This window comes from Hyperolius riggenbachi, chromosome 9 (assembly GCF_040937935.1).
Source record: "Hyperolius riggenbachi isolate aHypRig1 chromosome 9, aHypRig1.pri, whole genome shotgun sequence".
NCBI lineage: Eukaryota > Metazoa > Chordata > Amphibia > Anura > Hyperoliidae > Hyperolius > Hyperolius riggenbachi.
In genome coordinates, this window is record NC_090654.1 from 274,316,312 (window position 1) to 274,439,698 (window position 123,387).

Here is a 123,387-nt window from a genome sequence, read left to right on the forward strand (position 1 = left end):
ATTTTGAACACTATGAACAGATTGTGTAGGCAAACTCTACATGGAAGAGATCAAATTGGCCAATCAGAATTGGATGTCTGTACCAAGCTTAAAGGAAATCTAAAGTTAAAAAAACAAACAAAACAGAGTTGAACTTACCTGGTGCTTTTTGCAGTCCCCCTGTGCCTGCGCTGTCCTCCGGAGCCACCTCATCGCGTCCCCGTGCATGGCAGCATTCTGGCATGCGTAGTACGGGAAAATCACTACAACGCATGCGCAGAACGCTCCCGGCAACAGGAGCGTGATCAGATTGCATGGCCTCGGGGGCGTGTATGCACAGTAGCCTCCGACCGGCCAGCTTTCAGGGGGTCGCCGCTACTCACTGGATGGTCACAATTCAATACATTATGCACAAATCACATGCAAAAAAGTCGTGCACGTTGATGTTTTTTACCGCGAACAAAACGCAATTGAAAAATCGCAGAGTGGAACAGAAATCCCAGCGGGCCCATAAGAAACCATTGTGCTCGTTTCCACATGCAATTTCGCATTGCAGCAAAAAAATGCATCCAATGTTGCAAAGCGCGACCCCTGCCTAAAGATTTTACACCAGTACGCCCCCCCCCCCCCCCCCAAACCCCTCAACCCCCCTCACTCACATTTGCAAGGAAACCCTTCTGCTTTCCATGCAAACATCATTTTCGATTTCTAAATAAATTTCTAAATATATTTGTAGTAGTCTATATGGTGTATTAACTTTTTAATCAGTTTCCCTTCTTTGACTTTATAAAGTGGAACTGTCCTGAAAATCTTAAAATTTTAAACACATACAAATAAGAAGTACATTTCTTCCAGAGTAAAATGAGCCATAAATGACTTTTCTCCTATGTTGCTGTCACAGTAGGTAGTAGAAATCTGAGATTACTGACAGGTTTTGGGTTAGTCCATCTCTTCATGGGGGATTCTCAGCATAGCCTTTATTCTTTATAAAGACATTCCCTGAAAACATTTATACAATGATGCTGGCCAGCCTCCCTGCTTGCTGCACACTATTTGGCAGTTGGACGGTGCAACTGCCATTCACTGAGGCCTTGTTGACATTATAGTGCCCATACACGATACAGTAAAAATGTTCGATTTTCCCGTTTATTCGATCTAAATGATCGAATCGAATGAAAGTTGAAAAAAAAATTTTTCCGATCAAGAAATTCGAACGATGATCCCATTTTTTCGAGAAAAATCTGATTGGACATGCTGGAAAAATCTTTATATTCGATCTAACAGAATAATCAAACTAAATTATCTAATCGAAAAAAAATAAGAAATTGTACCATGTATGGCCACCTTTATAGGCGTTTTTGTAAAATTTTAAGCGCGGGTAATTTTCAAAATCGCCCTGAAAGAGCTTGTGCAATGATCCTCTATGGGAGATTTCATATCAGAGCGCTTCGTTTGCGATTCGCTTTGAAATGCGGTGCTTGGGCCATTTTTGAGGCGATTTGCCTCAGTGGAAGGTATAGGAAAGCAATCGCGTTTGAAAAAAAAAAAAACATTGTTTTTATTTTTTTCCGGATCAAAAGACTGAAGCGCTTTACAAAAGCGCTTACAAAAACGCCCACAAAAACGAGCAAACACGCAGAAAATCGCCGGAAAACTTTTGCGGTAAAAAAAACTCACCGCCGACGGACACGCGAGCCGAACGCAATGTGAACAAGGCCAGCTTGTTCACATTAGAGGCATTTTCAGCCTTTTTTCAAGCGCAGGCGATTTCTAAAATCGACCCCAAGACGCTTGTGCAATCAATCTCTATGAGAATTTTCATATCTGCGCAAAGCGGTAACTGAACCATTTTTGAGGCGATTCCTCTCACGGGAAGGTATAGGAAAAACACAAACCGCCCACAAAAAATCGTGATTGCGTTCGCGTTGTTAAGAATAAATGCATTGTACTTATTCTTTTCCGGATCAAAGAGTTCACTTCCTGACTTGCGTCAGGGAGTGAGTTAAAAAACGCCCACCCAAGTGCCGGGAATCGAAAAAAAAATAATTGCGTCAAAAATAGCCGAACGCAAACGGAACTCAATGTGAACGAGCCCTCAGTGCTTTGAAAAATAAAGAAAACCCTGAGAACTCCCATGAGAAGATGGGTTAGTCCAAAATCTGTCGGTAATGTCAGATTTCTACAGCTTCCTGTACGTGACAGCAACATAGGAGAAAAGTAAATTATGGCTCATTTTACTCTGGAAAAAAACGTACTTCTTATTTGTATATGGTCACATGTATTTTAAAATTTTCGCAACAGAGGTCCTTATAAAGTTTTAGCTTGGGCGTGTGCCCAGCTGTGGCCATCATCATATACAGTAAAATCAGGGCAGGGCCCCCTCCTCCCCAGCAGTGAAGGAGTTAAGGGGCTTCCCCTGCCTTCCTGCAGATGCAGAAGCTCAGCTGGCTTCATATAACCTGACCGCTAGCTCTGCCTCTTCCTGAGTCCCCCCAGCAGCTCACATTATACAGGAAACTCTGCAGAAGTGACTGACTGCTCTCTGTCCAGCCCTCCTCACCATGCCTGGGGCCCCCCTGACAGCCCAGGAGCCCCCCAGCACCCCTGTCAGGGCTCACCACTGACTGTCTGAGGCCGGGATCGCTGCAGGGATGGAGGAAGCCGGCCGGGAACCTGGGTAAGAGGAGATCTCCAAGACTTGGAAACTTCTGAAAACTTCTAGGAAACGTTTTTTTTTTTTTTTACTTTTTCACAAAACTTCACACGTCCTGGTGGAGGGGGAGGGGAGGGGGATATGACAACCCCCTCTATACAGTAACCAGTGAGATCACGATGGAGCAGGACTGCATTGAAAGGGAATGATTTCACTAAAAGGAGACCCGTCCTGAAAGGGAGGTTGTGAGGACTTCAGTAAGATCTGGACCGAATTCACAACCTGCCTAGAATTGGCAATTCCCAAGTGTCAGATTGGGGAGGGGGAGGTTTCACCACCCACGTTCCAGGGCAGAGTTTAACCCTTGTGTGTCCTGTGAGTTGTGTGTGTGTGAGATGGAGGAGGATTCTGACTAGTAGTTCTGGAATAACTGGAGAGATGGAGGCTGAAATCTGAGATTTATTTCTGCAGTGTGTGTTTATACAGATAGTCCCCAACTTACAAACGACTCCACTTACAATGTTTTAGAGATATATAAAATACTGCTTTGTTTATGACATATTTTTGTTAAATGTTACAGTATTGTAGAAACTGTTATAAGTGGCGTAGAACCCTTTTTTAAAAGGAAGGTCCAGGCTCCCAAAAAACAAAATCCACTTACATGGGGCTTCCTCCAGCCCGTGGCAGCCGTCCTGTGCCCTCACCGCAGCTCTGGTGGCTCCTGGTCTTCTCCACTGCAGAAGCCGACCTCGCCAGGTTGGGTTCTGGGTCGGCTTCTGCGCTCCACCGTGCAGGTCATGTGGTCCTGCCAACGTCATCAGGATTGTACTGCGCAGGTGCAGTAGTTCTGCGCCTGCGCTGTACAATCCTGATGATGTCAGCATGACCACGTGACCTGCGCCGGCATGGCGAGGGGACTGGGAGCTGCGGCGAGGGCACAGGATGGCTGCCAGGGGCTGGAGGAAGCCCCAGGTAAGTGGATTTTGTTTTTGGTCTTTTTGGAGCCTGGATGTATCCTTTAAAAGCATGTTGATAGCAATCAGAACACATGTTTATGCTACATGTCCAAATCTAAAATTTTGCGAAAGTAAATAATTTTATTCACTCTGTTTAACCACTTCAGTACCTGCAGTCTCTGGTCCCTTAAAGTGTACCTGAGTTGGGGGCGCCTGCCTTAAAATATACATATCTGGGGTTTCCTCCTCTTCTCGCTCTCAGTTTAATTGCAAATGAGTCTAGAAAGTCCTCCGGTCTGGGGCCAACTGCGCATGCACGGCTTGGTCATGTACACGGTCCCGCCGCGTTCACGTCGCATTGAACATTTTTGCACCTGCGTAGCAGTACTGCGCAGGCGCAGAACGCTCCCGGTGTTTGTAGCGAGCCTGGCCGGACTGTGCCTGTGCCAACTGGCCCTGACGCGAACAGCGAGGCAGAAGAGGACGCCATGGGAACGATCCGGCAGGCTGGAGGGAGCAGGAGGAAGCCCCAGGTATGTGTATTTTATGGCGGGGGGCCCCATCTCTGGTATACTTTAAGGGCGTGGATTTCATTTAGGACTCTACTCATTGCATAATTATGTTCCTTTCATATAGTTCATAAGGCATTCCTCAAGCCAAATACTTTTTTTGGGTTTTAATACTCTAATTCTCTGTAAAATAAACAAGCCTCGCCCACAGCTTCTCCAAAATGCCAAGGCACTCAGCCCCATGTAGCAAGGGCTTATGGGAGCTCAGTCTGGGCAGGAGGAGGAGGTTATTAGCCAGAGATTTCAGAGGCAGAGGGGAGGAGGAGGTTATTAGCCAGGGATTTCAGAGGCAGAGGGGAGGGGGAGTGAATTTTTCACAGGCTGAGGGGTGGAGCTGCAGTTGCAGATTACCTGTGTAATGACAAATAGAACATGGCTGCCCTCATTGTATGACAGGAATAAATCATCATAAACTGTTGAAGCTGTATGCAGCCAGATTTGCTGTGTAAACATCTCCTGGAACAGAACCTGTATGTAGGGGCCATCCTGCATAGCTTATCTTACTGTATGTATATTGTTGAGGTTTCTGCAATGATGAAATAATGTTAACCTGCCATAAATCTTTATATTTCCTTTTGGGATGATCTGTAAAGAGCCGATGGTGTGTCCTGGCAGGTGGTTTTCTTTTTATTTTGCAGTGGGTCTCCAATCACAGACCCGGGACAGGATTATTTTCAATGTGGAGAACTGTTGTTGTTAAAGGGGCCCCACAGCGAAAAACTGTAAGGGCCCGTTCAGATCAGAAATGCGGATGGCCATGCGTGCGGAACGCAACGCGTACGAACGCATGGCCATCCGCGTTTGTGTGCCTTGCGTGGCTGATCCCATCACTGAAAAGTTTGCAAAATCTGCGTGCAGCATGCGTTCCCGGACCGCACAGGTCCGGAACGCATGCAGTGTGAACATCAGACATTGCACTCTATGCAATGTCTGATGTCGTGCGTTTTGGCCACCTGCACGCGTTTCCAAAACGCGGCTGGAAACGCGTGCAGTGTGAACGGGCCCTAAAATTTAAAATATGTGTAAACATATACAAATGTACATTTTTTTCCAGAGTAAAATGAGCCATAAAATACTTTTCTCCTATGTTGCTGTCACTTACAGTAGGTAGTTGAAATCTGACAGAAGCGACAGGTTTTGGACTAGACCATCTCTTTATAGGGGATTCTCAGGGATATATTGGTTTTCCCTTAGTGAATGGCAGTTGCTCTGTCCAACTGCCAAAAGCAGGGAAGCTGGCCAGCATCATTGTTTAAATCCTTTTTAGGGAATAACTTTAAGGCCTAGTGCACACCGAGCGGTTTTTGGAGCGATCCGCCTGTAAAAATGTTTGGCCAATGTATTGCAATGATGCACACAGGCGGTTTGAGGTTTTTGCCAAGCTGCAAATGCGCTTCCTGCTGAACGTTTGCGGTTTTCTGAAGCGTTTCATCCTCAATGTAAAGTATAGGAAAAACGCAAACCGCTACTTCAGAGCGGTTTGCCAGGCGTTTTTGTTACAGAAGCTGTTCAGTAACAGTTTTTACTGTAACATGTGTAATCTGCTACCCAAAAAAACGCAGCCAAAACAGCTAGGCGTGTTTAGAAAACGTCTCTAAACATGCCTAGAATCGCTCTGAAATCAGCTCCAAAAACCGCTAGCGTTTTGTGGATCTGCTAGCGGTTTTGGTGTGCACTGGGCCTTAAAGAATAAAAGCCTTGCTGAGAATCTCCTATGGACTAGTCCAAAACCTGTCACTTCTGTGAGATTTCTACCTACTGTAAGTGGCAGCAACATAGGAGAAAAGTCATATATGGCTCATTTTACTCTGGAAAAAATGTACTTCTTATTTGTATATGTTTGCACATATTTTAAATTTTACAGTTTTTCGCTGTAGTATAATAATAATAATAATAATAATAATAATATTCACTTTCATTATTTTCTTCTTTCCTCCTGGCTGGCACCAGTGTTGGCACTATGGGACCAAGCAGGAAACCTCCTAGGGAAATTCCACTAACGTGAATAATTGGACCGGCACCCTCTGGAACTGCAAGGTTTCCAATAGGTTGTAGTAAACACTGTTCTGCCAATCACAATGCTTCGTGCTGTAGAGGGTGCCATAATTGGAAAACTGTTCCAATTATGTTTCCCGCCCAGTCCCCTAAACTAGACTACCTCCCCAATGCCTGCCTTTTCTCCTGTTTGATGAAATCAGGGAGGTGCTGCTAGTGTCGTCCTGACCCCGCCCACCTCCCTCTGTACAGGTATGATTGCCTGACTCCGCCCACCCCTCCCTCCCTCTGTGATCACCTGACCTTGCCCACCTCCTCCCTCTGTACACTTCTGTGATCCCCTGACTCCTCTCACTCCTTCCTCTGTTTGCTTCTGTGGTCCCCTGACTCCGCCCACCCCTCCCTCCATATGGCTCGGTGATCATATGACTCCGCTTACTTCCTCCCTCTGCCCAGCTCTATCATTGCCTGACCCCGCCCACCTCCTCCCTCTGTACAGCTCCCCTTCCTGTGGATGATAATGGGATAGGGAGAGGAGTTTGGACAGCTTATAGTCTGCTGCTCAGTCCAGGCAACCAATATCTTACATGAGTACAAGAAGTCAACGTTGCAAAATTATGCTCCTGTTGGAGACTGAGTGGGAAGCCCTCCATGTAATCAAATGCACAGAAAATAAAAACAAAAAAAGTGGAGGGCAGAACAATGACCTCGGCCTAAGCCTGGCAAAACTGTACAGCAAGGAGGGGGCTGTCAGCACTGCTCTGTTATTGACACTAGTAATTCTATCTTGCATGCAAATTGAATGCAAACTAGAATTGGGCCAATCAAATATAGCGGTACTTCCTGCTGAGTTTGATTGGCCAAGTTGCATACAACTTGCATTATATTTGCAGGGAAACTGGAATTCGCCTCTTAATGACAGTCCCTACACTGAAATCAATAGTTTGGGTTTACATTGCGGGAGTGTGTAACAGAACAGGAAGTCAGCTGTGTTCTGGAGAATGCTCCCCCCCCCCCCCCCCATTCCCCTACTACCGCACCCTCTTGTACCTTTTTATTAGAAGATATGTAAAGAGGCCCTATAGTGAAATATAGCAGAATACAGTAAATGATTCAGGATACCCACTTTCCTGTCATTTAAACTGGTTTCAGCAACACTTTCTATATCTATATATTTCTGTATACTGTTATGTAGCCCCGCCCTCCAATTGATGTCATAGCCTAGGCTGATTAGCTATGCTAATGTCCCCCCTCCCCGAGTATTCCTCGGAAAGGGAAGATGTTACAGGGGGCAAACACTGACTAAATAATGTATTATTATTTAGTCTTTATATAGCACTGACCTCTTCTTCTGCAGCGCTGTACAGAGAATATTGTCTTGTCACTAACTGTCCCTAACTTAGTCATATGTCTATGTATGCATCCTGTAGTGTATGTATCGTAGTCTAGGGCCAATTTTAGGGGGAAGCCAATTTAATTTATCTGTATGTTTTTGGAATGTGGGAGGAAACCGGAGTGTCCAGAGGAAACCCACACAGACACAGGGAGAACATACAAACTCTGTGCAGATAGTGCCCTGGCTGGGATATGAGAGAGGGACCCAGCGCTGCAAGGCGAGACTGCTAACCATTACTCCACCATGCTGCCTATAGTGGTTAATACTAATTGTATTCATTAGGTTATTTTCAGTACAGTTTGGAATGTATGGAGTACAGTGTGGGAGGAAGTTGTGCAATAACGAAAGTGCAGGTTTTGATGAGATGGAGACATTCGAGTGTCAATACTGAGTGACAATCACTACAGCAGTGAGAATTGGATGCTTATTCTATCTCAAGGTTAAAACGCAACCAGTGGACAACTTTACCAAAGACGAGCGTTGAAGTTGGTGGGTCAAAGAATTCAAACTTTTTTCTTTAAATTCGCTCATATGCGAGTTTACTGAAATGGAAGCTCGGTCAGTCGTATTGTTGGCGCTAGTATGGTTTAGGTAAACTCCTAGGGAAATTCTGCTACCATGATTGGTTGCTGTTACAACAGTTGCCCAATCACAGCCCCCTCCACAACTTGAAGCGTTGTAATTGGCTGAATAGTGTGGGCGTAGGTATTATTACTACTTATTACAACCCTGAGGGCGTTTTTTGCCCTTTTTTTTTTTAAGCGCAGGCGATTTTCAAAATTGCCCACAAAACGCTTGTGCAATGAACCTTCTATGGATTCCACCTCAATGGAAAGTATAGGAAGAGCGCTAAACGCTCACAAAATCACTTTGTGGGGAGATTGCGTTTTGCGTTTTTTAAAGAACAAATACATTGTATTTGTTCTTTTCCGGGTCAAAGAGTTCACTTCCTGACTTGCATCAGGGAGAGAATGAAAGACCCGCTCGGGAAAAGCGCTTAGGAAAGCGCTTTTAACAAAAAGTCAGCACGCAGAAGCACGGAGCACCGGGGGGTTTGGGGGCGGCAACAGCGCACAAAAACACGAAACGTTTGCGTTTTCTTTTTTAGGTGTGAATGAGGCCTAAATGCTGTTTTCCACTAAGAAATGCAATTGCGTTTCTTTTATTTTCTGCTACCGTGATTTTGCCGCAATCCGTTTAGTGCACGATTGAGAAATATCACTTCACAAACGCATTGCAGTGATGGAATGATGTTTCCATCAGTAAAGTAAGTACCTAGCGTTTTGCAAACGGAAATAGTAGTTAGGTTACATTTCCACTTGCAAGCGTATCACAAGCGCAATTGTAAAAAAAGGTTTTTTTTGTTTTTTTTTCCACTCGCCGTGATTGCGCAGTGAACTTTCAGTAATGAAATGTGATGTCACCGAAATTCATGCAGGCATACGATTGTTTGTTTGTGAAAAAATCATGCAAAAACAAATCGCTTTGATTTGGGGGGGGGGGGGGAGGGGGAAGCAGCACCGCGATTTACACATTAATTGCTGTGCTGTTGCGATTGGCAAAATGCCAGCGATCCACTTCTTTGGATGGATTGCAGCAAGTGGAAAAGCAGCCTTAAAGAGGACCTGTAGTAAAAATAACATAATAAAATTGCTTATTGTTTACAATATTAATTTATAGATTTAGTCTGAAATGTATCACTGGTGGTGACATTGTTAGTTCTGCCAAGTGATCTCTCTGGACTGTTCATTACTGAGAGTTCTATGCACAGAGGGAGATACTGCTTGCTTGGGAGTTGGAAAAAGCTGGTATTTCCCACAGTGCAATGAGGTTCACAGACAGCAAACTATCAGGACCATGGTCATGACATCACACAGTGGGAGGAGTTTCACCACAATATCAGCCATACAGAGGCTCCTGATGATCAGTTTGTGAAAAGGAAAAGATTTCTCATGGGAAAGGGGGTATCGCCTACTGATTGAGCAATACTTGGATAAAGTTCCTCTTTAAGGCTTCTTGCACACCAAGACGTTGCATTAGGTGGCACGTTAAGGTCGCATAACGTGCACCTAACACAACGTATGGTGCTGCAAGAGCCGACGGTAAGCGGCTCGAGTCCTATAATGTCTCCCAGAGTGGCGCTGATTGGCCAGCGGGACCACGTGATGCGGAGCGAGACACTCCGCATCACGTGGTCCCGCCGGCCAATCAGCGCCCGCCAGTGCAGTGAATATTAAGTAGCCATGTGCGCGGCTACTGTAGCTGGCTCTCCCCGCCTCCTCCGCCCCCCACTGCGCATGTGCAAACAGTCTAACGCGGCTATAGCCGCTCCAACGCCGTAGCATGCTGCACTTTGCACAGAACGTGCAGCATTACATGTAACGCAACGTGGGCTGTGTGAACAGCCCACTTGTGTTACATTGCTGTGCGTTGGGGGAGCGTTACAGGCGCACTAACGTGCGCCTGTAACGTCTTGGTATGTAAGCAGCCTAAAGGATACCCGAAGTGACATGTGACATGATGAGATAGACGTGTATGTACAGTGCCTAGCACACAAATAACTATGCTGTGTTGCTTTTTTTTTTTTTGTCTTTCTCTGCCTGAAAGAATTCCATTTCTTACTTGGGCGATTTGCGCTAATCGCCCAAAAATGGCCAAAATCGCGAAATGCAAACGCGTCGCCTGCACCATTTTAAGGCGATTGACCGGCGATCGCGTTTCAGCGCTATATAAGCGCAAAACGTGATCGCTGAGTAATCGTTACACTGTCCAGTGATTTTTTTTTTTTTATTTTTTTCTCACGTGAAATCGCGGAAAAATCACTCCCGCAAATCGCTGGCGTTTTCAAAACACAAGTGTGAATAGAGCCTAAGTGTTCTGCAGACGCTTGTAGTGTTGCATAATATGCAGGCTGGCTACCAAAATGCACATGATGAAAGTCTATGGGAACGCATATGCATTGCATTTTTTTTATGTTTTTCATTAAAAGTTAAAGCTCTGTGGCGTATTTCCGCTTCCTGTTGTCTTCCTAACGATTTGCATATATTTAGATGTAAAAACGCATATGCGTTTTCTATTAGCAAACACGTACAAACACGCAAAGAGCTTGAAAAGTGCATCTGTGCAAAAATCCCCCGCAAAACTGAAATGCACTAAAAACGCAATACAAAAACGCACTTGCAGAAAACGTAGGATTTTCACGCTATGCTATATGTGAACCTAGCCTATGTGTCCAAAAAGCATGCTCAATGAGCAAACCGTTACGCGTTGATACAAGATTGATGAATGCAAACTAATGCAGCTTGAAAATGGACCAGTTGGATCTCTCAGATGTCGCGTTTCAGAGGTCCGTACACAAGCTGTATACAGTTGCATAATCCTGCATCAACTCTGCATTATTTGCATATCATTTACCATATTTAGCCCCTCCCTGCACATATATTTTCCAGCATTCAGGACAGGATGATAATCGGTGTACCAGAAAGCTGAGAGGAGTGCTATAAGCAATGTTCCACACACAGCCAGATATCTGCCAACGCGTGTTTCTAAGCAAGGACATGGCCAGCACACCAGCTCTGCAAAGTGACGTCACCTTTACCCGCTGTCCCTAATCCAGGGCTGTGTCCGCTTCTAACGTTCTTCGCGACACAGACTTGGAAACTGGTGCATTCCGGAGAAACCATTATCTTGGAGTGTGTTGCCTTTTCAGGCGCTTATGGCCCCACTAAACTGACTCAGGACATAAGGTGGCATTCTCCTGCATGTGTACTCAGAAGGTATGCATCTTCTGATTATGGCTCCTATACGGAGAGGTCACCTGGATTTAGTTATGGCATATGGATGAACTGTCAACTAGCATGAGCTGTTACTCTATACTGAAAGTAAACCAGCTGCAGCACGTGCTGATCTGCTACCTCCAGTATTTACAGTATAAGCCGATACTCTGTGCCTGTAGTGATAGTAAACTACCTGCAGTGTGTGCTGATCTGTGCTACCTCCAGTATGTACAGTATGAGCTGTTACTCTGTGCCTGTAGTGATAGTAAACTACCTGCAGTTTGTGCTGATCTGTGCTACCTCCAGTATGGACAGTATGTACTATGAGCTATTAGGGGGCCCATACACTGGTCGATTTCAGCGATCGATTTTTGCGGCCTATTTCAATCGATTTGATCTATCTGACGGTGGAAAATCTAGGTCAGTCTGCTGCTGGCAGCAGATCGATGGCCCACATAGAGTTGCATTGGATATAATGGTCCAATAATGCATTTAGATCGATTTCCAATAGATTTAATTCTGAAATCGATTGGAAATCTGTTCCTAGTGTGTGGCACACGTCAGATTCTACTGGACAGGCATCTGAGGGCTTGTTTCCACTAGGGCGAATCCGCATGCGGGCACTGCATGCGGATTCGCATACCTAATGTTAGTGGATGGGGCTGTTCCCACCTGTGCGGCGTGCGGGAGCGATTTGGCAGCGGGCCAAATCTGCACGGCGGGACCCACAGTTTTCGTCTGCGTCGGGAATCCGTGCGAATCGCCGCTAATGTATTTAATAGTAAAAACGCATGCGTTTGTTACATGCGTTTTTACCCGCGATTTCGCGTGCGATTTCGCACCTTTTCAATGTTATTTTGCCCTGGCAGTGTCATGGTTAATTTCGCATGGCACCCTGCCATGCGAAATCGCACGCGAAATCGCGGGTAAAAACGCATGCGGAAACGCATCCGCATGCGTTTTTACAAGCGTCGGAATGCGGCCGAAATCGCGTCGCACTAGTGGAAACGGGCCCTCACAGAAATCTATCTGATGGTCGAATCTGCTGCAAATCTAAAAGTGTATGGCCACCTTAAAGAGAAACCGTGACCAAGAATTGAACTTAACCCCAATCAGTAGCTAATGCCCCCTTTTACACAAACTGATCATCAGGGCTGATATTGTGGTGAAACCCCTCCCACAGGAAACTGAGGACCATGGTCCTGGCAGTTTCCTGTCTGTAAACCTTGTTGCATTGTGGGAAATAACAGCAGTTTACAGCTGTTTACAACTGCCAAAAAAGCAGCAGCTACTTTTAGTGACATCACCTGCCAGCAGTAAAAAATGTCACCATGTGATAAATGTCAGAATGTAAATCAGGGAGAGGAAAGATTTTACAATGGGCAAACACTGAATAAATCATTTATACATAATTATTGTAAAAATGAAGCACTTTTTTTTATTATTGTTTTCACTGGAGTTCCTCTTTAACTCTGCTTGTACCATACACTAGTAAACTAGCTGCAGTGTGTGCTGATCTCTGCTACCCCCAGTATGTACGGTATAAGCTGTTACTCTGTGCCTGTACTGATAGTAAACTAGCTGCAGTGTGTGCGGATCTCTGCTACCCCCAGTATGTACAGTATAAGCTGTTACTCTGTGCCTGGACTGATAGGAAACTAGCTGCAGTTTGTGCTGATCTCTGCTATCTTCAGTATGTACGGTATAAGCTGTTACTCTGTGCCTGTACTGATAGTAAACTAGCTGTACCGTGTCCTGATCTAAAAAAAAAATATATATGCCCTTTTGAAATGTTGCCTCCGTTTTTGAAGCGCTGTTTCCTTTCTCACATTTATAAATAGTTCACCTGCACTATATGATCCCTCCTTTAGATTCTTCAGCAAGTGCTGAGTAAGCATATCCTTTGCTTTGAAGGCGATGGGACGACATTCCCACATTTAAAAACTGGGTTAAAGTCAGTGATGTAATTATACTGCATTATTGCTGGAAGTGTTTTATTTTGAGACATTAGAGTCTTTCTAGGGCTTTGATGTGTTTTGTGTAATTCTGCGGAACTTCTAAGTTCTATGGCTTCCCAGCTTGAAGGTGTTAGTCGCTGTTCTCATAGCTCTTTTTGAGCTTCTTGGCAGTGGCTGGCTGGATAGTGTACTCTGCCTCTGACAAAGGCTCAGGGCAGTTTCTAGGCTAAAATGCACCCAGGGCGAGGGTGTAAAAATATTCCCCCCCAGTATAGGTAGCCAGGCAGAGGTGCCCCAGCATAGTTGCCCCCAGTATAGGTTAGCCAGGTAGGTGCCTCCAGCATAGGTAGCCAGTATAGTTGCCCCCAGTATAGGTTAGATAGGGAGGTGCCCCCAGTACAGGTTAGCTAGGTGGGTGCCTCAAATATAGGTAGCCAGAATAGTTGCCCCCAGCATAGGTTAGATAGGTAGGTGCCCCCAGTATAGGTTAGTTAAGTAGGTGCCTCCAATATAGGTAGCCAGTATAGTTGCCGCCAATATAGGTTAGCTAGGTAGGTGCCTGTAGTATAGGCTGGTTAGATAAGTAGGTGCCTGCAGTATAGGTTAGATAGGTAAGTGTCCCCAGTATATGTCAGATAGGTAGGTGCCCCCAGTACAGGTTAGATAGGTAGGTGCCCCAGTATAGGTTAGATAGGTAGCTGCCCGCAATATAGGTACGGTAGGTGCCCCCCCCCCCCCCCCCCAGTAATGGAGGGGGGAGTAAGCCACGGGGAGGGCGGCCCGACTTCTCCCTCTCCCTCTCTCATTTCCCCCCTCTAGGAATCTCATGGCCGTCGAATGTCTTGGCAGCGGAGCTAGCCATCTATGAGCCGCAGGCTGTGTGGTGTAATGATGGGGAAAGTGATCAGCGGTGCCTGAATGTCTGTCTGGCTGGGGAATAGCTGCGTGTGTGTTTTACGCATTAATCTCGCTGTATATACAGCGTGGTTGTGATTTCGGAGCTGCAAAAGAGATTTGGGGTCTGTGGTGCCCGAATACCGCAAATTATCATGTCCTGTATGGATAGTCTGGCACCTCCTACTCCCGATATTACGGCCAGGATAAGGCAGGAGTCCCACTTGCTGAAATCTCATTATTATTTAGTATTTATATAGCTCCAACATCTTCTGTAGCGTTGTACAGCGTACATAGTCATGTCACTTAACTGTCCCTCAGAGAAGCTCACAATCTAATCCCAGTCATATGTCCATGTATATATTGTGTAGTGTATGTATCGTAGTCTAGTGCCATTTGCTGGCTCCTGATCACGTGACCCACATGGGTTCGGTGACCAAGGGGGCCCCATGCTATCATTTTTGCAGGGAGGGCCCTATTCGCTTGAGCCAAACTATGTCCCTGTCGCCATCACTTTACCATCATGGACCTGAAGGAGCGGGACAGCCCCGCGAAACGTGTTGTATTTGTGCAAATAAATTTGATATATTCTGCCATACATGCCTAGTGTTTAAGCCAATAATGCCTCTCCTTTTAGACTGCTTTTAACTGATATGTGTGTGTAGTATTATTATTATTATTATTATTATTCCACCCAGTAGTTAATTTCTTTTGCACCTCTGTTGGGAGTTTATAAATAATAATCTTTGTTTTGCTACAAAAGAGTACATTATCTTATCACTAACTGTCCCTCAGAGGAGCTCACAATCTAGTAGTCCCTACCATAGTCATATGTCTATGTATGTATTTATGTATAGAATGTATTCAGTTGTATTGTAGTCTAGGGCCAATTTAGGGGGAAGCCAATTAACTTATCTGTATCTTTTTGGGTCTCTGAGTTTTTGTGAAATTTTTTTTGCTGTGAGAACTTTAGAACTTCATTTTGGACTCGGAAGTGGCAGATGGTATATAATTTTTTGCGGTGACTTTCACGTTGTGGGGATGTTTTTTTTTTTTTTTTTTAGTTGTGTGTGTTGTATCTGAACTTTCTCAGGTGTTTTTGAGCTTTCTGTATTGAGTGCTTTTTGAACTCTTTGCTGCTCTTTTGTGTGTGAGTGTGTTTGAACTTTCATAAAGACAGAATTGTCCTTTCTTCTGTACAGGAAGTCGGCCCTGCGGAGTCCCCGCTGTAAAATGGAGGGGGATTGCTCCACATGGCTGGGGGGGGGGGGGGGGGGGGGGTTGGGGAAAGTTTGAATAATATACAAAGGAACAAGGGCACAGTGTTTTTTGTGTGTGTGGTGTAGCGCTGTCTGTCAGGAAGGCTTATAAGAGGGCCTAAGGATCTGGCGAGATGCAGGATCCATCCATCTCTAAACTTTGAAGGCATCTTAACCTGTTTTAAGGCTACTTTCACAGTAGGACGTTGCATTTTTGATGTGACGTTAAAGTCGCAAAGCAAACTAACACAACGTCCCAAAAATGTCACAACGTAACTCTATGCCCTGTTATCGTCGCATACAGGCCATGAAAAGTATGCTTCCGAGTCATTACTGAGCATGTGCAAACAGTCTAATGGCCCATACTCACGGGCTACAATTGTCGCCGCAACATGCGCGCGTGTTGCGGCGACAGGTCGCCCGTGAGTATGCGGCGTTGCACGGGCGCGCACCCCGAATTGTCGCCCGTCGCTGATGTCACCAGGCGATTGCGCGGTCAATCGCCTGGCGACAGTCTCCGCCGCAACTGTCGCTAGTCCGCGTGAGTACACGGACTAGTGACAGCAACATAATTGCAAATAGACGGCGCTTCCGGCGGGGGGAGGGACAACAGCGACAGCTTTCGCCGCATCAGTTGCCAGGTCCCTCCGTGTGTATGCGGAGGGACCTGGCGACGAGCTGTCGCCGGCATGTCGCGCACACGCTCCTGTGTGCTAGCGACATGCCAAAAAGTTGCCCGTGAGTATGGGCCATAACGCAGCTAATAACGAGTATAACGCACAGCATGCAGCACTTTCTAATAATGTTACACACAAATGCAAAGTGTGCACTGTGAATGTCGCACAGACTTAGTATTGCTGTACGTTAGTCCACGGTAAAACATTTTATAACGTGTGACTTTAACGTCACAAAGTGAAAGAGGCCTAAAGCAAAAAACTATAAAGTGTCTATGGTACCGTCCTTACTGTACTATAGACTATTGTAGGAATGTAATTGTAGTAGGAATTGTAGTAAAAACAACATAAAATGGTCTATGCACAGAGAAAGATACTGGTTGCTTGGCAGTTGGAAACAGCTGTTATTTCCCACAATGCAATGAGGTTCACAGATTGCAAACTGTCAGGACCTTGGTCATGACATCACACTGTGGGAGGGGATTCACCACAATATCAGCCATACAGAGCCCCCTGATGATCTATTAGAGAAAAGGAAAATATTTCTGGTGGAAAAGGGGTTGTCAGAGACTAACTGGAATGAAGTCCAATCCTTAAAAAGAACCCGAGGTGTGTTTAAAGAATGTTATCTGCATACAGAGGCTGGATCTGCCTCTACAGCTCAGCCTCTGTTGCTATCCCAAACCCCACTAAGGTCCCCCTGCACTCTGCAATCCCTCATAAATCACAGCCATACTGTGAGGCTGTGTTTACATCTGTAGTGTCAGTCTCAGCTGCTCCCCCGCCTCCTGCATAGCTCCGGTCCCTGCCCCCGTCCCTTCTCTCCAATCAGCAGGGAGGGAAGGGATGCAGGCGGGGACCGGAGTTCTGCAGGAGGCAGGAAGAGCAGCAGACTGACACTATAGAGATAAACACAGCCAGCTCTGACAAGCTGTTTGTCAGCAGCGTGGCTGTGATTTATGAGGGATTGCTGAGTGCAGGGGGACCTTAGGGGGGTTTGGGATAGCAACAGAGGCTGGGCTGTATAGGCAGATCCAGCCGCTGTATGCAAATAATATTCTTCAAACCCACCTCGGGTTCTCTTTAAATTCCTCCTTTAATTCATCATTAAAAACATTCTATTATTTTTTTATTTTTTTTTTACCAGTTTTCTGGCAGCCCTGCTGATTTATTTGGCTGCAGTAGCATCTGAATAACACCAGAAACAAGCATGCAGCTAATCAACCTCGTCAGATCTGACAATGTCAGAAACACCTGATCTACTGCATGCTTGTTCAGGGGCTGTGGCTAAAAGTATTAGAGGCAGAGGATCAGCAGAACAGCCAGGCAAATGGTATTGCTTTGAGGGCTCGTTTCCACTGTTGCGGTGCGGAATCGCCTGGATTCCACCGCAGAAGAAATTGCATGCGGCTGCGTTTCCGCCTGCGGATTTAGCCGTGATTTCGCATGCGATTTCGCATGGCAAGGAGCCAGGCGAATTTAACCATGTCACTGCCTGAGTAAAGCTCCATAGCAAACCATGCGAAATCGCGGGGAAATCCGCATGACAAAGCCGCATGCGATTTCCCTATTAAATGCATTAGCGGCGATTCGCCCGCATTCCTCCCGCACGCGAAATCTGACGGCTCTGCCGTGCAGATTTCTGCCGCACCGAAAAACGCTCCCGCCGCCGCACAAGTGGAAACAGCCTCATCCACTTGCATTGACTATGCGAATCCGCATGCAGTGCCCGCATGCGGATTCGCTATAGTGGAAAACACATAGCACGCTGGTTTCGATGCAAATTTTGTGCACTCCCATAGACTGCATCAAGCAGTACGGTTGCGCTTAAAGGACAACTTAAGTAAGAGGGATATGGAGGCTGCCATATTTATTTCCTGTTAAAAGAGACTCTGAAGCAAGAATAAATCTCGCTTCATAGCTTATATTCAGCAGGGGCATGTTTGCCCCTGCTAAAACGCCAATATCCCACGGCTAAACGGCGGTCCCTTACCTCTCAAATCCCCCCTGCAAAATCCGCGACCAACTTGGTCGTAGATTTTGCTGCTGTTGAGACAGGGCTAACGGCTGCAGCCCTGCCTCTCGGCGCCGTCTATCAGCGGCGCATCGCCGCCTCTCCCCCGCCCCTCTCAGTGAAGGAAGACTGAGAGGGGCGGGGGAGAGGCTGAGATACGTGCTGATAGACGCGCATGGAGGCAGGGCTGCGGCCATTAGCCCTGCCTCACCAGGAAGAGATCCCCCGGAAATCCACGTGGGGATTTGGGAGGTAAGGGACCCCCGTTTAGCCGCGGGATAGCGGCGTTTTAGAAGGGGCAAACATGCCCCTGCTGAATATAAGCTCTGAACCGAGACTTATTCTCGCTTCAGAGTCTCTTTTAACAGGAAATAAATATGGCAGCCTCCATATCCCTCTCACTTCAGTTGTCCTTTAAGCGCAACCGTACTGCTTGATGCAGTCTATGGGAGTGCACAAAATTTGCATCGAAACCAGCGTGCTATGTGGTTTTTATTCAGTTTATCCATGCAGTAATAAGCCCTGCCCCCTCATCTCTTAAAAACCGCACTGTACATAATGATCTCACCAAATGGGGAAGAAGTGTTTGCAAAACATTGAAAATTGCGAAAAGAATCACAGAGAATGTGATTTGGAGTGTAAAAGGACTCTAAGCCTTGTGCACACGCTGGACGTTTTTTGGCTGAAGAACCTGATTGGGACCGCCTCTGCCAAGATTGTGTGTGTGTGTGTGTGTGTGTACAGTGGCTCCAAAATTCATTCCCCCCCCCCCCCCCCCCCCCCAAGTGATCCATCTGGCAAATCGCCTTGGCTGAGGGCATTGTTCTCTAAGGCCAGATTTACAGTATGGGCCCATTTACACTTGCTAAATGCAAAATGCTAGCGCTTTTACTAGTGTGTTGCTATGGCGACTTTTTTTTTTTTTTTTTTTTTTGCGAGCGTGTTTGGCACTGAAATGCGATTGAAGGGAAATTGCCTGAAAATGGTCCAGGCTACTCATTTGTGTTTGTCTATTTGCGTTAATTGCCAGTGATTAAAGGGGAACTGAAGTAAGAGGTATACGGAGGCTGCCATATTTATTTCCTTTTAATCAATACCAGTTGCCTTGGCAGCCCTGCTAGTCTATTTCTCTGCAGTAGTATCTGAATCACACCAGAAACAAGCATGCAGCTAGTCTTGTTGTCAGATCTGACTTTAAAGTCTGGAACAGCTGATCTACTGCATGCTTGTTCAGGGTCTGTGGCTGAAAGTATTAGAGGCAGAGGATCAGCAGGGCTGCCAGGCAACTGGTATTGCTTAAAAGGAAATGAACATGGCAGCCTCAATATACCTCTCTCTTCAGTTCCCCTTTCATGCAAATCGCCCAAGTAAGAATGGGCCCATAGGGTATTATTGCACTAGTGCTTTGAAAAGCACTAGCGCTTGAGCATTTTGCAGAAATCGCCGGCAAAACGCCATTTTGTGTTGATTAGCGTTTTTAAAAATTTCTCCCATTCACTTTCATTAAAATCGCGGTAAAAATCACTGCAATCGCATATGTGAAAAATTGTGGCTTTTTTTTTTTATTTTTTTTTTACTGTGATTTTAATGAAAGTGAATGGGAGAAATTTTTAAAAAGCACTAATAAATCACAAAGCTTATAGTGTGGATCCGGCCTTACTCACCTCACCTACACTGTTATGGGCCACGCCCATCAGCTCTCCTATCCCCTGTATATGAACAGTATGCGCTGCAAGTCTGGAGGTCAGGTTTTCCACAAGGCAACTTAACCAAGTGCCTAGGGGCCCGATGAGTGTCCTTCAGCCTTCAGCCCCCATCAGATTTTTTTTTTTTTTTTTTTTTTTTTTTAACCACCCTGGCGGTATTGACGAGCTCAGCTCGTCCAGGAAAAACTTGCTGAAAGCGGTATTGACGAGCTGAGCTCGTCAATACCGCCAGGGAGATTTCTTGTTTCTCTTCCCCGCCGGCTGCACTTTTCCCTCATCAGAGGGATTCCCCAGGATGGCTGGATGCCTGTCAGCACGCTGTGGGTAGTGATCTGTGCTACCCACAGCGTGCAGAACTAGCATCCAGCCACCCTGGGAATCCCTGTGCAGCCGGCGGGGCAGAGAATGTGTGGGGCTGTGCAGGGATTCCCCTTCTTTGCCGGCGGGTGGCTGGTGCGGGGATCCTCTCTGTGCGGGGGGCCGGGGATCCCCGTACTGTGCATGCGGGGTGACCCTTTTGTGTGTGCGGGGGGGCGGGTATCCCCTTCTATGGGGCTGGTCTTGGCCGGTCGGGGACACCCCCTTCTGTGGTGGGGGGAAGGTGGGTGTCCCCATCTGTGTGGGCTGTGGGTGGCCTCTCCCTCCTCTTCCCCATCCCTCCCTCTCTGTCCCCCGTGTCCCCCCCCCCCCCCCCCGATCCCGTGTCTCCCCCCTGTAAGAAGCCCTGATCTACTCACCTGAGGGCTTTCTCCTGCGGCGGCCACGATGGACACCCTCCTCCTCCATCGCCGAAGTCCCGGTCTGTGTAATTACAGTACGCGGCTTGGTGACGTCACCAAGCTGCGTACTGTAATTACAGAGAACACGAGACTTCGCGATGGAGGAGGAGGGTGTCCATCGTGGCCGCCGCAGGAGAAAGCCCTCAGGTGAGTAGATCAGGGCTTCTTACAGGGGGGAGACACGGGATCGGGGGGGGGGGGGACACGGGGGACAGAGAGGGAGGGATGGGGAAGAGGAGGGAGAGGCCACCCACAGCCCACACAGATGGGGACACCCACCTTCCCCCCACCACAGAAGGGGGTGTCCCCGACCGGCCAAGACCAGCCCCATAGAAGGGGATACCCGCCCCCCCGCACACACAAAAGGGTCACCCCGCATGCACAGTACGGGGATCCCCGGCCCCCCGCACAGAGAGGATCCCCGCACCAGCCACCCGCCGGCAAAGAAGGGGAATCCCTGCACAGCCCCACACATTCTCTGCCCCGCCGGCTGCACAGGGATTCCCAGGGTGGCTGGATGCTAGTTCTGTATGCTGTGTGTAGTGGGGGGGACACAGGATCAGGGGTGAGACGGGGGGCATGGAGGACAGAGAGGGAGGGATGGGGGAAGAGGAGGGAGAGGCCACCCACAGCCCGCATAGATGGGGACCCCCACCTCCCACCCACCACAGAAGGGGGTGTCCCCGACCCACCACGACTAGCCCCCATAGAAGGATGATACCTGCCCCCCCCCCAATGCACACACAGAAGGGCCACCCACACGCACAGTATGGGGATTCCCCCCCCCCCCACAGAGGGGATCCCCGCCGGCCACTACCAGCCAGCACAGAAGGGGAGCCCCCCCCACAGAAGGGACACCCGGCCACAGTTAGGGGGCATCGGGGGCAATGGGGTTGGGGGGGCAGAGGCACCCGCAAACCTAGCTCCCTATACATATGACTCCCTAGACCTGGCTGCACATCTGTCTCCTATACACCAGCAAACATCTTGCTCCCTATATACCTGGCAAAACATCTAGCTAACTACACCTGGCTGCACATCTGGCTAATACATCTGGCTATACATCTGGGTCTTATACTCACCATTGGCATGCTGATCCCTCGCCGCGTACCTCTGATAGCTTCTCCAGTGCCTTCTTCCATGTCCCTTGGCGGATTTTGCTTCTCCCTTGGCGATCACATGTCCCCCGTCGATCGGCGTTGATGGCACCAATGTCACACAGCATCATCAAAATCTCGCAGCAAACACTTTTTTTTTTATTGAATTCAATACAATAACCTGTATTGAATTCAATATAAAAAAAATGATTGCAAAAAAAATTGGTTGAAAATTATTGGAAATTAATTGAACCACTTTTTGCACGGAAATCCTGGGGAAATAGAACGCCAGGGTGGCTACATCAAAACACACCACCAGCAGGGTTGGGCAAAAACTTCTATCTTGCCTAATCCATCTCTGGTCCTGAGAGCTCTGCCTGCTGCTGCTGCCTCACTGTTGATTACCTTTGACCTTCTACAGGAAGTTTTGGGTAACCCCCAGCTGATCTGAGGTGCTGGAAACCTCAGTGCTGGTATTCTCGGGGGTGGCTGCAGGAATAGCACGGCAGGTGCACTTTGTTGTGGTTTGTGCGTGTATATATACTCTGAGCATGGCTGCAACAATTTGCCTGCGGCTTCGCGTCGGAACAGGTGCTGCGTCCGATTCAGAAATGGACATGCATTTTTTTCCCTCCTCTGCAGAAAATGTGGTTGCAAAAATTCGCATTAAAACGCACAAGAAATGTGATGCAACTAACCTGTATTAGATGTGCAATTCACATAAGAATTCTGTCATGTGTGAATGGGGCGGGGCCTAACTCTGAATTTTTAGCTTTTCATTGACTTAAAGGGAAGGTCCAGGATGAAAAAAAATCAAAAATCTACTTACCTGGTGCTTCCTCCAGCCGCTGGCAGCCGACCTGTGCCCTCGCCGCAGCTTCGCTCCCCGTTGGTGGCCCGGGGTCCCCTCCGGTCTCCTGCGCTCCAGCATGCGGCTCACAGAGTATCCCTGACATCATCCGGACTGTAGTAGTAGTTCTGCGCCTGCGCAGTACAATCCGGGTGACGTCCGTGTGACTCCATGAGCCGCACTCTGGAGCGCAGTAAGAAGCCGACCTGGCGAGGTCTGCACCGTAGGGGACCAGAGCTGTAGCGAGGGCACAGGAAGGCTGCCAGGGGCTGGAGGAAGCCCCAGGTAAGTAGATTTTTGATTTTTATTCCTCCTGGACCTTACCTTTAAGCACACACTTCCAATGCAGCATTTAACCTCAATAGCGGTCTGGGCCCCTGTCCACTTACAGCAGATCAGATTGCTTCCCCCCCCAGCGCTTTCATGAATAAATACATTGTATAACGTAATGGAAGACAGAGACGCAAAAGTAATAAAATCAGTTGTTAAAAAGTTTAAAAGTGCTTAGGAGGCAGTGGTGGACTTACCTCCTGCAAGCAGACACCACAAGCTGTGTATTCAAAATAAAGCAGATTTATTGGTACACTCCAGGGGATATTCGCAACGCGTTTCGCAGACCTAAACCTGCTTCATCAGGCAATAGCTAGTAGGAGTACACAACAGTGCAGTCTTAACGTCACGAGAAGCGCCTCTGTCTATTGTATTTATTTATTTATTTCCGGGTACAAGTGTTCACTTCCTGACTGGGAGGCGCTAAAAAACATCATGCAGAAAAAATTGAAAAACGATTGGCATCTGCCATTTTCGATTTTTAGATGTGAACAAGCCCTAAAAGGAAAAAAAATATCTATTTAGTATTTATATAGCACTGACATCTTCCGCAGTACTGTACAGAGTGTATCTCTATCTCCATCTCTCTATATCTCTATCTCTATCTCGTCACTTTAATTGTCCCTCAGAGGAGCTCACAATCTAATCCCTACCACAGTCAAATGTCTATGTGTGTATTGTGTAGTGTATGTATCATAGTCTAGGCTAGGGCCAATTTTTAGGAGGAGATTATCTAATCTCATTAGTGTTCCGTGTACGAGGGCCATCTGTAAAATATGTTTTTAGGATGTGGGAGGCAGGGTCGTAGCAATAGGGGTTGCAGAGGTTGCGACTGCATCGCAGCCCTTGTGCCAGAGGGGCCCCAAAGGGTCCTCCCTCAACTACAGTATTAGCTCTCTACTATTGGTCCTGTGCTCAATCACTTCTATATTCGATACTTTGAATAGTAGTAATCATTAACGAGCTGTTCCCCATCCCCCCCCCCCCTTCTTGCACCTCTGACACTGTAGTTGCCTTTGGCAGATTTTGGTGCGACGTATTGTTATTTATATAGAGTGCTTGGGGGGCGCCAATGTAAAACTTGAATTGGGGCCCAAACATACAAACTCTGTGCAGATAGAGCCCTGGAGGGAATTTGAACCGGGGACCCAGAGCTGTGAGGCGAGAGTGCTGATTACCAGAGCTGGGACAAGGTCCTTCAGCACCCAAGGCTGAGACAGCAAAGTGCGCCCCTCCATCCCTCCCACCCCAGCCGTCACACACTGATTGCTATTAGACTAATAGGTGCCCCAGGGCCCCCAACCTCCCCAACACCTTAATCTCTAGTTATCTGGCTTGCAGTCACTGCCATGTATCCCCTTTTTCTTATTTCTTTCTGCTTCAAACACAATTGGGAATGACAGCTTAATGAATTGTGCTCCCCTTCCTACACTGTACCCTGAGGCTGGAGCCTCTCCAGCCTCTGCCTCGGCCCAGCCCTGCTGATTACTACGTTACCATGCTGTCCATGTATCTATCTCTGTATCTCTGTGTATGTCTGTCTATCTATCTAATCTCCTTTGTGTTCCATGTATGAGACCATCTGTAAAATCTGATCTGTACTTGAAAACGTGCCAACAAACTGATTTGGCCTGGTCCTTTTTTAGGGTTTCCCTTTTTTAGCAGCAAAAATGATCTGCCTTTATAGAATAACGTGTGAAACAGGATTTGATAAGTTGTGTTTGCGGATTAGTAATAGGTTTGAGTTCTGGGGAATTGCATATCTCACACTTGGTGCAGATGACTTCCCCTTTCTGTCCTCTGTAGAACATCTTAATCACCACAAAACTTCCCTTCAACCAAATACCCTTCCTCCTCCTGGCCATGTGCGCAGTTCACACTGGGGGAGGGATGGCCTTGTCCGCGGGGTGGGGGTCCTCTCCTCTGTAGCGCTGGATGGTGAAGTATTTTGCTAGGAGCAGTTTTGCATTATTAAAGTGAACCTCCAGACTAAAAATCTACTTAGCAGCACTGAAAAGGCCTGATGTTTAACAGTTTCACAGCATCAGAACTTTGTTTTTCTTACCAAAGCATCATTTTTAGCTGCACAGAAGAAAACTGCCCGGGCATTTTTCCCCTTTTTCAACTTTCTGTTTCTTTTTCATTTTTTCATCAAACAAACATCAGATTTATAACATTTTTAAAGAAAAAATTAGCCAAGACGGGCATTTTTCCCCTGATGCTGTGCCCATGATGGAATTTCTGATGTTGTTCTCGTTCTGCTGTTTTGGTGCAATTTATTTATTTTTTAATTTGAGCTTTGAAGCCTAGCGCACGCAGCTGGGAGGGGTGATCAGGACAGTTGGAACTGTCACTTCATTTCAATTAAAAAGATGGCTGCCCCCATGAAATCACAAACATTTGTCCGCTCTTTTAAAACCGGGTGGGTAAGAGTTTATATTAGCTATCTATCTATTTTAATAACATAACTAATGTAACTTAATGAACATATGTTTGTTTAGGCTGAAGTTCCCCTTTAAAACTGAATGTAAGTGCAGGAATTACTCAATCTCTTCCCCGCATCCAAAATGCCCGCCCATAATTTGTTGCTTTGGTACATGTGAGTGCCAGTCCTTTCTTTTTAGCTGTTTGTGAGCCACTCATGCATCCAAAGTCTGGATGTCCAATGATGGGGATTGTTCCGAGTTGATGCAGGTTGAAAATGGACAAATCGATTCAGGGTCAAGGTTGAATTTGCTTGGTTTCTTTTTCAAGCTGCATATGTTTGCATAATCCTGCATCAACACGGAACAATTTGCATCTCATTAACCATGCTTAATTCAGTGTCAGGTGTACAGTATGTTGTAACTCTCCTATAGTCCTTTTATACTTCCCTTCTATAAATTCTGCATAGGTGCAGAAAACAGGATGGGAGTGTTCTGCCCCCTAGTATGTTGGCTTCTCCCCTGGCAGTAGGTCCCACCCCCTCCTACTTCCTGGTTGGGAGCGGAGGTGAACAGCAAGCCAGCCATTCTTCACCTCCAGAAAGCATTCCTCCTTCACTGGACCCCCAGAGAGAAGGGCTACAACAAGCTTCTGCATACGTTTCTCGGTTGTTTCTGTTGATGGATGTGCGGTGGGTAAAGGCCTTTAAAAATTATACACATTCATGTTTTTGGTGTTTGAGGATCCGTGCACAAATGTTGCACAGTTATGGAGAACGCACATGTTACATCACAAATGAATACCCAAGATGTCAGGAATAGCGCGCACAAAAAAGTGCACCTAGACCTGGTGGAAATTCACCCTAATTATATTTTTTTTTTCTTTCATTTCTCCTCCAACGTAGAACAGTAAGGGCCCATTTCCACTATCGCGAATTCACATAGCAATACAAGTGAATGGGACTGTTTCCACTTGTCAGGATTCCTTTGCGTTTTTTCTGTGCAGAAAAAATTTGCATGGCAGAGCCATCAGAATTCGCATACCGCTATGCGAATCGCATACAATGTCTTTAATAGGAAATTCGCATGCGGTTTGGGTATGCGAATTTTCATGCGAATTCGCATAGAAACAATGGAAAATCACACCAGCACTGCCATGGCTAAATTCGCATACATCGTCATCCATGCAAATTCGTGTGAAAATTTTTCCCGCGACGATTCCCACCGCACAAGTGGTAATGCAGCCTAAGGGCTCGATCACACTAGAGGCGTTTTTTGGAATTTTTAAGCCCCTAAGGCCTGGAACCCACTACAAATTGCTATCACTAATCGCAATCGCTAGCGTTTTGTAAGTAATTTCATGAGTGTTTTCTGGCGATTTTGGAAGCGATTTTAAAGTGTTTTGCCAACGATTGTTTAGCGATTACCACTTTTAATTCTGATTGGTCCTTTCAATTAATTCTTTTTTTAGTGTGCAGTAATGTAAAAACGCTAGCAAAATCGCTCTGTGAAGGTTTTGACGAGCGATTATGCCAGCGTTTATATACTTTGCAAAAACGATAACCCTCAAAAATGCTGCATGTCCTGCGTGTGCGATTTTGGTAATCGCAATTGATCCAGTGGAATTTGGCCCATCCATTAACATTAGCTGAGCGTTTAGGGAAATCGCTAGCGTTTTTAATCCCTCCCTAAACGCTCACAAAATCGATCTAGTGGGTTCCAGCCCTAAAAGCGCTTACACTGTGCTTTCCATTGAGAGTTCTCATTGGGGCATTCTGTTTGCTTGCCGCTGACTACAGCGCTGCATGGACTATTTTCAGGGCGATTTGTCCTGAATGGAAGGTATAGGGAGATTGCAAAGCGCTTGAAAAAGCGATTTGTAGAACGATACCGATTTCCCCAGCTCTTTAATAAATACGTTGTATTTATTCATTTCCAGGGGCAAAGTAATCACTTTCTGACTAACGTCAGGAAGTGATTTAAATAATTTCTCTGCTAAAGAGCTTATAAAAGCTCTTATAACACGCAGAGCGATGAGAGCGCAACGCAATGTGAACAAGGCCTTAGGGAGATAAACTCACCGTTTGCTAGAACGTCTTCACATTTATCATTCCGATTATTGGAATCTGCAGCATTGACTCACAGCAGATCTTCCCTGCACAATGCATGCATGAAATCTATTAAAAATCTATAGATCCGCCACGCAGGCCCAACTGCTGGGGCCCCTCCCCCATCCACGCCTCCCTTTCGTCTAAAATGTGCTCCTCCCAGGCCACACAGAGTGCTGGCAGCGGAGCACATACTCACCTGTGCACTGGCACACTCCTCCTCCTGTGTGCTCTCTCCTGTACCCCGCAGCATGTACATTACTCGAATACGGTGTATCTAGGCATGGTGGGGATGGAGAGAGACCTAGGAAGAGCATGCCGGCAGACAGGTGAGTATGTGCCAACACCCTGCATGTGCAAAGTGAAGCACATTGTAAGGTGGCAACACATCATACAATAAAATGATCTGATTTTACAGCAGTTAGATAAAAACTATCTTTTCTACAGAAAAATCGAAAGCCTTTTTTTTTTTTTTTTTTTTTTTGTTATTTTAAATATATTTCTCCAACAATGGTGCCCCCATGGATCAGGCCTCAGCAGGAGCCGTGTTTGGCGTGCAGGTGTAGCGCACATTGATAATGATGCAGGTGCCCCCATGGATCAGGCCTCAGCAGGAGCCGTGTTTGGCGTGCAGGTGTAGCGCACATTGATAATGATGCATGTAGCAGGTGCCCCCATGGATCAGGCCTCAGCAGGAGCCGTGTTTGGCGTGCAGGTGTAGCGCACATTGATAATGATGCAGGTGCCCCCATGGATCAGGCCTCAGCAGGAGCCGTGTTTGGCGTGCAGGTGTAGCGCACATTGATAATGATGCATGTAGCAGGTGCCCCCATGGATCAGGCCTCAGCAGGAGCCATGCTTGGCGTGCAGGTGTTGCACACACTGATAACGATGTATGTAGCAGGTGCCCCCATGGATCAAGCCTCAGCAGGAGCCGTGTTTGGCGTGCAAGTGTTGCACACATTGATAATGATGTATGTAGCAGGTGCCCCCATGGATCAGGCCTCAGCAGGAGCCGTGCTTGGCGTGCAGGTGTAGCACACATTGATGATGTATGTAGCAGGTGCCCCATGGATCAGGCCTCAGCAGGAGCAGTGCTTGGTGTGCAGGTGTAGCGCACATTGATAATGGTGTATGTAGCAGCTGCCCCCATGGATCAGGCCTCAGCAGGAGCCGTGCTTGGCATGCAGGTGTAGCGCACATTGATAATGATGCAGGTGCCCCCATGGATCAGGCCTCAGCAGGAGCCGTGTTTGGCGTGCAGGTGTAGCGCACATTGATAATGATGCATGTAGCAGGTGCCCCCATGGATCAGGCCTCAGCAGGAGCCATGCTTGGCGTGCAGGTGTTGCACACACTGATAACGATGTATGTAGCAGGTGCCCCCATGGATCAAGCCTCAGCAGGAGCCGTGTTTGGCGTGCAAGTGTTGCACACATTGATAATGATGTATGTAGCAGGTGCCCCCATGGATCAGGCCTCAGCAGGAGCCGTGCTTGGCGTGCAGGTGTAGCACACATTGATGATGTATGTAGCAGGTGCCCCATGGATCAGGCCTCAGCAGGAGCAGTGCTTGGTGTGCAGGTGTAGCGCACATTGATAATGGTGTATGTAGCAGCTGCCCCCATGGATCAGGCCTCAGCAGGAGCCGTGCTTGGCATGCAGGTGTAGCACACATTGATAATGGTGTATGTAGCAGCTGCCCCCATGGATCAGGCCTCAGCAGGAGCCGTGTTTGGCTTGCAGGTGTTGCACACTGATAATGATGTATGTAGCAGGTGCCCCCATGGATCAGGCCTCAGCAGGAGCCGTGTTTGGCGTGCAGGTGTTGCACACATTGATAATGATGTATGTAGCAGCTGCCCCCATGGATCAGGCCTCAGCAGGAGCCGTGTTTGGCGTGCAGGTGTAGCACACATTGATAGTGATGTATGTAGCAGGTGCCCCCATGTATTAGGCCTCAGCAGAGCAGTGCTTGGTGTGCAGGTGTAGCGCACATTGATAATGATGGATGTAGCAGGTGCCCCCATGGATCAGGCCTCAGCAGGAGCCGTGTTTGGCTTGCAGGTGTTGCACACATTGATAATAATGTATGTAGCAGGTGCCCCCATGGATCAGGCCTCAGCAGGAGCCGTGCTTGGTGTGCAGGTGTAGCACACATTGATAATAATGTATGTAGCAGGTGCCCCCATGGATCAGGCCTCAGCAGGAGCCGTGTTTGGCTTGCAGGTGTTGCACACATTGATAATGATGTATGTAGCAGGTGCCCCCATGTATCAGGCCTCAGCAGGAGCAGTGCTTGGTGTGCAGGTGTAGCACACATTGATAACTATGTATGTAGCAGGTGCCCCCATGGATCAGGCCTCAGCAGAAGCCGTGTTTGGCGTGCAGGTGTTGCACACACTGATAATGATGTATGTAGCAGGTGCCCCCATGGATCAGGCCTCAGCAGGAGCCGTGTTTAGCGTGCAGGTGTTGCACACTGATAATGATGTATGTAGCAGGTGCCGCCATGGATCAGGCCTCAGCAGGAGCCGTGTTTGGCGTGCAGGTGTAGCACACATTGATAATGATGCATGTAGCAGCTGCCCCCATGGATCAGGCCTCAGCAGGAGCAGTGTTTGGCGTGCAGGTGTAGCACACATTGATAATGATGTATGTAGCAGCTGCCCCCATGGATCAGGCCTCAGCAGGAGCAGTGTTTGGTGTGTAGGTGTTGCACACATTGATAATGATGTATGTAGCAGCTGCCCCCATGGATCAGGCCTCAGCAGGAGCCGTGCTTGGCGTGCAGGTGTAGCACACATTGATAATGATGTATGTAGCAGCTGCCTCCATGGATCAGGCCTCAGCAGGAGCAGTGTTTGGCGTGCAGGTGTAGCACACATTGATAATGATGTATGTAGCAGGTGCCTCCCTGGATCAGGCCTCAGCAGGAGCCGTGTTTAGCGTGCAGGTGTTGCACACTGATAATGATGTATGTAGCAGGTGCCCCCATGGATCAGGCCTCAGCAGGAGCCGTGTTTGGCGTGCAGGTGTTGCACACATTGATAATAATGTATGTAGCAGGTGCCCCCATGGATCAGGCCTCAGCAGGAGCCGTGTTTGGCTTGCAGGTGTTGCACACATTGATAATGATGTATGTAGCAGGTGCCCCCATGTATCAGACCTCAGCAGGAGCCGTGCTTGGTGTGCAGGTGTTGCACACACTGATAATGATGTATGTAGCAGGTGCCCCCATGGATCAGGCCTCAGCAGAAGCCGTGTTTGGCGTGCAGGTGTTGCACACACTGATAATGATGTATGTAGCAGGTGCCCCCATGGATCAGGCCTCAGCAGGAGCCGTGTTTAGCGTGCAGGTGTTGCACACTGATAATGATGGATGTAGCAGCTGTCCCCATGGATCAGGCCTCAGCAGGAGCCGTGTTTGGCTTGCAGGTGTTGCACACTGATAATGATGTATGTAGCAGGTGCCCCCATGGATCAGGCCTCAGCAGGAGCCGTGCTTGGCGTGCAGGTGTCGCACACATTGATAATGATGTATGTAGCAGGTGCCCCCATGGATCAGGCCTCAGCAGGAGCCGTGCTTGGCGTGCAGGTGTTGCACACACTGATAATGATGTATGTAGCAGGTGCCCCCATGGATCAGGCCTCAGCAGGAGCCGTGTTTGGCATGCAGGTGTTGCACACATTGATAATGATGTATGTAGCAGTGCCCCCATGGATCAGGCCTCAGCAGGAGCCGTGTTTGGCATGCAGGTGTTGCACACATTGATAGTGATGTATGTAGCAGGTGCCCCCATGGATCAGGCCTCAGCAGGAGCCGTGTTTGACTTGCAGGTGTTGCACACATTGATAATGATGTATGTAGCAGGTGCCTCCATGGATCAGGCCTCAGCAGGAGCCGTGTTTGGCGTGCAGGTGTAGCACACATTGATAGTGATGTATGTAGCAGGTGCCCCCATGGATCAGGCCTCAGCAGGAGCCGTGTTTGGCATGCAGGTGTAGCACACATTGATAGTGATGTATGTAGCAGGTGCCCCCATGGATCAGGCCTCAGCAGGAGCCGTGTTTGGCATGCAGGTGTAGCACACATTGATAATGATGTATGTAGCAGCTGCCCAATGGATCAGGCCTCAGCAGGAGCCGTGTTTGGCGTGCAGGTGTAGCACACACGTTGATAATGATGTATGTAGCAGCTGCCCCCATGGATCAGGCCTCAGCAGGAGCAGTGTTTGGCATGCAGGTGTTGCACACATTGATAATGATGTATGTAGCTGTGCCCCCATGGATCAGTCCTCAGCAGGAGCCGAGTTTGGCGTGCAGGTGTAGCACACATTGATAATGATGTATGTAGAAGGTGCCCCCATGGATCAGGCCTCAGCAGGAGCCGTGTTTGGCGTGCAGGCGTAGCACACATTAATGGTGTTATGTAGCAGGTGCCTCCATGGATCAGGCCTCAGCAGGAGCCGTGTTTGGCGTGCAGGCGTAGCACACATTAATGGTGTTATGTAGCAGGTGCCTCCATGGATCAGGCCTCAGCAGGAGCCGTGTTTGGCGTGCAGGTGTAGCACACATTGATAATAATGTATGTAGCAGGTGCCTACATGGAGCAGGCCTCAGCAGGAGCCGTGTTTGGCGTGCAGGTGTTGCACACATTGATAGTGATGTATGTAGCAGGTGCCCCCATGGATCAGGCCTCAGCAGGAGCCGTGTTTGGTGTGCAGGTGTAGCACACATTGATAATGAGGTATGTAGCCGGTGCCCCCATGGATCAGGCCTCAGCAGGAGCCGTGTTTGGCGTGCAGGTGTAGCACACATTGATAGTGATATATGTAGCAGGTGCCCCCATGGATCAGGCCTCAGCAGGAGCCGTGTTTGGCATGCAGGTGTTGCACACATTGATAATGATGTATGTAGCAGTGCCCCCATGGATCAGTCCTCAGCAGGAGCCATGTTTGGCGTGCAGGTGTAGCACACATTGATAATGATGTATGTAGCAGGTGCCCCCATGGATCAGGCCTCAGCAGGAGCCGTGTTTGGCATGCAGGTGTTGCACACATTGATAATGATGTATGTAGCAGTGCCCCCATGGATCAGTCCTCAGCAGGAGCCGTGTTTGGCGTGCAGGTGTAGCACACATTAATAATAATGTATGTAGCAGGTGCCTACATGGATCAGGCCTCAGCAGGAGCCGTGTTTGGCGTGCAGGTGTTGCACACATTGATAGTGATGTATGTAGCAGGTGCCCCCATGGATCAGGCCTCAGCAGGAGCCGTGCTTGACATGCAGGTGTAGCACACACGTTGATAATGATCTATGTAGCAGCTGCCCCCATGGATCAGGCCTCAGCAGGAGCCGTGTTTGGCGTGCAGGTGTAGCACACATTGATAATGATGTATGTAGCAGCTGCCCCGCGGATCAGTCCTCAGCAGGAGCTGTTTGGCATGCAGGTGTAGCACACATTGATAATGATGGTGTATGTAGCAGGTGCCCCCATGGATCAAGCCTCAGCAGGAGCCGTGTTTGGCATGCAGGTGTTGCACACATTGATAATGATGTATGTAGCAGTGCCCCCATGGATCAGGCCTCAGCAGGAGCCGTGTTTGGCGTGCAGGTGTAGCACACATTGATAGTGATGTATGTAGCCGGTGCCCCCATGGATCAGGCCTCAGCAGGAGCCGTGTTTGGCGTGCAGGTGTAGCACACATTGATAGTGATGTATGTAGCAGGTGCCCCCATGGATCAGGCCTCAGCAGGAGCCGTGTTTGGCATGCAGGTGTTGCACACATTGATAATGATGTATGTAGCAGTGCCCCCATGGATCAGTCCTCAGCAGGAGCCGTGTTTGGCGTGCAGGTGTAGCACACATTGATAATGATGTATGTAGCCGGTGCCCCCATGGATCAGTCCTCAGCAGGAGCTGTTTGGCATGCAGGTGTAGCACACATTGATAATGATGGTGTATGTAGCAGGTGCCCCCATGGATCAAGCCTCAGCAGGAGCCGTGTTTGGCATGCAGGTGTTGCACACATTGATAATGATGTATGTAGCAGTGCCCCCATGGATCAGGCCTCAGCAGGAGCCGTGTTTGGCGTGCAGGTGTAGCACACATTGATAGTGATGTATGTAGCCGGTGCCCCCATGGATCAGGCCTCAGCAGGAGCCGTGTTTGGCGTGCAGGTGTAGCACACATTGATAGTGATGTATGTAGCAGGTGCCCCCATGGATCAGGCCTCAGCAGGAGCCGTGTTTGGCATGCAGGTGTTGCACACATTGATAATGATGTATGTAGCAGTGCCCCCATGGATCAGTCCTCAGCAGGAGCCGTGTTTGGCGTGCAGGTGTAGCACACATTGATAGTGATGTATGTAGCAGGTGCCCCCATGGATCAGGCCTCAGCAGGAGCAGTGCTTGGCGTGCAGGTGTAGCACACATTGATAGTGATGTATGTAGCAGGTGCCCCCATGGATCAGGCCTCAGCAGGAGCCGTGTTTGGCATGCAGGTGTTGCACACATTGATAATGATGTATGTAGCCAGTGCCCCCATGGATCAGACCTCAGCAGGAGCCGTGTTTGGCGTGCAGGTGTTGCACACATTGATAGTGATGTATGTAGCAGGTGTCCCCATGGATCAGGCCTCAGCAGGAGCAGTGCTTGGCGTGCAGGTGTAGCACACATTGATAATGGTGTATGTAGCAGGTGCCCCCATGGATCAGGCCTCAGCAGGAGCCATGTTTGGCTTGCAGGTGTTGCACAGATTGAGAACTCGCATGCAGAGTGATAAGTGTGGAATTCAGTAGTAGTGTCGGAATGTTCTCACACACCCACTCCACCCTGACTCAACACATCTCAGCTTGTCTTCTCCTTCCTCGCCCTGACATACACACACACTGCTGCCGCCTCCATGGAGGAGAAGAAAAAGCCACCGAGGAGAAGAGCTGCTTCCAGCCGCACCTTCACACCGCCCGTCAGGGTCCTCAGAAGGTACCGTACACCTGGCCACCACCAGTGCTGCCCCGGCTCCTGCTGATCCCTCCTCCAGCGTCTGTACAGCCAGTACTGGCTTCAAGTGAACCCCAGGTGAGAGGGATATGGAGGCTGCCATATTGATTTCCTGTTAAACAATACCAGTTGCCTGGCAGTCCTGCTGGTCAATTTGGCTGTAGTGGTGTCTGTATGACAACAGAAACAAGCATGCAGCTAATCTTGTCAGTCCTTGTCAGAAACACGTGAGCTGCTGCATGCTTATTCAGGGTCTGTGGCTAAAAGTATTACAGGCAGAGGATCAGCAGGACAGTCAAGCAACTATTATTGCTTAAAAGACAGCCTCCGTATCCCTCTCACTTTAAGGGAACCTTAACTGAGAGGGATATGGCTTTTTTCCTTTTAAACAATACCAGTTGCCTGACAGCCCTGCAGATCTCTTTAGCTGTAGTAGTGGCTGAATCACAGACCTGAAACCAGCATGCAGCTAATCCAGTCTGACTTCAGTCAGAGCACCTGATCTGCATGCTTGTTCAGGGGCTGTGGCTAAAAGTATTAGCGACACAGGATCAGCAGGAGAGTCAGGCAACTGGTATTATTTAAAACGGAAACATCCATATCCGTCTGTCTAGGTTCCCTTTAAGACACTAGCACCAGCCTGCAGCGGTGTGCAGAATGCGGTTTAGTGGCACCTTTGGGTCCTGCAGGCGTTCTCCAATACAATTCTCCTTTGTATATGTTTCCTGTATAATCTTATATTCCTCCTCACTGCCAGCTTCCCAATGCCTCTTTCTTCTCCTCCTAACCACCCACAGCTGCCCATTCCTGTGCCACAGCTGTGGACTTACAGTATAAACTGTTTGTTTTTGTTGTTGTTTTGAATGTATTTTTAAATGTTCTAAACTACTTAACACTTTATACAATACTGTAACATCTAACAACAACAATAATAATAATTTGTATCTTAGACATGTAACTGAAGTCATTTGTCGGCAGGGGACAATCTGTACTCCCGTGTGTGTGTGTGTGTGTAAAGGAGGGGGGGGGGGGGTGTAAATGGATAAGGAGACCTCAGCTTTCCTAAATCCCCCCCCCCCCCTCTTCTCTGTCCCCTGATGTTATTTTGTAAAGGCCAACCAAAGCTACTTCCGGGCCGGTTCGCAGTGCCGTGACTACGTATTGTGCATTCGCACAGCACTCCAGGCCACGGGCACGCCACCAATGACGTGTGGCGCCTGCGCACTGCTTCCCGACCCTGGCCGATCCAGAAGTAGCTTGACGCAGCCTTTACAAGATAATTGCCGGGAATGGAGAACAACGGGGGGTGCAATGGGCATCAGGACGACTTGCAGCACATGCCTGCTCTATTTCTCCCCCCCCCCCCCCCCATTTGGAAAATCCAGGAAAGCTAAGGTATGCTTTAAAGTTGGTGGCGTTGTCAGTGACAGGGATACCAAGGAATCCCAGTGACGTCCTTCCTGCCCAGCACTATGCGTATGACCCGCTCGGCGCACTCTGCTGCAGGGTCATATGAATGATGTTTTATTTGCATTGCGATGGGGCGGAGTATCGCTCTGCAAACCAGGATTGCTCATAAACTACGCCAGTGCAATTCTATGCGCCGTAGTCCGCAACTACGCATCGTAGTACATAGACTAAGTTTAAAAACTACGCGGACGTATTTCCGCGTAGTCGTAGTACTGCTATGCGAAGCTTCGCCCGCTACACGTAATTGACGTCTGTATGGCGAAGTCAACTACGCGTGCGGTAACTGCGTCTATACGGATCATTGCGCATGTGCAGAAATGATTGCCCTTCTATACGTATACAATTCCACATTGGAAAGTGGAATGTACGCATATATTAGTTCACCCATGCGCATAGTTAACGGATTATTGCGGAAATTTTTCCGCATAAGGGCATAAGCGTCCGCATACACTACGCTTTGCAGTACGCAAATCTTCCGTATTCTAATGCGTAGTCTACGAAATGCAAACGTAGCGAAGTTTCTGATTTCATAGCCATAGTTTGCGGGAAACTACGCGTAGTTCCAGCGTAGTGAAGTTGGTTGACTACGAGCATTACTACTGCAAACGCAATGGCTGGTTGTAAAAGCAGCCTGAAATGAAAATCAACACAATCAACCTCCCTTATTTTAATTGGAAGTGTTCTAAATCCACAAGATAATGGGGATAAAAGTGATATTGCATAAAAATATACATCTCCTCTACCCATTCACCCCTTCTTCCCACGCACAAAACACTCGTGTAAAAAAGAAAAAAAAAAGTAACAGCTTTTTTTTTTTTTTTTGTACATAAATAGTTACGGTAGGGCTTTTTTGAGATGTCATGAGGTATATTACTGTTATTTTTTTGAATAAGGGCTCATAATTTATTTAGATTGTTCTAGTGCTATTGCCGGCACCCGAATTACGAGGATTTTATTGCAATTCGGCTGCGGCGTATGGCTGTCCCCAAATCGATTGGGCGCTTAAAACGACCAGACTTGCTCTTAAGTTTTGTTTTTTTTTTTTTTTGCTTAGCAGCAAGGTGCCATATAACTTGTATGAGGGGCTTTGTATACGAGAAAACAGGGCGGAGTCTGAATTTTTTCAGCTGTTCATAGAAAGCTGTAGGCTGGTCTGGGGTGAACCTGATTTGTCAAGCACACCCTAGTGATTTTTCTTTTTCAGTTTGCAAGCTCTTATAAGATGCTGAACTTTGCACAGTGTCATCTGGAATGGTTGGTAAATATGGACAGAATGGACCGCTGTTTTTCTGGGGCATATGTGTCCTGAGGATTAGAGGGTGGTTGGGAAATAAGAGGAGAGAGAGAGAGATACAGTAGAATCTCGTTATAGTAAACTCTGATATAATAAATGAATATTGTAAACTCGGTCCTCAGATCACAGCAAATGGGGCTGCAAAAATATACAGGTAGTCCCCGGTTAGCGAACGAGATGGGGACTGTAGGTTCGTTCTTAACCTAAATCTGTTCTTAAAGGGGAACTCCAGCCTAAACAAACATACTGTCAAGTTACATTAGTTATGTTAATTAGAATAGATAGGTAATATAATCTCTTACCCACCATGTTTTAAAAAAACAGGCACATTTTTGTGATTCATGGGGGCTACCATCTTTGTCATGGGGGCAGCCATCTTTTTGGTTGAAAGGAGGTGACAGGGAGCAGGAGACACAGTTCCAACTATCCTGTGTCCTGATCAGCCCTCCCAGCTGCACATGCTAGGCTTCAAATGTCAAATTCAAAATGTAAAAAAAAACAAATCAGAAATCCCATCCTGCTTTGCACAGCATCAGGTGAAAAAAGCCCGGGCAGTTTTCTTCTGTGCAGCTAAAAAAGAGACTTGTATAAGAGAAACAAAGTTCTGATGCTGTGAAACTGTTAAAGAAACACAAAGCCTTTTCAGTGCTGCGGAGTCGATTTTTAGTCCGGAGGTTCACTTTAAGTCGGAACATTGTGCCATCTGTCGCCTGTACCTCTTGTGCCTCCAGTGTCCCCTTCTGTGTCACCTCTGCCCTAAAAGTTTAAAAGCCATTTTTTCTTTGAATTTTATATCAATTTTCTCAAACTACAAGTCAATGTGAAAAAATGTTTTTTGAGTTGTTCCCATGGAAACAGAATCCATGCTGTTCGTATCGACGGATCGTTTATAAGTCGGCCGTTCCTAAGTCAGGGCCCGCCTGTACCACCAATTCCTGATGCCATAAACTTCTGATCTAGTAAACTACCTTTCCTGGTCCCTCAGAGTTTACTGTAAAGGGATTCTACTGTACTGAGCTATGAACCAATTACAGGACACCTGAAGTGAGCAGGATATGGAGGCTGCCATATTTATTTCCTGTTAAAGAGTAACTGTCGGGCATAAAATCAAACAACAATTCTTTATTTTTATCTAGTAATCAAGTAATAGGGATGCTAATCAGTGTCTGAATTGTACACCAGAAACCTGCATGAGGCAAATCCAGTAAGACTTCAAACCTTTCATATGCATGCTTGTTCAGGGGCTATGGCTAAAAGTATTGGAGGCAGAGGATCAGCAAGACAACCAGGCAATCTGCATTGTTTAAAAGGAAATAAATATGGCAGTTTCCATATCCCTCTCACCATGCTTTAAATTGTCAGTACGTTTTGGGTTGTGGGAGCAAACCGGAATGCCTGGAGAAAACTCAAACGCAGGGAGAACATACAAACTCCATGCAGGTAGGGTTTAGAGTGAGATTTTAGCCTAGGACTCCTGCGCTGCGAGGCGAGAGTGCTATCCACTGAGTCACATTGCTGCTTGTAAATACATCATGACTAGAATTAGAAGCTGTATACAGAAATGTATGTTCTGGGGATTACCCACGGTTAGCAGGTGCAGCACGGTGGCTTAGTGGTTAGCTCTCTCGCCTTGCAGCGATGGGTCCCCGGTTCGAATCCCAGCTAGAGCACTATCTGCATGGAGCTTGTATGTTCTCCCCGTGTCTGCGTGGGATTCCTCCGGGCACTCCGGTTTCCTCCCACATCCCAAAAACATACAGATAAGTTACCAGTAATTGGCTTCCCCCTAAATTGGCACCAGACTACAATACATACACTACATGATACATACATACACATGTGACTATGGTAGGGATTAGATTGTGAGCCCCTCTGAGGGACTCTTAAAGTGAACCTCCGGACTAAAAATCTACTCAGCAGAACTGAAAAGGCTTGGTGTTTGTTTAACAGTTTCACAGCATAAGAACTTTGTTTTTCTTATCAAAGCATCATTTTTAGCTGCATTTTTAGGTAAGCTCCACCCATCAAAGAAAACTGCCTGGGCTTTTTTTCCCTGATGCTGTGCAAAGCATGATGGGGATTTCCTATGTTGTTGTTCACGTTGCCTAGCAACTGGGAGGGGTGATCAGCACACAGGACAGTTGGAACTGTGTCTCATGCTCCCTGTCACCTCCTTTTAACCAAAAAGATGGCTGCCTTCATGAAATCACAAACATGTGCCTGTTCTTTTAAAACAGGGTGGGTAAGAGATTATATTCCCTATCTATTTTAATTAACATAATTAATGTAACTTAATGACAGTATGTTTGTTTAGGCTGAAGTTCCTCTTTAAGTGATAAGACCATACACTCTGTACAGTGCTGTGGAAGATGTTGGAACTATATATAGATACTAGTTCATTAATACATTTTCTGAACATTTATGGAACACCTTTATTCCGGCTCCAGTCTTTCCATGTGCCGGTGTTTATATTGCCCCGCTGCAGCACCTGACCCGCTTGTGTAGTTGTACTCCTGTCTGTGTGCATCTATCAGAATGGAGTGTCAGCATGCTTGAGGTCTGAACCCTTTTATACAGGAGATAAATATAGCTCTGTATGTAGGTGATGTGGTTTCACACCTTCCACTGAATGCAGAGTTCTCGTGTCGGTCTCTTCCGCTGCACAGCTGCCTGTATCTGGCTGCTGACAGTATCTAGAGACTGTCACAGGCTTGTTTCCTGACCTGAGAGACACAGCTACCTGTAGAAGCCCTCTGAATATTCCCGCCTCCTTCCCAGACTCTCCAAATACGTGGGCAGAATCCCAGCACAAGCTACCCTTTCCTCCTGTATACATGTGTGGTGATGTCCTGTGATTGGCTCTTGTGTGGCTAAATCCTTTCACCAGGGCAACTTTGTGTCCAATTCCTTTTTATTTTGTTTGTTTTTGCCACCAAACTGTCAAAAAGAAAAAATAAAGTGTACTATATTTATAACAACCATACTAAGTGCTGGAGCCCACTTGAGCGATTTTTTTTTTTTTTTTTTTTTTTTTTTTTTTTATGCAGCATTTTTGGATTACTGACAATCGCCTTCGGCAAATGCTTTACCAATGTTTTTAATGGGGAATCCTCAAGACATGCAGCATTTTGGGCGCGTTTGCGCTCAATGCTAAGTATAGAAGTGCTGCAAAAATCGCTTTGAAAAGCGTTTTGCAGTGATTTGGGGGCTGAGCGTTTTGATTTTTAAATAATTATACTTACAGTGTGTCCTGTCCGGCTTCTGTCTGTAGCCCCGTCCTGTAGCAGAAGAGGTCACAAGTGCTGCTCTGATTGGTCCTAGAGTAGCACCTATGACCTTTTCCATTGGTGGTGAGGCTACGGACGGAAGCCGGACACCAAGAAACGAGGTAAGTATAATAAAGTTTATTTAAAAAAGAAACTGCGCTAATCGCAAGCGCTGTACTGTAAAGCTTCAAATCTGAGGCAAACACAATTGCAATTGGCCCAGGAATTGCTGCACACAGTGTTTGCTCGCTTTAAGAGTGCTGCAGCGATTTCCTAGGGGGTACCAGACCTAAGGCTGTTCTAAACAAACTAGGAGTGTCGTCCAGAAAGTTACAGCTTTTATCTGCCACGCAAAGGTATTCTTTCTGTGGCACGCATGTTCTTTCACTTCTTAAATTTTGGTAGTTTGCATATAAAAATAAGTGGTGCAGGGAGAGAAAAGGTTAGCCTGATTAGCAATTTACATTATACAAAAAGATTTGTATAATGTAAATTGCTAATCAGGCTAATCTTTTCTCTCACTGCACCACTTGTCACATGACTGCAGAACGCAAGTTCATCTGTTGTTCAGCAGCATTAACATGAAGCCCCTCCTACCTCAATTCCTCCAACCCGTAGGTGAGGGGTGTGATGCCACGACAACAAAGTGACTGAAAACTTTGTAAAACTATAGGATGTACGGGATGCTTTAATACAGCAGGTGATTATGTGGGGAAATAATCAGAAGCTACACTGTGTCTGAGATAAAATGTTTCCTTAATTGATTAGAGACTCTGTAACAAAAACAAATCCCCTGGGGGGTACTCACCTCGGGAGGGGGAAGCCTCAGGGTCCCAATGAGGCTTCCCCCTCCCCTGTAGCTGCAGGCAATCCAGCGTTAGCTCCCCTGAAGCGTCCTGGAATCCTCCCCCGACAAGCCTGACAAGGCTTGATATATTTACCTTCCCGGCTCCAGCGGGGGCGCTGTTGCAGCTCTCCGCACAGAGATAGGTGGAAATAGCAGATCTCTGTTGGGTCTGCTCTACTATGCAGACGCAGTAGAACGGACCACAGCGATCGGCTATTGCTGCCTATCCCCGAGTGGAGAGCCGATACTGCACTGGAGCTGGGAAGGTAAATATTTACATCCCCGCTGTCCGGAGGGACACAGCAAGACAGGAGGACAGGGGAAGCCTTGATCGGATCTGGAGGCTTGGTATTTAATCCACAGGAGGATATCCTATACCAGTGATTGCTAACCTTGGCACTCCAGCTGTGGTGAAACTACAAGTCCCATGAGGCATTGCAATACTCTGACAGCTCTAAGTATAACTCAAGGAGGCAGAGGCATGATGGGATTTGTAGTTTTGTCACAGCTGGAGTGCCAAGGTTAGCCATTACTGTCCTATACGGTCCTATTTTCTCCCCATTTAATGGGTACCTCATATTTGTGGCTGTGTGTTTCTGGGGTGGCGTAGTGGGCAGCACACTCAACTTGCAGCACCGGGTCCCTGGTTTAAATCCCAGCCAGGGTACCGTCTGCATGTCTTCCCCCATGTCTGTGTGGGTTTCCTCCAGGTACTCAGATTTCTTACCACATCCCAAAAACCTACAGATGGCTTCCCTCTGAACTGGCCTTCGATTACAACAGACATATGACTATGGTAGGGATTAGATTGTGAGACCCTCTGAGGGACAGTTAGTGCAAAACTATACTCTGTACAGCGCTGCGGAAGATGCCAGCGCTATAATACTACTACTACTACTACTACTACATTCTGACGGACTTTAGAAAGTTTATATTCTGAAGTTTTGGCCCGTTGATTGGCAGCAGCATGAATCCATATATAACTAGCAGTATAGCTTTACCACCTTCATGAGAACCTGAACTGAAAATGAAGTCATAATAAACATGTCATACCTACCTCCTGTGTAGTCTACTCATCAATCTAGTTCTCCTCTCCTGCGTCCTGTTTGTCCACTGTGATAAATGTAATCCTCTATTTTGAAAATGGCCATTGCCCCCTAACAGCTTCCTGGTCAGCACACTGTTAAACTGTAATATCACTCACTTGAGCCATAGGTAAACATGGACATTACCTTGCACATTCAGTTGTAACTGACAGCTGCTGATATATGACTGATAGCAACTGGTAGATTTCAGTTCTGACAACTTAAGGTGCATACACACATCAGACCATAGTCTTTTGAAAATGAAAGATCACAGACCAATCTTACCACCCTTCATGTAGTATGAGAGCCATACCTTCACAGTCTTTTCTATGGAGCTGAACTCCACATCAGAAAAAAATCTTTGCAAGATGCTGCACACACAGATGCTGTACAGACACAAAAGATCAGTATCTGCAAAAGATCTGTTACTGCCAAAGATCCGTTCCTGCAAATTGCAATGATAGTCTATGAGCTCTGCAGATCATCATACACACATGATTTAACTGACATTCATCTGTAGATCAAGCAATTATCCGCAGATCTGAAAATCCATCCTGGTGGATTTGATCTGCAGATGAATGTCAGTTAAATCCTGTGTGTATGATGATCTGCAGATCTCATAGACTATCATTGCAATTTGCAGGAATGGATTTTTGGCAGGAACAGATCTTTTGCAGATACTGATCTTTTGTGTCTGTACAGCATGTTTGTGTGCAGCATCTTGCAAAGATTTTTTCTGATGTGGAGTTCAGCTCCATAGAATAGACTGTGTAGAGTATGGCTCTCATACTACATGAAGGGTGGTAAGATTGGTCTGTGATCTTTCATTTTCCAAAGACTATAGTCTGATGTGTGTATGAGCCTTTATTGTCAGAACTGGAAGGGATCATTGTCAGAAGCTCACCATTTTCTTCTGAGAGGAACTGATGGTGAGGTTAAGTATGTAATATTCATTTGCAGCTACGTCATGTTTATTTTAAATAAATGTACTAAATTCAGGTTCCCTTTAAAGGGAACCTAAACTGAGAAGGACATGGATTTTTCCATTTAAAGTATTACCAGTTGCCTGACTTTCCTGCTGCTCCTGTTTCTCTTAATACCCCCTGAACAAGCATGCAGATCAGTTGCGCTGACTGAAGTCAGACTGGATTAGCTGCATACTTGTTTCAGGTCTGCGATTCAGCCACTATTGCAGCCAAAGAGATCAGCAGGACTGCCAGGCAACTGGTATTATTTAAGGCTACTTACACAGCAGGACGTTGCATTTAGGGGACGTTATAGGGCACATAACGTGCCCCTAACACAACGCCTGTTGCTCTCTGATGTGGACGTCAGAGTGAGCCGCGTTGTGCAGCTCACTCTGGCGTCCGTGATGCGTACTCTTGGACGCATGCGGCATCACGTGGTCCTGCCCGGCCAATCGCCGCATAGAGCGGCAGCTCCAGGAAGTAAACCCTGCACGTCACACAGTGCAGTGAATATTAATTAGCCATGTGCTTGGCCGCTCTCCACTCCTCCCCAACACTACTAAACATGTGCAAACAGTCTAACGCACAGCATGCAGCACTCAACGGATGTGCTGCGTTACAATGTAACTCAACGTGGGCACTGTGAACAGCCCACTGATTTTTCATTACTGTGCGGTGGGGCTGTGTTACAGGCTGCTCCAACGTGCGCCTGTAACGTCTTAATGTGAAAGCAGCCTAAAAGGAAACATCCATATCCCTCCCAGTTTAGGTTCCCTTTAAGTACTGCCTGCATGTAAAGTTACATACACACGAGGAACAATTGTCCCCCGTTGCATGCGCGCACGCGACAAGTGAGCGACGGCTCCCTGCCGGCGACAGCTGTCCACACGTCTCGCCAGAAAGGCAGAGACACGGTGGAAGCTGTTTGTGAATGGAGCATCCCCCGGCCGGATGCTCCATTCACTCGTGTAGGTCTCCTGTCGCTAGCCCGCCTACACACGCGGGACTAGCGACAGTTCCGGCGAAGTTGCGGTGACAGCTGTAGCTGGTGATCGAACATGTCAATCGCCTGGCGACAGCTCCGACGGTTCGGGGCGCGCGTGTCATACACACGGGCGACCTGTCGCCGCAACACGCACGTGCCACGTGGTTGCGGTGACAGCCGTACCCCGTGTGTATGAGCCTTTACAGGCCTGAGAAGGGTCTTTAGTAAAGCTAGCCTTTGCGCCTCTTTGGTCCAGTTTGGTTAGGGGAATTGCGAGGCTACGGGAGTGAAGGTGTCTGGCTGTGCAGGGAACTGAGAATCACAGGCTGGATTAGTCTGTCTGTGTGGCTCACATAACCTGCTGTCCAAATAAGGGATTGTTCACACACACAGCTTCTCTCTCCCCGGCCCTCTGCTTGTAGAGAATAGAATGGGACAAGCGTGGGAGATTGAGGCGTAACTAGAAAGGAGCAGCTTCTGCGACTGCAGGGGGGCCCCGAGCTGTGGGGGCCCCCAACTACTAACCGTCCCTTTCTCCAAAACGGGTTCATCCTCCAGATCAGGTGCATTTGTGGCGGCACCAAGGGGTGACAAGGGAACACTGTAGGGTCCCATGAAGTTTAAACCAAACCCCCTTCCCAGAGTTTAAAGGTAAAGCAAAACAAAAACACTTGTTCTTAGAACAGGGCTAAGGGTAGCCATAGATTACTCAAGTTTACAGGCCGAGGCCGATTGACCTTTGGAGTAGAATCTGTACTGCAATATGGCTACCCAAGCGATCTTTTGATAGTTTCTGAGCTGAAAACGGTTGAGGTTAAAGGTTCATACACACCTACCAACTATCTGTCCAACTATCTACCAAACTTGTCTATTAAGCCCCATACGACTTTTGTTGTGAAACAAGTTGAAACAACTAAAGTCTTTTGCTATTGTTCAAACGTCTGATAAGAAGTCAATCCAACTGTTGGATTGCAGCTTTTTGAACAATTGCAAAATACTTATTTTTTTATTTATTTTTTTCAACTTGTTTCACAACAAAAGCTGTTTGACAATTGTGCTGCATAAAAGACCGCTGTTGAGCGTGTGAATGGGGCGAACACTTCCGGTTTGGCCGTCACCGGCCGACAGGCATGGGAACGCGAGGGATTCTTCGCGTTCCCAGCCTGTATATCGCCCCCTATGCTGCTATTGCGGCCAGGAGGTCGCAATAGCAGCATAGGGGGCGATATACAGGCTGGGAACGCGAACAATCACTCACGTTCCCCTGCCTGTCGGCCGGTGACGGCGAAACCAGAAGTCGTCGCCAGCGGGTGCAGAAGCATCTGAGCGGGGCTGCGAGGGCACCGATCGTCTGCAGAGGGCTGAGGGAAGCCCCAGGTGAGTTCATCTCGTTTTTTTTTTGTACGCTTTAGGTTCACTTTAAGGCTGCATTTCCACTTGTGCGGTGGGAATCGTCGCGGGAAAAATTCGCATGCGGATGCGAATTTCGCATGTGGGTCTATGCGAATTTTCATGCGAATTCGCATGGATGACGATGTATGCGAATTTAACCATGGCAGTGCTGGTGTGATTTTTTTTTTTTTTTTTTCCATTGTTTCTATGCGAATTTGCATGAAAATTTGCATACCCAAACTGCATGCGAATTTCCTATTAAATACATTGTATGCGATTCGCATAGCGGTATGAGGTATGTGAATTCTGATGGCTCTGCCATGCGAATTTTTTCTGCACAGAAAAAGGCAAAGAAATCCTGACAAGTGGAAACAGTCCCATTCACTTGTATTGCTATGCGAATTTGCATGCGAAAAACGCATGTGAATTCGCGATAGTGGTAATGGGCCCTAAATCAGGAATGCTGGCAAAAATCTTGATCACAAGGGCTCTATTGGATGCTTGGCGGTAATGACATTCAATATCGCGAAGGTCATCCACGTAGTATGTCCCTACATGTGCGGTGGTACAGATGCGCACGGTGATGATAGACTCCAGAGGAGGCCCGGATTTGCGTCGGCGTGGCAGGTGACTTTTTTTTTTTTAACACTACACAGGGGCAAACGCATATACACTTGAGGGGGCGGCGACAGGATCATTTCCAATAGGTTTCATGCTGGGCGGGTCAAAGATCCCCCACTGATAAGGTTAAATCAAATAGGGCACAGTCTGATGGCTGATCTGGTGGCCGTTGAGTAAGGTCTGGGTAGCTTTACGAGACTCAAAACCGAACAAGTCTATGGGTAGGAACACACTAGGCAGAATTGCATATGCGTTTTCTACTACGTGCTATGGAAAATGCATATGCGAATTTGCCTAGTGTGTTCCTACCCGGGGCCATATGCAATTCACTTTTTCACCTGAGTTTTTTTCTCCTAGGTGATATTTTTAAACTCGTCAATAAAATCCATTTTAAGCCCCCAGAAGGCAAGAATATGCTCAAAATAATTTTAATATTACTTTTTCACCAACTTTTAACGTACTTTTCAACTAAAAAAGTACCAAAAAGTTATTTAAAATCAAAGATGAAAAATTATCTCCTGGGAGAAAACTCAGGTGAAAAAGAGAATTGCATATGGCCCTATGTCTTACAGCAATAGGGTAACTGATTATAAGTTGTATAGAAACTTTTTCTTTACCAGCAGTGCAGCCTGCTTCCTTCTCCTTGTAGATTTAGCTGCAGTGCAGGTCCATGAGATATGACGTCCTGAGTAGGAGGAATACAGACCAAACTACATTTCCTAGGATTACTGTAGAACGTGTGGTTGAAGCTAGTAGCAAAAGGTGGAGCATATAGTTTGCACATTTGTTTCTTTAGCTGCACAGTTCTTCGCCCGCCTCATCTATATTCAGTTAATGCAGAAGAAATGGGTGGAGCTTGTGGCAGTCACTATGCTGGTCCAATCTACAGTAGACTTCACGGTCACAGGAAGTGAAGTTTCTGAACCCCACTCTCTGAAAAGGAAGTAAGAACACCCCATTTGTGTGGCTATGTGTGCAGCTACAGAACAACTAGGATGCAGGTTTAAATCAAAAAATACACTGCCAACGGTAATACTTCCTAATCATTTACATTAAACAGTTTTCAGAATTTAACAGCTGCAATTTTTTATTAGCTGAACTTTAATAGTGTCTCGTAAAATGTTTATAAGGCATACTGTATGCTTTCATCTGTTTTTGTTTTTTCTCTCTGTTGGTGTTGTTCTGTCACCTGACTGCTTTTTTTTTTTTTTTTTTTAATTATTTTTACTTTTGCCACTCTGGTAAAGTTTATGTTGCATAAGCAAGTGTTAGAGACCCTCCAAGAGATGCAGCAGACGCGCTTAGGGGTCACCTGGGCATTGCTCTGCGATGTCCCGACATTGTGCTACTGCTGTGCACACGATAGATACTAGATCTACTACTAGATCAGCCGCCCAAGCCAAGTTGAATCTAGCATGTGTACATAGCTTAATTCTAACCTCCGTACTTTGCCCGTTCCTCGACACTTTCCACTGTTTCTTGCGTTGTCTGCTGCTCTTGCTAGTACACCAATCTCTTGCCCCTCACCCCTAATTCTTTACCCCACTCTAACCATCTGCCTTAACTACTGGCTGCTCCAGCTCCAAATTTGTTTGGGGGCACGATGGCTGGCCGGTGGGGCCCATGTTTAAAATACAGAGTGTGGTGTATCATTGCAAATAATAAACTATAACACAAGCCGAGCTAATGACCCTTTCAACTTCCCAGGAGTAAAAATGTTCTCTAAAGGTTCGTATACACGTCCGATAAAGATCGTTCGTTACGAACGATTCGTGACGTTTACACGATATTCAAATTAGACGGAAAAGATTGTTCGTAATGAACGATTGTGTACACACGTGAACGATATAAGTATAAAGTACTGAACGACGAACGATTAAAAAATGCGTGCGCAAACGGAAGTGACGTTATGACAGGCAATAAGAACATGCGTTATCGGACTATCTTTGTACACACTGCAACGATTGAACGATTATCTTTCGAAAAAAATCCGCCGGGTTGGATCGGTCGGATTGAACGATAACGGTCGTTATCGTCCCAAAAAAACGATCGTTGGAAAATTTGGAGCGCACGATTATCGGTCCAATTGTCGTTATCGTTCGTTTTTGAACGATCGTTATCGTACGTGTGTACTCAGCTTAAATCTGTCTGTTTCTTTGATGTGTTGGTGCTCCGGAAAGCAGTGACCAAATTGCTCTTTTGCATATATAACTGAAGTTCAACTCTTTCCTGTACTGGAAACAATATTAGACTCATATCTATGCTACTAATGTTCTGTTTCTTAGCTGTACTACACATACAATTCATTATCTCATAAGTTTATTTTCACTTCAGATTCTCTTTAAAGCAGAACTGTAGATCTAAAAGAAATACATTGTTTCACTTACCTGGGGCTTCCCCAAGCCCCCAGCAGCTGTCCTGTCCCGCGCCGCTCCTCCACGAGTCTCCGTTCCCCCGCCGCCGCTCGGTCCCGTACCTTCACTTGTAAGTCGATGCCAGAGACCGGCTGTGGCCAAGCGTATCCTTTCTTGCCGTTCCCCTCTGCAATAGCGGGGAACGCGAAGAAAGGATACGTGTGGCCAGGCGGCGAAATTGACAGTAGCAGGCGGCGGGAGAACGGAGGCTCGTTGAGGAGCGGTGCGGGACAGGATGGCTGCTGGGGGCTTGGGGAAGCCCCAGGTAAGTGAAACAATGTGTTTATTTTATATCTACAGTTCCGCTTTAAGGCTAAGTAGTTCAGCAATGATAGGAACACATTGAAAACATTATAAATGCAGTAGAACTCAGAGGCTAGGTTGCCCAAATGATGGTGCGATTATTAACCCCTTGAGGACCCTGGGCTTACACCCCCCTAGTGACAGGCCATATTATTATTATTATTCTTTTATTTTTTACTAAATAGGCCACTGCAGCTTTATGGGCCCACTGCAGGGCCGTACAACTCTGCAACTCCCCCCCCCCCCCCCCCCCTTTTTATGTTTTTTTTTTTTTTTTTTTTTTTTAAATAAATATTGCTAATTTATTATCATTTTAAAATCCCCCCCCCCCCCTTCCCTCCCACCGCCAGCCTATGACAGCGGATCGCTCCTGTCTCCCCCAGGGGGCCAGCTGTGTCACACGGCTGTCCCCAGTACAGCGCTGCCGTAGATCGCAGCGATGTACAGAGTAAATAGATGGCGGTTTCGCCGTCTAACAGTCTCCTAGCCGCGATCGCCGCTGGGAGACTGATGACTGAGTGGAGCACCGTCATTCAAGCGGAGATGCGTGCGATCTCTTGTAAATCCCCGCCCCAGGACTTGACGCCAATTCGCGATAGACGGGCCTGGGGCTGCCGCCGTGCTCATGCCCATTGGTGTGAAGCAATTGTTTACAAGTTAAAGAAAAGTTACCTATGTTGGCTGGCATGCTTTGATCCATACTTAGTAGCAAGCTGCTCCTTTGTGGACAGATCACAGACAAATCATTCCAGCCACCAGCCTGTGTCTCATAGCTCTATAAGCAAGGGGAGAGGCAGGAGAGACAGAAACACTGTGTGTAATTCCTTATCTTAGTAGCTAAGCATTGCTGAAGACTAGAGCCTGTATTTTACAGACAGGAAGTTTTGAATCAGGATTATCCTGATTCAAATCTTCCTGTCTGTGAAATACAAGCTCTATTTTATTGGCTAATTTAAAAGAAAAACAGTAAGCTATTAGCTTGTAAGCCTTCTTCAGACTCTCTTCCTGCTGACTGACAATGTAATGTTAGAACATACAATAAGGAGTAAAGCCCCATCTACACGATACGATTCTTTGTGCACTTCGATTACGATTCTATTTACAATCCGATTAAATCCGACATGTCCGATAGGGATTTGATTTGATTCAATTCGATTTGCCATTGTTATAAGTTTGATCCAGATACATTAATTACAAGGGATCTTGCAAGGATTGCGGGGTATTTATGGCATATAGATGAGACCCTTGGTTTACTTAACGCCTACATAGACTCTATCCTGTTCACTGTAGGCTGCTGGAGTAGGCGACAGTTAACTGTATGCTACCAAGGGAGGGGGGGGGGCGCAGAAGGATTCCCAGGGTGGCCAGTGCCCCAATGTAGCACCACCCATGCTCACCTTGTCTACTGCCCTCCGAAACAATGTGTACACTATCTGTCCCCTCTGCCTGCCCAATCCCTGCCATAACTTACTTCAACATATCCTTATCCTATCACAACTACCGCAACTCTGCCCACTGCCTATGCCTACCACAATTTTTTTTTGCCCACTGCCTATGCCTACTGCCACAATTGTCAGGTGAAAAAATGTGAATCTCCTATGTAAATTTTTTATTTTTTTGAATATTTTAAGACTATAAAACACACCTGTTTATGGCAGGGAGTTTCCAATGTCCACAGAAACGGTTTACTATAGTAGCAAAATATCCTGTTTATAGTGTGTATACATGTGTTATGGTCATGTACAATGGGGCATTGGCTAACCTCTGCACAGGCATGTGTGTCTGTGTGTGTGTTCTGTATTATCCTGTCACGTATGCTGGGGCATTGGCTGACCTCTGCACAGACCTGTAATCTATATTTGTTTGTCAAAAGAGGTTTTTTAGAAATGGTGATTTCATTTTGCACACAGCCCACTAAATAATATGCTTTTCTGATGAACTGTGTTTTGCATGGAGTTATAGTAATAAAAAAAAAAAAAAAAAAAAAAAAGGCACACCTGAGTGGCGAAAATACCAGGTGTAGTATTTATTTTGTAAAATCTATCGGGGGGTATGTTTTGTGCCAAAGCGTTCATCTCTGGTTTCCTTTAAATGATTGTACAGCCAGGATACACAAATACCCCTCTTCTCCGAGGTAGGTGTGTGTCATTTTTACATGCTACAGATTGGTCCTTTAGCGCCGCACATCTCCCGTGTGGTAATCCGTGTCTAAATGTGCGATTATCTCCCTCCTGGCCGTGGCAACACGTGCTGCAGCGTAACACGATATAATTGTTGCATGTTTCATTGTCTTCCGCTACAATGGTCAGTGCAAAACAGGAAGTGTAGCAAAACGCTGGAGATTGTAAAGATTTTACTATACTTACTATCTACAGATTAGACGCACCTTCTGACACAGAGACAAGCCATTGCGATTATCATTTTTTATTGTATATACCGCCAACCTCTTCTGTAGCGCTGTACATTGTACAAAACAAATATTGGAGAGCACAATAGATACATGGAGTTCGAAACTCTGTACAATCAGGACCCCCAGCAATACAGGATTTTCTCAAAAAATTAGCATATTGTGATAAAGTTCATTATTTTCTGTAATGTACTGATAAACATTAGACTTTCATATATTTTAGGTTCAAATACACACAACTGAAGTAGTTCAAGCCTTTTATTGTTTTAATATTGATTATTTTGGCATACAGCTCATGAAAACCCAAATTTCCTATCTCAAAAAATCAGTCCAGTGTCAAGTACCCACAGTCAGTGATGGTCTGGGGTGCCATGTCAGCTGCTGGAGTTGGTCCACTGTGTTTTATCAAGAGCAAGGTCCATGCAGCTAGCTATCAGGAGATTTTGGAGCACTTCATGTTTCCATCTGCTGAAAAGCTTTATGGAGATGAAGATTTAATTTGTCAGCACGACCTGGCACCTGCTCACAGTGCCAAAACCACTGGTAAATGGTTTACTGACCATGGTATTACTGTGCTCAATTGGCCTGCCAACTCTCCTGACCTGAATCCCATAGAGAATCTGTGGGATATTGTGAAGAGAAAGTTGAGACACAAGACCCAACACTCTGGATGAGCTTAAGGCCGCTATTGAAGCATCCTGGGCCTCCATAACACCTGAGCAGTGCCGCAGGCTGATTGCCTCCATGCCACGCCGCATTAAAGCAGTCCTTTCTGCAAAAGGATTCCCGACCAAGTATTGAGTGCATAACTGAACATAATTATTTGAAGGTTGACTTTTTTTTGTTTTAAAAACACTTTTCTTTTATTGGTCAGATGAAACATGCTAATTTTTTGAGATAGGAAATTTGGTTTTTCATGAGCTGTATGCCAAAAGCATCAATATTAAAACAATAAAAGGCTTGAACTACTTCAGTTGTGTGTAATGAATCTAAAACCGGGGTCTCAAACTCGCGGCCCGCGGGCCATTTGCGGCCCTCGATACAATATTTTGTGGCCCTCGCCGGCAAAAGCTTCCTTATAGTTCGCTTCAGTGCTCCTAAGTAATCCGCCGCATCCCCGCCTCTAAACGAGGGCTGCAAAGCCCCCAAATCGCCCAGGGGGGAATCCGCCGGCATTTCCTGGAAGGGGCAGAGCTTTCAGCTTCAGCTCTGCCCCTCCTGACGTCAATCGCCGCACGGATCGCCGCCTCTCCCCGCCCCTCTCTGTGAAGGAAGAGTGAGAGGGGCAGGCAGAGGCGGCGATGCGCCACGATTGACGTCAGGAGGGGCAGAGCTGAAGCTGAAAGCTCTGCCCCTTCCAGGAAATGCCGGCGGATTGCCCCTTGGGCAATTCGGGGGGCTCTGCAGCCCTCGTTTTGCGGTGGGGACACGGCGGATTACTTGTAATGGGAGCACTGAAGCGAACTATAAGGTAAAAAGGTAAAATAGGCAAAATGGTTCGCTTCAGTGTGAATTTGATTTTGAAATAAAAATCAATGCAAGGGACGGTTTTGGGGGGTTGGGGGTTTCGGCGGGAGCTGCTGATTGTGAAATCCCCTATGCGGCCCAGCCTCATCCTGACTTTGCCTCCTGCGGCCTCCAGGTAAATTGAGTTTGAGACCCCTGATCTAAAATATATGAAAGTCTAATGTTTATCAGTACATTACAGAAAATAATGAACTTTATCATAATATGCTAATTTTTTTGAGAAGGTCCTGTACAAGTACAGCTACATACATGGTTGGTGTGTGGTCTGACAAGACACAGAACGTTTATATCATGTATTGGAAAAAGCTTGGATTTTTAATGCTGTGGATAGATTAAATAGGAGCCTTTATTTGTTCATTTTTCCTTTCGATATGAATGATTGTTCGCTAAAAATGATACAGTGAATAATATGCATTTATCGTTGGATAAATTAAGTGTAATGCCTGGCGGATCTCCTGCTTTCTTTCAGTTGCTATACCCCAGTCTATCACCACCTTCTTCACCCTATGTAGCGCGTCTTCGCTTGAACGGGAGGTGAGGAAACACCTGCCTGACTTCGGTTACACCCAGGCCTTGGTGGTGCAAGGTATAGCAGCTGAGGCCAGAAAGCCAGATTACCACCAGAGGTCACCACTGAGCCTCGTACACAGTTCAGCAGTATCCCATACAAAGTTCAAGTACAGTAATCCAAATATGAATCTCCTCATGCAATATTATGCAACAACAATGGTTATTTAATTGAAATAGTTCCAGCAGACTTGCAGGCAGAGAAATGCTTGGAAGCAATAGATGTAACTGACAGTTTTTTGAATCTGCATGCAAGATTATGGAAGCTGATAGGAAACGTCCAAGTTTATGCAAGACTGTAAGCACATTGTAAACTGACTGATAAGGAGAGTAGATATGCTTATCATCCAATGCAAGTGCTTACAGGGAATGTCCAGTAAGGCCTGGTGCACACCAAAAACCGCTAGCAGATCCGCAAAATGCTAGCAGATTTTGAAACGCTTTTTTTTATTTTTCTATGGCGTTTTGCGGATTGCTGCTGGACTAGACCCTAATACCTGAGTGTTCAAGGATCCCTTTTTGTTTTTCCAGTAACTCAGCAGAGGTCAGTCCAGGCAGCGATCAAGGGAAGCCCAGTAACTTAGCAGAGGTCGGACCAGGCGGCAGACAATAGAGTAATCCAGGGATCAAGCAGAGGTTGATCACAACAGAGTAGTCAAAACAAGCCGAGGTCAATGTCCAGGAAATCAATACAGGTTTCAGAGTTTGCACCCAGGAACTAGTCTAAGCTATGCTTACCACGGGCAATGGCTGGAAGCACTCTGCACATTTAAATAGCAATCATTTACCAATCAGTGGCCGGCCACCTTCCACTCAACCAATCACACAGCAAGGCACAATAATGTTAGAGATCAGTTAACCCCGCCCCTGTCAGCTGAGCTGGTCAGCTGACTACTGTTTACCTGTGCGGAGGGCGTACTGTGAACGCGCCCTCCGCCTATCAGCATGTGTGGACTGTGAGTCACCGGCGGCGGGGAGCAAGCACCGAGACCCGGAAGTGACAGAACCTGCCCGGGTCTCGGCAGCGTTTTCATCATGCACAGGTACATTCCTTACATTAGTTTTTTGTATGGGGGGGGGGGGGGGTAACTTCTGTTCTGAGTGGGAGGAGCTAGCCGAACATTCCGCTCACCAGAGAGCTCATTGGTGTGTCTGTACAGCCATTTATCCCTGAAAGTCACCCACAACAATCCCTACCATGGTTTCGAGTGATCTTGTTTGAGATTGTGTACACAGCTTAGCTGCTTGCATACTACAGCCACGCCTCTCTACCATCGCTGCAGAGCCCTCCTCTCTGCTGTCTATATGACGCAGAGCTCTGTGCGCCAGTCAGGAGACTCTTTCATTGGCTCCTGACGCTGTCCATCAATGTAAGCCAATGGGATTGGCTCACAGTGATGACAGGGTCAGGAGCCATGTGACCGGCTCACATAGCTCTGCCGTCGTCGTGACGGCAAGGCGAGTGGGTTGTGGTGGGGACATAGCGGTGCGATCGGCGACATCTACGCCCTGTCAGAGCCGTGCAGCCACAAGCAGGATGTAGATTTTAACCACACTTTTTTTTTTTGGGGGGGGGGGGTATTTTATTAGATTATTTAGTCAGTGTTTGCCCATTACAAGATCTTTCCTCTCCCTGCTTTACATTCTGAAATGTATAAATGCATCACTGATGGTGACATTTTTAGCACTGGCAGGCGGTCTCTGCAGAATGTTTGTTTACTGAGAGTCCTAAAGTTAGTACAAAAACATAGTTGGTTTCCCAGAATGTTCTAGGGGGAGAATTCTGCATAATAAAACAACCAAGACTGTGAAATCACGGAGTGGGCAGGATTTTATTTTTTACCGATCTGCAGATTGACCGCTTTATGAATGGGCCTCTTTTAATTTGCTCCTCTGATGCCTCCAGACTCACAGTATGGGAAATGTTCAGCATGGAATTGTGGGTAACGTGATGAGATGGATTCCGTTGCTGCCCTGCGGTGATTGTTGGTTTGTTGTTGGCAACCAGAGGAAATCCGGAGGAAGCACAAATCTAGCTGGGAGTGTGCAGCCAGCCGCCTGCAGATTTCATCCTATATGCCCACCTCTCTGCCTCACTGCATAGCCAGGCTCTCCAAACAGCCTTCCTTTCTGTAGACCCTAAAATGGGGACTTCTCAGGAGCTAACTTATCAGAACTGCCCCCACCAAAGCCAAATGATCTTCCCCGATATCCACAAAATATTGGCCTGCAGCAGAGCCGAATCATCCAAAAGCCCATTCTAGGCAGTTGCCTAGGGCCTGTAGAGAGTCTAGGGGCCCGGTGAAGGCTGGCCCCTACCAAATCTTACTAAAAAAGCCAGGTGATCATCAGAGGTGGGCAAAAACTGATATCTTGCCTGAGGCCTTATTTTATCTTAATTTTTTTTTTTTTTTTGCTCTGGGGTCACTGTTATAACCCGGGTGTCTGTGTCTAGATTTAGGACAACTGTAATGGGAGGCATATGGAGGCTGCCATATTTATTTCCTTTTGAGCAATACCGGTTGCCTGGGCAGTCCTGCTGATCCTCTGCCTCTAATACTTTTAGCCATAGACCCTGAACAAGCATGCAGCAGATCAGGTGTTTCTGACATTGTCAGATCTGACAATATTATCTGTATGCTTGTTTCTGGTGTGATTTCAGACACGACTGCAGCCAAATAGATCAGCAGGGCTGCCAGGCAATTGGCATTGCTTAAAAGTAAAAAAAAATTGGCAGCCTCCATAGTCTTCTCCCTTCAATTGTCCTTTTAAAGGAGAACTGTAGTGAGCGGTATATGGAGGCTGCCATATTTATACCAGTTGCCGGGCAGCCCTGCTGATCCTCTGCCTAGAATACCTTTAGCCATAGACCCTGAACAAGCATGCAGCAGATCAGGTGTCTCTGACATTATTAACCTCCATAGCGGTATTCCCAGCACTGTGTCGGTCATGCCGCTGCAGAGGTTTTGCTGCCGATCGGGACCCCCCAGAATTAATCCATTCGTTTAAATGTGTCCTTTAGATACTAGCTAGCACTACGCTAGCGAGTACTGTCTGCCGGCACCCCCCGATTGGCCGCAATCCCCCCCCCCCCCTGATTGCCCGCTGGATACATTACCACGCCAGGATCCAGCGCTTGAGCAGCCTCGCTCAGCTCCGGTGTTCTCTATGGGGAGGATTGGGACTACGCATATCGTCAGTGACGTCATGTACGATCCTTCCCAAAGTAATGACTCGAGCCTATCGTGGGATCCAGGCAAGGTAGTGTATCCAGCGAGCAATTGGGGTGGGGGGGGGGGGGGTGGAGAGGGGGTTCCGGAGGTGCCGGCAGACAATACTAGCTAGCCTAGTGCTAGCTTGTATCTAATGGACACATTTTAAACTAATAAAGCGCGGGGGGCACTGATAATGCAAAACCTCATGAGCGGCTTAAGATTATCTGTATGCTTGTTTCTGGAGTTATGGTGTTACATCTTTACTGCTGGCTGGTGCAGCTCTGCAGAATGTTTTCTCTTGGAAAGTGGGGGGAGGGAATTCTGCATAGCTAAACAGCCTTGGCCATTACTAGGAGGGCATGGCTACATACCAATATATAGATAGAGAAAATGCTTCTGATGCTGAAACTGAGATAATGAACGGAAAAGTGGGTATCCTAAATAATTTACTGCATTCTACTGTCTCTGTGGTGCCTCTTTAATCCTCTCTCTCTCTCTCTCTCTCTCTATCTATCTATCTATCTATCTATCAGTGCTGCATGTCAGGTAACAGCAGAATGCTAGTAGCGGTTTGTTTAGCAGCTTTTTATTTTTTTTTATCAATCATTTTTTTATTCAAATAAGAAAAGACAAATACAGTAGCGAATTATATAAAACATAGGTACTATTAGAATAGCAAGCAGGATGAATACAGTTATCTTCACAATGAACGCAAGTTATTCAGGGGAAAGTTTGTTTAGCAGCTTTAACATGTAGCCCCCCCTTCCTTGATCCTATCAGCCCAATAGGTGCAGAGTGTGATGCTACGACAACAAAGGGATTCAAAACCTTGTAAAAAATAAAGGTGATTACGTGCAGAAATAATCAAAAGATCCAGCGTGTCTAAAATAAACTTAGACCCCCAGATAACCCTCATATGTACAGCATATGGAAGATTGCACTGTATTAGTATTCTTAATCCTCTTTAATATACTGTTATGGTGACATTCTTGCGTCCTCGCGTTTCAGAGCTGCGGTCGATCTTTCCGTTTGCTGTGAGTCTGGGTGAGGAGTTTGGAATGCAACCTCTGTTTTTCCTTTTTATGAAATGAATCTGTATTTTCCATGTTGAGCGATTTCCTCTGTTGCTGAGCTGGATTGTGGCGGCAGGAAGGGGGCTGTGTTGTGCCGGCAGGAAGGTAGATAAGATGACCGTGCGCAGGACAATGTGTTCCCCGGTCACTGTAGTTAGGGATGTCCTGTAGGACTCCAGTATTTTTCCTTCTACAGCAGAGAAATCCCACACAATGGCTTCTCCAGGCTTCCTCTACCCCGTGTGAGCTTCTGCAGCATTGAGGTACCCATACGCTTAAAGATCGCCATCTGATGTGGCAAAACTATTAATTCCTCTCTGATCGGAATTGATTTGGAGATGGCACAAGATCGGCCTACTGACATTTGAATCGCTACGTAATCTGGGCCCTGGATACATGAAAGAAATGTTGCAGCTGCGTAGCAATCCCTGCCATCTCAGATCCACAGGTTCTAATAATCTAGTCCTACCCAGAATCCACCTGGAAACTTTTGGTCCCAGAGCCTTCTGTCATGCTTCTCCTACGTTACGGAACTCCTTACCTCAGCAGATCAGGACAGCTCCATCTCTGGACACGTTTAAGTGAAAAGCCATCTTTTCAGTTTGGCATTTGTAGAAATATAATTTTTGTTGTGTTAATACTTCATCCTACTACCAATTACTGAATCTGAGAGCGCCTAAGCGCTTTGAGTCCTGTGGGAGAAAAGCGCTATAGAAATGTTATTGTTATAGATTTTCTGAAAATCATTCGAGCTGCAGCGTTGCACCGATTAATGCTATGGACCGCCAGCTCCTGCCCTGCCCCCCCCCCCCCCCCCCACTGAGCAAAACCATTCATCTGGTATAATCAATCCTTTTCCATTCATTCTGGGTCAAAACTGATTGAAAAAAAGGATTTAGGAAACGGATGACAATGCCATGCAGATTCTATCACTTTTGTTGACTCTGCCGTTAAAATCATAAGTGTATGGGCCCCTTTAGACATTAGGCAAATAACTATAGTTTTTATTTAAACCCTAAAAAGGAAACGAGAGGAGGGTGAGTCATGTGACTTTTTATAGTCAAACAGCTCTGGTTTCTCCATCCATGACATACTCAAAAAAAAAACACACAATGGGGGTGGGGGGTGGCTAAGTTTCTCGAACAAAAACTGATGCGTTTGTTGTTTAATATCTTGTGCGCAATTGTTTGTGTTTTTTTTTTTTTTCCTGTTTAATGGTGGGAGCACACTTTGCAGAATTGCATGCGTTTTTCAGGAGTGCTGGAAAACAAACGCATGCAATTCTGCAATGTGGGCTCCCAGCTTCAACTTTCCATGCATACCGAGGAAGTTAAAACGAGAATTTAGCATACCAAGGAAGTTAAAAAAAAATAAAAAAAATTTGTGTGTGTGTTTTTACTGCATTGCAGTCGACTTGCATTGAAATGCATCACGAGCAAAAAAGCAAAGAAATGCAGACCTACTGCCCGAATTTAAAAAAAAATATCCTAATATATTGCACAGTAATGCATAAAAATTGTCACCACTGAAATACATCAGGAGTGCAGTGATTGCAATTTAGAAAAAAATCACAAGTTTTCAGTCTGACTCAGAGCTGGATCACCCACAAGGCAAGCCTAGGCCTGGAGGGAGTCTAGGGGCCTGGTAGATGCTAGCTCCCACCAAATCTTACTAAAAAAGGCCCGGTGACCATCAGCAGCATGTAAAAACTGCTATCTGGCCTAGGGCTCAATTTCATATTTAATCCATTTCTTGTCTGACCCCAGCCTTAGGCCTGGGACCTACTACAAAGCGCTATCGCTAATGGGAATCGCTAGCGTTTTTAATGAGCTTTTTGTAAGCGATTTCATGAGTTTTCTGTCGCTTTTTGGTAGCGATTTTAAAAAGTGGAAGCGTTTTGCCAGCGATTGTGATGGCAATTAGCGTTTTGTATTTCTAATTGGTCCTTTCAATTTTTTTTTTAGTGTGCAGTAATTTAAAACCACTAGCAAATTGCTCTGTATTCTGATGCATGAGCGATTACGCCAGCGTTTATATACTTTGCATTGCAGAAACGCGAACGCTCAAAAAATGCTGCATGTCCTGCGTTTTTGTGATTTGGTAATCGCAATCGCTCCAGTGGAATTTGGTCCATCCATTAACCTTAGCCGAGCGTTTAGGGAAATCGCTAGCTTTTTGAATCGCTCCCTAAATGCTCAAAAAATTGCTCTAGTGGGTTCCAGCTCTTAGGGCCCTTTTCCACTACACAGCTGAATCGCCAAATTGCTAGTGATTTTTAAATCGCTAGGGTTACTACTTTATCATAGAAATCATGAGAAGTATTTTCCACTATAGTGATTCGATTTGGAAATCCGCAATAGCTTTCTGGAGCGATTTTAAAAGTGATAATGCAATGCAAATAAAAAATGCAATTCCTGGCGTTTGTGATTGCGATTGCTAGTGGAAAAGGGCCCTATAAGTGGGAGGGTCCTGAAGTCCCTCCAGGTCAAAGGCCCAGACCCAAGCTAGACATAGGAGTCTGTCAGTATTGTTTGCCCGAATGAATAAACTTAAACCAAAATGAAAATTTGTCTTGTGTGTTTTTTTTTTTTTTGTTTTGTTTTTTTTTCTTTTTTTGAGAAATGAAATGGTGAATGTAAATGTACACTTAATTAATTTTTAATTCTTCTTCCTTTTCAGTTCCTCTGATGTCAGCCCTTCAGGAGCTCCGCCTGCTACAGGCCCGCTTCCTAACGGCCGCCTACCATCATCCGGGATCAGTATTTTGGACCGACTCATCAAAACGTGCCCAGTATGGCTGCAGCTGTGCATGAGCCCGACGCAAGCGCGGGAGATCCTGAGCAGAGAGGATGCTGGGGTGAGTGGCGTCATTTGTACAGCCGTTCCCGGATGTAATTTAGGCGTGATTCAGACTGGCTTCTGCGGGCGTCCATCCTCGCCATTTACTGCCGCTTACAGAAGCGAACCATCCCTAAGTGATCTGAAGTGCCAGATCCCTAAAAGAGCCACCACTGTTCGGTGCTTCCCAGGATTCTCAGCTATAGCAGGGCATCGTGCCTGTATGGCAAATGTTCTTAAAAACTGTCACCTAGAAAAATCACAATTGATCAGTTTTGAAGGATCTGTACATGGCTTTACCTTACACAGGAGTTAATGGTCTTTTCTCTGTCCAATCTCTATAGTGAGGACCTGTGAAAGCAGACAGCACTGACTTGACACCTTACCTTGCTTTGTCCCTTTTAGTGTAAACACACTTCTCTCAGGGGAGTTTAGAGACAGAGATAACCATTTTAGTGTCTGAATCAAGTGTTTGGGTTAATTAGAAACCTCAGATATGCAGATGAGGTCACTTAACGTATTTGTAAAGATAGCATGGTCGCCTCCATGGCGCAAAATGCAAATTTCGCAGCCCCGGCTAGGAAAGTGAGAACTCACAGAAGAAATGTTTGTGTTATTTAAGTATGCATACCTTGGTGGAGATGAGATCCAATTAAATTTAGAATTGGTTCAGGCTTTCGGGCTCATTTCCACTATTGCGGTGCGGAATCGCCTGGATTCCACCGCTGATTAAATCGCATGCGGATGAGATTCCCCGTGCGTTTTATGCCGCGAATTCGCATAGGTGAGGGTATATGTGATTTTAACCATGTCACTGCCTGTGTGAATTTACATTGCTACATTGCAAAACACGCATGGGGAAAATGCATGCGATTTCCCTATTAAATACATTGGGCTCTATTCTCAAAGAGCCAAATTTTCCGCAAAATGTTACCGCTATATTCCCGCCAGCGGTAAACTCCGCATTTTTTCCACATTCACTAATATTTTCCGCATGTTTTCCGCATGCGGGAAAAAAGATGCGGAAACAGGCATTATTCATGCGGGAATCATGCGGTAAAAAGGTCGCATGAAAAAGTGTTTAAAAAAAAAAAGTTAAAGTCCACCAAGCACAGCCCTTAAGCCTCCACACTTCATTACAGTCAATGGGATGCGGAATATATCACCTACTTCTTGTAGGTGATAAAAATTCGGTAATTAACGAAGAAATGATGCGCCTGAACATCTTTGAGAATTGATCTTTTATTGCGGAAAATACCGACTTTTGCGGAAATTTTACCGCATGAATCCCGCACTTTTATCACACTTTTTCCGCATGCGGAAAAAACATGCGGAACATTTTGAGAATCCCAACTTGCCGGTATTTTGGGTGCAAACTTCCCGCATGTACTTTACCGCATGCGGAAACTCATTGAGAATAGAGCCCATTGTGTGCAATTCGCCAGCATTCCACACGCAGGCAAATTCTGCAGGGTGTTCCGTGCAGATTTTCTCCGCACAATAAAACGCTCCCTCAGACGCATAAGTGGAAACAGGCCCATTCACTTATATTGTCTATGCGAATCCGCATACGCATGCGGATTCGCGATAGTGGAAACGAGGCCTCCCTCATTGACTCAGTTTATCATCTGTACTAGTGGAGAACGGGGAGGGGTGTGGTCTATGCTGGGTTCCTCCATTGTTTTAGACATAATTATTTAAATATGACGTTTCCTAGGAAGGAATTTAAAGAATTGCTTGTCTGTCCCCCCCACCCCTTTCCAGATGTGTTTTTTTTTTTCTGATTGAGTTACTTGTTGTGTGTTGGGGAGGAAAAAAGTAATCAGCCTGGGTAAACTAACCTCGCTCATGAGATCGTGCCCATTTTTGCAACGTCAAGCTTTATTGGCAAGAGTTTGAGAGAGACGGGACAAATTATTAAGACATTCCAATGACTGCTTTTTCCCCTTTGATAAGCAGGTGCCATTTCCCCCCAGCAGAACATAAGCAGGAAAGTACAGCCCAGTAACTTCTATACATCTGACAAAAGATAAAAGGCCTAGGCTTTTTCAACCAGAGCTCGCTGCTTAAAGTGAACCTCCAGACTAAAAATCTACTCAGCAGCACTGAAAAGGCTTGGTGTTTCTTTAACAGTTTCACAGCACCAGAACTTTTTTCTTCTCCAAGCCTCATTTTTTTTTAGCTGCACAGAAGAAAACTGCCCGGGCTTTTTTCCCCTGATGCTTTGCAAAGCATGATGGGATTTCTGATGATCTCGTTCTGCTGTTTTGGTGCAAATTTTTTTTTTCAATCTTGAATTTTAGATTTGAAGCCTAGCGCGCGCAGCTGGGAGGGGTGATCAGGACACAGGACAGTTGGAACTGTGTCTCCTGCTCCTTGTCACCTCCTTTCAACCAAAAAGATGGCTGCCCCCATGACAAAGATGGCAGCCCCCATGAAATCACAAACATTTGCCTGTTCTTTCAAAACAGGGTGGGTAAGAGATGATATTACCTATCTATTCTAATTAACATAACTAATGTAACTTAATGACAGTATGTTTGTTTAGGCCAGAGTTCCCCTTTAAGAATAAATAAGAATAAAAGGTCCTTGGCTTCTTCCCTCATCGTGGCCAGGGTGGGTGTATAATAGCACACATAATATATGTACAGCAGCAAATAAAAACGTAAACTGGAAGCAAATCAAGTAGTCTAGCATGGCAAATATAGGCAGGCAAAGGAAGGTGCCCCCACCCCAGTAAAGTTAGCCAGAGGCACAACCCCTCCTCTCCCCCAGTATAGTTGGCCAGATGTGCCCCACCCAGGTTCGGTAGCTAGAGGTGCCCACGCTCAACCCCCCTTTTACCCCAGTATTTAGTAGAATGTGTAGAAGGCTTAACCCCCTTGCCGTTCCAATTGTGTCGGCAAGGCGGCGGCGCAGCACTTTTTTATTTATTTATTTATTTAAAATCATGTAGCGAGCCCAGGGCTCGCTACATGATTGCCGCTGACAAGTGGCATCCCCCTACCTAACCAGGATCGCCGCCGACGCTCTCTGAAAGCAGGAAATCCCATTCAGAACGGGATTTCCTGCCGGGCTTCCCCCGTCCCCCGTTTGGCGATGGGGCGGGAAAACGTCATGGACATCGGGACGTTAGAGGGAATCCCGATCCACCCCTCAGCGCTGCCTGGCACTGATTGGCCAGGCTGCACAAGGGGTCTGGAGGGGGGCGGCGGGTAGCGGCGAATCGGCGGCGATCGAAATATGCACGCAGCTAGCAAAGTGCTAGCTGCGTGCAATAAAAAAAAATTATGCAAATCGGCCCAGTGGGGCCTGAGAAATCCTCCTGCGCAGGTTATCCCGAGCTCGGGATAACCGGCAAGGAGGTTAAAGTGAATGTTTACCAGATTCAAAAAGAAAAAGTCAGATACTCACCTAAGGAGAGGGAAGGCTCGGTCCTAATGAGCCTTCCCTCTCCCGGTGCCCGGTCCCGCGCAGGATCCCCCGTGGCAGTATTCGACCAGTTCGGTCAAATACTGCCACTTCCGCATGCCTTCGGGAGCTTTCGGAGGTCTTCGGGAGCACTCGGGCTCCGGATGACGCGGCCGCTCCATACTACGCATGCGCGAGCGCCTTCTATGACGTAATTGCGCGTACGTAGTATGGAGCGGCCCGTCTTCGGAAGCCCGAGTGCTCCTGAAGACCTCCGAAGTCCCTGCGGCAGCGGACGCGAACGGGGGAGCCAGCGCAGCACCGAGGGCACCGGGAGAGGAGAGGGAAGGCTCATTAGGACCGAGCCTTCCCTCTCCTTAGGTGAGTAACTGACTTTTTCTTTTTGAATCCGGTACCCATTGGCTTTAAATAGACTCTGTAACAAACCTTTCAGCCTTATTTCTCCTATCCTACAAGTTCCTATACCTATTCTAATGTGATCTGGCTTACTGCACCCTTTTCTAGTTGCACAGTCCAATATATCTAATCTTCTTTTCTTTCTCAAGCTTTTTCGACCCAGGGAGGAATGCACTGCCTCTGCTGTGATGGGGACAAATTATGCACGCCCCCTCTATGCTAGCTAGAGCATGTGCTTTGTGTATTCCTCACAGACAGCTTCCCTGCTCTGTCTCAGTGTGTCTGTGAGGCTGTGGGAGGAGGGAGCTGCCTGTCACATGCTGACAAACTGTTATCCTCAATCTTTACTGTTTATAAAACTGTTATTTTATCACCAATATTGCGGTGGGGATTGGTGAAAATGTCACAGAGAGGGCTAGGAGATGTCCCCGAACAGGCTATGTTTATTTATATAACATTTCTTTAATACAGATTGTCTTTAAGCCTGCAAGTAATTTCTGTACCTGATAGAGAAATGACATAATTTTTTCCCCCCGCAGCAGTGTCATTACCTCATTACCAGTTGAGTGTTTGGTAACTCTGGTCGGTATGTTCTCTTTAGGTGTTTCTGGTGACGCGGGATGTGGAGGTCAGGTGCATGGTCCTCTGGGTACATTTCTCTGGACAGAAGGACCCCTCCGATGTCCTGCGCTACAATATTCGGGAAGAGAAAAAAAGTAAGAGACCCGGAAAAGCTGCGTGACTCTGATTACCGCACTTTACGCTGTTGCACGCACTTATATGACAGAACACAGGTGACTTATGGGTTTGTAATACAGAGAGAGCTTCAGATTCTGCACTTTCTCACCCTATGAACTTATTCACACCAAGCAGCGCAGGATAGATATATATTATCTCTGGGCTCGTTCACACTAGAGGTGTTTTTGCCCAATTTTAAGCGCGGGCGTTTTTTCAAAAACACTCTGAAAGCACTTAGGCCCCTTTCACACTTAAAAGCGCAAAACTGCGTGATTTTACCGTGGAAAAATCTATGAACTCTGCAGCGATTTTATTTTATTTTTTTTCCCGCGATCGCATTTAGCGCTTCTATAGCACTAAAACACGATCACCGGGAAATCGCCTGAAAATGATGCAGGCTACACGTTTGTGTTTGGCGATTTTGTGTTAATAGCCAGCGATTAACGCAAATCACCCAAGTAAGAACGGGCCCATAGGGCATTATAGCACTAACGCTTTAAAAAGCTCTAGCGCTTGAGCGTTTTGCCAAAAACGCTCTAGTGTGAATGGGCCCTTACACCATTATTCTGAGACAGTTCGCATCTGAGCGGTTCGCTTCCGATCCGCTCAGAAAAGCGCTGCATGGGGCATTTGTGAGGCGATTTTTCCTCCATGGAAGGTATAGGAAAAACGCAAACTCTCACAAAGTCGCTTTGTGCAGCGATTTTGATCTGGAAAATAATACAATGTATTTATTCTTAAAAATACAGAGTTCATTTCCTGACTGGCGTCATAAAGTGAAAAAACGCAATCGCTTGGCAAAACCGCTTAGAAAAGTGGTTCTCAAAAAAAAAACACGGCGCGCAGGTAATCAACGGAAATCGGAACGAGAAGTCGCGTCAAACGCGGACATACACGCGAACGGAACGCAATGTGAACAAGGCCTAAGAGAGACGACTAAGGACATGCTAATAAATCTGACTTGTATGCTATTATAATGCAAATACATAAACAGGCGGCATCCCAAGCGCTCACAACACTTGGGACCACCATCTGCAAATGCTCTCACCACTAGGACTACAGTTGGACTGTCCCCACCAATAAGGAGATTACAAAACATCCGACCACAAACATTCTAGATGCACTTGCTGATTTGTATTGAAATCTCTTCTCCCTATAGACAATCATGTATGGTGAAATGAGCATTTTGTAGTGGCGATTTATCCGAGGCGCTCTGTCGCTCGCGTGACTTTGTCCCACGGTCATTAAATCTGACCTGAACTCTGAACTTCCTGTCTGCTCTAAAAGATAAGCAACAACAAAACAACCTTTACAGAAAAACATTTCTTTGTTACAGCCGATACAAATCCTGCAAATAATCTGCCGTGTGCCTGTTACCTTCTTTCATGGAAGCAGACATAGGGTTAACATCCTGTGCTTTCAAATTGATCCCTCAGCTGTTTCAGCTGCCTGCCACGGCAGAGAGGCTAAATTACAACTTGTGCTTAGTCGCAGATGAGATGTATTTTTTTTTTTTTCCATCTCGTGAAAGAGTTCAGGTTCACTTAGGCCCAGTGCACACCAAAACCGCTAGCAGATCCTCAAAACACTAGTGGTTTTTGTAGCAGATTTCAGAGTGATTCTAGGTATGTTTAGAGACGTTTTCTAAACACACCTAGCGGTTTCTGGAGCGTTTTTGTGTAGCAGATTACACATATTGTTACAGTAAAGCTGTTACGGAACAGCTTCTGTAAGAAAAACGCCTGGCAAACCGCTCTGATCTAGCGTTTCCAGAGCGGTTTGCGTTTTTCCTATACTTTACATTTGAGGCAGAAACGCTTCTGCAAACCGCAAATGTGCAGCAGGAGGCACGTTTGTGGTTTGCTAAAACCTCAAACCGCTGGTGTGCACCATCCCACTGAAATACATCAGCCAAGCGGTTTGACAGGCGGATGCGGTTGGCGGATCGCTACTAAAACCGCTGTGTGTGCACTGGGCCTAAACGTGGTCTGAAACTCCGACATAACCTTCAATAAAAATGTGTTTTGCTAATTTTTATTACTCATACAGTTATCATATTTGCTTTTGTGCATAAGTAATATTGTCTGTTTACAAATTGCAAGTTTTCAAAGTGTTTATCGTGCCCTGAAAACTGCCATTGCATTTTATTCAAACTGCTTTTTATTATATATTAACATCTTCTAATTAGCTGCTCTGTTTGTGTGCTGGAAGCACATAGAGCTTCACAGAGAGCTCCTTTTCACTTGTTACACTGTTTACACACACGTATCAACATTGGAATGCAAACAAAGATACTGTTATCTCCAGTTTGGATGCGGATTTGAAACTGAATAGCAGGACAAAGTGCTTTCTTTAACCATTTCAGTGATGTTCTGCTAAAAATAATAATTCTGGGATAGTAGCTTTCAAGCTGTGGGGAATCTTTTAGAGCAAAGTGTAGAAACGCTGGCTTTCAGACCACTTTAAATGAGGACTGACAGATTGGAAGATAGACAGGAAATTTGCTTTTGTTTTCAGATAAAAATGGTGTACTCTAGTTTTGGTCATAAAGGGAGGAGTTGTAATCAGTTATGCTGGAATTTGTGGTTCTTCAGATTGGGGAGAATAGAACTCCCTTATTTTCCCAGCGAGATGCAGAGCTGAAAATGCAGACAACACACAACCTTTTATATTACAGTAGAGTGGTTCTGGCAATTTTATATCTGAGAAGATGAAGCTGGAATCTGGGTCACCCCTTTAATATTTCATGTAATGGTGACATTTTTATCAGCTTCAGCAATCTCCCTTGGCCAGCGGCCCCATAGATGTTTGTGGAGTTATGGTGCCCCTTGCTGGTTGCCGGTGGCATTGCGTCTTGGCAGAAATGACTGAAACTAGAAAATGTGCCATTTCTAATGGTACAACTGCACTATTTGTAACTTGTGGCAGTGATCCATCTGTCTGCTAAAGTGGTCTTTACATGATGCGATCACCTAAAAAAAGTAAACCTTTTTTCCGATATTGATTGCAGTCCTTTAGAGGGACACATGGAGTCAGAGGGATATGGAGGCTGCCATATTTATTTCCTCTTAAGTAATACCAGTTGCCTGGCTGTCCTGATAATCTTCCTGACTTCGGTAGTGTCTGAATCCTCACACACCTGAAACAAGCTTGTTGCAAATCTAGTCAGACTTCAGTCAGAAAACCTCGTCTGCATGCCTATTCAGGGGCTATGGCTAAGGGCTCGTTTCCACTAGTGCGGCGTGCGTCTTGCAGACGCACGCTGGCACTGAGCGGGTGGGCGGGATCGCAGGCGAATCCCATGAGCCGTGCCATGCACGGCTATGGGATTCGCAGCCTCCGCTGCGAATTCTGCAGGGGGTTCCGGGCCGAATCGCTCCCGCAAGGGATCCTGCCGCGGCGCCGTAATCCCCCATGGCAGAGTTTCCCCGTGCGATTCATGTGCGGGGAAACTCTGCGGAATCGCGGCGGAAACCGTTATAGTGGAAATGGGCCCTAAAAGTATTAGAGGCTGAGGATCAGCAGAACAGCCGGGCAACTTGCATTGTTTAAAAGGAAATAATTGTCAGCCTTCTTCTCCCTTCAAGTGTCCCTTAAAGGGGCACTATGGCAAAAAATTGTAACATTTAAAATATGGGCAAACCTATAAAAATAAGAAGTGTTTTTTTTTCCCAGAGTAAAATGAACCATAAATTACTTTTCTCCTATGTTGCTGCCACTTACAGTAGTAGAAATCTGACAGAAGTGACAGGTTTTGGACTAGTTCATCTCTTCATAGGGGATTTATTTATTTTGAAAAGTCTATGGGCCTGTTTCCACTAGACCCGATTTTCTGATGCAGATTATCCCATAGGCATTCATTGGAGTCCAGTTTTTTTTCTGCGTCCAATCTACGTGTAGTGGAAACAGGCCCTTAGTGACTGGCAGTTGCTCTGTCCAACTGCCAAAAAAATTGTGCAGCGAGCAGGGAAGCTGCCCAGCATCCTTGTTTAAATACTTTTTAGGGAATATCTTTATAAAGAATAAAAGCCTTGCTGAGAATCCCATACGACGAGCTGGACTAATTCAAAAACTGTTGCTTCTGTCAGGGCTGGAACCCACAGGAGCGCTTTTGGCAGCGCTGCGATACGCTAGCAGTTTGCCAAAACGCTGGGCTAATGTTAATGGATGGGGCAACTTCCACAGGAGCGTTTGCGTTTCCCAGAAACGCAAACGCAGGACCTGCAGCATTTTGGGAGCGTTAGCGCTTCAATGTAAAGTATTGAAACGCTAGCAGAAACGCTCAGCAAAACCTAAACTGAGCGGTTTTACTAGCGTTTTGCGGTTCAGCACACTGTAACAAAATGAAAAATAATTCACAGGACCAATCAGGATAAAAACGCAAAACGCTAGGCACCCGCTGGGGAAATAAATACAATGTTGCAAAACACGACCAAAAGCGCGCATGAATCCGCTTGCAAACCGCTCAGACAAAACGCTAGCGGTTGCGTTTTGCGTTTGCGGTTTTCAGTGGGTTCCAGGCCTCAGAGTTCTACCATCTACTGTAAGTGACGGCAACACAGGAGAAAAGTAATTTATGGCTCATTTTACTCTGGGGGGAAAAACGTAATACTTATTTGTCTGTTTGCACATATCTTAAATTTTTAAATGTTTCGCCATAGTGTCCCTTTAAATAAATGGCATGCAGCACAAATATCCTGTTCAGTGCACGGAGAAAAGACAAACCAATGTTACTCCAGTGTATTGAGTCAGCACTCCTAGCCCTGCAGGAAGTGTGACCATATGACAAGAAAAGCACTAGAGATCTAACACTTTGCTCTTCTGTTTAAAGAGGACCTGTAGTGAAAATAACATCAATAAAACTGCTTATATTTTACAGTATTCATTTATTCCTAGTTCACCCTCTTGTTTCCGCAGTGATGTACCTGGAAGGCTCATTCCTGGTCTTTGAAGACATCTTCAAGCTTGTGGGATTTTACTGTGTGAGTCGGTAAGTGGCCACTGAGGGCTGGACTGTTCCTAGGGACGTCCAACGAGATGCTAAGAAGTCTGAGATTATGCAAATGTTATGTAAATCTATGCAGGTTAGATTTGGATGAAGAAAACATAGGCACATGTAACGAACACCTTCCTTCTCCCCTATCTCCTCCTCCCCCAAACACTAACACATCTACACCTGTGCTTAACTTTAACCTCTTCACCTAGTACTGCATGGGGACTAGGGGTGATCAAGATGATGTAAACAATTCTGAGTTGATGCACATTTTCTACAAATTAACCTTCCTGGGGGTAACCCAGTAGTTCGGGGTAAGCCGCGCAGGAGGATTTCTCAGGCCCTGCTGGGCCGATTTGCATCTTTTTTTTTTAATTTTTTTTTATTTTATGCAACATGCAGCTAGCACTCTGCTAGCTGCGTTATGCCGGAATTGCGTAATTCCGCAAGCGCTAAACTCCGTCGCCATTACATTTCCGCGGAACCATTCTGGCGGAAAATTTCAAGTAATCGCAAGTGAAACCTTGTTTATGCTAAATGATAGCCCATGGGATCTAGTGGCTGTACCCCCTGTCTTTTTTTTTTTTTTTTTCTTTTTTTGCGCAGCAGGAGGTGTCGCTTAAGCCATGGGACCTAGCGGTGTTCCCATGGCAGTGGTTTTGGTGCTGCAGGAGGTGTCGCGTAAGCTATAAGACCTGGCGGTGGTTCCATGGCAGTCATTTTGGCACCACAGGAGGTGTCGCGTAAGCTTTGGGACCTGGCGGTGGTTCTATGGCAGTGTTTTTTGTGCTGCAGGAGGTGTCGCGTAAGCTTTGGGACCTGCCGGTGGTTCCATGGCAATGGTTTTGGCGCCGCAGGAGGTGTCGCGTAAGCTATGGGAGCTGGCGGTGGTTCCATGGTGGTCGTTTTGGCGCCGCAGGAGGTGTCACGTAAGGTATGGGACCTGGCGGTGGTTCCATGGCGGTGGTTTTCGCACCGCAGGAGGTGTCGAGTAAGCTTTGGGACCTATACAAAATGGTTGGGATAGGTGCGATCGCTAGGGAGCTGGTTGCTAACATAGGATTGATTGGTTTTTGTTAACACTGTAATTGGTGCTGAAATAATTCAAATTTTCATGCAGAAATTCGTTTGGGTGGTTTTTGGAAGCCTCTGATTGGTGCAGAAATTCCAACTTTATTTTTTTTTTTTTTTTCAAATAACCCTCCAGGACAGGTGCTACATATGAGATTTAGGCCCGCCCCCAACAGGAAACACAAAGATCTAGCTCTCTATAAGCTCCACCTCTAATCTCTACCTGCCAGTTATTTGTGTTTCCTGTTCCGGGGAACACCTAGCTCTCTAGCTAGGGAAGGTGGTCAGCAGTCAGGCAGTGCTGAGGCCATCCAAGAACTAGTATGTGGGGTAGCCCTATCCTGGTTTGGTCGGAGGTTACCTGTATCCACGGTTGTGGAAGCCTTTGGTGGAGTCGGCAGGTGCACGGCAGCCAGGGGAGCGACTTTGGAAACAGCTAAGGCGGAGGCCATACGCCCGACGGAAGAGGCTGACACCAAGCGGAGGCGGAATGGTGGTCTCGGGAAGGAGTGGTGAGCATTGCAGCGTGTCCAGGCGGAGGCGAGGGCATTAGCGCTGTGGATGTGGAACTTCCGCCCTCACGGTGATGTCACGTCCGGTGACGTCACTTCCGGATCCGGGTCGGGCGCCTGTTTAGAGGTCGCGGCGTCCATCTCCACATGCGGTGGCGTTCTTGGAGGAGATGGACGCGAAACAGAAGACGGCAGATCAGGTAAGTGGGGCAGAGTCGGAGGACAAGTGCCCGTCTGATCTGCGAGGTCTGATGTTGCTGGCTGGATCATGGAGGTCTGACATGCGGATGATGGCTGATATTATTTGCCGCTGTCTGATCTGGTGGTCTGAGCAGGGAAGCAAGTATATGTGCAGACCTGATAAACGTGGGAGAATACTCACTGCAATCAGTTTTTCTCGCTAGACCCAAGAGGTGCTTTAGGGGTAGATGCGTTGGCCCAGAGATGGGACTTTCACATGGCATATGCTTTCCCCCCAATACCTCTATTACCAATACTGTTACAGAAGCTAAAATCAACAGCAGTGTATCTGATATTGATTGCTCCAAACTGGCCAAAACGTATCTGGTTCCCGATGATAAAATCGATGTTGGTGGACAAACCAGTACAGTTGAAAGACAGACTCAACATCCTCAGAAAAGAAGGAGAGCGGACTCAGATTCCCAATCTTCAGCTGACAGCGTGGTTTCTGAGGGGCAAATCTTGAAAAGAAGAGGTCTATCTGACAGGGTCACAGAGACTATACTTAACAGTAGAAAGAATGTTCCACTCAAGGTGGAACGCACCTTGAACCCAAACAGAGGCTCTGCATATACACCAAAGAAAAACTATTAAGTGGGAGCAGCTGACCAGAAATAAATCAATCAAACATAGCAAAGAAATGAACAGCGCTACTTAAAAACAGATGAGTGCTTACCTGTTCATTTCTTTGCTATGTTTGATTGATTTATTTCTGGTCAGCTGCTCCCACTTAATAGTTTTTCTTTGGTGTATATGCAGAGCCTCTGTTTGGGTTCAAGGTGCGTTTGCAGTTTCTGGGGGGGCTCAGCGCATCTCTGAGCTGAGGCCATTCAGAGGCGGCCTGGTGATGCGCTGATCCCACTTTTTTTGCGTAGTAGAAAGAATGTGACGAGGGCAATCTACTCGAAATATTGGAAAAATTTTTGTAGTTGGAAGAAGGATAAAGGTCTAAGATCCAATAGACTGGCCACAGTTCTGGAATTCTTGCAAGATGGAATAGAAAAAAAGCTGGCGCTAAGTACCTTAAAAGTGCAGGTTGCAGCCCTTTCGGTTTTTCTTAATAGGCGGTTAGCCTTAGAACCTTTAGTTGTAAGATTTTTCAAATCAGTAGAACGTTCCAGGCCGGTATGGAAACGTTCGTATCCCAGATGGGACTTAACTTTAGTTTTGAATATGTTAATGAGTGATGAGTTTGAACCATTAAGGGATATTTCGTTAAGATTATTAACAATGAAGACAATTTTTTTGATAGCAATTACCTCAGCGAGGAGGATAAGTGAGCTGGAAGCTCTAAGTTCGGTTGAACCATTTTGTTTAGTTCTCCAGGACAGGGTAGTTTTGAAAACAACAAGTGAATTTTTACCAAAAGTAGCTACCCTATCCAATAGGATGCAGGAAATCATATTGCCATCCTTTTGCAAAAATGCCACGGATCCTAGGGAAGTTAGGTGGCATAAGTTAGATGTTAGATGTTTACTTTTTTACCTAGATAGAGTAAAAGACTTTAGGAAATCTACAGCACTATTTGTTAACTTTATGGGAGCAACGAAGGGTGAAGGCATGTCCAAGGCATCTATAGCAAGATGGATTAAAGCCTGTATTAATGAAGCTTATAAACTTAGAGGAGTTCCATGTCCAAAAGAGATAACAGCACACTCAGCTAGGTCAGTTGCAACCTCCTGGGCCTACAAAGCTGGAGCAACAGCAACCGATATCTGCAAGGCAGCGACATGGAAGACGGTGAACACCTTCATCAGACGCTACAGACTGGATCTACTAGCAGCGGAAGAACAGACTTTTGGAAGGAAAGTTCTTCAGGCTGTGATCCCTCCCTAAGGTTAGTGTTATTTATTGCATATCATCTCATATGTAGCACCTGTCCTGGAGGGTTATTTGAAAAAACCAAAATTGGCTTACCTGGTAATGCTGTTTTTAATAACCCTCCAGGACAGGTGACCCACCCTAAATTTATGAAGGTATAACGATCTATATGTTGTAAACATGACCAATAAGGAGTAAATGGTTAGAGTGTTATTAATATGTGGAGTTTAAAGTATTCTATCGGAACAGTTAATTGGAACAGACTGGCAGGTAGAGATTAGAGGTGGAGCTTATAGAGAGCTAGATCTTTGTGTTTCCTGTTGGGGGCGGGCCTAAATCTCATATGTAGCACCTGTCCTGGAGGGTTATTAAAAACAGCATTACCAGGTAAGCTAATTTAGATTTTTCCCATGAAGAAATCCTGTTTTCACTTTAACCTTCTTCTAGGGGCTTCCTTGTGATTGGCTAACAAAATTCCGCCGGAATTGCGCATCGTTCCGCGGAATTTCCGCTATAGCGCTAAGGCAATTATTTTCTGATGTGACGGAACGGAATCACCAAATTCCTGCCGGAATCGTGGAAACAAGAATTCCGCGGAACGCGGTGAGCATCCCTAGTGGTAATAACAGCTGGGATTTAGCTGCACAGTATGGAGCGTAGGTCCTTTAAAAATTGTGCACCCTCTATTGTCTCTAATGCTGTGTGCGTGATTGCATTATAGATACAGGCACAATTTTTGAACTGACCCGAGGAAGCAGGCGTGCACCTGTGAAACGCATTGTCAGTGTTTTTGAATGAATTTAATTTTCAAGTTGAACTGGTGTCCTTATCTACTGGAGAGGTAAGCAATTACCTCTTGATAGTTGCTGAATAATACTGCAAATAGTTTAGGAGGTTTTTGTTACATCAGGCACCTCCATTGTGGTGTTTTTATTTAGTAGTTTAAAAAGGGGGGGGGGAAAAAAAACCCACAAAACTATAAACCTCTTAAGAGCGACCATTCAGTATCCCCCTGGAGAACCGAGTGGAGACGGTTAATTTCCTGCAGGCTTATACAGTGGTTGCAGAGACCTGCAACTTACCTTTTGTGAGCATAAACCATACAGCTCTATACTTGTTCTTATTACCAAACTGTACCACACCGTTGGTCTCTTTTTTTTTTTTTTTTTGTTCAATTTAAGTCAGTGCTGTGTGTCTAGCACTGGATTTTTCAGATGGAGGAGGCACAGCATCAATGTCCTGGCTTTGGGGGGTGGAGCTAAGCGCAAAAAAAAAAAACGTGAGCCTGCCAGAGGAAGTGGCCTGACACAAACAAATAGTCCGGGCAAGTGAGTGTGGCTTGGGGCCACATCTGGCCTGCGGGGCAACAGCCCAGATTTAGGTGATCCTGGGAACATGCCTACTCATTGACCACAACAAGCGACTGATATCTGGTATTCTGTCCGATCCAACTGGCAGACTAATGGTGTGTACACACTTGAAAGTTTAACTACTTAAGGACCGTCTCACGCCAATGGGCGTGACCGTGGCGGCAGCCCCAGGACCGCCTAACGCCAATTGGCGTCAAGTCTTGGTGCTGCAGTTTTCCAGGGAACGGCCGTGCGCATGCGCGATCTTTCCCTGCCGCGTCACGGAACGGAGTTCCGTGATTAGCCTGCTATCCGCCGATCGCGGCCAGCAGGCTGCTTGTAAATATAAGGGGAAAGAAATCCCCTTTGTTTACAAGCGTACATCGCTGCCGGGGGTCGCAGTGCTGTACGAGATCGCCGATCCCCGGCCTCTGATTGGCCAAGAAGCGCCCTCCTCTCATAGGCTGATGTTCAAATGGAGCGAACGGAGGGGAGGGAGGAAGGAGAGGGAGGGGGACTGGGGGAGAGAGAGAGAGAGAGCCTCGCTGAGGCATCTGAAAAAATAAACAAAGCCTGCAGCCTACGGGCAACATGGACTTGATTGACAGCGGCGCTCGCGCAGGTGCAGTAGAGGACAACCTTGAGGTCGGCCTCAGCACTCGTGGGGACCCCGGGCCGGTGGCTGGGAGCGGAAATGCTGCGTGGGACATGTTGGCCGCAAGGGGCTGGAGGAAGCCCCAGGTAAGTATATCATGGTGCAGCATAGATTGACAACTCCTTAAAGTGAACTTCCAGACTGAAAATGTACGCAGCCGCACTGAAAAGGCCTGGTGTTTCTTTAAGATTCACAGCATCAGAACTTTGTTTTTCTTACCTAAGGCTTATTTTTAGCTGCACAAAAGATAAGCTCCGCCCCATCCAAGAAAACTGCCCAGGCATTTTTCCCCTGAGGCTGTGCAAAGCATGATGGGATTTCCTATGTTCATGTTGCCTAGCAACTGGGAGGGGTGATTAGCACTCGGGACAGTTGGAACTGCGTCTCATGCTCCCTTTCACCGCCTTTCAACCCCCAAAAAAAAAAATGGCTGCCCCATGGAATCACAAACATTTGCCTGTTCTTTTAAAACAGGGTGGGTAAGAGATTATATTACCTATCTATTTGAATTAACATAACTAATGTAACTTAATGACAGTATGTTTGTTTAGGCTGAAGTTCCTCTTTAAGAAAAAAAAGTTTAACTTAACTGGGGCTTCTTGTAGCCCCCTGGAGTCCTCCCTGTGCTCAAGCCATCCTTATGAGTCGGCCACGTGCCTGCTCATATCGTCTCCGTACACGGCAGCGTTCTGCGCATGCACAGTATGGGAAAATCGTTACGGAGTATGTGCAGAATGCAACGAGAGCGCACTCCTGGTGCTCGGGGCTTCTGACCGGCCAGCTTTCAGGAGGTCGCTGCTGCTTGCTGGAGGGACTCAGATGGATGGGGCGAGTATGAGATGACTGCAGGGGGCTGCAAGAAGCCCCAGGAAAGTTAAACTGTTTCTTGTTTTCTTTTTAGGCACAAGTAACACTATAAGCAATTTAAGAAATGAATTCAATAACGGCTCCTCTCAAGCCTCCTACACACCTCTGAGAAAACTCTGCCAAAACGATCTCTCTGAACCATCTTGGCAAGAATCTACTTTGTGCACAACTGCCCCACAAATGAGCGCATGGTTTCCTTTTGTTGCCTGCGCCATAGGAGGTCGCTTGCTAGTTCGCTGCCTGTGGCCCCTCCTCCCCTCTCTATAGAACAGCACTCGCTACTTGGCTGTACATGAACAGGTTGTCTGTACAGCTCTCCTTTCCCCCATGTCACCCTAACGATCATTCAACTATCGTTGCTCCTCATAAACCTATCTGAGTTTGGTCATACTTAAAGAGAAACTTTAACCCAATCAGTAGCGGGTATCCCCTTTTCCTAGAGAAATCTTTACCTTTTCTCTAGATCATTAGGGAGGCTGAAAGGCTGATACTGAGGTGAAACCCCTCCCACTGTGTGATGTCATGACCATGGGCAAACACAGACTAAATAATCTATAAGGCCTAGTGCACACCAGAGCGGTTCTGCTGCGGTTTGCGATCCGCTTGCGGCTGTGGATACGCTTGGGTAATGTATTTCAATGGGCTGGTGCACACCAGAGCGGGAGGCGTTTTGCAGAAACGCATACTCCCGGGGTGAGGCATTTTTTGGATTGTGGATGCGTTTCTGCCTCAATGTTAAGTATAGGAAAAACGCAAACCGCTCTGAAAAACGGCACTTCAGAGCGGTTTGTCAGGCGTTTTTTGTTACAGTAGCTGTTCAGTAACAGCTTTACTGTAACAATATATGAAATCTACTACACCAAAAGCGCTTCACAAAACCGCAAAATGCTAGCTGAAACGCTGCAGAAAAAGAAGAAAAAGCGTTTCAAAATCTGCTAGCATTTTGCGGATCTGCTAGCGGTTTTTGGTGTGCACCAGGCCTAAATGAGGCCCCGTTCACACTGCACGCGTTTCCAGCCTCGTTTTGGAAACGCGTGCAGGTGGCCGACACGCACGACATCAGACATTGCATAGAGTGCAATGTCTGATGTTCACACTGCATGCGTTCCGGACCTGTGCGGTCCAGGAACGCATGCTGCACGCATTTTTTGTAAAACCGCGTGGCTGTCCCATTCACTTTTTAGTGATGGGATCAGCCACGCAACGCACACAAAGGCGGATGGCGTGCGTTCGCATGCATTGCCTTCCGCATGCGTGGCCATCCGCATTTGTGATGTGAGCGGGGCCTGAATATTGTAAACCATAAGCCATTTTAATTATTAGGTTATTTTCACTACAGTACTTTTATTTATATCTATCTATCTCTCTATCTCTATCTATCTATCTCTATCTATCTATCTATGTCTATCTCTAGAAAAGGAAAAAAAAAATTATACACATCTCTTCAGCAGCTGCTGGAGAGAAATGCAAACAGCACACTTCTCTTAGGGCCCATTCACACCTGAGCGGTAATCACGCGATTCCCGCTCATGGCAAACCGCTAGCGGTTTTGTAAAAACCGCTACACATTGTAGCAAGTGGCAGTGTCCTCACTGCTGCGTTTGCGGTTATCGCATGTAGCGGTTTGGTGGCGATTTGCGTTTCGTAATTGTGATTAGTGTGCAAACCACGCTAATCGCGATCGCTCCAAAATCGCCGCAGTGTCCAGTGATTTTTTTTGCCGCGTTAAATCGCAGGAAAATCACTCCCGCAATTTGCGATTATAGGTGTAAACGGGCCCTTACGCTAGACTGGCTCCGACTGACGACAGTGCAGGGACTCGGTTCTCATAGCTGCAGACAGCAGAGGAGGCTGGCGGCGTGGGAGCAATCCAGGCGAATGGGGCTGAAGGAAGCCCCAGGTACTTTTTTATTTATTTATTTTTTCCTTTTCGTCCCTGGTTCACTTTAAGAAATCCCTTGTAAGGCTGAAATGGTAGCCCAGCCCCCGATTGTATGACGGAACACATTGCACATGTTGCCCTGCATGAGAGGGGATGACTGCTTGTGGTTTGCAGTTTGTTCCTTGACTGCGTTGTGACATTTCCTATTTCATGCTGAGCATTTAGTAAAACTTTTTAGACAACTTTAGTAGAACTGTCCTACGTGACTGGCCTGAGCTGGAGGAGAGACCTGCACTCAATAGGGCTCTATCATATGGGCAGGTAAAGGTGGCGAATTCAACGCCTGCCAGTTATTTTCTTTCTTTTTTTTTTTTTTTTTTTTTTTTTCCCAAAAACATTTTATTGTGGTATAAACACAGATGAATGTGAAGTTAGTCGCCGTTGGCATTCCGTTATTGGTACATCTCTCAAGACCATATTTTTCAAACAATCACTATGTGCTATGTTTGGACATATAGAGTCATGTATAATAGATCGATAACAAATCAGGTGTTTTAGATATTGTGTAGCTGTAGCATAGGCCAAGAATAAACAAAAAATCAAAATTGTAAAGAAAATGTAAGATTTACAGGGGCGTAACAATAGACCTTGCAAGGGATGCAGCAGCAGGGGGGGCCAGAAGCCACAGGGGGGGCCCTGGGGGGGGGGGGGGGGTGAGGTTTTTTCCCCCTGTCTTGAGACTGACAACTAAAGGCAAGGTGCGGAAACACTTTCTGCTCTCTGCACAATTGTTCTAATGACTGCTTCTGCTTAGCCACTGGTAATGAATCATACAAAGTTTTGCAGACAAAGATATGTAGAGTGCCTAATTCAGTGTTCAGCAGGGTCTTGTGTACAGTTCTGCTCTACTCCCAGCCTCTCTACCCCTCCCCAAGTGCTGTGTACTCTAAAGGTGGCCATACACTGGTCGATTTGCCATCAGATCGACCAACAGATCCCTCTCTGATCGAACCTGATCAGAGAGGGATCGTCAGGCTGCCTTTACTGCAAACAGATTGTGAATCGATTTCAGCACCATCTGTGAAGCTGACGCGCCCCCCCCCCCCCCCCCCCCCCTCCCAAACATACATTACCTGATCCGGCCGGCGCGAGTCTCCCGGTCTCTGCTGTCTTTTCCGCTCTCGGCTCCAGGGCTCCAGCTTCACTTTACTTCCTGTCTGGGGAAGAGGGCGCTGTACTGATTAAACGTCCTGTCGGGACAGGAAGAAGTGAAGCCTGCCGAAACCCAGCGGAGAAGGAGCAGCGGTGACAGCGGGGATACACGCCGGCCGGATCAGGTAATCTATTGCCCCTGGCGTCGGTCGTCGGACGTTCAAACGCCGATATTGACCCACTCGAGCGAAATATTCCGTGCGGACAGATCGACGGGAACAATCGATTTTGGATGGAAATCAATCGTTCGGCCTGCGTTTTCACAACTATTTCACAGCAGATTCGATCACAGTGATCGAATCTGCTGTATATCGGCGGGAAATAGTATACGTGTATGGGCCCCTTAAGGATACTTGAGGAGTCTGGACACTGAGAGAAAAAACTTTCTGCCCTCTGCACAATTGTTCTAATGACTGCATCTGCTCAGCCACTGATAAGGAATCCTACAAAGTTTTGTAGACAAAGATTTGTAAACCGTCTCTCTTCAGTGTGCAGGTGGAGCCCCATCCAAAGTTTTGCAGGGGGCCCAGTGATTTCTAGTTACGACCCTGATTAACAGGTTAACAGAGTAACAGATACACCAGTTTGATATAGTCATAAGTAAGTTAGGAATACCTGACAAGTATGACCAGGTGGTACCCTGAATTAGTTTAGTTATGTCTACAATTTGGTCAGTATTTAAAGAGAAACTCCGACCAAGAATTGAACTTTATCCCAATCAGTAGCCGATGCTCTCTTTTACATGAGAAATCTATTCCTTTTCACAAACAGACCATCAGGGGGCGCTGTATGACTGATATTGTGAAACCCCTCCCACAAGAAACTCTTGAGTACGTACTCCTGGCAGCTTCCTGTCTGGGAACCTTGCTGCATTGTGGGAAATAGCTGTTTACAGCCGTTTCCAACTGCCAAAAAAACATGCAGCAGCTACATCACCTGCCAACAGTAAAAATGTCACCATGTAATAAATGTCAGAATGTAAATCAGGGATTTAAAATATTTTACAATGGGCAAACACTGACTAAATCCTTTATAGATAATTATTGTAAAAATGAAGCACTTTTTTTATTACATTATTTTCACTGGAGTTCCTCTTTAATATCCATTAGGTGTTGGAGAAACTGCTCAAAAAAGGATCAATCTTTCACATAGGGGTGGAGCTGTGCATACATTAAAAAACTGTGGCACCAAACCTTTTAACTTCTCTCCCATATAACAGCTGCTCTCTTGCAACGGCACAGCGGCAGCACTTGTTACAACTCTGTGCTGGAGCTCGACAGATGAGTTTCCACACCCAGCCGCGCTTAGACCCGACATGAAGTGGTTCTCTGCCTCTGGGTAATGCCACCGCATGTCAATCGCAGACACTAAAGGTGTTACAAACACTGCCGTTTGTCTGCATTTTAATTGCACCCGTATGGCACTCGTCAGCTGCAGACTCGCTGAACTGCTCGGCAAGTGCGCACGTTGCCAACCGTCACTAAATTTACTGACAGTCAGTAAAAAAAATAAACAGATTTGGGCTGCAAGTAAAGTCCGTTATAACTTTGTGGTGTCAGCCAAAAAAACTCTCCCTTCCCTGGTAGATTACAGCGCTAAGGGCCCATTCACACTTGCGTTTTAAAAACGGCTGCGATTTTTGCTGGCGTTTTGCAGGAGTGATTTTTCCGCGATTTCACACGGAAAAATCACTGAACACTGTGGCGATTTTGCCGTGATCGCGTTTAGCGCTTCTATAGCACTGAAATGCGATCGCCAGGAAATCGCCTGAAAATGGTGCAGGTGACGCGTTTCTTGGGCGATTTGTGGCAATTAGCGCAAATCTCCCAAGTAAGAACGGGCCCATAGGGTTTCATTGCACTAGAGCTTTTAAAAAGCGCTACAGTTTGAGCGTTTTGCCGAATTCGCGGCAAAACGCTCTAGTGTGAATGGGCCCTTACTGCTTATCCGTTCATGGGTCACTCTGGAATGTACACTTCTAAAGGTGGCCATACAGCAGTAGACTTGGCGGCCAATGGACCATCAGATTCGATTAATTATCGAATCTGATGAAAATCGTTGCCACCAAGAGCATACCCACTCAACCAATCTCAAGCCGATATTGGTTGCATGTATCGATCGGACATGCTGGAAAATCTTGGGTTGACTTGCTTGATCGCGTGCACCCCGGTAACGGCGTGCGAAGGAAACCCCCCCCCCCCCCCGGTCGAGTTCCCCCCCCCCCCCCTCCCCCCAAATGTTGATTCCACAATATGGTCGCCCGATTCTAATTACGATTGATTTCCATGTGAAATAGATTGAAGTATTAATTGATACCTTTTTGATTTATTGATTGATTAATTGATAAAGGGCAACTGAAGTGAGAAGAATATGGAGGCTGCCATATTTATTTCCTTTTAAACAATACCAGTTGCCTGGCAGCCCTGCTGGACTATTTGGCTGCAGTAGTGTCTGAATCACACACCTGAAACAAGCATGCAGCTAATCCAGTCAGATGTGATGTCAAAAACACCTAATCTGCTGCATGCTAGTTCCGGGTCTAGAGGCAGGGGATCAGCAGGACAGCCAGGCGGGTGCATATTATGTCGGCATCGCTCAGTTCGGCGCGGGGAGAGCCGACTAACAGCTTTCCCCACTACTGATAAACTCCAAGGCGGCGTTAAAGTGAACCAGAGACGAAGCACCCTCATGTATTTTACCATATATATCAGTGGGAACATTAGAGAAAACACCTACCTTGCTCTCTGTTTCATCCTTCACTGCTCAGCCTGCTTGTTATCAGCCCTGATAAAATCCCTGACTGAGCATTCAGTCTGGCTTTGCTCAGGAATCATTATAGCTGAGTCTGTCTTCTATGATGTATTTTCAAGCCCAAGCCTGCCCCATTGTGGCTCTGCTATAATGACTCAGCTATAATGATTCCTGAGCAAAGCCAGACTGAATGCTCAGTCGGGGATTTTATCAGGGCTGAAACAAGCAGGCTGAGCAGTGAAAAATGAAACAGAGAGCAGGGTAGGTGTTTTCTCTAATGTTCCCACTAATATATATGGTACAATACATGAGGGTGCTTCGTCTCTGGTTCACTTATCCCCCCTCCGAGTTGTCACAACTTGGAGCGAGATGTAATTGGGGTCTGGCAACCGCCAGAGCCCCAAATTACCAATAGGCAGGGCGCACATCATAGCATTGCTGCTATGACGGCCCCCAGTTTCGGCGCTCAGCTCAAACAGCCGCGCGCCGAAATGAACTGATCCGCAGCCAGGCAACTGGTATTGCTTAAAAGGACATATATAATGACCGCATCCATGTCCCCCTCACTTTAGTTAAAGTTGAAGAGAAATCGAGAGCCCAATATGGTGTAGTATGTCAAAATTGATTGGATAAATGAAACAGTGAGATGGTAATACTCACAAACACGGGTTACCACCTAGGTAACCACTCATTAGGCAGGTGAGGAGATTAGACCTGTCCTCACTCAGGATTAAGGGCTCTTTCACACTAGAGGCTGCGGAAAGTCAGCCTTTTGCTTAACGCCAATACATAGCGTTTTCAAAGCGTTTTGAAAGAGTTTTACAGCCCATATGAAAACGTCCTTTTTTTTTTTTTTTTCTTCTATAAAAATAAGTGAACAAGATAGCTGTAAAACGCTTTGAAAAGGCTTTGAAAACGCTGAAGTTGGCATTTTCCATTCACTATCATTGAAACGCCAACAGCCAACTTCGGCTGTAAACAGCCCTGAAAAAGCTCCTGGGAGCGTTGAAACGCAACACTCCAAAACACCGAGTTAGATGTGAAAGGTAAAATGAAAGTCTATGGACTTTCTTTTACCTAGCAAAACGCCAACTTCGGCCGTGGCATTAAAATGCCGAAAAATCCCTCTGGTGTGAAAGGGCCCTAAGAAGTCGCTCTCTGTAGATGGGAAGAAAGGGGGTAGATCACCCCTCCACCTGGGGTGGACGCAAATATATTGGTAGGTGAACAGCGGCGCCAGAAGGATAAAAGTACATAAAAAATTTTAAAAAATTGCTGGGAGGAAGTGGTGGACTCGCCTCCGTTAAAGCAGACACCAAGGACTGTAAATATATAGATATACATATTTATTGAAAATACCCCAAAGATGCAACACGTTTCGCGGGCACAGCCCACTTCTTCAGGCAATAAGCAGAGGATAAAGCAATGGTGTCTGCTTTAACGGAGGAGAGTCCACCACTTCCTCCCAGCAATTTTTTTAAAAAAAATTTTTATGTACTTTTATCCTTCTGGCGCCTCTGTTCACCTACCCTCACTTCAGTTGTCCTTTAAAGATTGGACAGGAAGGAAAGAGGTCACTCTATAGGGGGTGGTTGGGTGCACGGCGGTAATGCCCAGCTGTTCTCCACCATGTAAAATGTGCTTCCCTTAAGGCTGTGGGAAGTGTTGCAGCGGAGATTACACTCACCTGTCTGCCGATGAGCCGCCTCCTGTGTCCGGAGTCTTCACTTCTTGGTGTCAGATGGCATGTGCGTAATCCTGTCATGCATGTGGCACACGGTGGGGGTGGAGAGAAGACACAGGGAGGAGCACGCGCAGGGCATAAGTGACTGTATGCTCCACCCCCTGCAACACTCTGTACAGCCAACAGGGTACACTTAAAGGGGCACTACAGCGAAAAACTGTAACATTTAAAATATGTGAAACCATATACAAAGTACATTTTTTTCTAGAGTAAAATGAGCAATAAATTACTTTTCTCCGATGTTGCTGTCACTTACAGTAGGTAGTAGACTTTTGACAGAAGTGACAGGTTTTGGACTAGTCCATCTATTTATAGGAGATTCTCAGGGATGTATTTATTTTTAAAAGCACTTAGTGAATGGCAGTTGCTCTGTACAACTGGCAAAAAACTGTGTAGGAAGCTGGCCAGCATCGTTGTTTAAATCCTTTTTAGGGAATATCTTTACAAAGAATAAAAGCCTTGCTGAAAATCCCCTATGAAGAGATGGACTAGTCCAAAACCTGTCACTTCAGTCAGATTTCTACTACATACTGTAAGTGACAGCAACATAGGAGAAAAGTAATTTATGGCTCATTTTACTCTGGAAAAAATTTACTTATTTGTATATGTTTGCACATATTTTAAATTTTACATTTTTCCACTGTAGTGCCCCTTTAAGTGGGGGCGGGGTCAAAGAAAAGAGACCTGAGGACTTGGCAGGCAGAGGTGTGTGTGTGTGTGTGTATAAATAAATACAAAATAATTTATTTGACAAATCACAAGAAACCTCCACGTTTTTTATGTTGTGATGGAACCTAATAGTCTGTCTTGCTCTTTGCAGAGATATTTTACCCTCTCCGCTGCGACTGCCCTTCGCCATCTCCAAAGCCCAAACCCTGCAGGACCTGGAGACCGTTTCCAACCTCGGCTCAGGTAAACCCCGGGCCTCAACTGGACTTCAGCTATACCCAGAGACAATCAGTGGGGCTGATGTAGCAAGACAGGTGCAAAGAAAGATGGAGGGAATGGAGCAGTTGCCCAAAGTCAGTCAGGGTTCTTTGGCTGGTAAATGAAAGCCTGGTACACACATCCAATTTTGATTGGCCAATTTAACCACCTTACCAACAGATTTTGAATACTATGAGCAGATAGTGAAGGTAAGCTCTCCTACTACATGCAGGTGGTAAAATTGGCCAGGCACTGCCATTTAAAATTGGATGTGTGTACACACCCTTATATGTATATAGTATTATATTTTATTTATTTATTTAATTTATAATGAGCACATTGTTTGAACAGCTATTTATTTACTGTGTGAGGTGACTACCATGTTTTTCGGACTAGAAGATGCACTTTTTCTCCCCCAAAAGTGGGGAGAACAAGTTCCTGCATCTTATAGTCCAAATACAAGGAGTCCCTGACTTACGATTACCTGCTGATATAACCCGCCGCGATGTTGGGAACTCCCTGGCGTCCTCCTCCGCTCCCCTTGAGAAATGTAAGTAGCAGCTGCTTGTATCGCTCACCTGACCCGAGGGTGCCGACGGGGGTCAGCTGATCTTCCTCTCACGCCCTCTTCCCCTAGTGCCGGCATTTCCTGTTCGCATCATTACGCACGCGACTGGCACTAGGGGAAGAGCGTGTGAGAGGAGAAGCAGCTGATCGTCGTGGGCACCCTCAGGTCAGGTAAGTGATGCACGCGGCTGCTGTTGCTACTTGCAATCCATTACACGGGGAGCGAAGTAGGACACCAAGGGTGACAAGAGGAGGACACCAAGGAGGACCTCAACACCAAGGGGGGCAGGAGGAGGAGGACCTCAACACCAAGGGGGGCAGGAGGAGAAGGACACCATGGGGGGCAGGAGGAGGAGGACAAGACCAAGTGGGGCAGGAGGAGGAGGACACCAATGGGGGCAGGAGGAGGACACAATCATTGGGGGACAGGAGGAGGACACAATCATTGGGGGAAGCACATCTACAAGACCTTCTTGGACTATGGATGCACCAAGTTAAGTACATTTCTCCCCCCCCCCCCCCCCCCGTTTTTTGTCCTCTAAACCTAGGTGCCTCTAAAGTCCAAACAATATGATATTCTTTGTGTGATGCAGCTAAAACGAGGAATATGCTAAAATATACATACCCTTATCAAACCTTACATTTTGGGGACAAAATTAAAATTGGCCATACATTTTATTTCGTGGATTCAGAGTCCTGCGCTCACTGCGGGATGTTCTGGGGAAAGGGGAGGGCCCTGTGTTGGTTTCTTGTGAAGACTTGGGTTTCCCGGAGAGGACCCTACAAGGCTTAGGTCACCTCTTCAGTTCCTGGATACATTGGTATAATGTTTGGCTCATAGCTTCCCGTGAATTGGCCCAGATGACCCAGAATCCTCCTGTGCAGATCAGAGAGATGAGTCAGAGTTAAAGAGAAGTTCTCTTTTAAACCGGGCTTTGGCAATCTTGACCGGTTATCTGGAGGTGATGACACAGAGGAGGAAGCTGAGACCTGTTGTGTAGCTGCTGTGGAGTCGGCAGATGGGTTAATTACTTCCAGGAATACTGCTTTTAAGGATACCAGAGCTGAAAAAAAAATGGAAACCGGGGGGAGCGAGCATATACTGCACCTGTGCCGATGCCTACCGCACTGTACCTGAGTGCCCCCGGTATCTGTGTCGTGCTTGCCTGGTCACCTGCTGTGATTCAGGCTGTATGCCCATATGACTGACATATAACCCAGCCCTAACACCTTCGAAAGCTCCTGCCTGATGCAAACTACAATACCCTGCATGCAGATGTAGCATACAGACTGGCAGACCACAATCGCCAAACCCAGCAAGACAATGTAACGCAGTATACTGAATAGTCACCTTAGGCCTGTAGGCTGAAGCAAACCAGATGAAGACAAGATGGCAGGAAATGGCTGAAGTAATCATTAGACAGATACAAGGTCAATCAGGCCAGGGTCAGTGCAGGCAGCGTTCATGCAAATCCTTTCAACAAGCCGGGTCGGTAACAGGGTATCCAATACAGAAGCGTGGTCAGGTTCAAGCCGTGTCGATAACAGGTAATCCAATCTAGAAGAGGCTTAGTCAAGAGACAGGCACAAGTCATCAGCAAGACAAGCACTTGGTGTGAGCGCAATCTCAGCAACAAGCCCAGCATAGGCTATCACGGGCGATTACTGAGGGTGCTCACCTTACATTTATACTAGCACTTAACCAATCAAGACTAAAGGAATCCAAAGTGACCAATCCACAGAGAGATGCTGACACGCTATGCGCACACATGGTCATTGTTTACAGCAGCGGAGCGTGTACTGAGAGCATTTCTGCCGCTTATTCAATGGGAGCTGAGCGCCATGCGCTCCAGTGACGTCAGACAGGCCGAGACCCAGAGGCTTGCGCCTCAGCGTGGGTCTTGGCGTTTCGCCCCCATGAGCGGCCAGTGAATCTTACAGTCTTCTTCCCGGAGTCCCCGGAGTCGGGGTGACTGCGCAGGCCGGGCTGTCCCTGGCTGGGAGCACACAGTGCATGCGATTGACGTCATGCCCATGGTGCTGTGACCTCATACGCGTACACAGGGGCAGCCCAGCCTGTGCAGTCACCCCGACTCCGGTGACTCAGAAGATCCCAGGGGGCTTTCAGGTACACTGTGGGGGGCAGAGATGTGAACTCCATTTTTTTTTTTTTTTTTTTTTTTTTTTTTTGGCTCTGGTATCCTTTCAGACGGGCGTTTTTTGGGATCTACTGCCATCCCATGCAAGTGAATGGGAGCGTTTAGAGCTGGCTTTTGCAGGCTTTCATGAAAGCCTGGCAGTAGATCCCAGCGTTGCGTCTAGTCTCAAAAGCAACATGCTGCTTTCAGAGGCAGTAAACGTGAGGAAACAATAGCAGAGACCAGAACTGCTAGCCTTGAACACTTTTCAAAAGCTTTCAAAAACTAGCTTTTAAACGCTGGCGTTTAAAAGCTGGCGTTTGAACGCAACGCCAAGCAAAAGCTCAGCAGACGCCCGTGTGAACCAGCCCTTAAAGTGAACCAGAGACGAAGGACCCTCATGTATTTTGCCATATAGATCAGTCGGAACATTAGAGAAAACATGTAGAAGCTTTCCAGAGGCGCCAATAGAATAAAAGTCACTTAAACGAGCTTAAAACGATTGGGCAGTGGTGGACCTATCCCATCCATGCGGACAAAGCAAACAAAGGAAGGACTGTGGCATCAACAGTCAAACAACAATTTATTTATACTCCACAGTAAAATTAGGCAACGCGTTTCACGGGCTCAATCCCACTTCATCAGGCCAATCAAAAAGGAGCATACAGCTTATCAGCATCAAAACCACACTGAGCGCCTCTGTGTGGTTTTGATGCTGATAAGCTGTATGCTCCTTTTTGATTGGCCTGAAGAAGCGGGAATAAGCCCGTGAAACGCGTTGCCTAATTTTACTGTGGAGTATAAACAGATTGTTGTTTTACTGTTGATGCCACAGTCCTTACTTTGTTTGCTTCATCCGCATGGATGGGGTAGGTCCACCACTGCCCCATCAGTTTTAAGCTCGTTTATGTGACTTTTATTCTATTGGCAACTCTGGAAAGCTTCTACATATTGCTAAGTCCACCCTTGGTGGAGGGTTGTACCCATCTTTTTCCCATCTACAGAGAGCGACTTTTAATCCTGAGTGGGGTCAGGTTAATCTCCCCACCTGCCTTCACAGTGGTTGCCTAATGGTAACCCTGGTTTGTGAGTATTAATTTGTTATATTACTCATTAATAATTTTCATCTATACAATATCACACTATTGGGCTCTTGGTGTGTGTGTCCCCCCCCCCCTCCCTTTATTAGAGAAAACGCCTACCCTGCTCTTTCATACTTTACTGCTCAGCCTGCTTGTTACCTGCCCTGTTAAAATTCCTGACTGACCATTAAGTCTGGCTTTGCTCAGGAATCGTTATAGCAGAGCCAGAAGGGAGCAGACTTGGGCTTGAAAAGACATCAGAGAACAGACTCAGCTATAATGATTCCTGAGCAAAGCCAGACTGAATGCTCAGTCGGAGACTTTATCAGGGCTGATAACAAGCAGGCTAAGCAGTGAAGAATGAAACAGAGAGCAGGGTAGGTGTTTTCTCTAATGTTCCCACTGATCTATATGGCAAAATACATGAGGGTGCTTCATCTCTGGTTCACTTGAAGTGGGCCGATAACTACCACCTAAGCTGACAATCAGGCATATGTATGGCACCCAATGACACCCAACCTGTGAGCGATGTACCGATGGATCCACCTAACTTCAGCAAGGCCCCCTTCCTAATTCAGACAAGCGGGGGGGACAAAACATTGAGATGCCCAATATGGCTTAAAGGGAACCTGAGGTGGAAGGGATATGGAGACTGACATTTTTTATTTCCTTTTAAATAATGCACATTGCCTGGCTGTCCTGCTGATCCTCTGCCTCTAATACTTTTAGCCCCAGCCCCTGAACAAGCATGCAGCAGATCAGGTGTTTGTGACATTATTTTCAGATCTGACAAGATTAGCTGCATGCTTGTTTCTGGTGTGATTCAGACACTACTGCAGCCAAATAGATCAGCAGGGCTGCCAAGAAACTGGTATTGTTTAATACCTGGTACACACAATGCAATTTTCCATCAGATTGCCGGTCAAATTGATTATTTCGGACCGATCCGATCTGATTTCCGAAAATCAATCAGAAAAACTATCGGACATGTCGATTATCGATTTGACCCGTCTGACGGAAAATTGCATCATGTATACCAGGCACAAGAGGAAGTAAATATGGCAGCCTCCGTATTCTTCTCACTACAGTTTAAAGGGACTCAGAGCACCTCTCATGGGCATGCCTTTAAAGGAATAATGCAAGGTGTAAAAAAAAAAAAAAAAAAAAAAAAAAAAAAGTTTCACTTACCTGGGGCTTCCTCCAGCCCGGGGCAGCCGTCCTGTGCCCCCGCCGCAGCTCCTGCGTCTCCCGGTTCTCTTTGCTGGTGGAGCAAGGTCGGGTTCCAGGTCGGCCTCTCCTGAGCTCCCCCGCGGGGGTCACGTGGTCTGGCCGACGTCATCTGGACGCTACTGCGCAGGGGCAGAGCTGGCGAGGACGGCTCCGCCAGCGAAGATGACCGGGAGATGCAGGAGCTGCAGCGGGGGCACAGGACGGCTGCCCCGGACTGGAGGAAGCCCCAGGTAAGTGGAAGTTTTTTTTTTTCTTTTACCTTGGATCATTCCTTTAAGACTGACGCCTTTCAACAAAGTCGTGATATGACCCCTCTGGAGGAGCCTCTTGCAATGCCCATGCGTGTCACTTCCTCTTCCTGCTTCATTCAGTGATGCACTTCTCTAACAGAGAAGACAGGGGTGACCCAGATGTTATAACATAGCCAAGATGGCAGCCGCGAAAACTATTTAGTATAGAACGGCGTTTCAGGCATCAAATGAAAGAGGAGAGCACAAGCTACAGAAAGGTATGCATCTTTAAAGGGAAACTGAAGTAAGAGGTATACGGAGGCTGCCATATTTATTTCCTTTTAATCAATACCAGATGCCTGGCAGCCCTGCTGGTCTATTTCTCTGCAGTAGTATCTGAATAACACCAGAAACAAGCATGCAGCAAGTCTTGTCAGATCTGAAAATAATGTCACAAAGACCTTATCTGCTGCATGCTTGTTCAGGGGCTATGGCTAATAGTGTTAGAGGCAGAGGATCAGCAGGGCTGCCAGGCAACTGGTATTACTTAAAAGGAAACAAACATGGCAGCCTCCATATACCTCTCTCTTCAGTTCCCCTTTAAGTACTTTGCTGTACTGGTCAGAGTCTTAAAGGCATGCCCATGAGAGGTGCTCTGGATCCTATAGGGGCTCCCCACACCGTCCTCCAGACCTCTCTTGCTGCTCTCAGACCTATAAAGAAATCTAACGAGCTTGTCTGTTTTAAGATCTGGGCCAGGCTCCTCCTCCTCTTTATGCGAGAGCAGCTACTGCGCAGGCGCGACTGTGATCGCAAAGCTGCAGCAAGGCTGGGCTCATGCATAAAGGGGCGCGCCTTCCCGAATCTTCCGGAGTGTCCTGCAGAGTGGGGGCAGGGGCACAAGGAGGACACGGGAGGCCTCTACAGGAGTATGTGTGTGAGTTTTTATGTATTTTGTTTTCTTCACACAAGGTTTGTCTCGGGTTCACTTTAATTGTGAGGGTGGTTAAATAGTTAAAAAATTTTGTCGGTGATATCAGCACTGTGCACAGAATAAGGGAAAGTTTTTTTAAAAGCATTTTCAAAGCAAACCTTCTAGTTGGAAAAAAAAAAGACCTCCGGCCATTCAAATACAACCAAATTGATTATGTAATATAACAAATAGGTGACTGAGGGTACACTAGATACAGGCTTGCCTCCTCAGCAGCACAGGCTGTTATTGATGGTGAAGTTCTGTTGAGACTGAGGTTCCTGGTTTGGAACTCAAGCTATATCCCCTCCTGCCCTCTTGGGGGCACCCGTGAATGACCTTGCCCGGTCCTTCTCGTGCGAGCCCGGTCCTTCTCGTGCTATCCACAACTCCTCTTGTCATCCTGGTGACATCCATAATCTAGTTTGTGTTCCAGTACTGAGGCCAGGAACCAATGATCTGGGGCAGAGGGGGGAGAGTCTTTTTTAGTAGAATCCTACAAACACCCTCTAAGGCTCAGCAGAGGCCCATATGAGATAGTCGCATGCCCTGGTTGGGTAGTCTGTTTACTTTACAGCTCTACTAGAATATAGGAAAATGCCCACTTTTAGGGCTTGTTCACACAATCAGCGTTTGCTAATTTTTATTTTTTTTTAAGCGCTGGCAATTTTCCAAATTGCCCTAAAAGCGCTTGTGTGATGATTTCCTATGACAGTGTTCACATGTAAGCATTTCGATTTTATTGAAATCCCAAACACGCTACATGTACCATTTTCTGAGCACTTTGGCTCAATGGAAGGTATAAGGGAAATTGCAAAGCGCTTTGTATAGCGACTTCCAGAGTGCTTCTAAGAATAAATGCATTGTATTTATTCATTTCCGGGTTAAAGAGTTCACTTCCTGACCGACGTCAGGAAGTGAAAAAAATCGCTGAGCAAAAGCGCTTAGAAAAGCTCTTTGCTAAGCGCAAATCACAGGGAAAGGCTCTTCAAAAATCACAGTATAAATCACTTAGTGCTTGCCATAGAGCTGGCAATTTATAATGTGAACAAAGCCTTAAAGGTTGAGACAGTTAAATGTTTATTCTCTTTGTTGATACGTGGTACTTCCCTGGTGCAAAGTGTAGGCTTTGAATCACAATACTAGTAGAAATATCAATATTCTCCTATTTATGTTATGATGATACATCATATGGTGCATAAGTTATTGTTGATGTAGATTTTGATGCAGCCAATGTGTCAACTTTTTTTTTTCCCCCCATCTCCTTTAGGCTTCTGGGACTCGTCCACAAGAGACAGGAATGGTGGGCTTACGACTCACTCTGGGAAATTCTCATGGCGTGACGAAAGTCGCAGCAGCGACGTCAGCGTGTCTCAGCAATCTTCGCACGAACCCAGTGACTGTGCCTGTGAAATAGAGCTGATGATTGGGAGCGATAGATTGTGGTTTGTCAACCCTATTTTTATCGAGGAGTGTGGCAACGCACAAGCTTCTGATACACTTCCTCTTACAAACTGTGTTGCAAAGCCCGAAGTTCTACTTCCTAAAGTTGTTTACAGACGACCTCCTCCTGCACCGCCTTCATTACATAAGCCACCACTACCCTCTGTGCCTCCTTCCGCTCCTCCTCCTAGTTATGTACCCCCTCACTCTCCATTAAGTTCTCCTTCTTTGTCCTCTCCTGTCAGTCTGAGTTCATCTGACTCGGTCTTGGTCTCTCCTTCTCTACTTGAGCCTCTTCCTCTGTCTCCTACGGACCTGTTCAACGAGCCATCTTCCCAGTGTTCTTCAGCTAATTTGACTAATTTGTCTTCAGAGAATCCTCATCCTGGGAGTACTACGGGGCTGTCCACCCCTCCTGCCTCTGTACCTTCCTCTGTGGAACTTCTCAGGCTGTGCTCTTCTAGTGACACTTCACCTCCTGGATCTAACCCTGTAGAAGTCCTTCATTCTCCACCAGCTGAAACTTCTAGTCCTCCACTAACTGAAGAATCTAGTCTTCTTGTGTGTCAGACTGACAACCCCACTTCACCCACTTCTCCTCAAACTTTGAATACGGTAGACGACTTGGAGAAGTGCTCTGTCAGTGATGATCAAACTGACAACAAGCCTACTGCAGAAATGAGAATCAGCAATGCAGAAGAGAAGAAAGACCTCATCGAAAAAAAAGATATGCGTCCAGAAGTATCTCAGATTCGAAGTCCAGTCCGCCCACCGCCTGCCGTCCCAAAAAGGCGACCATCTGGAAAGATTCCAGAGACTGCATCCAACGTTTTGACAGTAAAACCGGAACCAAAGGAAAAACAAAGTGCAACTTCTCCCAAACTTAAGAACAGTAAGCCAAGTGCTGATGCTATGCTGACTAAACAAGCAGAGTCTCCTGTAAGCAAAAATAAAAATGTGCAGAGGAGTGTTGATTCTCCTGGTGAGGAACCAAAATCCCCAAGCAAGGAGAAGAAGGTGCCTCCTGTTCCTCCACCACGAAAGAAGAGAGTTTCTTCGAGATGCTCTTCTGTACCACCTGGCCTAGACAAACAAGGTTCGAGAAGTCCTGCAGAGTCTCCAAAACCTTCCAAAAAACCTGGGGCGCCAAACAGCAATATCAAAATGCGGGACAAAGAAGAGCATCGGCGTAGGAGTTTGCCCCGGCAAACCATGAAGGATTCCGATACCTCTCTTAGTTCACCAACTTCCCTGAACACCTCACTGTCCAATCCAGAGGCAGATTCCTACTCTACCAGCAGCGCTGACGAGGACTGCGAGAAGCCGACCAGTGCCTCCTTAAAAAAGTCACATTCGTTCATGCTGGACAGGGCAAAAAACAGACTGTCCATCGTCTCCATATCCAACGTGTTTTCGGCATTCATGTCAGCGGACCGTAAGCTGCAGAAGAGGATCACTGAACTGTCTCACGACAAGGATACCTACTTCGGGAACTTGGTGCAGGATTATAAAGCCTACAGTCTGGAGATGATGGCCAAGCAGAGCTCCAGCACGGAGATGCTGCAGGAGATCAGGCTCATGATGACCCAACTGAAGAGCTACTTGGTGCAGAGCACAGAGCTGAAGTCCATGGTGGACTATAGCCTCTACTCTGATGATAAGATAGGTAAGGAAAAATGTTTTAAAATTTTATATTTTTTTACATACCACCTTCTTACAGCCTTAGGTCGGGTTCACACTGTAATCCAGCGGTAGCGGTGCGATCGCATTGCAACGCTAAAAATAGCCTTTGGGGATTTTCACATTTTAATATGCGGTAATCCCCCTTCTGGCTGACAGCCAAACAGGAAGTGGGGCTCTCTAGCGCTCACTTCCTGTGGCGGAAATACGAAGTGCACAGACGTGTATTTAAAAAAAAAAATATGCTTATGTGCCTGCGCGCTGCAATGCCACCACAAAAAAAAAGCTGCGTCAACATAGACTTAGATGATTTCCAATACGCTGTACGTGTTGACCGACAACGCACAAATGCCTTTGCGGTAGATGTGCCACTTCCATCGCATCCAGTGAAAGACCCTGTAAACTTTCATTGCTCTAGCGTCATCCTGTGGTTAAAAAAAAAAAGCGTAACGCCCCACAAAAATGAAAACGTCCCAGTGTGAAAGAAGCCTTAAAGAAAACCTGTGGGGGTACTCACCTCGGGTGAGGGAAGCCTCCGGATCCTATTGAGGCTTCCCCCGTCCTCCTCGGTCCCATGGCGGCGGCGATAAAGCTCCCCGAACAGCGGGGATGTCAATATTTACCTTCCCGGCTCCAGCGCAGGTGCAGTATCTGCTCTCCGCTCGGAGATAGGCGAAAATAGCTGATCGCTGTCGGGCCGCTCTACTGCGCAGGCGTTTTTGGACGTGTTTTTGTTTTGTTTTTTTCTGTTACCGGTTCTCTTTGAGGTGCATAAACACTTTAGAATATAAACGGCTACAAAACGACCAATCATTACTTTAAATTAATTTGTTAAATTTTCGCACATGATTATCTAGCGATCAGCCACAGACAGACATCAGTCGCAAATGCCAATCTGTCTTGCCAAAATCTGATGATCTTTTATTTCCAATAGTGTGTATGGATATTGTTACGGGTATGTGCAGAATCCATCACCTAACAAACTTTAATTTCACTTCTGTATGCGTGCGGAATATTCAAAACTGATTATTCGCTTTACCATAAAGCCAGTCGTTCTATGTTTTGTGAGGTAATTTAAGAAGTACCAGCATTTCAGTCAGTGATCGCTCGTTAATCTGTTATTCCTAACGACGGTTATTAAAAGTGTGTACGCAGCTTAAAGTGTACCAGAGCTGACAAAAATAAAGTTTTATGATGTAAGTGACGGGACCCGGTTCCCGAAGCTGCGGGCAGCAGAGGATGGCGGTGTGGGAGTGATCCGAGCGGATGGGGCTGGAGGAAGCCCCAGGTATGTATATAAAACTTTTTTATTTTTGTCAGCTCTGGTACACTTTAAAGCCTGATACTGTCATCCAATTTTGATTGGTCAATATAATATGAAGGCCAACAGGTTTTTTTTTTTTGAATTCTATAACAGATTGTGTAGGTAAACCCTTTATACTACATGGAGGTGATAAAATTGGCCAATAAAAATTGAATGCCTGTATGCACACCTTAAAGTGAACCAGAGACGAAGCACCCTCATGTATTTTACCATATATATCAGTGGGAACATTAGAGAAAACACCTACCCTGCTCTCTGTTTTATCCTTCACCGCTCAGCTTGCTTGTTATCAGCCCTGATAAAATCCCCAACGGAGCAGCAGACCCACACTGAATGCTCCGTTGGGGATTTTATCAGGGCTGATAACAAGCAAGCTGAGCGGTGAAGGATAAAACAGAGCAGGGTAGGTGTTTTCTCTAATGTTCCCACTGATATATATGGTAAAATACATGTGGGTGCTTCCTCTCTGGTTCACTTTAAGGTGCTCAGTAATGGTACAATTTATTTTATATTTTCGATTGGATTATTCAGATCTTATTGTATGAATACAGAGGAGCTGGTGGGTCCAATTGATCCCAAACACTCACATTATGGCTTGTATCCTTATAGAGTTGGTTGATTGGCGTGGCAGATGTTTTTTCATAGATACAATCATAACTTGTTTTGATAGGGAATGGGTTGGATTCTTAAATGCTGTGGATCGAGTAAGTACGATCTTTTTCTCTGAATCTGAATGATCTTATCGAAAATAAGATTGTTCTACTAAATATCTCACTGTTAATGGACACCTTCGGCTTTCCACAGGACATACACAAAGCAGAGTTGGCATATGAGTTCATTAAACATGGCTGCTTCCATAGATGTGAAGAATAGTGATGGGCACGTCTAGGAGAACTCCTGGGGAAGCACGTGATCAGTTTGGTCAGCTGATAGATTTGCAAAGCTCTGATTTGCTGTGATCACATCCTGCTGTAGCACATGATCATGACTAGCAAATCGGAGACTTGCATATCACCTGACCAAACTGATCACATGCTTCTCTGTGAGTTCTCTTGATCATGACTATCACTACTGGAGAGCTATATCCTGGCCACATTCACGTTTCTACACACTCTACTTTTCTGTAGAGTCTAGTAAACCAGTCAATATTTGTAGTCCCTTTGAACAAATTTGCCAATGGTATATAGAGACCTAAGTTGATTGAAACGGTAAAAGGTGGTGTTGGGTTAAATTTGGTGGCGGGAGAGGTTAGTGGCAGAAGATCACTGGCTATGGTACAACACTGGAGAGGGGGGGGGGGGGGGGGGGGACGACACTAGGGGTTTGATTCCTGTGTGATGTACAAGGTAGTAAATTGATCACAAATTCATGAACCACAATCAAGGAGCGGTAATCGATTGTTAGCCAGATGAAACCACTATCGACCTATGCATGACCTGCTTTCATCATCTGTTTGTTTTTTTGTGGCTTTAGGGGACACTAGTGGTGCAATCTAATCTCACTGCTATACACCCTGGTTGTGTTCATGAAACTTTTATAGTACACCCCTCCAGTTCTCTCTAAATAAGAGATAAACCTGGAGGGGAACTGTAGCCCCTCTTATGCTGCTGGATTTATAAAATTTCAGAGCTGAAGAGATCTCACCGGTCACCACCAGAGACCCTCGAGAGATAAAAAGTAACTGGTTTACTTCTGCATCAACTTAAAAATGTTGTATTGGGTTGTGGAGCCTCTTAGGTGGACATCTCAATGAAAAATATTTAGCTGTAACTTTTTTGCCCTGGTGCAGATGCCATTGTGGAAGCAGGACTGTGCAAGTGTGTCCTGAAGCCCTTGAAGGCCCCCATCGAATGCTACCTCCGAGAGATTCATAACAAGGACGGCTCTCTGAGGCTGCTCACCGAAAACCAGCTGGTCATCCAAGACACGACCAGCACCGACCTGGGCGTCACGACCAGCGTACCAGACAGCGGCGTGATGGAGAAGATCATCCAGAAGTTCAGCACCATGCACAAGACCTACTCTCCAGAGAAAAAGATCACCTACCTCCTGAAGGCTTGCAAGCTGATCTACGACTCCATGGCCAGCGGCAACCCCGGTATGTACTCAATTCTGGTCTAAAAATGCCTTTCATGCTATGGTCTGAAATGTTTTATACACGATGACTATTATTCCAAGCAAAAGCGTGTCGGTGTGGACTGGTGCCATGATTCATTGGGTACACTCCCAATTTCCAGAGGCGTATCTACAGGGGTGCAGGTATGGCATGTGCCATGGACACCTCTTACTGGAGGCTCTGCTCCGTAGCATCCCCAGTATTCTCCATAGAGATTCTAGTTTTTTAATGGAGGACATTCTGCTGCCTGGTTACATCTTTTGGGGACAAGCAGGCTAGAGATGCCCATTAATGGTACAATATTTTCATCAGATAAGATCTTTCGATGCACTTTTTACGATCGTATGTAATCAGGTGGTCATCGATTGTTCCCCATAAATGGGTCAGTTAAGGCATTTTCTCTCTTCAGATGCAATCGTAAAATCCAACTTTTGGATCAAGTAACTTTTCTATTCCGATCAACCAAAGAATAGTTTCACATCAAATTTTTGCTACACACTGCAGTTTTCTGCACAATTCGATCATAAAGTTTGTTGAAAGATCTCTCCTGATTAAAAAAATGTACCATTAATAGGCACGTTTAACCTCCCTGGCAGTGCATTTCTGTCTGGAATTATGAGTCTAAAAGCGGTAAAAAAAAATTTTCCCCAAGAATTTTAGGCATCCAGTTCTTTAAGTCTTATCTCACCAAAATATATCAGAATAAAGGCCTGGTAGACATCCTGTTTATAAATAAAAGACTGGAACACAAAATTGTTCAAATAAATTTTATCAATAAACTGAAAAAATAGCAAAACTGTACAAATAAGGCAGCAGATTATTATACAGTATGTACATATATACCTAATACACCTCCCGAGTGTGATATGTTTTGAAACCGATGAATGGCACAGAGGTGACATCACAATCGGAGCAGTCGAAGTGCGATTATTTTCTGACTTTATTCCCTTTGCTATCAGTCTTAGGCGGCAGGCAGAGAGTAGTCAGAATCCAGGCAGAGATCGGTGCAGGCAGAGTAGTCAGAATCCAGGCAAAAATCGGTAACAGTAAGGCAGAAGCAGTTAGCTCAGAAGCAGTAGGGAACCAAATGGTTATATTATCTTTACTCCAGAGCAGCACTCCAACCATAGATTCACTGTATATAGACTGTAACCACCACCACCAGGAACACCCTAAAGGATCCACACTCACCAAATCTGGTGGGCCAGTGATTATAGTGGCCTTAGATCACCTTTAGGGTACTTGCCAGGCTCCTCGCACCTTATGGCTTTTGCCAATCGAACAGACTCTCTTGCCTCCTTCTTTGGTCACACATTTACCTCAATATAAACAAATACTCTCATTGCGCAGATATCTCTTAAAAACAGACGGTTTATTAAAAGGTTCCACTCACATGTGCCAAGCAGTTGGTAAGCCTGTGGAGTATGGGAATGGGCTCCACCCGGGCTGACCGCCGTTCAGATGTTAAAACTGGGTTTCTGCTCGTCCCTCCACGCCACCGCATCCACTGCTCCCACGTGTGTTACTTCCGCATGTGGCTCCTCCAGGCGGTCAGCCCGGGAGGCCGCATGGGTTGGAGCCCGTTCCCATACTCCACAGGCTTACCAACTGCTTGGCACATGTGAGTGGAACCTTTTAATAAACCGTCTGTTTTTAAGAGAGATCTGCGCAATGAGAGTCTTGTTTACATTTTTATATTGTACTATTTTGCTGTAACTGTTTTTGGATTGTGGGATGAAATGGGTTTCAGCTTCCTATAGCGATTCTCCATTGAGAGAGTCTGGGCTGAGTTTATAATGTGCTCCTTTGCTGTGCTTTAATGTAGATTGCCAGAGAGCATCTTGCCTCCTTTACACCCGCCCCTCTTCAGACCACCCAGCCCCACCGCTGGGTTTCTATACCAGTGCCTGGAGGCAGGGCAGGATTCCTGAAAGGCTACGTAGGCCCAGGCCTTGGGCTACTGCTGCTCAAAGGGAGGCGGCTAGACATGGGAAAGGGGTTGCTGAATATGAAAGCGAAGATTGCAAATGGGAAGGAACATATGGAAGAGAAGAGATCCTGCTTAAAGGGAACCTACATTGAGGATATGGATTTTTCCTTTTAAAATAATGCCGGTTGCCTGACTCTCCTGCTGATCCTGTGTCTCTAATACTTTTAGCCACAGCCCCTGAACAAGCATGCAGGTCAGGTGCTCTGACTGAAGTCAGACTGGATTAGCTGCATGCTTGTTTCAGGTGTGATTCAGCCAATACTGAAGCCAAAGAGATCAGCAGGACTGCCAAGCAACTGGTATGGTTTAAAAGAAAACCTCCATATCCCTCTCAGTTAATGTTCCCTTTAAGAGAGCTGTGTGTGAAGGAAAGGGACAGCTGTACATCTTCTGCAGCACATTAGAGTACATAGACATGTCACTGACTGTCCTCAGAGGAGCTCACAATCTAATCCTACCATAGTCTGTCCTACCATATTATTATTATTATTATTATTATTATTATTATTATGTATTTATATAGCACTGACGTCTTCTGCAGCACTTTACAGAGTAAATGGTCATGTCACTGACTGTCCTCAGAGGAGCTCACACTCTAATCCTACCATAGTCAATAGTCTAATGTCCTACCATATTTTTATGTATTATATAGCACTGCCATCTTCTGCAGCACATTACAGAGTACAGTCATGTCACTGACTGTCCTCAGAGGAGCTCACACTCTAATCCTATCATAGTCCTAGTCTAATGTCCTACCATAATATTATTATGTATTTATATAGCACTGACATCTCCTGAAGCACTTTACAGAGTACATAGTCATGTCACTGACTGTCCTCAGGAGCTCACAATCTAATCCTACCATAGTCATAGTCTAATGTCCTACCATATTGTTATTATGTATTTATATAGCACTGACCTCTTCTGCAGCACTTTACAGAGTACATAGCCGTGTCACTGACTGTCTTCATACATGGGGATCACATTTAGGTGATTTTAGACTTCCTCTTTCTTGCCCTAACTTCTTCTTACACAAACTCAAGACTTGCTGCAAGGGTGCCGCTGTGGCCGCTGATGTAATTCTTTCCTGAGTGGCAGAACTGATGGTGCAATGGGATAATGCTGGAGGTGCAGCAGCCCCCTCTTCTGGTGGCAAGGCTGTAGTGCAGCTTCTGAATATTGATTGCAACGTAAAGTTTTGCAAGGAAGATAGTTACAAGTTATATTCATAGGCAAGAAGCAACACCCATATTGCATCATTTCAGGATCGGAAGAAATACAATTATTCATTGATGCCACAATTGTAAAACTCAAAGCTCACAGGCCCGAATGCGGCCCTCTTCGCCATTTTTGCGGCTTTCGAGAACTTCAACTGTGCATGATATTGTAAACTGTAAAATAACGACCGCACACTGCCTTCCCCTCCAGAGGAGCGCGCTGGTAACTGTTTTTTGTGGTTGAAACATTTCGTTTGCGCAAGGGCACAGCAATAATTCACAACCCCCCTCCCCCACCCCAGTGAAATAAGCATGGGGCTCTTTCCTTGGATCCACTACGCCTCCGTGCTGTTATGTAAAGTGCTACAATGTGATCCTTGCTAACTGCCAGGACAGGTGTTCATATCTAGAGGTTCAATGAGATGCAAACAATTTTGCGTGCAAACTTGATGCAAATTGTATGCATCGCAGAACGGTGCCAATGAACTACCTAACGACCACTTCACCAATGGGTGCGACTGCGGCGGAAGCCCCAGGACTGAATAACACCAATCGGTGTCAACTCCTGGGGCCGGCTACTACAGGAGATCGCTTGCGCGCGCAGCTCTGCTTGGTAGGCGGAGCGGAGCCTTCAGTCTCCCAGCGGCAGCCGCTCGGGGACTGTTAACCGGTGAAACCGCCGTCTATAAACCTTGTACAGTGCTGCGATCTGCAGCAGCGCTGCACTGGGGACAGCCGTGTGACACCGGAGCGATCGGCAGTAATAGGCTGAAGCCTATCACAGCTGATTGCTGTGATAGCCTAGGTGCAGCGAGCCTTTAAAGCGGCAGTGGCCATTTTAGTAAAAAATGGCCTGGTCTTTAGGGGGTTTAGCACTGTGGTCCTCAATTAAACCCACTATCCTATTTTGATGGTCCCATTTCTAAGCTGCATACTTAAATGTGCACAAATATGAAGCCTAGGTCTGGCTGCAGAGGCTAGCAGGGAGTGTGGAACAGCCGAAAAGACGTGTGTGTCTGTAGTGTGCACTCCAGTCCTTTGCGTAAAACGAATTGGAAGAGTACCTTTAAAACTCCCTTTTTATTGTCAGCTGGGCTATGGATAAAGTGATCAGCTGTGGGGGTGAAGTAGATTGTCCTGACAGCTGTTTTGTGAGTGTATCGCTTCGTCAGAGTACCACAGGCCTCCGACGAAGCCCAGCTGACGAGAAAGGGAGATTCTTAAAGGTACGGTTCCTCCTCCAATTCTCTCAACTCAAAGAATTGCAGTACATTTGCGTCCAAGTCAGAATTATTGGCAGCTCATTGACCACCTGTTCACATCTGATTGTTTTTCCCTTCTCCTCCAGGGAAGCCGCACGGAGCCGATGACTTCCTCCCGGTCCTGATGTACGTTCTGGCCCGCTGTGACCTGGCTGCTCTGCTGCTGGATGTGGAGTTTATGATGGAGCTGATGGACCCGGCACTGCAGCTGGGGGAAGGTAAGAGCTGCTGCTGGATCATCCCACCCCTCCCCCGCGTCTGGATCTTGTCCCCGCCCACTCTGCCTCTTTCCCTCTCCACTGAACAGTACACGCTGCTACAATATAACTTAAAGCACACCTAAACTAAGAGTGATATGGAGGCTATTATATTTATGTACTTTTAAACAATGCAGATTCCTGGCTTTCCTGCTGATCCTCTGCCTCTTACACATTTAGCTATAGACCCTGAAAAAGCATGCAGATCAGATGTTCTGAATGAAGTCTGACTGGATTAGCTGCATTCTTGTTTTAGATGTGGGATTCAGCCACTACTGCAGGCAAAGAGATCAGCTGGACTGCCAGGTAACTTGTATTGTATAAAAGGAAATAAATATGCCTGCCTCAATTTCCTTCTCAGTTCAGGTGTACTTTAATCAACACTTGTTAAGAGCGACTTCTACTAAGCATGTGTACGGGCCTTTATGCTAACCGAAGAAAAAAAAGTGTAAAGTGCTGCAGTGCTAGAATACATTTATAAAAGTTTTTTTTTTTGTTTTTTTTAAGTAGTTTTTAGACAGAGTACATAGTCATGTTACTGCCTGTCCTCAGAGGAGCTCACAATCTAATCCTACCTTAATAATAATATGGCAGAACGTTCAAGGGGAACTTCAGCCTTAACAAACATACTGTCATTAAGTTACATTAGTTATGTTAATTAAAATAGATAGGTAACAAACTCTTGCCCACCCTGTTTTAAAATAACAGGCAAATGTTTGTGATTTCATGGGAGCAGCCATCTTTTTGGTTAAAAGGAGGAGACAGGGAGCATGATACACAGTTCCAACTGTCCTGTGTCCTGATCACCCCTCCCAGCTGCGTGCGCTAGGCTTCAAATCTCAAATTCAAAATGTAAAAATAATTTGCACCAAAACAGCAGAAGGAGAAAAGCATCAGAAATCCCATTATGCTTTTGCAAAGCATCATGGGAAAAAATGCCCGGGCAGTTTTCTTCTGTGCAGCTAAAAATGAGGCTTGGGTAAGAAAAACAAAGTTGTAATGCTGTGAAACTGTTAAACACCAAGCCTTTTCAGTGCTGATGAGTAGATTTTTAGTCTGGAGGTTCACTTTAAGCATTGATGGTAATCTTCCTCCCTTTCTGCAGGGTCCTATTACCTCACCACTACCTACGGAGCCCTGGAGCACATCAAGAACTACGATAAGATAACTGTTACCCGACAGCTGAGCTTGGAGGTCCAGGACTCGATCCACCGGTGGGAGAGGCGACGGACGCTTAATAAAGCCAGGGTGTCCCGCTCCTCCATACAGGTAGGTCGCCCAGTTGTGGGGATGGGATAACTAATGAATCATGATTCTCTGATGGACAAGACAGAACATTGAGTACGCTAGGAGAAAAGCGTGCTATAAAAGCACCAGAACTGCAGCCACTAGGGTGCACTCTATAGACAGTTGCAGTGTTATGGAGTCTTGCCCAAGGTCTCCTCACTGAACATGTGCTGGCTTACTAAACAGGAAGAGCTGAGATTTGACCCCTGGTCTTCTGTGTCAGAGGCCTTAACCAGTACCCTATCCAGCCACTGATACTTCTGAGGAACATTCGCGATGGTCCAATCTTCTCCATTCCCCATCTGAGAGTATTCACTCCCATACACTGGAGAATTGTAGAGTTGTGATCGGAGGCGAGTGGACTGGGTCATGATGCCCTTGGTGTAGGGGGACCCATGGAGCAGCATGTGATCAGGTGACTGATTTGTAAGGCTCTGGTTGGCTGGTCACTATGAGGCACTCCTGTCTGTTTCCTTTGAGGGGCTCCTTCTGGCTACCTAAACTGTGGGGGTCAGATCTGGCTGCTTATACTGGGAGGGGGTGACTTCTGACTTCCTATACTGTGGTGTCTCTTCGGCTACTTATTCTGAGCAGGCTACCTATAGCAGGGGGCCACTTCTAGCTATGTATACCAGGGGATGCTAACTAATACTTGTGGCCCCATCTGGCTACCCATATGATGCCCCCCAGCTACTTCTTTTAACCTATACTTAGGGTAGCTACTTCTAGCTCTCAATATTGGGTGGAGATGCTACCTATACTGGTGGGTACATCTGGATTCCCATACTAAAGGGATCTTTAATACTGGGGGTACTTCTAGCTACCTAACACTGGGGGAGGGGGCACAAAGGTAGCTTTATAATTTATTTGGGGGGGGGGGCAGATAAGGGGCCTCAACCAAAATGTTGTCATGGGGCTCAATGATTTCTAGCTATGCCCCTGATGTGATCACAGCAAATCTGAGTCTGATTTTTTTTTCCTTAGGGATGGTTAATGAGATGCTAATAAATTCGAATTTATGCAAATTTTATGCAGCTTAGAAGCAGACCAATCAAACGTAGCAGTTGCTGAATTTGATTGGTCCATTTCCAAGCTTCACAAATGGGCATAAATTTGCCTCAATTCTGAGTTATTGGCCATCCCTAGGCCCTCAAATACTTGAAAGACGTCTCGCAATAGTGGAACGATTGTTGCTTTTTTGAAAGGCTCTGCATGCAAATGAGCGGCGCCACCCTTCCTTCATCCCTGATTGGCCAGAGGAATGTAGGAAATATTTTGCTGTTGGCTGTTCTAGCCTGATGTGCATCCCTGTATGATGAGCAGAGGAGACTGGCACCATCTTCATTCTCTTAATTTCATTTTTTTTTTTTTGTTTTAATATAATTGAAGGTGGCAACTTGGCAGCTGATCAACCATCCAATTCAATTAGTATAATCTAATCTGATGAAAATAAGTGCCGCCAAGTGCATGCCTGATCGATGTTACCATTTTCAAGGACCTCGAAGAAATGTCCACTCCCAGTCATCGTGTGTTCCTGGGCAGCAGGGACACAAAGTAAACTCATGGAGAGGGTAGGCTCTGGATCCCATAGAGTACTGGGCACTGTCAAATGTTCAAGCCTTCTGGACTCCTTGGCAGGTTTCGGGGACACTTGCTTTGCCAATTGTTTCCAAAGACAAGTGCATCCATACTGTGCAGTACGGATCCACTCGTCTTGGAAGTACTCCGGGATTCAAGTACTTCTGAAGGTTGCCCAATGAGGGCCGAAGACTTATTCAAGCTGATCGAAGTACTTCACTGGGGCCCGTCGGTGTAACGAGGGGTTGGAGGGAGGACCAGTAAGGCTGTACAGGATACAAAGCTTTCCCTCTTCAGAGAGAACCTATGGGCGCTTCCTCAGAGGCTTTTGGATGTAGATCTGTTATTCATATTTGTTTATACTTTATATTGTTCCAGATAGATGTATGCATGTAAACATGTTCATTTACTGCTGGTTGATGTTTTATTATTCAACTTTTTTTGGGTTCTTCACATAAAAAATGTGGGAGTAGTATGGTGTTGTGTGTTTATATAAAGAGTTGAAGTGAGCGATAGAAGACAGAGATTCTATAAAGCACCATCTTGCCCATCCATTTTGATAACCTTATCCTCTTTATCCTATTTTTTTTTTCTCCAGGACTTCATCACAATCTCTTTCGAGGAGCTGGACACCAACACGAGGACTTTGGCCACCAAGTCAGATACGAGAGTCTCCCAAGTGCTGCAACAATGCGCAGAGAAATTTGAGGTGTCTGACCCACAGAAATTTGGACTCTTTGTGCTGGTGAATGAACAGTTCTACCGCCTTGCCGATGACGCCTTACCGCACCAGGTGAAGGCTTCTCTGCTGAAGAACGAACAAAAGTTGGACTTCCACTTCCTGTATAAAACTGCCAGTGAACAGGACAATCCAGTTAAGGATCTGGACTTTCTATAGCCCATTCAGGTGTGCGCATTGTATGAGCTGGGCAGCCATTGGCTGAAATATGCCCAACAGGCAAAGTGGAACTGGAGTTGGCTGGACCAATCTGGTTATTTGACTGTAGGACTGTACTTCTACAAGTTCAGCTCTGGATACCTTGTGAGCAGACCAAGAAAGCGGACTTAAATGTCACCCTTCAAAAGAAACCTTGAACTAAAAGTTTTTATTTTGGGGTAACGCTGAAGTTTTTAATGTATGAAATAACTGTGGGTAAATTTATTGTGGAAGAAAAGTACTCAGATAATGCGTCTTAAGAAAATGACTTTATTTTGCACAGTTAAGAACCAAAGAGGTCTTTTCCTTTTAGTGGAGATGTAATCTGGATTATAAGACATTTATAATATGTAGCACGTTTCTGCCATGTGATGTCAAGTAGGTCAGTATTGGGGTGAAGACTTGTGTTGTGGAGTATGTCAGTATTGGGGTGAAGACTTTAGGAGAGGGCTTTAAAGTCTTCTGAGAGAGCTGCTGGTTGGGACGTTACAAACTGGTACTACTTAATGGTGGACCTTTTGTCACCTTTATAATTGTTGGTGGCCATTTTTTCAAGACCGGAAGTGACGTGACAAAATGGAACCCAGCAGAAGATCCAAAGTTCTCACATGGCCCAAAATGCAAAGGAAAAGGTTTTGGTTTGAAGAATGACTTTCAGGTACATTCATCACAGCTCCGGTGGCTGCCATATTTTTTCTTCTAAAAATGTCTTGTTGCACAATAGTGTCTCCAGATGATTTGTATTACAAGTAGAGTTCCTGTTATCCGGAACTCTACTAACCAGAAGTCTCAACCAACCAGCACAAATTGCCGGCAGTACTCAGTGGTGGAAGCCAACTTCTTATGCTGTTTTAGGGGAACCATGGAACCTATAAGCACAGCAGAGCCCACAGAGTAATATACTTTAAATTACGGTACTGTATTTTAACATTTACTACCGAGCTCATGGTATGTATATGAAGTGGCTGTATAGTACTGTACTTGCTAGGCTTTGAGTCCTATGGGAGAAAAGTGCATTACAAATTGTATGGTTTTGAGTCCCAAGCCATCAGAAAGCACAGTTATGTGGCATCAGCCAATCCCTATTGGTGTCCGATAACGGAGACTCTACTGGAAACTTGCATTTTATTTTTTTGAAATTCTTAAGATGGCAGCTTCTACGGCTCTTTGAGGGAGTACTTCAAAAATGGACTGGGGTCTTATTCCATTGAATTTCGTTAAGTGACCTTATACCTTAAAGCGAACCTTAAGTCACCTAAAAAAAATGAGATGAACTCACGTGGGGCTTCCCTCAGCCCCCTGCAGCCGATCGGTGCCCTCGCAGCTCCGCTCCGATGTCCCAGGACCCGCCGGCGACGACTTCCGGTTTCGCCGTCACCGGCCGACAGGCATGGGAACGCGAGTGATTGTTCGCGTTCCCAGCCTGTATATCGCCCCCTATGCTGCTATTGCGGCCTCCTGGCAGCAATAGCAGCCTAGGGGGCCTCCTGGCCGCAATAGCAGCATAGGGGGCGATATACAGGCTGGGAACGCGAACAATCACTCGCGTTCCCATGCCTGTCGGCCGGTGACGGCGAAACCGGAAGTCGTCGCCGGCGGGTCCTGGGACATCGGAGCGGAGCTGCGAGGGCACCGATCGTCTGCTGGGGGCTGAGGGAAGCCCCAGGTGAGTTCATCTCATTCGCTTTAAAGGAGGGTTCACACGTATTGGGAAAAACTGTTTTTCTGCATTCTGCTACACTTTTTTTTTTTTTTTTTTTTTACATGCAGGTGAAAACACAATTTTTAGCATATGCGTGATTCTTAGTTGACGTTCAGTATATGTGTGGCAAAGGTATTGTCGCCATTCGGAAAAAGCACATTTATTTTAATACGTGTGAACCCAGCTTAAATGTCTTCAGTTCAGCTCTGTGCGTTGGTTGTTTGGTTACACTCTAGTACTACCTGTAAGTGATGCGAATTGAAAGTATTCTCACCCTGTTAGCTCTTATACCCCATAGATGTACAAGATCATACAATTTTGATTGTACAGTATATGGAGAGTTTAAGGGAGATGATTAGATTGGGAAAAGAAGTAGCGATTGTCTCTGGTCTTTTGTAGCCGATTCACTCACGTAGGAAGATAAAAATACATCTAGTAGGGATGGACCGTAAGATGCTAATCATTCGAGTCGATGCAGACATTATGCAAATTTTATGCAGATGTATGTATCTTGGAAATTGAGCAGTATAGATGCAGCCATCCCCCAGTGTTAAGCCTGGTACACACTTTCAATTATGATTGGCCACTCCCTGACCAATTGTACCACCTTGTAGTATGAGGGTGAACAGATATTGTATGCTATGAGCAGATGTGTTGGTAAACCCTCACTCTGTACTACATGGTGGTGGTGAAATTTGTTAGTGATTGGCCAATCATAACTGAAAGTGTGTCTCAGGCTTTACTCACAGCGAAATGCCAGATGAGTGTGTCCGTTTGCTGAAGTATGTAGGAGGGGGAAATTGTAATGACTCCACCTCTGCCCCAGTCCTCTCCTCTTCCTACATGAGTAATAAGCTGCACAGTCTGTACTTTAGAAGGTGCAATAATAAAGTTTTGTTTGGGAAAAAAAGAAAGATGTCTGACTTCCTGTCCAGTTGGAGACATGTAGATCATTTTTTTAAATAAAAGTATTATATTAAAAGACTGAAGTAGCGTGGATGTTTCAGAACTATTTCTATGAACAGGTAGAACGACATTTTAACAGACTTATGAAATACTTGTAGCGTTCTTTCATCTGTTAAACTTTTTATATTTTATTATCTTACCACTTTACTTGGAATGTAAAACCGATGTGAGCATTTTTAACTGTCCAAATCTCGTGCCAAAGACTTAAAAAAAAACCTGATTTTGCTGCGGGAGAGACGGAGCCTTTTGTTTGTTGTGGATCCACCTCTTTTCCTGACTGATTTTAAACACATAACGCTGTGATCAAAGTTCAAATGCTGAATCTAGTACTTTAAATGAAAACTGACCTGAGAGGCTATTGAGGCTGCCATATTTATTCCCTTTTACACAATACTAGCTGCCCGGCAGTCCTGCTGATCTCTCTAGCTGCAGTAGTGTCTGAATCACACACCTGAAACAAGCATGCAGCTAATCTAGTCAGACTTCAGTCAGAAACCTCTGACCTACATGCTAGTACAGGGCCTATGGCTAAACGTATTAGAGGCAGAGAACCAGCAGGATGGCCAGGCACTGTGCATAGTTTAAAAGGAAATAAATAGGACAGCCTCCATATCCCTCTTAGGTCTGTTGCCCTTTAACCCTGACCAGACTTGGTCATGTGCCTTTTTTCAAATCAGCCAATCACTGAAAAGACAAAGTACAAGAACTCCTACAGCTTGTATCTTTTAAAAATCAATCAGCAGTGATGACACTGTTATTCAGTAACCTTAATGTACTGTATGGGACTGATGTTTTGTACACAATGTTGGGGTGCTTTCAGTCACATGACCTCTCACTGGTAACTACTGTGACATCACAAATCCCATAATCCTTTTGTAAACTTTTTGTATATTTCTAGCTGTACTTGGCAGAATAAACTGTGTATTTATGTATAAGGAATTCTTTGTACAATGTGCCATTTATGATAATGTAACAAATTATAGACTGCCCAGCGTATGTTACTGTTACGCTTCATTCACATTATAAATCGCAAGCGCTGAGCGCTTTTGTGCGTGACTTTTTTTTTTGTTTCAAGCGATTCCCGGCGTTTTCTGAGCATTGCGCTTTTGACGAGTGATTTAGATTTTCACTCCCTGATGTAAGTCGGGAAGTAAACTCTTTGACCCGGAAAAGAATAAATCTAATGTATTCAGTCTTAAAAGCGCAAACGCAATTGCTATACAAAGCGCTTTTTCAAGCGCTTAGTGATTTCCCTATACCTTCCATTGAGCCAAAGCGCTCAGAAAATGGTACAGGCAGCGCTTTTGGAAGCGGAACGCATCGACCCGCTCACTTGTGAACACTCTCTCATAGGGAATCCTTGCACGAGCGCTTCTAGAGTGATTTCTAAAATCGCCAGCGCTTAAGAAAATACACAAACGCTGATAGTGTGAACAAGCCCTTACACTGCCTTTTCTCCACAAGAGGGACGCTTGACTTTTTTAAAGCGGACCTGAACACAGAACTTCCTCTCTGGTCAAAAAGATAAGCAACAGCATAACAACAACCTTGAAGGAAAAAACATTTTTGTTACAGCTCCTGCAATAAATCTGTGGTGTATCTGCTTTTCGAGGAAGCAGACCTATGCCCATGTTTATAAATGAGCTGCTCTGGCAAGGCAGCCAGCTGACACAGCTGAGAGATCAGATTACAGTTGTGATTAGTCACAGATGAGGGGGAATTAGACAGGCTAAACTCTCTAAATACATACAGGATGCATTTCTCTGTGTTTTTCCTTCTGTCCTGTGCAAGAGTTCAGGTCCACTTTAAAGCGGTTATCAATCCCCAGTGCTGTTAAAGTGAACCCAAGGTCAGAGTATTATGGAAGCTGTCATATTTATTTCCTTTTAAACAATACCAGTTGCCTGGCAGCCCTGCTGGTCTATTTGGCTGCCATAGTGTCTGAATCACACACCAGAAACAAGCATGCAGCTAATCTTGTCAGATCTGACAATTATGTCAGAAACACCTGATCTGCTGCATGCTTGTTCAGGGGCTATGGCTGAAAGTATTAGAGGCAGCAGGGAATTAGCAGGGCTGCCAGGCAACTGGTATTGCTTAAAAGCAAATAAATATGGCATCCTTTATATCAATCTCACATCTGGTTCACTTTAAATACTGATATTTTACTATAAAAGTGTAAAATACCAATATTATTTTACTATGGCCAAACCTAACCCTATTCTCAACAGAATCTAACAGAATGTTACCTGTGCTGTTGCCTTTGCTAGCCCCTCCCTCTCTTCCTATCACTGGCTGGTTGCCCTCTCTGTCTGGTCACTTCAGAGCCCTGCAGACAAGCCTGTGTCCGGTCCCTACTATCCAGCTCCATCTCCTCCAGGGCCAGGGTAGACAGGAAACGTTCGTTGTCCGGGTCTTCGCTGACCTGACGCCCCCCTGGACAAGATGCCAGACTGCTGGGGTGATTGGGTCTGTGCGCTGCTAACCCTCCCAGCAGCCGTGGTGTGGTACGATGATCGCACTGCACAAAATGAAGTAAAAAGTTAAATATCAGGCGCAGAATAGTGGCATACCCCCGCCTGTGCCCCCCTAGCCATCGGGAGTTAAAGGGACTCCAAGCACCTCTCATGGGCATGCCTTTAAGACTCAGACCAGTACTGCAAAGTACTTAAAGCTGCATACCATTCTGTAGCTTGTGCTCTCTCATTTGATGCCTGAATCTCTGTTCTACACCAAATACAGTTGTTTTCATTCGATTTCAATTTAAAAATCGCGGCTGCCATCTTGGCTATGTTATAACTTCTGGGTCACCCCTGTCTTCTCTGTTAGAGAAGTGCATCACTGAATGAAGCAGGAAGAGGAAGTGACACGCATGGTCATTGCTAGAGGCTCCTCCAGAGGGGTCATAGCACGAATTTGTTGGAAGTCGTCTGTCTTAAAGGCATACCCATGAGAGGTGCTCGGAGTCCCTTAAGGGCTCGTTTCCACTATCGCGAATCTGCATGCGTCCAACGCATGCAGATTCGCACATGTAATGCAAGTGGATGGGCCTGTTTCCACTGTAGCGTTGTTGAGGTGCGTTTTTTTCAGCGGTAAAAAAAACGCACAAAAGAGCCAACGAATTCGCCTGCGAGTGGAATGCATGCGAATCGCCGCTAATGTATTTAATAGTAAAAACGCATGCGTTTGTTACATGCGTTTTTACCCGCGATTTCGCACCTTTTTCAATTTTATTTTGCCCTGGCAGTGTCATGGTTAATTTCGCATGGCACCCTGCCATGCGAAATCGCACGTAAAAACAAATGCGGAAACGCATGCGTTTTTACAAGCGTCGGAATGCCAGCGAAATCGCGTCGCAACAGTGGAAACAAGCCCTTAAAGTTTGGATGTGGGACCGAGCTGGCCTGACGTACTGGGAGGAAAAGGATCAGGACAGCAAAAGGAAGAGAGGAACGCTGCAGCTTATGGAGAGACTTCAGCCTGTTGTCATGGCAGGTCCCCTTTGTTAATGAGTTGGGCCAGGACAGCTTAGTGCCAGTAACCTCCTCTGGCAACTGCTTGGTCCTCATGCTGCATGGAGCTGGGGCAGAGGTGCAGTCTCTACTTCTGCAGCGACTCTGCCTGCGCTCGCTCCAACATTTCCCAGCCAGCCCAGAGTGTGAAAAGTTCAGGGGGTCCTGCCCCTTGCCTGCCCCCCACTGATCTCACATATGCCTCGGCTGGAAAGTTCTGCAGGCAAGCAACTGGCACACGCAAATCTCTACGGACTGAATGGGCGCCGCAATATAGCGGCTTTTGGGCGCCCGCGATGCCCAATATATAGCGGGCGCTGTACCTGCTATATATCTGGCTGCGGCTGGTGCCATCATAGGCCATGATAACCTATTTAATCGGGAATTCCCATTTCCAAGCAATAATAACCAAAGAGAGTGCATGTGTTGCAAACATTCTGGGGTAATGAAGGATGATGCAAAAAAAAAGTATGCAGAGTGAACTAAGACCAATCAAATGCTGCAAAGGTTGGATTTGATTGGTCCATTTTCCAGCTGCCTATATTTGCATACAAAATTCGAATAGTCCTGCAGCAACTCAGATTTGTTTGCATCTCATCGACCCATCTCTAATAACTGGGGTTTTGCAGTGGATAAAGCATTGAGTGTTATCGCCATCTAGTGGTGATTTTTAAAATTGTAAATAAAGTGTACTTATCAAATTTACACCATCAATGAATATCAGCAAAATCTTCCATAAATCCCAGCTTCATATTTGCTATCCAGCGCAGTGCGGCATTTACAAATCTCATCTCAGTTGGGGATAACTATGGTCATGCTGCACAAACGGCCCAGCCAGAGCTCATCCATAGACACTACAGGACGAAAAGCTGCTAGAATCACATATAAAAATGCTTATACATTACATGACAGAAGAAGCTGCAGACACCGTTTATAGGCAGCCTTGCTCCACGCTGCATCCCTGCCTGTCCAGGACAGTTGATCTGCACTGACCGTTGTGCAGCAACATTTTAAAAATATAAAGGAGGGGGCAGCACTAACCCCCCCCCGCATTGCTGGCCTGGTAGCAGCACTCATGGGCTGAACACCTGGAATTGCCACCCATGACACAGGCCCGTCTTGTTTGACACACAGCCCTCCTGCGCTACATATGCAACAAGCCGCCATGCACTCTTTCATGGCTAACATTTCATCTTGTTTGCATTGCAGTGGGGTTGAGATGCCCCACCACATTCCACCGCAGTGCAAAAAATGACAAACATATGACCCTGCGGCAGAGTGCGCCGACAGGGCCATATGCATAGCCCCGACCCCAGCTCAGTGATGTACTCCTTGCTGGGCAGGAACTACGTCACTGGCATTCCTATACGTCTGTTTACATTATGTGCGTCGCCCATTGGCTACCATTACCCGAACCACTGTGTATTAAATGGACACTTCAGTAAAAAAAAAAAAAATTAAATGACTTACCTAGGGCTTCTTCCAGCCCCTGGACTCCTACTGTGCCCACAACGTCCTCCTTATCCCCTCCAGGCAACAGTGGCAATCCCCGCAAAGCTGGGCTGTCGTCTCCCACTACTGCGCACGCACGCCCCTGTGGTCGGGAGTGTTCTGCACATGCGCAGTAGTGAATTGTGGATACTGCGCAGGAAGCACAACCAGGGGCTGCGTGTGCACAGTAGCTCAGCTTTGTGGGGGTCACCGCCGCTGCCCAGAGGGGATCAGGAGGACATTGTGGGCACAATAGGAATCCAGGGGGATGGAAGAAGCCCCGGGTAAGTTATTTTTTAAACTTAAACATGGTGCTTGTGGTAACATGCTGAGTAGACCTTATGTTGGCTCAGATACTTCCAGCGCATCGCAAGGGACTGCAGTAAGTGTCAGAGCCTTCATAGACTTTCATTGCTTCTGCGGCCCCTTGTGGCAAAAAAAGGGTAAGGGCTCGTTTCCACTAGTCCGGTGCGAATCGCTGGGATTCCACCGCTGACAAAATCGCATGCGGATGCGATTCCGCATGCGATTTTTGCCGCGATTTCGCATGCGATTTCGCATAGGCAGGCTATCAGCGATTTTAACCATGTCACTGCCTGGCTCAATGTACATTAGTTTTAGTACGATTTCGCACGCGAAATCGCGGCAAAAAACGCATGTGCGTTTTCCCCTATTAAACACATTGCCTGCGAATCGCCTGCATTCCACACGCAGGCGAATTCTGCAGGCCCTACCGTGCAGAAAAATCCTGCACAGAAAAACGCACCAAAAAACTGACAAGTGGAAACAGTCTAATCCACTTGTATTAGTTATGCGAATCCGCATGCAGACAACGCATGCGGATTCGCTCTAGTGGAAACGGGCCCTAACGCGATGCAGGTAAACCCTGCATATGTGAAACGGGACTATAGGCAGCCTTACACTGGTTGATTGCCACCAGATCGACCAACAGATAGATCCCTCTCTGATTAAATCTGATCAGAGAGGGATCTATTGGCTGCCCATACATTGCACACAGATTTTGAATCGATTTCGGCATGAAACCTGTGGAGCTGCTTCTCTGCCTGCTCGCCGTCCCTGCTCCCCCAGCCAGCAGCAATACATTACCTGTTCCACAGGCGCGAGTCCCCGGGTCCATGATGTCTTTCTCCGGCTGGCCTTCTCCATCTTCTCTTCACTTCCTGTCCCGAGCGGAAGTTCAAACAGTAGAGGGAGCTCTGTTTGAACTTCCCCTTCTCACAGGACGAGACAAGAAGTGAAGAGGAGATTGAGCAGAAGGCCATCCGGGGGAAGGGACATCATGGACCCGGGGACTCGCGCAGGTGGACAGGTGATGCATTGCTGCATTGAACGCCGCTAATACCTCGGCGCCGGAGAATGAGCAAAATTTTCCGCCTGGACAGATTGACTGAATCAATCGATTTTGGATGGAACAACATTGGTTGGTCAACATTTGCGTTAACTATTTCAGTGATCAAATCTGCTGTATATTAGCGGGAAATCGACGTAGTGTATGGGTACCTTAAGACTTTAGCAATTTGTGTAATAATAGCTCTTCTGTGGTATTAGACCAGATAGATCAGCCTTCACTACTCGTGTATTAATTTCCCTAGATCAGGCATGGGCAAACTTGGCCCTCCAGCTGTTAAAGGGAACCAGAGACGTTGGGGAAAGGCTTGTATACATACCTGGGGCTTCCTCCAGCCCCATACGCACGGATCGCTCCCACGCCACCGTCCTCTGCTGCCTGGATCCGCCGGTACCGGGTCCCGTCATTGCCGCTAGTGGGCCAGTTGGCCGGCAGACGCGCCCAATTGTCCTCATCTCACGGGGTTCCCTCCGTATACGTACGCATGAGGCTGCCTACTGCGCAGCCTCATGCGTACGGGTATGGAGGGAGCCCCTGTGATGCGGACAATTGGCCGCGTCCGCCGGAAGTGACGGGACCCGTTACCGGCGATACAGGAAGCGGAGGATGGCGGCGTGGGTGCGATCCAGGCTTATAGGGCTGGAAGAAGCCCCAGGTATGTATAAAAGCTTGTTCTATTTTTTATTACCGTTCCTCTCTGGTTCCCTTTAAGGAACTACAAGTCCCACAGTGCATTGCAGGAGTCTTACAGCCACAGTTATGACTCAAAGGCAAATGCATTGTGGGACTTGTAGTTCCGTAACAGCTGGAGGGCCAAGTTTGCCCATGCCTGCCCTAGATTATCCATGACCCTGATGCCAAGTTCGATGATTGACGTGGTCCTCTTGTTATGTACTCCCAACAGCATAGCAGAAATACCAGACAAGACCTGCCATGTTTGAGATTTCCTGACCTAGTCATTGAAGCCTCACTATTTGCCCACATCAAAGTCACATTGTTTTTACTAATAGGACTTGGCTGAGATAAGAAACGACTGATCTGATTTAGCAGCACCACCCATACATTACTGGGGAGGTGCAGAAGTGGCCAGGCCCACACATCCGGTTTGGCCACCACTCTGGTTGGACTGGTCTTTCCAGTTTGCTAAACCCAATGAGGAGGGATCTTCAGGAAGAGCAGCATTTTACATTAACAATCGGGAGAAACGAAACATGAAGAAGCAACAAGCAAAACATTCTTCTGAAATGTCTTTTACTTCGGCATAGGGAGGGAAATAAAATGTAACCAGTTTTCTTCTGGGTTACATTTTTGCTTATTAGCATTGTACAGTATTGTGCTTACGTCACTAATTGTGAATACTAGTGTTCCTGTTTTCAGTACAATAGGCCGTTTTACACTTTTAACATGCGTTAGTACGCGTTTTTTTTCCATAGCAGTGCATTGTGAAAAAAGATTTCAGTGAAAACGCACAATTAAGTGTGAACTGCGCCATAGGAAAACATAGGGGCCTAAGGCCTCGTTCACATCTATGCAGCGCAGATGGCCGTACGATAAAAATGCAACGCGTGCGATCACACGCCATCTGCGCCGCTACCCACTGCCCTGCTGATCCCATCCATTGACAGTGATGAGTCAGCTCTGCGCTTGCGGACAAAATGCAGGCAGCAGTATGCAAGCGCCTTTGATGTGAACGGCGGAAGGGCTGTCTATGCTCTTCTAGCGTGTCACCACGTCATATGCGCGTCCAAATGCGCACGGAAGCGTATGATGTGAACGATGCCTGAAGCGGTATTTGATCCCCTGCCGATTTTGCTGGTCTGCCTTCCGTACAAGAATTATCGCTCTAACTCAGGCTCTCCACTAGGGATTCTTGAGTACTCTGCAGGGGTTTCTTGAGTACTCTGCAGGGGTTACTTGAGTACTCTGCAGGGGTTACTTGAGTACTCTGCAGGGGTTACTTGAGTACTCTGCAGGGGTTACTTGAGTACTCTGCAGGGGTTACTTGGCATTTTCCTCTATCATGAGGAAGTATAATAGAGCACATAATAATAGGGTGACTGTAAAAAGAAGCACTAAATTGGGGGTGAGAATAATGAGCACATTAAAGTGGACCTGAACTCAGAGTTTCCCCTCTGCTCTAAAAGATACGCAACAGCATACTTAACTGTTAAAAAACATTTCTTTATCACAGCTGAAACAAATCCTAAAATATAGGATTCTACTTCCTGCTTTCATGGAAGCAGACATATTTGGTTAACATCCTGTACTTTCAAATGAGCTTATCTGCTGTGGCAGTCATGTGACACAGGGGAGAGGTCAAATTACCAGGGCTGTGGAGTTGGAGTCAAGGCAATTTTGGGCACCCGGAGTCGGAGTTAGTGATTTCATAAACTGAGGAGTCTGAGTTGAATGTTTTTTTTGTACAAAATCCACAGCCCTGTTCAGTATTAGACTAAGGAGAAGGAGTTTCATAAACTGAGGAGTCGGAAGATTTTTGTACCGACAACACATTCCTGCAAATTACAGTCACAATCAACTAGTGATTAGACAAACGAGGGGGGGGGATTAAACAGGCTAAACTCTCAAAATATATACAGGGTGCATTTCTCTATGTTTTACTTCTGTCCTGTGGAAGAGTTCAGGTCCATTTTAATAAAAAGCACTAGGATAAGGAGAATGTATAATGAGTATCCAAAGACAGAACAACAAAAGTTGTTTAGATGATACCTTTAATGACTAACTGTACAAGATTCCTTTGCAAGCTTTCAAAACTTTAAAGCGGATCCGAGATGAAAAACTAACTATAACAAGTAACTTGTCTATATATCTTATCTAAAGTTTAGATAGTTTACACAGCATATCTAGCTGCAAGCAGCTTTAGGGCCCGTTTCCACTATAGCGTTACGAAATCGCCGGCGAATCACCGCAGGCAAATCGCATGCGGGTGCGATTCCGCATGCGTTTTTTGCCGCGATTTCGCATGCGATTTCGCATAGGTAAGGCTGTATGCGATTTTAACCATGTCACTGCCTGTGTGAATTAACATGGGTACCTATGCGAAATCGCGGCAAAAAACGCATGGGGAAAACGCATGCGATTTCCCTATTAAATACATTGCGTGCGATTCGCCTGCATTCCACACGCAGGCGAATTCTGAGGCCCCTACCCTGCAGATTTTTTCTGCACAGAAAAACGTGCGGGGAAACGCACAAGTGGAAACAGTCCCATCCACTTGTACTGACTGTGCAAATCCGCATGCGTTGCCCGCATGCGGATTCGCGATAGTGGAAACGGGCCCTTAATAGAAAATGATTATTTTTTCCTGTGATACAATGACAGCAGCCATGTTGTTTGTAAACATTACACAGAGGCAGGCTTATCTGTATCCTGAGCACTCAGCCTGTGAAAAAAAAACTAATCCCCCCCCCCCCCCTTTCCTCTGCTGCTAAAATCAATGGCTAGTAACACCTACTCCTCCTGCTGCCCAGACTGAGCTCCCATGAGCCCTTGCTACTGCCAAGGCTCTCTGAAAACCTGTGGGCATGGTTTATTTAGTTTATTTATAGGGTATTGAAACAAAAACAAAAAAGTATTTGGCTTGAGGAATGCTCTATAAACAATAGGAAAGGAACACAATTATGCAATGAGTAAAAGTTCATCTCGGATACACTTTAGGTTTCTTATTCTGGCATGTTTCAGAACTGGATCAGAACCATTGGTATATAGGTATGGTACTGATCCAGTTCTGAAACATGCCTGTAGAAGAAACTTGGTTTCGAAAGTTTGCAAAGAACACTTGTACAGTTAGTCATTAAAAGGCATCACCTAAGCAACTTTTGTTATGTCTTCAGATTCTCTCCATGACGAATACCGGACCACACGCAACTGTATGAGTGGCATTGTAGTAGGGGGGTAGTGAAATAAACAGCCACACCTACTTTTAAAGACCACGCCTCCTGCAAAATAAATGCAGGGGTTCCTCAAGATCAAGAAAATGTTTGCAGGGGTTCCTTGAGATTCAAGTTATTTGCAGGGTTCCTCCAGGGTAAAAAGGCTGAGAAAGGCTGCTCTAACTTGTTATCTTCTCACCAAGCTGCTTGGCGATCGTCTTGTAGACCAGTCCAGCCTTGTGCAGGCCTACACTCTTGTCCCGACATCCTTGGACGCATACATGCAAAAACGGCAATGGGAGATTTGGGTGCAGGGTGAAGCCAAAAAACGTCTCGCCCTGCTCCTGCAAAAGTCCTGGCAGCGTTAATTACTATTCTCCCTCCAGGACGTTGTGGACTCAGGGGAAAGATTTTAATTCGACTGCAGGCTATTGCTGGTGGCTGAATTATGTTTTTATAGTAATTTGGACACGACGGCGTCCAAATGACTGTCTGAGCACCGCTATAGCCGTAATTCATATTATGGCCTATGGCGGCGCATCGTGCGCTTAAATTTCCGGGTGCCCCTTGGACAGCTCTTTGGTCTTGGCCTTGGTGGGCAGTTTGAAAACTAACTGATTACTCCCGTCTTTTATACAGGTCCTGTAACTACCTGGGATTAGGAGCACTCCCATAGGGCCTGTTTCCAGTAGGAGCCGCGCCCGTTTCTGATTCATGGCTTAAAGGGGCACTATGGCGAAAAATAACAAAAACGCACTTCTAATTTGTACGTTTGCACATATTTTAAATTTTACAAAGTAAAATGAACCATACATTACTTTTCTCCTATGTTGCTGTCTCTTACAGTAAGTAGAAGAAATCTGACAGAAGCGACAGATTTTGGACTAATCCATCTCTTCATGGGGGATTCTCAGGGATTTATTTATTTTCAAAAGCACTTAGTGAATGGCAGTTGCTCCGTCCAACTACCCAAAAATTGTGTAGCGAGCAGAGAATCTGGCCAGCATCATTGTTAAAATCATTTTTAGGGAATATCTTTATAAAGAATAAAAGCCTTGCTGAGAATCCCCCATGAAGAGATGGACTAGTCCAAAACCTGTCGCTTCTGTCAGATTTCTACTACCTACTGTAAGTGACAGCAACATAGGAGAAAAGTAATTTATGGCTCATTCTACTCTGGGGAAAAAAAAAATAAAGCGTACTTCTTATTTGTATATGTTTGCACATATTTAAAATTTGACAATTTTTCTCAATAGTGCCCCTTTAAAAAGTGTATCGGAGCTGAAGTTTGTAATCAAAATGAGATACTTGCCTGATAGACGGCCCCGGGCAGTAAAATGTACATATACGGCCTATTTGAAACAAGTATGCAGATCAGCTGATCTCATTCAAATCTGACTCCGCTGGCTGGGTGGTTCAGGGGACGCAAAGCCATGCTTATTCAGGGAAGAAACGCCGCTGGCTGCATGCTTGTTCTGGGGTGTGACTGCAGGGGTTGGAAGAGGAGGGCAGTCGTGTAATTTATTTGTAAAAGGGGCAAAACCATCACAGTCTCCATATTCCTCTCACCACATTTCTGTAGCCCTTTCCCTTTAATATGATTTGTTTTGCTGGAATACCTTGGAAAACAGGTGAATGATTCACATTTTGGCACAGAAGCCGCCACGTCACATGAGCAGGAAGTGCTGAGGGGTGGCGAGGTTTACATTCCACAGCCATCAATTATTACTAGTCAAAGCCAAGAATCCGGCTGCATCACAAGACACAGCTATTGTTATCATCTCAGCACCTCCCTGTACTGCACATCACACAGTCTGTCACAGGCCAGCCTAGCCAATCACTGGAGACCAGTGACATCACTGAGAGAGCAGCCTATCCATTCACTACAGACTAGTGACATCACTGAGAGAGCAGCCTATCCATTCACTACAGACTAGTGACATCACTGAGAGCAGCCTATCCATTCACTACAGACTAGTGACATCACTGAGAGAGCAGCCTATCCATTCACTACAGACTAGTGACATCACTGATAGAGCAGCCTATCCATTCACTACAGACTAGTGACATCACAGAGAGCAGCCTATCCATTCACTTGAGACCAGTGACATCACTGAGAGAGCAGCCTATCCATTCACTACAGACTAGTGACATCACTGAGGGTGCAGCCTATCCATTCACTAGAGACTAGTGACATCACTGAGAATGCAGCCTATCCATTCACTAGAGACCAGTGACATCACTGAGAATGCAGCCTATCCATTCACTAGAGACCAGTGACATCACTGAGAATGCAGCCTATGCATTCACTGAGACCAGTGACATCACTGAGAATGCAGCCTATCCATTCACTAGAGACCAGTGACATCACTGATAGAGCAGCCTATCCATTCACTACAGACTAGTGACATCACAGAGAGCAGCCTATCCATTCACTAGAGACCAGTGACATCACTAATAATGCAGCCTATCCATTCACTAGAGACCAGTGACATCACAGAGAATGCAGGATATCCATTCACTAGAGACCAGTGACATCACTGAGAATGCAGCCTATCCATTCACTAGAGACCAGTGACATCACAGAGAATGCAGGATATCCATTCACTAGAGACCAGTGACATCATTGAGAATGCAGGATATCCATTCACTAGAGACCAGTGACATCATTGAGAATGCAGCCTATCCATTCACTAGAGACCAGTGACATCACTGAGAATGCAGCCTATCCATTCACTAGAGACCAGTGACATCACTGAGGATGCAGCCTATCCATTCACTAGAGACTGGTGACATCACTGAGAGTGCAGCCTACCCATTCACTAGAGACCAGTGACATCACTGAGAATGCAGCCTATCCATTCACTAGAGGCCAGTGACATCACTGAGAATGCAGCCTATCCATTCACTAGAGACCAGTGACATCACTGAGAATGCAGCCTACCCATTCACTAGAGACCAGTGACATCACTGAGAATGCAGCCTATCCATTCACTAGAGACCAGTGACATCACTGAGAATGCTGCCTATCCATTCACTAGAGGCCAGTGACATCACTGAGAATGCAGCCTATCCATTCACTAGAGACCAGTGACATCACTGAGAATGCAGCCTATCCATTCACTAGAGACCAGTGACATCACTGAGAATGCAGCCTATCCATTCACTTGAGACCAGTGACATCACTGAGAGAGCAGCCTATCCATTCACTACAGACTAGTGACATCACTGAGGGTGCAGCCTATCCATTCACTAGAGACTAGTGACATCACTGAGAATGCAGCCTATCCATTCACTAGAGACCAGTGACATCACTGAGAATGCAGCCTATCCATTCACTAGAGACCAGTGACATCACTGAGAATGCAGCCTATCCATTCACTAGAGACCAGTGACATCACTGAGAATGCAGCCTATCCATTCACTAGAGACCAGTGACATCACTGAGAATGCAGCCTATCCATTCACTAGAGACCAGTGACATCACTGAGAATGCAGCCTATCCATTCACTAGAGACCAGTGACATCACTGAGAATGCAGCCTATCCATTCACTAGAGACCAGTGACATCACTGAGAATGCAGCCTATCCATTCACTAGAGACCAGTGACATCACTGAGAATGCAGCCTATCCATTCACTAGAGACCAGTGACATCACTGAGAATGCAGCCTATCCATTCACTGAGATCAGTGACATCACTGAGAATGCAGCCTATCCATTCACTGAGACCAGTGACATCACTGAGAATGCAGCCTATCCATTCACTAGAGACCAGTGACATCACTGAGAATGCAGCCTATCCATTCACTAGAGACCAGTGACATCACTGAGAATGCAGCCTATCCATTCACTAGAGACCAGTGA

At 46.2% G+C, this 123,387-nt stretch overlaps 1 protein-coding gene across 5 annotated transcripts; it reads left to right on the plus strand.

Moving 5' to 3' along the window:
* The first annotated feature begins 2,478 nt into the window (after positions 1-2,478).
* RIN3 (Ras and Rab interactor 3) lies at positions 2,479-107,857 on the plus strand. Of its 5 annotated transcripts, none has more exons than XM_068254608.1 (10): positions 2,479-2,656; positions 60,535-60,712; positions 65,123-65,237; positions 70,177-70,249; positions 85,177-85,268; positions 92,771-94,609; positions 97,737-98,045; positions 102,619-102,750; positions 103,895-104,058; positions 106,253-107,857. In XM_068254608.1, the coding sequence occupies exons 1-10, from the start codon at positions 2,631-2,633 to the stop codon at positions 106,550-106,552; spliced, it is 3,228 nt and encodes a 1,075-aa protein (XP_068110709.1). In that variant the 5' UTR covers positions 2,479-2,630; the 3' UTR covers positions 106,553-107,857. The 5 variants fall into 5 exon arrangements, with proteins under 5 accessions (XP_068110709.1, XP_068110708.1, XP_068110711.1 ...); XM_068254607.1 differs by lacking the exon at positions 2,479-2,656 and adding an exon at positions 34,321-34,403; XM_068254610.1 differs by lacking the exon at positions 2,479-2,656 and adding an exon at positions 34,423-34,499.
* Positions 107,858-123,387: the final 15,530 nt, after the last annotated feature.

Coding starts and splice junctions, on each gene's coding strand:
- RIN3 (XM_068254607.1), top strand. CDS start 34,324: ATGGAGGAGAAGAAAAAGCCACCGAGGAGAAGAGCTGCTTCCAGCCGC. Junction 70,250..85,176: donor GGATTTTACTGTGTGAGTCG/GTAAGTGGCCAC, acceptor TGCTCTTTGCAG/AGATATTTTACCCTCTCCGC. Junction 102,751..103,894: donor GGCACTGCAGCTGGGGGAAG/GTAAGAGCTGCT, acceptor CCCTTTCTGCAG/GGTCCTATTACCTCACCACT.